Source organism: Myotis yumanensis, unplaced genomic scaffold, assembly GCF_028538775.1.
Source record: "Myotis yumanensis isolate MYYU_CA2020_CCGP unplaced genomic scaffold, mMyoYum1.0.hap1 SCAF_10, whole genome shotgun sequence".
Classification (NCBI taxonomy): domain Eukaryota; kingdom Metazoa; phylum Chordata; class Mammalia; order Chiroptera; family Vespertilionidae; genus Myotis; species Myotis yumanensis.
In genome coordinates this window covers 2,129,083-2,265,931 of record NW_027223761.1, presented here as the reverse complement: position 1 = coordinate 2,265,931, position 136,849 = coordinate 2,129,083, and the positions used below count along the sequence as shown (strand labels likewise).

General features: G+C 60.1%; 5 protein-coding genes across 8 annotated transcripts; 2 read left to right on the top strand and 3 right to left on the bottom strand.

Moving 5' to 3' along the window:
- The first annotated feature begins 37,595 nt into the window (after nt 1–37,595).
- Nucleotides 37,596–50,578, top strand: FADS2 (fatty acid desaturase 2). Its single transcript, XM_070427201.1, has 13 exons — nt 37,596–37,907; nt 40,663–40,773; nt 42,161–42,358; nt 42,495–42,596; nt 43,345–43,470; nt 46,496–46,556; nt 46,891–46,967; nt 47,312–47,409; nt 47,618–47,714; nt 47,975–48,054; nt 48,912–49,037; nt 49,298–49,383; nt 50,366–50,578. Exons 1-12 carry the CDS (start codon nt 37,701–37,703, stop codon nt 49,347–49,349), a joined length of 1,335 nt encoding a protein of 444 aa, XP_070283302.1. The 5' UTR covers nt 37,596–37,700; the 3' UTR covers nt 49,350–49,383; nt 50,366–50,578.
- Nucleotides 50,579–55,937: 5,359 nt separating this feature from the next.
- Nucleotides 55,938–72,030, bottom strand: FADS3 (fatty acid desaturase 3). The gene is made up of 12 exons (XM_070427200.1): nt 71,664–72,030; nt 62,182–62,292; nt 61,551–61,748; nt 60,265–60,366; nt 60,031–60,153; nt 59,707–59,767; nt 59,077–59,153; nt 58,605–58,702; nt 57,929–58,025; nt 57,692–57,771; nt 57,397–57,522; nt 55,938–56,250 (listed from the first exon to the last, which is right to left on the bottom strand). The coding sequence occupies exons 1-12, from the start codon at nt 71,886–71,888 to the stop codon at nt 56,199–56,201; spliced, it is 1,350 nt and encodes a 449-aa protein (XP_070283301.1). The 5' UTR covers nt 71,889–72,030; the 3' UTR covers nt 55,938–56,198.
- Nucleotides 72,031–79,565: 7,535 nt separating this feature from the next.
- Nucleotides 79,566–98,853, bottom strand: RAB3IL1 (RAB3A interacting protein like 1). 4 transcript variants are annotated; one of them, XM_070426357.1, is made up of 11 exons: nt 98,681–98,853; nt 88,669–88,903; nt 88,206–88,301; nt 88,051–88,128; nt 87,302–87,520; nt 86,298–86,393; nt 85,753–85,881; nt 85,557–85,669; nt 83,811–83,910; nt 81,387–81,453; nt 79,566–80,521 (listed from the first exon to the last, which is right to left on the bottom strand). In XM_070426357.1, the coding sequence occupies exons 1-11, from the start codon at nt 98,830–98,832 to the stop codon at nt 80,439–80,441; spliced, it is 1,368 nt and encodes a 455-aa protein (XP_070282458.1). In that variant the 5' UTR covers nt 98,833–98,853; the 3' UTR covers nt 79,566–80,438. The 4 variants fall into 4 exon arrangements, with proteins under 4 accessions (XP_070282458.1, XP_070282459.1, XP_070282460.1 ...); XM_070426358.1 differs by lacking the exon at nt 86,298–86,393 and having other exon boundaries at nt 87,302–87,538; XM_070426359.1 differs by lacking the exon at nt 86,298–86,393.
- Nucleotides 98,854–109,599: 10,746 nt separating this feature from the next.
- Nucleotides 109,600–116,727, top strand: BEST1 (bestrophin 1). The gene is given in 10 exon segments (XM_070426274.1): nt 109,600–109,743; nt 113,496–113,573; nt 113,862–113,898; nt 113,901–113,953; nt 113,955–114,013; nt 115,433–115,546; nt 115,548–115,642; nt 115,645–115,779; nt 115,782–115,856; nt 116,654–116,727. Coding segments are annotated over 10 exon segments (864 nt in total).
- A 583-nt stretch (nt 116,728–117,310) lies between these two features.
- On the bottom strand, nt 117,311–119,558 carry FTH1 (ferritin heavy chain 1). Its single transcript, XM_070427199.1, has 4 exons — nt 119,247–119,558; nt 118,053–118,199; nt 117,716–117,841; nt 117,311–117,628 (listed from the first exon to the last, which is right to left on the bottom strand). Exons 1-4 carry the CDS (start codon nt 119,358–119,360, stop codon nt 117,467–117,469), a joined length of 549 nt encoding a protein of 182 aa, XP_070283300.1. The 5' UTR covers nt 119,361–119,558; the 3' UTR covers nt 117,311–117,466.
- Nucleotides 119,559–136,849: the final 17,291 nt, after the last annotated feature.

The window sequence follows — 136,849 nt, the reverse complement described above, 5'->3', positions numbered from 1 at the left end:
TAATGCTATGTAGACAAAAGAGGCTTTCCGCCAAATGCTAACATCAATCATCTGAGTTATGGAAGGGCAGGCTTGCGCAGTGTACCGTGAGATTGCCGTGTCCTCGCACCTGTGTATAGTCCTTGGACACTCCGATTAAGACTCCCATGCTCAGAGTGGCCTTGGACATCCGGCGTACTCTGGCATGGTTCCCATAAGGTCTCAACATAGGAAATTTGGGGGAGACACACATATTCAGGACATAGTATACTGTATGATTCTAATTATATGACATTCTGGAAAAGGCAAAAAAAACTATGGAGACAGTAAAAAATCAATGGTTTGCCAGGGCTTAATAGAGAGGGAGGGATGAACAGGTGGAGCACAGGGCATTTTTAGGGCAGTGAGGCTGTTCTGTATGATGCTGTGGTGGTGGATGCATGTCATTGCACATGTGTCAGAACCCCTAGAGTGTACAACGCTAAGAGTGAACTCTAATGTAAACAATGGGTGGTATTGATGAGTCAACATAGGTTCATCAGGAATAACAAATGTGCCACTGCTGGGGGATGTTGATGGGGAGGAGGCTGTGTGTGTGGTGGTGGCGGGGGAGGGGACTCTTTGCTCAATTTTGCTGTGGACCTAAAACTGCTCTAAGGAATAAAGTATTATACAAACAATAACGAAAGAGACCGTAAAAGTGGAGAAGCGTCTGTTTTATGGGGTGTAATCCCACCTTGAGTCAGAGCGCTAGATGGTCTCTATCTACCCGCTCTCCAGCCCTAGGACTCGGGCAGGCCATGGGACCAGGCAGGGCTTGGTTTGTTTTCTAGGAGAAAATGAAGAGGTGGTCAGATCAGTGGTTCTTGTGCTTTTGAGCTTTTCAGGAAGAAGTAAATGAAACATGAGAACCAGTGTAGGGTTGTCAAGGTTTCATTTTGACAGATAAGCATATTTTTAAAACTCCACCATCTTCTGTTATCATTTTATTTATATATAGAGATACACACACACACACACACACATTTTAGTATTCGAAAATCAGGCCATGATTTTTAAATAAAAGGCAGTTTTTTCAATTGAATACACTTAGTTTTATGGAAAACTCTACATTTCCCTTTATTTTTCTAATTTTTGCATTAGAAAAATATCATACCTGGTAGCAGCTTGTAGATCACCACTCGTGTTGACTAAACCATATCTTCTAACCTAATGTTCTGAGACTTTATGCCCAAGTAGGTATGTGTCCTTATTGGCGTGAGAGAGGGAGAGAGAGAGAGAGAGGGAGAGAAACATTGGTGTGTTCTTCTACTTATGCATTCATTCATTGGTTGACTCGTGTATGTGTCCTGACCAGGATTGAACCCACAACCTTGGCGTATCAGGACGATGCTCTAACCAACTGAGCTACTGGCCAGGGCTGCTGCACAAGTAGTTTTTGTGCTGCAGAAAGGCCCACGGTAGATATCCTCCATGCCGGTCCTGCATAAAACAGTGAAGAATAAATGTCAGCGCGAAAGCCTGTACCATATCGTGCAGACATATTATTACTAATACTAAGAACAACCCCACGGGGTGGGCGTTACAGGGGACACCACTGAGGCTTGGCGATATGAGCAGCCTGCCCAGAGTCTGGCTGTAGTCGGCATGCAGGCAACACCAGGACGTGGGCAACACCAGGACGCGGGCAACACCAGGACGCGGGCCCAGGCCTGTCTGGACTCCAAAGCCCCTGTCGTTTCTGTCCTCAGATGCCGGTTTCGCCCAGCACCTTCTTTTCTTCTGGAAGCAACCTGCTCCTCTTCTAAAAATGGCTCCTGCCCCACGGCCACTGGGATTGCTTGAGCGCCATCCCCCGGCCATAGCTGATTCACTGGGGTGTGGGCATGCCCGCCAGAGCCCTTCCTCCTGGGTTTGAGCTCCCCGCTCCAGAGATTAGAAGGTGTCAGATGCCCTTACAACCAGAATTCACATCTAAGACAGCCGTTCTCAGCAGCCTGTCCACCCAGCTGGTCTGCAAAGAGAGAGAACCAGGGCAGGAGGGCCTGGCAGCCTTCAGGATCCATTTGTTCCCCAGGCCCTTCGTCCCCACCTTCCGTGGTTAGATGATCCCACTTTTCCGGGAACTTAGTGAGGCCACAAACCCCTCCTTTCCCTGGGCCAGTGCAAGTGTTTATCACAGTCAAACCCGAATAGCTCAGAGCCCGGGCTCTCATTCTCTTCAATAGCCAGGAAAGAGCCAGCCCCGTATTCTAGTGGAGAGAATGCAGGCTTAGGGGTGAGGTCCCCACCGACCATGTATGGACAAAACAATTCTTCACGGCCTCAGGGCTTCAGAAAGGGTTGGAAGCACTTCGGTGAGGCCACAGCAGAGGGAACAAGGGGCTGAGCTGTTGTCTCAGACACCAGCCACAGGACGGGCTGTTCCTGGGCGGCGGACACAGAGCTCGGATCTGTCTGAGGAAGGGAACCCAGCGGCCCCCCCTATCTGTTCATTTCCAGCTCGGTCACTCCTGAAGTAAGAACAGAAAGTACCACTTATGAACCGGAACTCTCTTCTCCACCAGCCACGCTTTCCAACTATAACATTTCACCATCGCATTTCCTCCTTTAGAACATGTTATGGACGCTCATCTGGTTCCAAATGCAAAGCGTCCAAACAGAAATAGTCAAATTCTCCCTCTCATCCGCGCCCCCCAGCAACCAGGGACACCGGCCAGAGCCTGCCCGCGGAGCTCTCTGCATGTTTGTTGGCCTTTGCTGCTTGACAAGCCACTCCAAACTTAGTGGCTGCAAACAACTAGCACTTGGGGTTTTCTTGGTTTTGTTTGTTAATCCTCACCCGAGGGTGTTTTTCCATTGATTTTTTTAGAGAGAGTGGAAGAGAGAGGGAGAGACAGAGAGAAACATGGATGTGAGAGAAACACATCAATTGGTTGCCTCCTGCACATGCCCCGACCAGAGCCAGGGCCAGGGCCAGGGAGGAGCCTGCAACCAAGATACATGCCCTTGACTGGAATCAAACACAGGAACGTTTGGCCCGCAGGCCCATCCTCTATCTACGGAGCCAGACTGGCTAGGGCAAAACAACCAGCATTTGTGTTTGCTCAATATTCCAAGGGCCAGCCGGACAGGTTAGCCTGAGCGTGTTCAGAGGGCTGGACGGTGTAGAGTGGCCTCAGCCACGAGACTGGCAGTTGGCAGGCTCGTTGGGCTCGGAGCCCTCACCTATGGGGAAGTTGACCCTGTGCCAGCTGGTGTGGCAGCCACACCCCGCATTGTGCAGCGGCCGGGCCAGCCCAACCTCGCTCATGTGATGCGGACGAGACTTGCCAGAAGCGAACGAGGGTCCGCTCCGATGCTCAAGCACCTTTCACGTTTCTGCCTTCGTCACATTTGCTCGTGAACCTTCGGCCAAAGCAAAATTAATCAAAGCGAATGGCTCTGTCGGGATTGACTTTTTACAGAGAGGAAGGGAGAGGAATAGAGAGTCAGAAACATCGATGAGAGAGAAACATTGATCAGCTGCCTCCTGCACACCCCCTACTAGGGATGTGCCCACAACCAAGGTACATGCCCTTGACTGGAATCGAACCTGGGACCTTTCAGTCCTCAGGCTGATGCTCTATCCACTGAGCCACACCGGTTAGGGCTATTTTTTGTTTTAATCTCAAGAAAAACGATTTTATATATAATAATGTTACATGCAGTAAATACCAATTATTCAAGAAAAACGATCTTAAATATAATAATCCTAGAGGCCCAGTGTGCAGGATTCGTGCACTGGTGGGGGCGTGGCCTGCAGGGATCAGCCCACTGTGGGAGCGATGCTCATCCCGGTCAGCCGGGCGGTGCTCCCCCTGTGGGAGCGCACTGACCACCAGGGCACAGCTCCTGCATTGAGCATCTGCCCCCTGGTGGTCAGTGCGCATCATAGCGACCGGTCGACCAGTTGTTCTGGTTGTTGCGCCGTTCAATCACTGGGCTTTTATTATATAGGATTACATGCAATAAACATTAATATTTCAAGAAAAAAAGGATTTTAGGTATAATAATATTACCAAAACTGTACTAACATAGTATGATTTTTTTTTTTTTTTTTTTACAACTTCACTTCTTGGTGGCAAGAGCTGTGAAGTCACATTGCAAAGGGGCATCCACGCAGGGGTGAGGAGAGTTTGTGGACTTTTTCACAGCCCACCACAGCGTACGTTTGTGAATGTGAGTGTATGTGTGGGTGTGTGTGGGGAGTGGGTGTGTTTACCTGTTCCTGTTTCTTATATAAAGGGTAGTATCACTTTTATGGCTCCTATAAACATGTAAAACCTGTTTTATACGCCTTGACGCCTACCATTTCTCCTCTGCCTCTTTCTGTCTCCCCCTCACTTCTTGAACATACGGAGCACATGGATGACAGCTCGTTCAGACCCTTCTCTGCCGGTTCCGTTATCTCTCTCCGGACCGGGTCTGTTCCTGGTCATCGGTTTCCTCCCAGGACAAGGGCCGTCCTCGCTGCTGCTTTGCGTGCACTGTGCTACCCGACGGGCTGCCAGAGGTCGTCAGGTCACCCTGCTGGTGATGGACTGTCGTCGTCATGTCAGTAGTCTCAGCCTTTGTCCTGGCCGGCCGTTAGCTGCTGGGAACCAGTCTGGTCCGTTGGAGGCTTGCTCTTACTTCGTTAGGGTGTGTCCATCGCAGCCTTTCATCTCGGGCTACTTTATTGCCACCGCTGAGGTGCTGCCTGGGGCTGGGAGGCCTCCCTGGCTGCTGGCGCCGTTCCCAGCCTCCCGTGCGCTCCAGCGGTTTCGTTGCTTCCTGGCGGTTCTCCCCCTGGACTCAGGCGGTTTCTCCTCACGCGTGTTCTGGTCACACGTGTTCTGGTCACGTCCGGGACAGAGGCCCGGGCGGCCGTGACCAGAGGCCCAGGCAGGTCTCCGGCCGGTGCGGACTTGCTTGTGCCTCGGGCAGGGCGCGATCGGGACAGAGACGGGGTGTGGGCTCCCTTCCCGGCTCCGAGGCCTGGCCGCCCCGGGCACGCAGCTCTGCTGTCCCTGGGCCTCCGCGCACGTTCTCATTCCAGCAGAAGGTGCGGCTTCCGGAACCGCGACCCGGTGGCTGATGAAAGTTTTTAAAGCAAGTGATGCTGCTGGCGCCGAGGGTCTCAGCGCCGCCCGCGCCACCAGGACTTTTAAAACGTGCGACTGGGTTGTTTAGGCGGGACGCCGACCTCTTTTCCTGAGCTTGTCACCGAAAACAACCACCGCAGCCAACACAACGAGGAAACCAAGGTTATACCCATTTTTTGTCAGATCGGCCAAAAAAATATTTGTGTTTTGTTTTGTTAATCCTCACCCAAGGATACTTTTCCATTGATTTTTAGAGAGAGTGGAAAGAAAGGAGGAGGAGAAGAAAGAGAGAAACAGACAGACAAACATGTGAGATGTTTGAGAGAGAGAGATATCGATTGGTTGCCTCCTACACCCACCCTGACTGGGGCTGGGATCAAACATGCAACTGAGGTATATGCCTTTATTTCTTTACTAGAGGCTTGGTGCACAAAAATTTGTGCACTGCGGGGGGGGGGGGGGGTGGTGTCTCCCAGCCCGGCCTGTGCCCTCTCGCAGTCTGGGACCCCTCGGGAGATAATGACCTGCTGGCTTAGGCCTGCTCCCGGGTGGCAGAGGGCAGGCCCAATCCCTAGGTGCAGCCCCTGGTCGGGCTCAGAGCAGGGCTGATTGGGGAGTTGGGGCGCCGCCCCGTCTTGCACAGAGCAGGGCGGATCTGGAGGTTGCGATGCCACCCTCAGTCACGCTCAGGGTAGGGCCGAATGGGGGGTTGGGGCACCGCCCCCTGTCACACTCAAGGCAGGGTCGATGGGGAGGTTGCAGTGCCACCCCCTGTCATGCACAGAGCAGGGCCGATCAGGGGGTTGGGGCGCTGCCCCCTGTCACTCACAGAGCAGGGCCAATCAGGGGGTTGGGGCGCTGCCCCCTGTCACACTCAGGGCAGGGCCCATCAGGGGGGTTGGGGCTCTGTACCCTGTTACACACAGAGCAAGGTTGATCAGGGGGTTGGGGAGCTCCCCCCTGTCATGCACAGAGAGGGCCGATCAGGAGGTTGAGGAGCTCCCCCCTGTCACTCACAGAGCAAGGCCCGTGGAGTGGGGTTGGGACTCTACCCTCTATCACCCACAGAGCAGGGCGATCAGGGGGTTGGGGCGCCGACACTGTCACACTCAGGGCAGGGCCGATGGAGAGGTTATGGCTCTACCCTGTCACACACAGAGCAGGGCCGATCAGGGGGTTGGTGCACCGCACCCTGTCAAACACAGAGCCTCAGGGCAATAAGGGGATTGGGAAGCTCCCCCCTATCAGGCACAGAGCAGGGCTGATCAGGGGGTTTGGGCGCTGCCCCCTGTCACGCTGATCCCGGTGCCGGGAGCCTCGCTGCTCTGCTGATCCCGGTGCTGGGAGGCATATTACCCTTTTACCATATAGGATAGAGGCCTGGTGCATGGGTAGGGGCTGGCTGGTTTGCCCTAAAGGGTGTCCTGGATCAGGGTGGGGGTCCCCACTGGGGTGCCTGGCCAGTCTGGGTGAGGGGCTGAGGGCTGTTTTCTGGAAGCGGGTAACTGAAGCTCCCAACCGCTCCTTTTTTTCTTTTTTCTTTTTTTTTTTATTCTGGGCCAGCTTTAGCTCTGAGGCCTGGCTGCTGAAAACATCAATACAATGTTGCGGTCCGGCTGGCTGAAGCCTGGCTGAATGAAAACCAGTTTCTGGGGTTTTGTTTAGCTTCTTATTTGCAACATAGTACATAGTTGCTTAGAGTTGCAGCTGAGTGGCAGGCGGGGAACGATGGAGTCCGCAATCACTGGAGCAAGCAAGCCTCCCTGCTCGCTTCAGTGCATGGCTGCCAGCCGCCATCTTGGCTGACAGTTAATTTGCATAAGGATATGCTGATTAGCCAATGGGAAGCATAGCGGTCATACGCTAATTACCATGTTTCTCTTTTATTAGTGTAGATGTTTAACTAGAGGCCTGGTGCATGAATTGATATATGGATGGGGACTGACCCACCAGCCCCGATGGGGGTGTAGGGGGCAGGTCAGGGGCAGGGCCAGCCAGGGGGAGAGGGTGTGGGTGGTTGGCTGCCAGCCCTGCCCCCTGGTCGAAGGGACAATTTGCCTACTAGCCTTTTGTTATATAAGATTGGAGGAGGATGGACATTACATAAACTCAACCACTTTAAAGGGTTAAAGTCAGCATTTAGTACATTCACGACGTCGTGCGACCACCACCTCCTCTAGTTCCAGGACATTTCCTTCAACGCGAAGGACCCCCTGGGCCCAGCAGGCAGCCCTCCGCACCCCTCCTGAGAGAAGCCCTTTCTCGCACACGGTTCCTGAGCGCCAGGCTTGGCACCGAAGGGGTCTTTTTCGCACCGGCTTTGGCACTGTGAGGAGGGAGCATGCGTGGATTTTACGGTCCGACAGGGCCAGGGTCTATAACAGTGGTCAGCAAACTCATTCGTCAACAGAGCCAAACATCAACAGTACAACGATTGAAATTTCTTTTGAGAGCCACATTTTTTAAACTATATAGGTAGGTACATTGTTATTCACTTAATTAGGGTCCTCCTAAGCTGGCCTTTGCTAAAAACGTCCTCAATCTGAGGCGTCGACCTCAGCGAACGTACCCCCACTTCTTCTAAGGCCACTTCTTCAAAATAGACTCGCCCAGGCTGAAAACCGACTTCTGTGCATGGGCCACGAAGTTTCAATCGCACTGTACGTGCGCGCCCGCACGTGGTATTTTGTGGAAGAGCCACACTCCAGGGGCCAAAGAGCCGTGTGTGGCTTGCGAGCCGTGGTTTGCCAACCACTGGTCTATACCAGCTTTATTGCTTATCCGTTAGACCCTAAACTAGTTGTGTCATCTCTCCGAGCTTCACATGGGCGTAGAATCTGTATGGCAGCCAGTGTTGAAATGTCTGGAGGGAGATGTTTCATAAGCACTGAGAGGCAGGTGCGTGGCTGCTGTCCTCGGGCCAGGGTCAAAGGGCAGGTCTCTGTTCTCAGGGCCGCTGGGGGGTGGGGGGGGCAGGGGCTCCGGGGCTTGCACTTGGTCCTGATGCCCCTCCCTTGGCCTCAGCGGCAGGGAGGCCTTGGGAACTTGTATTCCAGAACGTTTCCGGCACCAGCCTCTGCTCCCGTACTTAACACTGTGCCCAGCTCACAGGCCCTCAGGAGTGAATGAGCGGGAGGCGGGCCGTTCTGGAGAGGTTCTGGGAGCTGAGTCTGGGTGTTCCCTGATTCTGGGTCATAAGTGTAGTTCTGTGGGTTCCCCGGCCCCCAGAGGGCAGGTGGAAATACCCCTTTAGGGTTAGCGAACGGCACCCGCTTCGGAGTTCTCTGCCGCTCACACTCTCCCCCAGAGGCTCACCCTGAGGTGGGCCTCCTTTACCCAGGCCAGCGTGCCCCCAAGGTCCTGGCCCCCCCTCCCCAAGTAAGAGGCACAGATATGGGCTAGTCACTGGGCTCCCCCCTTCCCCCACGCACAGGAAAACTCCCTCCCATGTTCTCAGGACACTCAGGTGGGCCTTTGTCCATAAAGATCATCATTTCCCGCCCTAGCCTGTGTGGCTCAGTGGACAGAGCGTTGGCTCCTGGACTGAAGGGTCCCGGGTTCGATTCCAGTCAAGGGCACATTGGTTGCAGGTTCCCTGGCCCTGGTCGGGGTACAGGCAGGAGGCAACCAGTCGATGTGTCTCTCTCACATCGAAGTTTCTCTCTGTCCTTCCCTCTCCCTTCCACTCTCTCTAAAAATCAATGGATAATTATCCTTGGGTGAGGATTAACCACCACCACCACCAACAAAATCATCGTTTCCAGTCCCAGTGGTCAGGCATAGCCGGCCTGCAGAGCAAGTCCTGACCTGAGGAGAGACGGCGGGAGCAGGGCGAGCTGGGGCCTGTTTCTCTAACGTTGCTGACGTCCTGGGAATGGAGCTGCGGGGCCAGATAGAGCCCTAGGGTGAGCCTCGGGGGCAGCAGTGCGGTGACCGTCAGAAGACACGGTTTGCCGGACTGGAGGGGTTCGGGGAGGACAGGCCCGGGTTCCACAGGGGGGTGGGTAATGGGCTCCTTCAGCGACTTGTGCCCTCTGGGCCTGACACACCCTTGCCCCCAGGGAGGGGCCCACAGGATGGGCAGTTCTAGCCACGTGGGTATTTGCTGGCCCCTGGGTGGTCACTCCCTCCCTGCCAGGAACCAGAGCACGCCAGGAGCCGGCGCCCAAATGCTTGGCTGCAGACCGCATCGCCGGTTTCGGGGCTCGGGGGGTTCTGGCGCGACTCCCCCTGTGGGATTGGACGTAGACGCCACCAGCTTTTCAGAGCCCAGACGTCTCTCCGGTTGTGGGGGCGAGGGCTCTGCCGCGCCTCGAGCCCATCCCAGCGGCAGGGCCCCTTGCACGTCAGCCTGGACCTCCCGCGGGCACGTCCCCTCCGCCGAACCCGTTCCCGCGAGCGTCCGTGCTTGTCCCGCACGCGGGCGGTGGTCAGATGGCATGTCCACGGGCAGACTGCGGCTTCCAGGATCTGCCGGGCCCCCCAGGCATCGCCCCTCCTTCTTAGTGGGGAGAGGAACGGTGTGCCCTCCACTTGGAAAAGACTGCTCTCTCTCTCCCTCTCCCTTCCTCTCTGAAATCAATAAAAATATATTTAAAAAGAAAAAAAAAAGGCCTTTTCACCCTTCAGTCTCAATCCTCTCTCAGTCCTGCTCTACCCATCCGATCTTCCTCCTTCACACAAAACATACCCCTAACACTTCTGATTCTAAATCTACTTTTGACCCCGAAGACCACCGACCTCCATCCCCTTACGCGCCCCCTCCCTCACCTGCGGCAGATTCCCCAAGCCCAGACCCTCCTAACCAGCAACCACCCTCTCCCCCAGCCCCTGAGAGCCCAACTCCCGGGAACCCGAGCTCCAGTGCAGACTTTCCCCCGTGACACTCGCTCTCGGCCACCCACAGGCCACCCTCCTCAGCAGCCTCTTCTGTTCCCTCCCCTCACCCCGGAGGAGGCGGCAGGACCGAGGGCACAGTCCGAGTCCACGGCCCGTTTTCCACGTCCGACCGCGCACAGACCGAGAGGCACCTCCGGTCTTTTTCCACTGACCTGCCCGCCTTCGCTGAGGAATCTGAGAGCCTGACCCAGTCCTCTGACCTGACCCGGCACGACATCCATGTCCTCCTGTCCTCCTCTCTCGCCCCTCGGAGACGGAGCGTGTGTGGCCAGCAGCTCAGGACCGGGCCGTGCCCTCCATGGACAGGACATGGCGAGCATAACCCGGTGGGCGCTGACGCGGTGCCCGGACTGACCCATCAGGTCAGTCCTCCAGGCGCCGGCTCCGTAGCCATATGATCACCTGTCTCATGGCCGGACGCCGAAAGGCTGTCCATAAGGCGGTAACTATGACAAACGTAATGAGATCGCTCAGGGCCCTGACGGAAACCCAGCTCTCCTCTCCCGCCTCACAGAGGCCTCACGGAAATCTACCACCGTAGACCCCCTGCCCAGAGGGAGCCCTTCTTCTGAACGCCCTTTTATCAGCCCCCCACATACGCCCCAAACTCCGCAAAAATAGACATAGGTCCACAGCCCCTCAAAAAGACCTGGTTAACCTGGCCTTTAAGGTCGTTAATAATAGAGACGGGGAGACCCAAATCCAAAGCAGGCCAAGGCGAGGCCCAGAGGAGGCCTTCCAGCTCCTGGCCACCGCTCTCACGAACCCCAGATGAAGTGCCCACCCCAGGGTCAGTCAGGGGCTGAGCCTCCTCCGGGCCCTGCTTCACATGCAACAAGGAAGGACACGGCCGAGTCCTGCCCAAACCCAGGACCCCCACCCGGGGCCCTGCCCAAGGTGCGGGGGGACGGCCACCGGAAACCAGACTGTAGTCTGGCCCCTCCAGGTCGGACCTCAGCACGGCCGCCCTCTGGGTCCGGCCTGGAGCTCCCAGGCCTCCTGGGACTGTCCACCGAAGAAGCTGCCCAGACCCCGACAGGGCCCCACAGACTTACACACCAGGACAGAGCCTCGGGCGACGACTGTGGTGGCAGGTAAACCCATCTCCTTCTTAATTCGCACTGAAGCTACTCATTCTGCACCACCCCCCTCCCCCGAATTCGCTGGGACCCTTGTCCACTCCTCAGCCTCTATGATGGGGGTTTGAAGTCTGGTAGCAGTCATCTCGGGTGGAAACTATCGTTTAACTTTAACCCTGCTGTTTGGCTTCTGTACTTATTTGCTTTGTTTAACAATAGAAAAGTTATTTTGATTTTCTGAATTATATAAATCACCCCATTCGATTGAATACCCTATGGATTGTACTGTGACTATCCCATGGGTTGTGGCCATACTGGTCTTAGGAAGCACATTGTCCTTCACCCGGGAAGGTCAGCACAGTTATCCCAAGGTCAGAGGGCTCCAGTTAACGTGTCCCTGTTGACTCAGTGTTCCGGAGACCCAAAAACTGTGATTTAGATCAAACCAGCTTCCTCATTCCAGACCCGAGGGCTCTAGATAATGTGTTTCTGTCAATTCAGTGATCGGGGAGACCCAAAAACTGTAATTTAGATATCATTCTGCTTTGCTTCTATAAACTGCTTCTTTGCAAACCAGGTTCCTCATTCCAAACCCTGGGATGTAATCAATACCTTTGTGATCTTTGCCTATAAATCTGGTGCTGCGGCCGTCTTAACACTATGAGATCTGGGAGAGCGAACTGCCCCCTCACAGTCCCGGATTTGCAATTAATGTGACTCTTTAATTCGACTCCTTGGGGCGTCCCTGTGTGATTCGCGGGGGACATTACAACAGGTTGACGGACTAGCCTCACAGCCATTAGCCGCCTCACCTCTGCGCTGCATCTTACTAGACACCCTCTGTATCCTCTTTTCCTGTTGTGCCCCGCTGCCCGGCCGGGGCCACTCGCACCCCTCCTAACGCCCAGTTGTCCCGAACTACAGTCACCTGCCTGGGTTTCCCTCTCAGCTCACAAAGCCGAGCCATTGCCCTGGGCTGGAACTGCATTATCTCCTCCGTGACTGCCCCTCCTCCAGGCAAGAAATACTCTCCTCGCTCGGGCTCACTGGGTACGCTCGCCTCCGGGTCCCCAACTTTAGTCTCGCAAAGCCCCTCTCTGACGGGGTGAAGGGACCCCTCCCTGAGCCTTTAGATCCCAAGGCTGCATTCTCACCACTTTAACGCTCTGAAAACAGCTCTCACCTCAGCGCCTGCTCAAGCCCCGTCCCTTCCCAACGAACACCCTTCTTTACTACAAAACTCCAAACCCGTACCAGCAGTCCGTCCGGCTACTATCAGAAGCTGAGTTCATTACCACCCCCCCCCCTAGCGTGTTCTCTCTCAGGAAAAATGCGGCCGTTTTAAATCCAAGCGGCTGGAGGCCTGGGAACAGACTGCGGGGCCTGCTCCCCTCCCCTCCCCCTTTCCTCCAGCCTCATGTGCCTGTACATCATTTTCCGAAGTCCTTGATAACTGAAAGACTTTGGAGCGTTGCTGGGTTAAAAGAGAAACACCTAAATCATTGTGACATGACATAAAATACTGAAGTGTGGATTGCTGCTGGGGTCCAATCCCAGCGGGTCCAGGGGTCCCCAAAGGTGTGGACTGAGTCGGCGAAGAAGGAATGACATGGAGGCTATGTCAGTTGATCAGCATAGCAAGGCTCTCCCACCAGAGGTTCTGTAGCCAAGTTCTGGTGCGATGTTCTCTCGCTAGGTTCTCCATCCAGCTTCTCCAGGTTCTCCTGCCAAGTTCTGTAGCCAGGTTCTGTCCAGGATCTTTTGCCATGTTCTCTCGCTAGGTTCTGTCTCTATGTTCTGTATAGGATCTCCAGCCAAATCCTGTCTCTAGGTTCTGTGTGTAGGTTCTCTCTCTAGGTTCTTCAGCCAGGTTCTCTCAATAGGTTCTGTTTCTAGGTTCTGTGTAGGATCTCCAGCCAAGTCTTGTCTCTAGATTCTGTCTCTCCAAGTTCTGTGTCCAGGTTCTGTCTCTGTTGTCTTGTTACATCTGTATTTATACCAGTTGATTTTAATCCTGTCAGTTTCTATTCCAAAGGTTAGGGCGTTTCTTATCTCCATTCCAGGGAGTAAAGATTATGTAGCTTAAACGTGATTGTTCTTAGTTAAAGTGATTAACTACCCGCCTGGCACTTAGTTAAGGAGTTTCACTCCCTCCCTAACTTCAGGGGAAAATCCCTACCTGGGAAAACCACCTTTCTCGGAGAGGTGACCTTGGTTAAAACACATAGCGCCAAGAAGGTGAGCAAACATATTAAGAACAGTATGCCATATATGCCAGGTCCCTTGAAACAGCAAGGATGGACCGGCTCCCGGCAGATTGCTAGACACGGTTTAAATTTGCCTGCGCTTAGCTTTCATTGCAGAGACCCCTCGTACTTTGTGGAAGGTGTATGTTCTTGAAAGTAAGAGCGTGTTTAACGTGTGTTCGTGAGCGTCCATCTAAGAAAAGCTGGTTGTTTACTTTGGGGCTTACGCTGGTTATTTGTGAATGGGTAGAAACGCTTGTGAAAGGTTGAGAGAGGTTGGTCCCCTGAGTCAGGGCCCGAGCACCCCTTCTCTCCTGGGAAGCTGACGCAGCCCCACCCAGGCCCGCCCCTGCTGCTCACGTCTTAGGTTGGAGCCTGGACTTCCTTTATTCCACTGCTCATTCGCGGTCCTTGACACTCTCACGGAAAGCCTCACGGGTCTTCCCGCTTGGCGTTCGGGAACCTCTCGCCCCTCCTCCAGCCTTCTTAGAGGTCATGCGCTGCAAAGGACACGGAGTCGGACAGGGAGACAACGAGGTAGACCAGGAGGCCGAGGCGGCGGCTCCGGGGAAGCCTCATCTCCCCAGCCCTTAGCTCTGCCCCGTAGAGCCCCTCCCACCCCGGGGGAACTGAGTGCCTAGTAGCTCAGGAAGAGCCATGGTTAAAATTTCAGGGAAAATATATCCTTCCCCAGGGACAGCCCCGCCGCAGCCCAGGTCAATGATGGCGAACCTGTGACACGCGTGCCAGAGGTGACCCTCGAACTCATTTTTTTGGTTGATTTTTCTTTGTTAAATGGCATTTAAATATATAAAATAAATATCAAAAATACAAGTCTTTGTTTTACTATGATTGCAAATATCAAAAAATTTTCTCTAGGTGACACAGCACCGGAGTTAAGTTAGGGTTTTTCAAAACGCTGGCACGCCGAGCTCAAAAGGTTCGCCATCACTGGCCTATGGGCTACTTGCAGTTCCCTGGTATAGGATACAGACGCCTCTACAGCCCCTAACCCCCCATCACATGTCCTGGCCTAGCCTCCCTACTGCGAGGTACCCCCAAACCCGTTCCACTCAGCATCTCCTCCAGGATAGGGGAGACCTCCTGCTTTCCCCCCTCATCAGCGCGGGGCCGAGTCCCTGGACTAGACGGGCAGGCTGCCTGCACTCACATGTCTCCTATGAAAAAACCAAGTATCTCTCAGCCCTCGTAGGCACCTTCCCAGGCTGGGCAGAAGCATCCCCCACTGCGTCCAACCCGCCTCAACCATCAGGGAACGGACCTGCTTTCATACCGCATGTGACTCAACAGGTCTCCTCCGCTCTGAACGTCCAGGGGAACTTACCCCCCGTCCCCCCCCCGCTCCGCCCCCCGCACCAGCCCCAACCTTCAACAAGGTAGAACAGGCGAATTCCTTAATTCGGCCTCACCTAACAAAATTAACTCTCGAAACTAAAGAACCTTAAACGACTCTCCTACCTGTAGCCCTCATGCACATCAGGGCAGCCCCCCCACCCCCCCCGCACCGGTCCCCCTCCTTCCTTAGTCCTTTTGAACTCATGTGTGGAAGACCCTTCTTATTAGGAAGCGTTCCTTCCACAGGGACCCCTCTAGGAGACCGTGTCCCCATTTTGAATCTCGTCCAACAATTACCGAGAGAACATGCTGAGCAGGTCCCCCCTCAACCTTTTGCAGGAGACACCCCCCTGCCCCTCTACAGCCAGGGGACCCGGTCCTCCTGAAGGAAATCCACCCATCGAATAATTTCTAGCCCCGATGGCCAGGCCCTCATCGGGTACTCTTAACCGCCCCACTGCAGCCAACCTGTCGGGCAGCTCCACGGTGCCACCTTTCCAGACTAAAACCCGTCCCGGTGTGGACGAAAGGGGCCACATGCTGACCTGACAGCTCAGGGGAGGCCTGCGTGGCCGTCTTGCAGACTCGGAGACCTAAAGCCACCACAAAGGATGGTCTGAAATTAAACCTTAACTAAAAGCAGTGATGGTGGGCAGTCACCTCCTAGGCCAGGATCTTCACTGACAAGGTCAACCTTTACCTTAACTGAGCCTGTCTGTCTTTTTGCATCTATGACAACATACCCTTGAAATGTGCGGGTAACTTGTGACTTCCCTTTGTCTGGAGCCCCTGGGGCACAACCAGGTGTGCTGGGTCCCAGGACAGATACCACAAATTCCATCATTATCATGTCAATTGTTCCTGCACCCACCTAAGCATGTGTCCATCATTTTACTTTTTATCGGATCCCAGGGGTTTCCCCCGCTTTGCTTTATCCCTCCTCCTTAATCTGTCGCCAATGAATTCCATGTAACCCACCTATGTTCCTCCTTTGATCGGATGTATAAATACGGGTGTAACCCCGCCATTCTCCGGAGCACTATCTCAATTCGTTGAGGTTCTGCTTCCCGGCCTATGTCGACAGTTTGGCTCCAATAAAGTCACCAAAAATTCTTTACAGGTTTTAATGGGTTTTTTTTCGTTAACACCAGGAACACCTCCATCACGTGAGCGGGAGTCCCCTAAGGATCACAGCCACCACACCGGGTCCCCCAGACCCGGCCTTACCCGCGTCCCAGGGGAGGATGAACGAGTGAGCACCCCAGCACGTGCCCCCCGTGTACTGACCCTACCAGCCCTGCCTTCCTGGGAAGCCCCCTCCTCTCCCAACACACACCCTCCAGGTCCTCCGACTGCCCTCTCCCTTCGCGTCAGGATTCTCACCTTCCTATGGGACTCGCTTCTCCAAGGGACTTCGCTTACCCGTGGGATGAGATTTCCTTCTTTCTAGATCCCCAACATACCCTTTCCCCTTGGGCCCATCCCTGCCCTGGAAGTGGGGCTTAGCTCTCCTCACCCTCTCCCAGCCCTCCTCTCCTCCACCCATAGGGAACCTTCCCACCTCCACTGTCTCCAACGAACACTAACCTCGCCCATTCCCTCCTAAACCAGACCAATCCAGCCTTAGCCAGGGCTGCTGGCTCTGCCTTTCCCTCTCCTCTTCAGCGTCCACCACCACCCCTATCCCAATCCAGAGATGGAATCGGGCAAAAAATCACTCCAGTTTATAAAAAGGAAAAGGGAACTAGATTTCTCCAAAAGGCAGATGCCCTTCTAGGTCTTTATCCTGCAGCCCGGGCCTCCCTTCTTTCCTGTTCTTATATTTAATCTCTTGCTAAGGCAGCTCCTCCCTCCGTCCCGGTCCCAGGTCCTATCGCCCAAGCCGCTTTACAAGGTCATGCTTCACAAGGTCACACGGCGATAGAACAATAGGCCATCTCCCGCCGTCCGCTTGCAGCCACCCTTCCAGGCCCAAGGCTTCAACTGCTCTTTTCCTTCCCTTTCGCTTCTCCCCTGGGTCACAGCCCATTCCGTAGGGTGTCCCAAAATGCACGCAAATCCTAGTATGCCTGCCCACTTCCATCTGTCACCTCTTATCGGCAGAGCCGTGGCGGCTGCCCTCTCGGCTAGAACTGGAAGAGGAGCCTCATACCCGTGAGTCCACCTCTTCGCTCTGTACCGTCCAGCTCGTCCCCATGACCAGGGATTCTCCTTCCTCTGTGGGAAGAAGAGGACAGGCATCTGCCTCCGACCAACTGGGCAGGAACCTGTACTCTCATCTCTCACCCGATGTAAGGGTGGCCCCCAGTATTCGGTCTTCACCTGTCCCTGTAACCCGTCATATCCGACACCAAAGGGCAGAACCGATAATCCCTCTCCTCGTAACCCTGCCCCTGCCGGGACTGGCATAGGGGCCTAACCACTGCTCTGTCGTAATCCCGCCTCAGGACCTACAGGACAGCTGTGTTGCCCAGCAAAGGGCAAAACTAGGCAAACCAGAACCTCGCCCCCAGGGTAACCTCTCCTCCCTTTCCCATCGCTAACCAGGCAACTTAGAGCCCTGCCCTTTCATCCCTAAAGGTAGCATCTGCCCTTTCATCCCTAAAGGTAGCATCTAGGCCTCAGTTGCATTTCAGCCCCAGGCCCAGGAAAGCAGCAAAACCAGACAAGTGATGCTGTGGCCGCCTCAGGGCCAGCTCTTACCTCCCAGGTCCCTCAACAAGGACGGCTCTCGAGCCCTCACCACCCAGCCTCTCAGGAAACCGTGCTGCTGCGACCCCTCGCTCCAACCATGAGGCATCTACACAGTGTTCCAGCCGAGGACTCTCAGAGTCCATCCCCCTATAATCTCGTCGACCCTGCTCAGCAGGAAGTGACTATGGAAGACATGACCTTCGTCCCTATTCCCTGCCACAGAAAGGCCGGGATGTTCGGTCTGATCACATAATTGAATCGGTGCCCCCCTCCCCTGGGAACTTCACAACAGACCCTCCACTTGCTTGGACCACATTCCACTCGTTGTGACCATGATCTCTCCCCTCGGACCTTCCCAGGAGCCGGGCCTGCACAGAGAATTCTTCCCCCAGGAAAAGCCCACCTGGACTCCTTTAAAACCTCTGACTCCCCGGCCCCGGGTGCGGGCGCCATTTGGGGGCTCAGCCCAGCTGGTGTCCAGATGACCTAATAAATTCATGACCCCTCACCACTCTGGCCTCGGGCATCCCTCCTTCCGTGACCCTAACTGATAGATCCTCCCTTCCCCCAACTGGTGGGCGGGGTATGCCCTAACCTGCAGCCCGGGAATACCTGAGTGACTAACGTGTACCTTATATGGACTATACATTGGCCCACCAGTCCACACCTGCCAATACCCTAAGCCCTTGTCCTATATGGACCAATCAGTGCTCGCCGAGTACACTAGGCCCCCACCCCTCCCCATTCCGCCCCTCAAAAGGCGTGCCCACCCTGCACGTGCTGCTGTCCTCCCTGGCGAGACAGCCCGGCAGGTGCTTCTCCTCTGATAAAGCCTGCAGTCCCGGTTTCCGGCCTCCGTCTGATCTTTCATTTTTGGGGACTTCTCGCTAACACCTCCCGGGTTGAGACCAATAAGTTCTGTGGATGACGAAGCACATGATGCCCCCCACGTTCGCTCGGAGCCCGGAGAACATTGGGCAGAGCTCCCAGGCCTCAGTGCCTCCCGTCACCTACCTGCCGGCGTGGACCCGAACAGCAGGCTGGGCCTGGCCCGTGGCGGGAGGCCCCGCGGAGCCAGCCCCCCGTTCCTGGACCGGAGCACGCAGTCACACCGCCGCTTCTCCGGCACCGCATTCCTCCCTGCGTGGGCTCGCTCCCTCCACAGGCACTGCCCCGCTGACCGTGGGTGGGCACGCGGCTTGGGGTAGAGTCGTGGGCAAATGGACCCGGTCCCTGCGCTCGGGAATTTCTAGTCTATGGGGAGGAAGACAATAAACCAGGAAACAGCGAGACAACCGCTAGGCAGGAAACAAAGCAAAGCCTTGGCAGAGAATGAGGGTGGGGGTGGGGGAGGGTGGTTGGGGGGACTCTGAGGGCGGCTGCAGGGCCGGGCCTGGGCAGGGGGAGAGGAGGCACATTTTAGGCGAAGCCAGCAGCGAGGGCCAAGGCCAGGGCACAAAACCAGAAAGCAGTCCGAGTAGAGGCGTTTGGACGGCGCTAAGCACAGTGGGAGAGGTTTTCAGCTGGTCGGTGGCGCCGGTTCCAATGGATGTGTTCCCACCCCTCGCTCTAGCGGAATGGGGCCGGGCAAGAGTGGGGCGGGGAGGCGGCAGGAGGCTCCTGCGGGGGGCGGGGGGGGGCGGTCAGGAGACTTGGAGGTGCTGCTGACCCAGACAGGCTCACTGGGGGGCGGGGGAGCCCCCGGATCTGCTGGCTGTAGGAACAGCCCCAGGCCAGCAGCTCGGCCCTGGAAGCTGCGAGAAGAGAAAGGGAAGGAGTGGGGGAGGGGGGGGGGTCTTTTTGTTTTGCTTTTGTTGTGGTTTTCGCTGGCAGCTTCTTAAGACAGCCTGGAGGTGACAGCGAGCCAAGGGGCGGCGAGTGGACAGGCCAGGACTTCGGAAGAGCCCAGCCTGGCGCTGGGGAATGGCGGACGGGGGAGGGGCTGGAGGCTCCTGGGACGCCCTGGTTTGCAGGCTGCTCAGGGGTTTGGGGGGCTGGGGGGGGGCGGTGGCTACTAGGGATGCAGCCTGGGCATGGGGGTCTCGGCGTTTCACTGGCTTCTTGCATCGTGTACATAATGGCAGGGCTTCGACCCCCCAGGCCAGTGTGTCCGAACCTTTTTCCTTTCCCGCCCTCTCTTTTTTATTTTGTTTTTATTTCATGGTTTTTCTTTCTCTCTCTCTTTTTTTCTTTCTCTTTTTTTCTTTCTCGTTTTTTTTTTTGAGAGAGAGGACGTTTATCAAGCCGGGGGCAGTGAGACTAAGAAGGGCCCAGGCAGGAAGTGAGCCTTGTCTGGCTGCTTGGCTCGTGGGAAGTCAGAGAAAAGGGGGCTGGGGCACAGCCGGGGGGGGGGGGGGGGGGGGGGGGCGGGGGGGGTTAGCCCGGACGTGCTGCCGCTGCCACTGCTCCCTGGCTGCCAGCTGGTGGGGACCCTTCGGGGTTCAGAGGTGCTCACCCTGGGGGAAGGGGAAGGCGTGGGTGCGCTCCTGGGGGGGCGGGGAGAGCACACATTTTTGTGGGGTTTTTTAATAAGGTTCCAAGTTATATTGTCTTGAGTCATTGCGTTCTCATATAATTATACCTTTTTCTCTTCTAAACACATAATTCTTTTTTTATTCCTTTTTTTAGTTCAGCTTTTTATTGAACGTGCTACGAAAGAGGTTTAGTTAAAAGGCCAGAGCCCGCGTCACCCTCGGCCTCGTCAGGGTCTCCTTTCTTTGCTGCCTGCCCAGAGGCGGCGTGGGCAGCGCAGGGCAGGGCCTCCGGTGCAGTGCCAGCTGCACCAGCTGCGGGGCAGGTCCTCCAGCGCCCGCACTGCAGATGAGGCTCCTGGTGTTGACGTTGGCCATAGAGGCTGGCCTTTCCCGCGGCCGCTTCAATGAGGGCATTGGTCTTGCCCCTGTCAGTCACCTCTCCTCCGGGCTGTGCGGGATGGGGGCCCAGGAGATGCAGGTGAGCTCCCAGACGGCCATGGTGTGGGGGAGGCCTGAGCGAGCGCTGGGGGGGCCTGGGGGCGGGGGGCACGGTGCTGGTGGCCAGATGAAGTGAGGTGTCACCCCAACACAAGGCCACCGCTTCCTCAGGACAGAGCACCCCATCGGCAGCTGGGGAGAGAGATTTAGGAAGACTTTTCCAGGAAGCGCTGAATTTAAACCGTCCTCCAAGCACTACGTTCTGCCCTCTTTTCATTGTCATGTTTTCCCTGAAGGCCCACTAGAACGAACCCATTGCTTTGATTTTGTGACTGTGAAGCAGGAACTCCACTGCAGGAAAGAACCTATCATTGCTTTTGTTATTATTATTATTTTTATTGCTTAAAGTATTACAAAGGGTATTACATATGTGTCCTTTTTCCCCCGCCCTTGACAATTCCCCAGCTTCCCCTACCCCCCAGTGTCTTATGTCCATTGGTTATGCTCATATGCATGCATACAAGTCCTTTGGTTGATCTCTTACCCCCCTCCCTCCTGCCCCCCAACCCTCCCCGCTTTTAAAACATTAAGATAAACTCACCGGCGCCCGGGCCCGTGAGGCGCAGTTGGAGCATTGGCCGCACACCGACAGGTCTCAGGGTTGATTCCCGGTCGCGGTGCATATGGGAGGCAACTGACCGAATATCTCTCTCACATCGATGTTTCTCTCCCTCTCCCTCTCCCGTCCTCTCTCTCTAAAATCAATGAAAATATATTCTTGGGTGAGGATTAAAAAAATGCAAACATAGCCCTAGCTGGTTTGGCTCAGTGGGTAGAGCGTCGGCCTGTGGATTGAAGGGCCCCAGCTTTTTGTTTTTGTTTTAATATATTTTATTGATTTTTTACAGAGAGGAAGGGAGAGGGATAGAGAGTTAGAAACATCGATAGGAGAGAAACATCAATCAGCTGCCTCCTGCACACCTCTCACTGGGGATGTGCCCGCAACCAAGGTACACGCCCTTGACCGGAATTGAACCCGGGACCTTTCAATCTGCAGGCCGACGCTCTCTAGCTACTGAGCCAAACCGGTTAGGGCAGGGTCCTAGGTTTGATTCCGGTCAAGGGCACTTACTTCGGTTGCAGGCTCCTCCCCAGCCCGGGCCCTGGTGGGGGCTCGCTTAGGAGGCAACTAATCTATGTATTTCTCTCACATTGATGCTTCTCTCTGTCTTTCCCTCTCTCTTCCACTCTCTCTAAAAATCAGTGGAAAAATATCCTTGGGTGAGGATTTTTAAAAAACACACAAAAAACCCTACAAACATAAAGTCATTTGTAAAGACACTATCAATTGAGACTTTCTTACACTTATGACTAATCCATCATAAACAAATGCCAGTCTTAAAAACACAATTCCAGAATGAGCACGGTTATACTGGGCACAGGTAAGTAAGTACAAGGAACTCCTTAGCTGTGCTATGCCAAACTGACGAAAAATAAAACTGATTTTATACTGTAGGTGTCTATCTACACTAATAAAAGAGAAACATGGTAATTAGCGTACGACCGCTACCCTTCCCATTGGCTAATCAGCATATCCTTATGCAAATTCACTGTCAGCCAAGATGGAGGCTGGCAGCCATGCACTGAAGGGAGCAGGGAGGCTTGCTTGCTCCAGTGATGGCGAACTCCAACGTTCCCCGCCTGCCGCTGCCGGCCTCTCAGATGCAACTCTAAGCAACTATGTACTATGTTGCAAATAAGAAGCTAAACAAAACCCCAGAAACCGGCTTTCATCCAGCCAGGCTTCAGCCAGCTGGACCGCAACATTGTATCGATGTTTTCAGCAGCGAGGCCTCAGAGCTAAAGCTGGCCCAGAATAAAAAAAAAAGAAAGAAAAAAAGGAGCAGTTGGGAGCTTCAGTCACCCACTTCCGGAAAACAGCCCTCAGCCCCTCACACAGACTGGCCAGGCACCCCAGTGGGGACCCCCACCCTGATCCAGGACACCCTTCAGGGCAAACCAGCCGGCCCCCACCCATGCACCAGGCCTCTATCCTATATAGTAAAAGGGTAATATGCCTCCCGGCACCGGGATCAGCGTGACAGGGGGCAGCGCCCAAACCCCCTGATCAGCCCTGCTCTGTGCCTGACAGGAGGGAGCTCCCCAATCCCCTGATCGCCCTGCGGCTCTGTGTGTGACAGGGGGCGGGGCCACAACCTCTCTATCTGCCCTGCTCTGTGAGTGACAGAGGAAGGCGCCCCAACCCCCAATCAGCCCTGCTCTGTGCCTGATAGGGGAGAGCTCCCCAATCCCCTGATTGCCCTGCGGCTCTGTGTTTGACAGGGTGCGGCACACCAACCCCCTGATCAGCCCTGCTCTGTGTGTGACAGGGTGTGGCGCCCCAACCCCCGCCCCCCCCACGGGCCCTGCTCTGTGTGTGACAGGGTAGAGCCATAACCTCCCCATTGGCCCTGCCCTGAGTGTGACAGGGTGCAGCGCCCCAACCCCCTGATCCGCCCTGCTCTGTGTGTGACAGGGGGCGGTGCCCCAACCCCCTGATCGGCCCTGCTCTGTGAGTGACAGGGGGCAGCGCCCCAACCCCCTGATCGGCCCTGCTCTGTGCGTGACAGGGGTGGCGCCGCAACCTCCCCATCGACCCTGCCTTGAGTGTGACAGGGGTGGTGCCCCAACCCCCCAGTCAGCTGTACCCTGAGCGTGACTGAGGGTGGCATCGCAACCTCCCGACCCGCCCTGCTCTGTGCATGACGGGGCGGCGCCCCAACTCCCCAATCAGCCCTGCTCTGAGCCTGACCAGGGGCTGCACCTAGGGATTGGGCCTGCCCTCTGCCACCCGGGAGCAGGCCTAAGCCAGCAGGTCGTTATCTCCCGAGGGGTCCCAGACTTCGAGAGGGCACAGGCCAGGCTGGGGGCCCCTCTCCCCGCCCCCCTAGTGCACAAATTTTTGTGCACCGGGCCTCTAGTAAAGAAATAAATGAAATCCTATCTTTTTTTTCCTGCATGTGTGCTTAGATTCCTTGTACAAATAACATAACACTCCATTCCAGTCACTTCCGTCGGATAAACTCGTTAGGCCCAGCCGGTGTGGCTCAGTGGTTGAGCATCGACCTTTGAACTAGGAGTTCATGGTTCGATTCCCGGTAGGGGCACATGCCTGGGTTTCGGGCTTGATTCCCAGGAGGGGGCGTGCAGGAGCAGCTGATTCGATGATTCTGATCATTGATGTTTCTTTCTCTCTCTCCCTTCCTCTGTGAAATCAATAATATATATATATATATATTTTAAAAAAAATAACGGTAAACTCGCCCTAAGCGGTTTGGCTCCGTGGATAGAGCGTCGGCCTGTGGACTGAAGGGTCCCAGGTTCGATTCCGGTCAAGGGCATGTACCTGGGTTGCGGGCACATCCCCAGTAGGGGGTGTGCAGGAGGCAGCTGATCGATGTTTCTCTCTCATCTATGTTTCTAATTCTCTATCCCTCTCCATCTCCCTTCCTCTCTGTAAAAAATCAATGAAATACATTAATAAACAACAAAACAAACAAACACAGATAAACTCTTTAGGAAAAGATTGAGAAGTTTGGGTAATTAAAGCCCACATTTTATGCCTGTGCTTTCGACGTCTATCCATGTCCTGACATTGAACAGAAGCAAGAACATCTTTAAAGTCAACCAAGCAATTGAAGACTCGAGGGAAAAGTCAAGAGAAGACACCGTGTCCCGGAGAACTCCGGCAAGCCCCGTGCTCCCGTGTCGCTTTGGTTTCCGGTCTCTTCTCTGCTCCGGGTCCCCACGCAAGCGCCTCCTTTTCTCCCAGCAGCCCTTGAACTTTCACTTCCATTTCGGCTTCTGCGAAGTCATGGCAGGCGATGGCTTTGGCAGTTTTTACACCAACCTTTCCGGTGGCCGCTGGTCGCCGAGCTCCTCAGCCTTCTGCATATTCCACTAGCCCACGGCCTGGCCTCCCAGCCTGGTCTATGCTCCCTCCAAGGCCTGACTTCTCCATTTGTTTCTTTAAGAAATTGTTGAGTGATTGATGATTGATTGATTGATTTGAGAGAGAGAGAGAGAGAGAGGCATGGATTCATTGTTCCACTTACTGATGCATTCGTTGGTTGAGTCTTGTATGTGCCCTGACCGGGGATCAAACCAGCAACCTTAGCGTCTCAGGACACATGGCTCTAACCAACTGAGCTACCCAGCGGGGGAAGCGGAGGTTTTCTGTTTAGAGTGTTTTCTATGCAATTCTTTTTTAAAAAATATATATATTTTATTGATTTTTTACAGAGAGGAAGGGAGAGGGGATAGAGAGTTAGAAACATTGATGAGAGAGAAACATCGATCAGCTGCCTCCTGCACACCCCCTACTGGGGATGTGCCCGCAACCCAGATACATGCCCTTGACCGGAATCGAACCTGGGACCCTTCAGTCCGCAGGCTGACGCTCTATCCACTGAGCCAAACCGGTTGGGACTCTATGCAATTGTTGACATTTATTCTACACATGTAAGAGGACACTCACATGTGCATGTGCATGTGCCTCTGCTTCAGTCCTGGTCCATGTGTGGGGAGATCTGCGCTCCATGTTTTTGTAATGGCCCCGCCTCTTTACCGTCCTGTGAGCTGAGTCCAGAGCTCGCCAACGTGTCTTCATTTTCAGAATTCAGCTCAGCTTCGGGTTCACGTGGGCCAGGAGGGAGCAGCCACCCACAGCTCTTCTTCCATCAGCAGCCCTGCACCCCCAGCCATCTTCACACCCCACCCCAAACCTTTCCTTCCTTACTCAACCCCTAAAAAGCCGTTTTAGACCTTTCTCCCCAAACTGTAACCCCTCTCAGCGTGTGAACGCTCCAGGTAGCTGTTCGTGCACTGTATGCGCATCTCTGTTGATACGAAGAAAGAGCAAGATTTTGTTTTTGAGTGTTTGTCTCTTTGGGGGTGACCCTGCCCCCGTGGGAATGCATCTCATCCGTCTCACCAACATGTCCACTCTTGCTTCCTAAAGGAACTCGCCCTGCTGCCCAGCTTCAGCCCTGCTACAGAGCGCCCTGTGCTCCCAAGGCCACCTTCCCACGCTGCCCAAGGAGCAGCAGCCCGAGGAGCCGACTGCACCAGGTCCCCTGCAGACCTCACCGCCCCACCCCTGCTGTGTCCTGTGCCGTGAACCTGAGAGGGGAGGTGGAGGATTAGAAAAGACAGAAGAGAGAATAAAGCTGGGGTCGGTGGGACGCTGCTCTCGGATGGAGAGACAGCACCACGACCTGCAAGCCGAGCCTTTATTTTATAGCAGAACCCACGAGGCAGAGTAAGGGCTGGTCAAGATGTTTACAACGTTCTCGGGGTTCGAATCTACTCAATTACACGCACCTGAACTCTATCAAGCCCACAGCACACAGCCTCCTGGGACCACAGGTTCGGACCATCAGGTCAAGCTCACAACCACAGCCTTTGGCTATAACTGTGCTGGGACTTGCACGTGGCTTTGCCAGGAGAGGATCGTGCCCGCTCATTAGTCCGAGGCTTGAACCTGTCCAAACGCTGTGACCACTCTCCAGTGTCCCACAGGAAGGAGGCGCATGCCTTACCCTCTGTGTATGCTGGTCTCCAGGCGGAGGCAGTGTGCATGCCCTTATTCTCAGAGACCTCATGACAGCACCCCTTCAGCTGAGGCCGGCCTTGAGACTGACCTTGAGACTGACCTTGAGACTGGCCTTGAGGCCGGCGGAGCAGACACTGCTGTCTCTCAGCTGCTTGTCTGCCCCCAGGACTCGGGAAAGATGGTTCTGGGGGATCCCTCTTAGCAACTACAGATCAGCAGCCACCGCCGAATCCCAGTTCGGGCTCAGCTGGTCTCACCAGACAGTGGGGCGTTCACAGTATACCCTCAACTCGCCAAGGCACCGTCTGCTCTAAGAACAGGCCATTTCACAGATGTGCGTCCCGAGGCCCGATAGGTTCGGAACTGAAGCCGATCAGAGTGAGCGGTCAAGGCCTCTTCTCTTCTCCGGGAGCTGGGCCCCCTCGCCGCCCTGGCCTCCGCTGCCCCCTCGCAAAGTGCGGTCCCCACAGGCGGCCTGGCCTGGCCGCGCCCAGGAAAGCGCAGGGATTGGGAGTAAGCTTTCAGAAGTGTTTACAGCAGCGGTTCTCAACCTGTGGGTCGAGACCCCTTTGGGGGTCGAACGACCCTTTCACAGGGGTCGCCTAAGACCATCGGAAAACACATATATAATTACATATTGTTTTTGTGATGAATCACTATGCTTTAATGATGTTCAATTTGTAACAATGAAATGGGGGGTCACCACAACATGAGGAGCTGTATGAAAGGGTCTCGGCATGAGGAAGGTTGGGAACCACTGGTTTATAGCGATCCCATGGGGAGCTTTTGTGCCTGCTGCCTCTAATACTAACCGCTCCAGCCTCGGACGCTGGCTTTCGTGCCTTTTTTGCTTCAGTTTTCTGATTCGTTTTCATTGTATTTTACAAAAGTATTGATCTGTGATGGGTTGGATTTTTTTTAAGCCTGTCCTTTATCACTGACAGTTTGTGGAAGCCGCGTGCCCTCCCCCTCCCCGCCACGCACAGCTTGGAAGGTCTGTGACCGCAGGACTAAAGAAAGGAAAATACCACGTGGCGGTTGTTTGGCTGATCTAACAGGTGGACGTGGACGGAGCTCAAAGGTCTGCAGCCCAGGCTGACGCAGCCTCAAGGTTGTGGAAGCCTGGCTCCCGGGGGGCGGGGGTGGGGGGGGTCTCCCAGCCCCAGGGCGTGACTTCCTTCTGGAGAGGACCCCGCTGCTCAGCCCAGCAATGGGGTCACGAGGCAGGACACCCCACCGCCGGGTGTGAGGGCCCCTGCTCAGCCCCATCCTTTCCTCCCACTCTCCCTGGGGTTTCTGCACATGTTTCCGAGCGCAGCCTGGGCCCCCACGGAGGACTGCGCAGCCCGGGCCCCCACCGAGGACTGCACTCTGAGAGGCAGCTCTCCCCTCAGCAGCCTGCGGGCTGGTGCTGGAGGGCGGGGTAGGAGTGGTTTGGGAGCGCAGAGGAAGCGACTTGAAAACTGAATCTTAAGGCCCAGGAGCCGTTGCAGGCAGACAAGGCGGGCAGGGCCTCTGGCCAGGAGATGAGCTCAGATCAAAGCCAGGAGGACTGAGGCGCATGCTCCCTCCTGGGAGCACCCCCTGCCTTTCCCTCTCCCCTCTCCTTCCCCCACAGGTGTGCATCTCCTAAACTCCAAGGGTCCCCAGGAGGCTTGCAACGAGGGGAGTGATGGGCAGAGGCGGCTGGTCCCAGGCTCACCCCCTGCCTGTCCCCCAGTGAGCTGACAGCAGCCCCGCCCGGGCCCCCCTGTCACTGTGACTTCTCTCTCCGAGAGCTGACAGCAGCCCCGCCCGGGCCCACCTGTCACCGTGACCTCTCTCCGTGAGCTGACAGCAGCCCCGCCCGGGCTCACCCATTGCTTCTCCTGTGCTAAGCCCGTCCTTGTCCCGCTGCCCAGCTTTAATGAACATATTCTCAAAGTAACCATAAAGCCAGGAGGACTGAGCGTCAGGGCCAAGCTGGGGGACACGGGCGCTTCCGTGTGGCTGCCATAGGATGGCCGAGGCGGGGGACGAGCAGGAAAGTCGGGGGGGGGGGGGGGTGATGGGTTGTGCAGGGTCTTCCATGCAGGACCCTGGCAGGAAGACGAAGATGAAGGACTCGATAAGCACTGGGCGGGGGGGGGGGGGGGGGGGGGGGGGGGGGGGGGCGAGGCGGGGGCGGGGGGGAATGCACTTCAGAGACGACCAGAGGCAGAGCTCAGCTGGAGGACCCGTGGGAGCTCTTTGAGGGCGTGAGGGGTGTGGGTTTGAACTCGGGGGCTCATCACAGCCTCTGCCTGAGTCACACCCGGTGTCAGGGCCAAGGGCAGGAGGTGAGGAGAGGCAAGGCCAGCGTGGCAGCCTCCTGTGCGAGGGCGGACCTCTCCCGCGGGCGTGAGGCCCTTCGCGTTTGCCAAACTGCTGGTGCCAGTCCAGACAGGGCTCCCCGAGGCCTCTGAAGCCCAGTAGGCGGTCACTCCCCGAAGCCAGCTCCTGGGCCGGCCGGCCCCGCTCATGCAGCTGGACGGCCCCTCCGCCCGGCCGCCTGGAAGCAGGGGAGGCGGCGCCTTTAACTGGAATCAACCGGTTGCTCCTGGGAAAGTAGACTCACAGGTTAGGAGGGAATTAGGAGATTATCTGCTCAGAAGCCTTTTCATTATAAGAAAGGAGAGAGCCAAGAGGTGCCAAGTGAGGACAATGAACTTGGGCCTTGTGGCCCCGGCTGGTGTTTGTGCAGCGCCCTGGTCACCTGGTTGTCCCTTGCTCTGCGTGGCCTCCAGCTGGAGATGGCTGAGGTCATTACATGTCAGCGCGAGGGCAGGTGGCACCACCCCAGAGCGGGACCCAGAGAACAGGGTCATTGGAATAAGAACAGGCCATCCGAGGCCTGAGCCGCCTTGGAGGGAATTGGCGGCAGCTGCATCCCAGCGATACTGTCCATACTGTATCCGGGGCTTTTAGTTAATTTCCATGAGAGGACAGGACTAGGTGCCTAGACTACTCGGTGAGAAACAGGGCCTCTCAGGTTCCTAACTGCTGGGTGCTCTTTGGACAAGCCAACCTCTGGGCCTCCGTGTCCCTGTCTTTTTTTTTTTTTTTTTAATATATTTTATTGATTTTTACAGAGAGGAAGGGAGAGGGATAGAGAGTTAGAAACATCAATGAGAGAGAAACATCGATCAGCTGCCTCCTGCACACTCCCTACTGGAGATGTGCCCGCAACGAAGGTACATGCCCTGGACCGGGATCGAACCTGGGACCCTTCGGTCAGCAGGCCAATGCTCTATCCACTGAGCCAAACAAGTTAGGGCCGTGTCCCTGTCTTAAAGGGAAGACAGATCATCCGCTGTCTCTCCTGCACTCCTGGTCACAGCCTTCCGGTCCCCTGCCATCTTGGCTATGCCCTGGGCTGTGCATGCCGACCCGGCCCCCGCCCCGAGGCCCCGGGCTGCGCTCCTGCTGCGGTCAGCTCTAACAGCGCCCACCTGCAGCTCCTTTCCTGGCAGCGCCTCTCAGAGTCGGCCGTGCACAGCCTGGACTCTGAGGACCTGACCGTGAGCGTGGGAGGGAGCCCCTGGAGCGAGGCGGCCACTTCCTGCCTGGCTCTGCTGCCTCCCGGAGGCCCTGCCAAGGAAAGAGCCCCGACCAGATGGCCAAAGGCATCGCCCTCTCAGCCACCACCCAGACAATCAGGTGATTGGCTCAGGTACCAAATTGCCTCCGGCATTATAGGTGTGTGGGAGTGGCACCTGTGTAGTTGGCGTCTCCGTGACCCGGCCCGCATTGCTAACCATGTGAAAGCGCTTTCCCCCCCATTGTGTCAGGTGACTGCCGTGCAGCCCTGGAGGTGAGCAGGTGTGTGTCCCTCCTGTCGCCGCGGGAAGCTGAGCACCAGGAGCGATGCCTGAGCCGCCTGAGTGATGCTAGTTTGGAAAGAGCTTATCCTTTGGAGTTGGGACTGAAAGTCAAAGTCCACTTGTGCCAATTACATCACTTGACTAAGCCTTGATTTCCCAATTGTACAACAGGACAGCAAGTTCACGTCCGCTTCTCAGCCAGTTCCCTCCTTGTCTCCCCAGGTTTGAGCCCTAGCCGTGCGAGCCAGCTGCATGGTGAGCCAAAGGCCGGGGGGCCGCAGGCAAGCCTGGCAGCGCCCCGCAAGCCCCTACCCCAAGTGCGCTGCAGCCTCCTCACCCCGGGGACTCCAGGGCGAGGAGAGAGGGCCCAGCACAGGCGAGGACGTGGGTGAGGGCAGGAGGAGCCTTCGGTCCGGGCTCGGAGACACTTCGGAGCTTTTATACGCCATGGGCGTCACGCTCCAGCGCACGTGCTTGTTCTGTGGTGTGGGGCCGGGTCCTGCCCTCTGTACGCGTCGTGGTCGTTGCCAATGAGTAGGTCATGGATGAACGAGCGCAGGCCTTTAAGTCAGACAACCAGAATGTCTGGTTCTTGTCCGGCCACTCATTGGCTCCGTGGCCTGGGTCACGCCCCTCATCCTTGCTGGGCTCAGCCAGCTGGTTGGTGCAATGGGCCCCTCGATGACATCGGGAGGTGAGCGTGTGCACTTAGCAAACTCAAAACAGAACCTCGGGTCTGCAGGGCAGCTCTTCCTCCCAGCGGGGACCGTCCAGTCCGCGGGCATTGCCTGCGGCGTCCCCTCGGAGCCTGGCCTGAGTGGACCTCACCGGACAGCTGCTACATGAATGAGTGAATGAATGAATGAGTGAATGGCTTTAGGTTTTCCCATTTAACATGGAGGCTACTCTCATCAAGGCAGTGCGATTTGGTAGAAAGGGCATGGGCTACAGAGTCAGACATGTTCCGTCTCTGCTTATAAGCTGTGGGGCCGTGAGCAGACCACTTACCTCTCTGGGCCGGAGCGCCCTCCGTGGTCCTTGCAGGGTTGTTGTGAAGATTAAAACAGATCATGGATTTAAAAGACTTAACACTGTGCTTAGGGCATAGTAAATGCTCAAGAAATGTTCTTTGGGGGAGAGACCAAGATGGCGGCATAGGTAAACACCAGAGATTGCTGCCGCAAACAACCACTTCAAAAATACAACTAAAAGACGGAACGGACATCACCCAGAACCACAGGAAGGCTGGCTGAGGAGAGACTCTTCAACTAGAAGGAAAGAGAACAGCATTCCGAGGCTCAGAGGAGGCGCAGTGTGGAAAATTTAAAGGTACGGTGGTGTGCGCGCAAATCGAGCTGGTGGCTGAGGGCGCGGTTGTCATTTTTAATCAGGAGGGAGTCTCAGACTCTGAGCTCCAGATCCAGGGGAGTCTCTAGGGACTCAGACTCAGACGGGAGAAGCGGGATTGTCTGGCATCAGTTGGAACGTGAGGGCAGCCTTCTCTCCGAGGTTTGCAGCGGTTGCTGGGGTTCTGAGAAGCAGAGCCTCTGGGAACGGGACTGAGAGCAGCCATAACTGCTCCCTCCGCCCGCCCTGTTGATCCCCTGCAACCCGCCCCGCCCAAGCCCTTTGCAGAGCCATTTGCCAGATCGCCTCAGGCAAAGGCTAGATTAGCACCTCTCCAGAGGACAGAAGTTTTCCCGCAGCAGACACAGCTGATTCTCACAGCCAGTTGGCCTGGTGGTCAAATCCCTCTAGTATTAACTACAACAATCAAGGCTTAACTAGAACAAGACTGCACACAAAGACCACAAGGGGGTGCACCAAGAAAGCATAAAAAATGCGGAGACAAAAAAACATGACAGAAATGGAGGATATAGAGCTAAAAAACGCAATTTTGAGGGCTTGCAATAATGTGCTAGAAACTGTCAATAAACTTGATGAGAGCCTCACGAAATCTAATGAGACCCTCGATGCTATGATAAAGAACCAACTAGAAATTAAGCATACACGGACTGAAATAAAGAATATTATACAGACACCCAATAGCAGACCAGAGGAGCGCAAGAATCAAGTCAAAGATTTGAAATGCGAAGAAGCAAAAAACACCCAACCAGAAAAGCAAAATGAAAAAAGAATCCGAAAGTGTGAAGATAGTGTAAGGAGCCTCTGGGACAGCTTTAAGCGGACTAATATCAGAATTATTGGAGTGCCAGAAGATGAGAGACAGCAAGATATTGAAAACCTATTTCAAGAAATAATGGCAGAAAACTTCCCCCACCTGGTGAAAGAAATGGACTTACAGGTCCAAGAAGCGCAGAGAACCCCAAACAAAAGGAATCCAAAGAGGACCACACCAAGACACATCATAATTAAAATGCCAAGAGCAAAAGACAAAGAGAGAATCTTAAAAGCAGCAAGAGAAAGAGACTCAATTGCGTACAAGGGAATACCCATAGGACTGTCAGCTGATTTCTCAACAGAAACTTTGCAGGCCAGAAGGGAATGGCAAGAAATATTCAAAGTGATGAATACCAAGAACCTACAACCAAGATTACTTTATCCAGCAAAGCTATCATTCAGAATTGAAGGTCAGATAAAGAGCTTCACAGATAAGGAAAAGCTAAAGGAGTTCATCACCACTAAAACAGTATTATACGAAATGCTGAAAGGTATCCTTTAAGAAGAGGAAGAAGAAGAAAAAGGTAAAGATACAAATTGTGAACAACAAACATGCATCTATCAGCAAGTGAATCTAAGAATCAAGTGAATAAATAATCTGATGTACAGAATGAACTGGTGATTATAATGAATCAGGGACATAGAAAGGGAATGGACTGACTATTCTTGGGGGGAAAGGGGAATGGGAGATGCGGGAAGAGACTGGATAAAAATCGTGCACCTATGGATGAGGACAGTGGGTGGGGAGTGAGGGCGGAGGGTGTTTGGACCATGGGTTCAAGCTCCCAACTATAGCTGTTGGCTGTGATTGTGCTGGGAGGGCCCTGCCCTCCAGCTGGGACTTGCATGTGGCCACGGGGGACTGTGCCCTCTCATCAGTCCGAGGCTTGAACCTGTCCAAACACTGTAGCCGCGCCCCATAGTTCTCAACCTTCTGGCCCTTTAAATACAGTTCTTCATGTTGTGACCCAACCATAAAATTATTTTCGTTGCTACTTCGTAACTGTAATGTTGCTACTGTTATGAATCGTAATGTAAATACCTGATATGCAGGATGGTCTTAGGCAGCCGTGGGCAAACTACGGCTCGTGGGCCGGATCCGGCCCGTTTGAAATGAATAAAACTAAAAAAAAAAAAAAAAAGACTGTACCCTTTTATGTAATGATGTTTACTTTGAATTTATATTAGTTCACACAAACACTCCACCCAGGCTTTTGTTCCGGCCCTCCGGTCCAGTTTAAGAACCCATTGTGGCCCTCGAGTCAAAAAGTTTGCCCACCCCTGGTCTTCGGCGACCCCTGTGAAAGGGTTGTTCGACCACCAAAGGGGTCGCGACCCGAGGGTTGAGAACCGCTGCTCTAAGAGGTCTTGGACTTGCTAGTGATCTTTCAGAGAGGGTTCTAGAAGGCATGATGGGAGCAGGGTCTGGCGTTTGCATACTAGAACCCAGGCTTCCTGCTGCTTGAGGGCTAGACCTGTTCTCTCCCTTTGTCCTTGATCGAAGGGTGAGATCAGGAGTCGGTCACCTGCTGAGTCCTCGGTCTGTACCAGGCATTGCCCGCTCTCTGAGTCCCCTGCCCACCCTCACCCATCAGAATTGGAGAAGACTGTGATGGTCAAAGAAAGGCCGGGAGGCAGAAAGCAGGCCAGACAGGCTTGCCTACTCATTCACCAAACAGGGCCATGACTTGAGAAGAAGTCGACTTAGACGATTTTTTTTTTTTTTGAAAGGTTAGGGGCCACTTGGCTATATCTATCTGCCGGAAGCCGGTCCATCCTTGCTGCTTGACACAGTCACTGCAGGAAAGAAACATCTGCACAGCATATGTTTCAAGGGACCTGGCATATATAGCATATTGTTCTTAATATGTTTGCTCTTCTTAGCGCCATGTGTTTTAACCAAGGTCACCTCTCCGAGAAAGGTTGTTTCCCCAGGTGGGGATCTTTCCCTGAGGTTAGGGAGGGGATACAACCCCTTAATTAAGTGCCAGGCGGGTAGTTAAGCTACATAATCTTTACTCCCTGGAATGGAGATAAGAAACGCCCTAACCTTTGTAATAGAAATTGACAGGATTAAAATCGGCTGGTATAAATACGGATGTAACAAGACAATAATCATCAGATCCTCATCAGTTCCTAACCAGAACTCCGACCAGAACTTTGGCTGGAGATCCTGGCTAGAGGTCCTGACTAGGCTGCTGATCAACTTAAGGCTGTCTCCGTGTCATTCCTTCTTCGCCGACTCCGTCCACACCTTTGGGGACCCCTGGACCCGCTGGGGTCAGACCCCAGCATCTATCCAGCAGGGAAAGGCAGGGCGGTCTGCACCGGCCAGCTGGTCCTGCCTGTGCGGGGCTGTGTCCCCGTCATATTCCCTCTTTGGGTGCCTTTCGCTTTCACTTTCTCTTCCTCTGTTGACCTGTCCTGACCCTGCCCACCTCCCAGCAGTCATCAGAGGCTGCCGGTGAGGGAAGGGTGGGAAGCCCCTCGCCGGCTCTTCAGGGACTGGAGGCATGGGCTGCCCTCCGCCAGGCCCGACTGTCCACTCTGCCCGGCCTTTCACCCACTTGGCTGAGAGGACGTGGGCTTCAAGCCACGCAGGCTGGCCTCTTTGATTCTGATAAAGTACAGTGATGTTAACGAATTCCTGGCAAGTTCCCCGGAAGCTGCAGTCCTTGGTACCACTGGAGGCCGTGGGGAGGGATTCTGTGCGGCAGGAGGCAGCCGGGCGAACCTCATCTCTCTCTGAGATCACCCCTTTTCCTCAGTGACTGGGGACAGCTGGAGAGTATGGGCTTTCCTCCACGGGAACAGTCTTATCGGTCCATCCAGGCAGTGAGAGCAATAAATAATAGAGTAGGAAGAGAGCAGCTGGGGCGAGGCAGTAGGGTCTGCTGTGGGCTCCAGCCTTCAGTTCTCTGGTAGTTCAGGCCCCCCTTCCTCTCTCGCCCGAGTGCTGCAGTGGCCCCTGAACTGATCCTGGTGTCCCTGGGGTCTCTGCCCTACGTCCTGCCGGAAGCCGGTCCATCCTTGCTGCTTGACACAGTCGCTGCAGGAAAGAAACATCTGCACAGCATATGTTTCAAGGGACCTGGCATGTATAGCATATTGTTCTTAATATGTTTGCTCCCCTTCTTGGCGCTATGTGTTTTAACCAAGGTCACCTCTCTGAGAAAGGTTGTTTCCCCAGGTGGGGATTTTTCCCTGAGGTTAGGGAGGGGATACAACCCCTTAACTAAGTGCCAGGCGAGTAGTTAGTCACTTTAACTACAAACAATCACGCTTAAGCTACATAATCTTTACTCCCTGGAATGGAGATAAGAAATGCCCTAACCTTTTCAATAGAAGTCCTCCATCCCTACCAAAGCACGCAAGCCTTTTCCCAACTTGTACCCTGCTCACGGTCTCTCAGAACCCCCATCCGAGCCATTCCTCACTGTCTTTTCATTCATTCATTCATTCATTCGTGTCTTCAGCCATTGTTTTTCAGGGCCTACTCTGGGTAGTACGTTGCTAGGATCTGCTGGGAACCCCTCACCCTGCCGGTTCATACTTCTTGTCCACCCCAAACACCCTGGCTGCCTTTCAGGGCCTGGTGCCTTCTCACACACCCCGTCCTCGCGTTCCCTGCGAGCCCCCTCCATGAGCTATTCCCTGAGTCTCCCTTTCATTTTTAAAAATATATATTTTTATTGATTTCGGAGAGGAAGGAAGACGGAGAGATAGAAACATCAATGATGAGAGAGCCCACAACCCGGGCATGTGGCCTGGTTCACAGGTTGACGCTCAACCACGGAGCCACGCCGCTGGGCGCCCTGAGTCTCCCTTCCAGATTGCATAGTTTTCTCTGAGCTCCACGGCCTTTGGCTTTTATTTTTCATTAAAGTTATGTGTTGTGTAAAACAAACAAACAAACAAACAAAAAGTTATGTTGTGCTAATCCTCCTCCTGAAAAAATCGCCATCTTGGTTCCTGTTTCAGTAAACCTTTAAGAGGCATAGAAGTCAGTGTCTCTAGCACTCGCATCATCTTCTCATCTTGTGAGCGAGAGGCCTTGTTGTCTTCCTGCCTGGAGTTTGGGGCTGAAGGAAGGCCCCTCAGGCGGACACCAGCATGACATGGCGGTGCCGTAGAGGACGCAGCCCCTGCGGGAATGGCCTGACAGGGTCCGAGTGGCCCCTACTGCCCCGGCCCCACCCCTGGGCCCGAGTGAGCTTCCCTGCTAACCCTGCACCAGGGTGCAACCCAGCCAAGGCTGTGCAGTGGCTTCTGTCCACTGAGCGAGGGCCTTAGGAATGCCGGGCATGTGAGTGATGTCTGGACCCAGCCCAGGGGGCCCCTCCTGTATTTGGCCACATCATCTTCCCCAGGCCAGCCCCTCTGTGTTTGCACATAACAAGAGGGGCCTGGTCACCCCCAGGGCTGAAGTGAGGAGCTGACAGGAGCGTGTGACACCTCCCAGGGACCTGGAAACCATCCCACTGAAATCGGAGGGCCCCTCATTAACCCCCGGCTCCCAAGGCCTTACACACACACCCCTTCCTCCATTCACCCAGACTTCCCCCTCGTCCTCAGCCAGCCTTCTGGGTCCTGGGCTCCTGCCAGCCCTTTGGGGGGGGGGGGGGGGGTGGGGGGTGGGGGGGGGGCACTGAGCTAAGCAGCGCCATCTGGCTGGGGCCTGGCCCTCCACCTTTCAACGCCCCCATCTTTACTTCCGGGCGCCTGGACCACAGCGCTACCCAGTGAGCCGTGTGTGGGCCCGTGAGCTTCCAAGTCCGTCTCCCGAATGGGCTGTGAGCTTCCGCGTCCAGAACAAGGAGCCTGCCCTGTTCATGGCCGCGTCCCGCTGCCCCGCGGCGCTCAGCACACGGAGGCTGAGCACAGGTTCCGCGATCGGGTTCAGGATCCGGGGTTCAGGGTCCGGCACGAGTCCCCGGAGGCTGCAGGAAAGCTCAGGTGATTGGAGACTCCATTCCAGCGCGCTGGGCAGGGGAGTCCCCGGGCCAAGCCAGTCCCCGGCGCCACCAGCCCGCTCGCCCCCCGCCCCCCTCCCCCCTCCCAGGACCGAGCCATCTTTGTGCAGCATCAGGTGCAAACCGTTGTTGGGCCTGTGTGTGCGCTCACGCGCGCCCCCGAGCGCCCGAGCCTGGCGGCGTCTTCCGCTCACCCACGGGTCCCCTCTGGTGTCTCCTCCGGCGCCCCGGGCGGCGAGGGCAGGGGAGGGAGGAGGTTGGACACGTTGCCGCCCGCTGCAGGGCCGGCCCCGGCGGGGCGGGCGGGGGAGCCGGACCGCTCCAGCCCGCTGGCCTTCGAAAGATCCTCCGGGCCAATGGCAGGCGGGGCGCGGCGCGCGGATTGGTGCAGGCGCTCTGCTGATCGCTGTGGAAACCGGGCGGCGGGGGGCGCGGGAGGATGCGGAGCCCGGGGCCGGGGGGGACCCCGGGGGCGGGCGGGGGAGGCGGCAAGGCCCTGAGCACCGAGTTCTAACTGGTGGCAAAAGTCCAGCGCGGGCTGGCGAGCGGAGGAGGGGACGGCTCGGGGCACCGGGGATCTTCCGAGGGACCCTGGGCAGCGCGCTCCAGCAACGTCGAGGAAGTGGGGGGAGGGGCGCGGTGGGAGGAGGAGGGGAGGGGGAGGGGCAGCGGGAGGGGCAGGGGGAGGGGAGGAAGAGGAGGCGAAGACAAAAGCCGGAGGCGTGGAGGGCTGAGAAGCAGTCTCGGGCAGACGGCGCTGGAGGACGCTGTGCGCTCGGCATTCCTGACTGCGAGCACCATGGGGAAGGGGGCGAACCAGGGCGAGGGAGCCCTCGATCGCGAGGCGCCGATGCCCACCTTCCGCTGGGAGGAGATTCAGAAGCACAACCTGCGGACCGACAAGTGGCTCGTCATCGACCGCAAGGTCTACAACATCACCAACTGGTCCAGCCGGCACCCGGGGGGCCACCGGGTCATCGGGCACTACGCCGGGGAAGACGCCACGGTACCGGTCTGGGGCCCTCCCGCCCCCTCTTTCTGCTGAAGGCGGGAGTCGGGGACCACGGCTCCCAGGGCGCCAACCCTCCGCTGCTGCACGGAGCTTGGGGCGCCCCGGAGGGAAAGAGTGTCTATGGCGCTCGCCTCCTGCTCGGAATCTTCGTCCCGCGGGACAGAGGGGCCCCCTGCTGGGGGGTCGGACTGGGACCCAGGGAGGGCGGCAGGGCCGAGGGGGAGCCCGGAGCGTGCAGGCTCCTGCAGGATCTACCCGGCGCCCTGGCACCCACGCGGCCGCTTCTTCCGCGGGGTTCGCCGAACCAGGGACGCCCCAAAGAGGGCGCTCGGGCCCTAGAGCTCTGGCGCCCCGGCGTGGAAGATGGCCGGCCCGGGCGCTGCGGGAAGGAGCCAGGTGTAGGACCCGGGAGCGGGCCTCACTCTCCCGCCCCGCCGGCCGGGGAAGGAAGGCTCCGCCGGCTGGGTCTGCAGAGCTGCTGCCTGGAGTCTGGTGCGAGGAGAGGCCACGGCCGCCGCGGAGAGACGGCCCGGAGTTCCTGCTCCCGCCTCAGACTCCCAGGACCCAGCTCGCCCGGGATCGGCCTTCTTGGGGGCGAGGGTGGGGACTTGGCGGAAAGGAGAGCGGCTGCAGTCTGACGGCCGGGGGGAGGCGCGGGGAGCCGCGGACTCAGCAGCTCCAGGCGGGCTTGGCAACAGGTCCAGCGGCCTCGAGGTTACTCCGGGGCGTTCAACTCAATGGCCCTGTGTTCCAAATCCCGCCAGGAATGCCCTGCGCTCTGGGCTGGCACAGTCCCTACCCCAGGAGCCTCCTTCCTTCTCCGATCGGACTTGCAGGGCATGAACTGTGAAACGTACGCACTGGGGATAGAGGTGAATGTGTGAAGTGACCAACTGGATAGTCATTCATTCTCTCCCGCCCCCCTGGGAAGTCTGGGAAGGGGACTTGGAGAGAGAGGCTAGGAACCGCTTGGGACCCGGGGGTTTTGTTTTTAAGCTGTTGGGCAGGTGCTTTGTCCCTTGGGGCGTGGGCTGACTGCTGCCCCAGAGTTTTGGGGAGCGGTGTTATGGGCCATGCGAGTTTGGGGAGGGACTGACCTGCAGACAGGCCGCACCCCTGCAGCCCCCGATGCACTGTTAGGTCTCGGGAGGCTGAAGGTCAGGGAAGCCCTTTGGGGACGGTCAGGTTCTCCATGGGGCATTTCCCCGCTTCCCAAGAAGAGACCTCCGCTTCCCGGGAAATGTGACTCAGAGAAGGCCGGCCGGCCCGCCATCGGGGCCTCGGGCCTCCTGCCTCCTGCCTCCTGCGGGAGGTAGAACCCGTGGCCTCTCAGGGTAAAAGCTGCTTCATTGTTACAGCTCACACATCACATTCCCACCTGTTACCTCTCTCATCCTCATCAGAGCCCGGGGGTCAGCCCTGTTCGCAACCCTGATTGCTCATTGCCGTCAGGTTAAACACGGCTCAAGCCCTGGTCATAACTCAGCCGGTAGCTCCGTTAGAGTCACCCCGATGCACCAAGGTTTTGGGTTTGATTTCCTGGCCCCTGGGCCTAAACCCAGGACCTGCCATCACTGAGTCCTCCCTCTCTGTCCCCCTCCCTCCCTCCCTCCCTTCTTCTCTCCCTCCTTCCCCTCCAGCTGGGACTGGAATGGGAATTCTCTGTCTCTTATGCCAGCTCCTTCCACCCCCTTGTCCAGCCAGTTCCTGCCCTTTCCCTTCTTAGACCCAGAAAGGGAGAGAAGGGGTCAGGCCACAGGTTGAAAGCGGGTGGCTTTCGGACCTCCTTTTGACGGGGCGGGGGGGGGGGGGGGGCAGTCACAGTAGAGAACACCTCGGTGTGAATTCCTGGGCCAGGTTGATTTTTCTTTGTTAAATGGCATTTAAATATAAAATATCAAAAATATAAGTCTTTGTTTTACCATGGTTGCAAAGATCATGGGGAGCGGGCCTAAGCCGTCAGTCGGACATCCTTAGTGTCGCCACAGAGGTGGGAGAGGCCCCCACCACCGCTCCTGTGCTCACCAGCCATGAGACCAGCTTCTGGCTGAGCGGTGCGCCCCCTGTGGGAGGGCACTGACCACTAGGGGGCAGCTCCTGCATTGAGCGTCTGTCCCCTGGTGGTCAGTGCACGTCATAGCAACCTGTCATTCTGCCATTCGGTGGATTTGCTTATTAGCCTTTTATTATATAGGTTTGAGAGAAACATCAGTTTGTTGTTCCACTTATTGATGCATTTGTTGGTGCTTCTATGTGTCACTTGAGCTGCCAGGCCAGGGCAAGCATTGCAGTGTTTGTATCTTTTTGAGTCTCTTAATCTAGACACCCACCACCACTACCACCCACACAGACACTGTCTCTCACTTTTTTTCTCTCTGCCTTGATTTCCCCGATTGTTTCTCCTGGTGTCACTGGACTTGTTCCTGCCCCGGCAGTGCCACAGGGTTGGTGCCATGCGGGTGACTGTGGTTACCACTGGGACTTCACACTCAGCCCATGGGGGGGGGGCCTGGGGGCCCTGCCCAGGGGGACATCCTTGGGGAGCTCAGCAGCCCCTCCTCCGGGCAGAGGCCCAGGTGGCACCGTGGGGGTGCCGGGCGCGGAGGGATGTGCCCTGGATGAGGCCTGAGGGCGCTTTTGGGGCCAGTTCGTGGGGGGCACACGGGGTTGCTGGTGAGTCCTGCCCTCCCGGGTAGGGGTGCAGGCTGAGGCTGGGGTTCCCACTCACCACTCACCTCTTGTTCACCAGGATGCCTTCCGCGCCTTCCACCCTGACCTTAATTTTGTGCGCAAGTTCTTGAAGCCCCTGCTGATCGGTGAGCTGGAGCCCGAGGAGCCCAGCCAGGACCGCGGCAAGAACGTGAGTCAGACAGACCAGGGAAGGAGGGGGGTTTGGGGAGACGGGGACCCCACCCCAGGTGGAGGGTGCTGGTGTGGGGCAGGGAAGCCTTGTGCCGGCCCAGGGGGAGCCACCGCCCAGCCCTTGGGGTGCAGGAGCCTCTCCCCCGCCCAGCCCCCCACGTGGAGGCATTCCCAGCCTTCGACCTGCGGGCAGTGAGCCCGGGCTGGGCAGAGGGTGGTCCCCTCCTGTCCGTGTGTCCTCCTAGGTCAGCCCCACCTCCGCTGACCTCCATGCCTGCGCCTCCTCTCCTTGAGGCCAATGAGGGGGCTACCTCCGCCCTCTGCAGCTGAGCTGGTCCCACAGGCCCCCTTCCTGACCTGCTGCTCTAGCTCCCGCCCTTCCCCCTGTCACTGCTGCCTAAGTGGTCGCCCCAGATACTCTTCCGATTCTTCACTTGCCTCCCAGGCGCCCAGATCTGGCCCACGGCCCCCTGTCTGCCTTCCCCAGGACCCTGGGCGAGTCCCTGTGGACACCTCTGCACCTGCTCTCCCTGCCTCCCCTCCTGCCCTGCCCTGCCTCCCAGGATGCCCACACTTCCTCGGAGCCGTCCGGGCTCTGCCTCCATCACCCCTCACCCACCGGTCCTCTCCTGCCTCCCTCCCAGCCCTGGGGGGCAGGGATTGGTCATGTGTCTCCCCCACCTCCACCTCCTCAAGGCCCAGCAGGGTACCAGGGACAAGTCGGGGGCGGGCCAAGCAGACAGAAGAAAGAGTGCACCCTGGTCACCATTCCCGGGTGCAGTTCAGGGGTTCGGAGCCTGCGCACTGTGTTCGCCCAGCACCAGCATCCCCCCCGCCCCGCCCCCCCCCCGCCCTCCCTTCTGTCCAGTGTGTGTCCGTTTGCGTCTGGCTGGATCGCACTGAGCCCATGAGAATTCCCTTCCTTTTTAAAAAGTGTTTACTGATTCCAGAGAGGGAGGGAGAGGGAGAGGGAGATAGGAGCACCCGTGATGAGAGAGGGTCATGGCTCGGCCCCTCCAGCACGCCCCCCACTGGGGGTGCACGTGCCCCGACCAGGAGTTGAACGGTGACCTCCTGGCTCACAGGTCAAGGCACAACCACTGAGCCGCCCGGCTGGGCCCCTTCCTTTTCGAGGCTGGAGAACATTCTGTTGGAGGGAGGGGCTCGTTCTGTTCAGCCATCCCTCCGCCTTCTGCCTGTGGTGAACGCTGCTGCTCTGAGCAGGGTGTGCACGCGCAAGCTTTTGTGTTGACTCCTTTCTCTGCCCCTTAACTGGCGGGGGACGAACCACAGCCCCCGGGGCTGGGCCTGGGCCAGGCCGGCGCGTGGCGAGGGTGTGGCTGGGACGGCAGGTGCACTGACCTCCCCCCGCCCCCGCTCCGCAGTCCCAGATCACCGAGGACTTCCGGGCCCTGAGGAAGACGGCCGAGGACATGAACCTGTTCAAGACCAACCACCTGTTCTTCCTCCTCCACCTGGCCCACATCATCGCCATGGAGACCATCGCCTGGTTCACTGTCTTCTACTTCGGCAACGGCTGGATCCCGACCATCATCTCGGCCTTTGTCCTTGCTACCTCGCAGGTGAGGCGTGACCCCCGCCCCTGTCGCTGGAGGCCCCCCCCCTTCCCGCCGCCCCCCCCAGCTCTGGAGGCCTGGCCCCGGCCCGCGGAGGCCCGCGTGTGCCTGCTGGGACAGCACCTGCGGCCTCTCCCCGCAGGCCCAGGCCGGCTGGCTGCAGCACGACTACGGCCACCTCTCTGTCCACAAGAGGTCCACGTGGAACCACATCGTCCACAAGTTCATCATCGGCCACTTGAAGGTAATGGGGCGGCCCCTCCGTGCGCAGTGGGTGGAGCGCTGCTGCTCCGAGACCAGGCCCCAGCTGTGAGGCTCCCCCCTCCCCCGGGACCAGGCCCCAGCTGTGAGGCTCCCCCCTCCCCCGGGACCAGGCCCCCAGCTGTGAGGCTCCCCTCTGCCCTCCCGAGCCCGACTCCCTATCTCCTTGGAGCCACAGCCCTCGCTAGTCCTGAAGACAGACCCTCACCTCTTGGTCTGTGACTCAGCAACTGGACGGTCCGTATCTGAGCAGCCCCTGTGCTGTGGGGCCGGCAGAGAAACCGTTTCTCTTGATGAGAAGGAGCAATCTGAGCCGTTGAACACAGCGAGCTCTTCCTCCTTCTTCCGGGGAAACAAAGCACAGCTTGGCACCGCCTGTCCGCCCGCTGTGAAATGTGTCCTCCTCCCCGAGGCGTCCCCATTCACCCTCATGTTACGAGGAGGAGTCCTTGGCCGTGAGCCTTCGCGATGCGCCGGGGTAGGAGAGGGGTCTGCAGACAAGGGGACAGCACGCAGCCCAGTGCGCAGCTGACCGAGGAGCAGAGCTGGGTGACCCAGGAGGCCGGGCGCTCTCGTGCCCTACAGACCGGGAGGCGGCCCAGCAGCGGCCAGTGAGAAACCCCGGCTGGCCTTGCCAGGGAGCGTGGGCTGATTTGATAGGCGCTATCTCCTTGGGTTTGGGAATCCGTCCCTGCCAGCTGTCTCCCTGACACACAGCCCTCCCCCCACAGGGTGCCTCCGCCAACTGGTGGAACCATCGCCACTTCCAGCATCATGCCAAGCCCAACATCTTCCACAAGGACCCGGACGTGAACATGCTGCATGTGTTCGTGCTGGGCGAGTGGCAGCCCGTTGAGGTAGGACCGACGGGCGGTGTGTGTGGAGGGGGGGTGGTGTTGCAGGGCAGCATGGACAGGTGTGTGTGTGTGTGTGTGTGTGTGTGTGTGTGTGTGTGTGGACAGGGGTGTGTGGATGGGGGGCGGTGTGGACTGGGGTGGTGGTGAACAGGGGGGCAGTGTGGACTAAGGGGCGGTGTGGACAGAGGCACAGTGTGGATGGGGGGGCATTGTGGACAGGGGCGGTGTGGACGGGGGTGGTGAACAGGGGGGCGGTGTGGACTAAGGGGCGGTGTGGACAGAGGCACAGTGTGGATCGGGGGGGGGGGGGCAGTGAACAAGGGGTGGTGTGGACGAGGAGTGTTTGGCCTGAGTGGGGATGGGGAGGAATTCCTAGGGGAATATTCAGCCAGACCTGCTGTTCGAGGGGACCGTCTCCTGGGCGCCCCGAATTCTCGCCGCTGGAGCCCTGTGGCAGGGCTTCGTGCACACAGTGGACACGGCTCCCTGTCACAGTTGGTGTTGGTTAGCTGCGCCCCCACCCCCCACCCGCCGGGAAGAGCATTTCCGGGCTCGTTCCCCCGGGGAGGGGGCCCTGCCCTCCGTGCGCGGGAGGAAGCATTCCAGGGCTCAAGCTGATCCCCAGCTCAGGGAAAGCTGGTGTGTGAGACCCAGCCCCGGCCCCTTATCTCCACGCGCCATAACCCAGCCGCCGGGCCAGGCGCTCAAAGGGCCGCCCGCAGGCAGCGTGTCGGCAGGGCCTTCCTGCCTTTCGGTCTTCATGTTATGACTTCCGGGGGATTGTTGTGGCTTATGTAGCAAGCACCCCCCCCCCCCCCGAGGTCCTTTCGTTTCTTTTATGCGTAGACTGTGCCTCAGACTCACTACTTTCAGGGGCTTATACTTTCACTTCTGGAAGTTTCACTTCTGCCCAGTGGGTTTGGGCCGAGTTGGAGTCCTACCTGCAACTCTCTCCCCGGCTCCCCCAGTGGGTGGCACTTCTCGGCCCGTCCCTGCGGCACAGGGGGCGCTCCTGAGCCCCGGCGCTGGGCCAGGCCGGGCCAGGCCGGGCCGGGCTGCCTGTCCTTGCGAGGACCCCGTCTGGGTGACTTGGCACCTAGTAACTCACTGGAGTGGCCGCCTTCCCTCTTCTAGAAAGACTCTACCTACACCTTTGGCCCTCGCTGGTGTGGCTCAGTGGATAGAGCGTCAGCCTATGGACTGAGGGGGGGGGGGGGTCCGGGTCAAGGGCACATGCCCAGGTTGTGGGCTCGATCCCCAGTAGGGGGCATGCAGGAGGCAGCCGATCCATGATTCTCTCTCATCACTGATATTTCTAGCTCTCTCTTCTCCCTTCCTCTCTGAGATCAATACAAATATTGTATTTTTTTTTTTAAAGAGAGAAAGTAGTGAAAATGTAGCCCCCTCCTTTCTCGTGGCTTCACACGGCTGATTTTGCTTTGGGCTGATGACCTTTGAACTTCCAGAACACAATGGAACATCCTGGTTCTGGGCCAGGTCTTCAAGGCCATTGTCGCGGGCACTGCGTTTCTGCCTCTCTGCCCAGACCCTGCTTCTCCACCCGCCTGGGACACCCCCCGCCCCCCACCGACCCGCGCTTCCTGGGTCGGGCAGCCCCGGGGGAGCAGGCCGAGAGGCCAGTCCTCCCTGGGAATGACCGGGGCCCTCCTGGCGGGGCCGTAGGCTGGGTTTGGGGTCTTGCTGATCTGCGTATGCCCGGGCATGGGGGGGGGGGGGCGCTATCGCCCATTCTCTCTGTGGGAGTTTGCAGGTTCCCAGAGGCTGGTGCTGGACTTTTGTGGCAGCTCCCCTCCCCCACCCGGGACGGACAAGGAGGGCCCTTGTCCTTCCTCAAACATTTTGTTCCAACGCTAAAAAGTACCCTGTACACGCCCCTGGCATCCGAGCCCGGCCTTGTGGTCCGCGGAGGAGCTGAGCGCAGGAGGGCCAGCGGCCGGGCAGAGGGCGGCGGAACTCCTGGAAGCCAGGCCACCCGCGGGCAGTGCGCCCCTCCCTGAGCCCCCTGGCCCGAGTCCCCGGTCAGCCTCCGCCTGGGAATGCGGCAGAGCGAGCCTCGTGCGCCACCGTCTCCTTCCTGGGGTCTGGACACGGGGGACCACCAGTTGCCTCCCTGGGTGAAAGCACCCTTGTGTCCCCTCTCCCTGTGGGGTGAGGGCTGTCCTGGAGGAGAGGAGGTGCGGGGGCCCAGTGGGGAGGGGGGCGCGTCCTCGGAGCAAGCCCAGGGCCGGCCCTGAGCTGGGTGCTGCATGCAGGTCATCATTTCAGCCTTGCTTAGCCCTGAGGCGGGAGTGCTCAACAAACCCATTTTATAGATGGAACAACTGAGGCCGAGAGATGGAGTAACCAGCTCAAGGTTACAGCTGGAAAAAGGAGCGCCACCATCCAACCCCCTGCGTCTGCTCTAAGCCAGGGCTCTGGGCCACCGCCTAGTGGACATTAAGGGAAATGTGTTTGTTGGATCCCTCCAGCTTCCGTGTGTGTGTGTGTGTGTGTGTGTGTGTGTGTGTGTGTGTGTGTGTGAATGTATTTTTATTGATTTTACAGAGGAAGGGAGAGGGAGCCAGAGAGAGAAACATCACAGAGAGAATCCCTGATCGGCTGCCTCCACGCCCCCCCACTGGGGACTGAGCCTGTTGTGTGGCCCATAGGCCTCGAAGACCCCTGGGCAGCTGCATTCTCCCCTCCCTGAATGGCCACTCGGGGTCCCCCTCCACCCCAAGTGCTGGCCCCTCCACCCACCTCTGAGACCTCCCTGGCTGGGGCCCGTCCGAGGCCAGCCTCAGCCCTGGTCTTAGTGACCGTCTGAGAGCAAATGGACACACTTTCTGGGTGTGAGGGGGGGCCCCTGCGGGAGCCCAGGAGGCCGCACGGAGCCGAGGGGTTGGCGCCAGGAGGGACAGTGGTGGCTGCAGAGCAGGTGGGGAAGGGCACAGGAGGCTGGGCCCCCCGGGTGCAGGGGTCGGCACTCACGGTCTCTCTCTCCTCTGTCTCTCTCTCTCCTCAGTACGGCAAGAAGAAGCTGAAATACCTGCCCTATAACCACCAGCACGAGTACTTCTTCCTGAGTGAGTGTGGGGCGCCGTAGCCTCACCCCTCACCCCTCACCCTCTGTTCTTCTCCCACCCACACCCTTTGCGGACTCCGAAAGTGTTAGGAAAGGGGCCCACGGAAGCCATCCCTCCTGGGCCTCCTGGGCCTCCAGGGCCCTTGCTCCGGGATCCCGGGTGGGGGGTGGGGGTACTGTCTGCTCCCGGCCGCCTCTGCGTGAGCTGCAGGCCTGTGTGCTGGCCGAGGCCCCGCCTGCTCTTCCAGCCGGGCTGGGGGCCGGACGGGACAGGGGCGGGGCGGCCCCGGGTGGGACAGGACGCCCTGAGCACCTCTGCACCGCTCTCCCCGCAGTTGGGCCTCCGCTGCTCATCCCCATGTACTTCCAGTACCAGATCATCAAGACCATGATCGTCCGCAGAGACTGGGTGGTGAGTTAAGGGCGCCGTGGGCCGGGGCGTGCGGAGGGCGTCTGGGCGGTAGACCCCGGGGCTGTGCCTGCTCCCTCCTGACACTGGGCTCCTCTGGGCAGGGGGGAGGGTGGCGGGAGAGATGGTGCTCGGTGTTAGGAAGGCCACTGCGTGCTGCTGTGGTGCAGGTGCAGGTGGATGCACGGGAGGCGGGGGCCGGCCCTGACTCTGTCCTTTGCCCACCCTCTGAGACGCCCGTGGGAGCTCCTGGGCACCGTTGCCCGAGGCGCGTGTGCCTGCCTGGGGTCGGGACGCCGTGCCGGGGACTGGCCCCCCCCCGAGTCTCATCGTGCTTCTCTCGGCAGGACCTGGCCTGGGCCATCAGCTACTACACCCGCTACTTCGTCACCTACGTCCCTTTCTACGGCGTCCTGGGAGCCATCCTCTTCCTCAACTTCATCAGGTGCCTGGCTTTCCGGCTCCTCCCCGGGCCACACTGGGGGTCCCTTTGACGAGAGGGACCCCTGGGCCTCATGTCCTGGCACCTCAGCTCACCCCCTCCGCCCGCCTGGGCCGCCTGGGGTGGGGGGAGGAGCTGTTCCCCCCGTGGCCGGGCCAGGAGAGCAGGCGCTGAGCGACCCGCTCCTCCCGCCGCCCCCCTTCCCCCCCAGGTTCCTGGAGAGCCACTGGTTTGTGTGGGTCACGCAGATGAATCACATCGTCATGGAGATTGACCGAGAGCCCTACCGGGACTGGTTCAGCAGCCAGGTGGGGTCACAGGGCCCTTCGTCCAGGGCTGTGCTGGCTCCAGGGGCTGCCACTGTCCTTCCGCTGCTGGGCGCGGGGCTCAGCGGGAAAGGGTGGCGGGCTCCTCGGGAGGGACGGGCGGGGACTCGGCGGGGAAGGGGGCTCCGGGCAGAGCAGGGTGACATGGAGGGGCGGCCCCGAGACCTGGGTGAGGCTGGGCCTTGTGGGAAGGAGACAAAGCCCCTTGTTTTTCACCCCCGCCCCCCGCCCCTCTCCCACAGCTGGCAGCCACCTGCAACGTGGAGCAGTCCTTCTTCAACGACTGGTTCAGCGGGCACCTCAACTTCCAGATCGAGCACCAGTGAGTGCGGCTCGGGCGGGGCCGGGGCTGGTGGGTAAGGGGGGAGGGAGCGGCCACCAGCCCCATCTGGGCAGAGGGCAGTGTTTGGGGGCTCCCGCTCTCCCCCACTTGGGGAGATCCCCCACCTCCACAGCCAGCCCCGCTGAGGCCGGGAGGGGCGCCCTGTGCCCCTCGTGTGGCTGGAGCTTCCCAGTCAGAGCTCACACCTGCGCCTCCCTTGGTCCCTGAGCCCCACGGGGCAGGCAGGGCCATCCTCCCACTTTATTGACAGGGAAACTGAGGCCCAGCCAGGTTGGGTGGCTTGCCCGGAACTGAGATGCCAGGGGCTTCCCCCCAAAGGCCCCCATCCCTGCTGCCCCCCGTCCTCGTCTCCCGTCACTTCCTTTTCCTCTCACCCCCCCAGTTCATTCATTTCCTTTTTATTTTTCACTTTTAAAATAGATTTTTATTGATTTCAATTTTTAAAAAAATAGATTTTTATTGATTTGAGAGAGTAAGGGAGGGAGAGAGAGAGGTCAATGGTGAGAAAGAAATATCGATCGGCTGCCTCCCGCACGCCCCCTATGGGGACTGAGCCCACCACCCGGCACGTGCCCTGACCGGGAATGGAACCGTGACCTCCTGGTTCATAGGCCGACGCTCAACCCCTGAGCCACGCCGGCCGGGCCGCTGACTTCCTTTTCGGAAAAGCTTGGTGTCTGTCCCTAGCCTTCACTTCCAGTCCCCAGAGCACACACAGCCGCCCACGGTGGGGCTGCTCGTGCCAGCCGCCTGGGTGGGCGCAGGGAGAGCTGCGGGGAGAGCTGCAGGCGGGGCCTCCCTGGACCCTGCCCGCTCACCCTCGGCCCCTCCCGCAGCCTCTTCCCCACGATGCCCCGGCACAACTTCCACAAGGTGGCCCCGCTGGTGAGGTCGCTGTGCGCCAAGCACGGCATCGAGTACCAGGAGAAGCCGCTGCTGAAGGCCTTGCAGGACATCGTCCGGTGAGGGGGCGTGGGTGCCGGGGGCTGGGGGAGGCATCCAGGGGGGAGACCGTGCACCCACAGAGGAGAGGGGCCGAGCGGGCTTCTCTCGGGGCTGGCTGGAGGCCTTCCCTTTCTTCCTCGGGGCCCGGGGAGCCCTGTGCTGCAGCCCTGAGAGCTGAGAGGAGGCGCCTGCACCCCCAGAGAGGCCGCCCCCGCCCACCCTCTCCCTCGGGCTCCCTGTCCTCTCCTGGCCCTGACTGCCCCCCATTTCTCCCCAGGTCGCTGAAGAAGTCCGGGGATCTGTGGCTGGACGCCTACCTCCACAAATGACACCACAGCCCGCGGATGCCGTGGGGGGGAGCAGGTGGGTGACGGCCGAAGGGCGGGTGGGGTTATGTTCTGAGGGGTGTCCCTGAGGCCGGGGTACAGCCCCCATTTTTGGTCTTGCTCCCGGTTTCCTCTCCTCTTTCCCTTCACTGCGCCCTCAACACCCTCCCTCGAGGCCGCCCTCAGTTAGTCCCCAGGAGCAGAGAGAGGTGGCCCCAGGCCTGACTCACCCCCCGCCCCCCCCTACACACATCTGCTGACCAGAGGCCCAGCTGCCCAGACCCTGCAGCCTGGCCTCAGCCCGCCCTCCCTCCTGCCTGGGAGATGGCTCCCTGACCCTGCGGCTGGGCTCCTCCCTCTGGGGCCCACAGGCTGCCTTTTTTAGGGAGAGGCTGGCTCTGACCCCTCCCTCCCTCCCCCCTTCCATCGTCCTCCCTCCTCCAGAGCCTGTGACCTGGGCCCAGGGGGCAGCCCCACAGAGTTCAGGGGCCTGTAGGCTCAGCCCCACCCCCATCCCGTCCTGATGTTTGTCCTAGTTGGGCCAGCTTAGATTCTGGAGCATTCGAACCCTCTCCAAGGGCTCTGTCTTCCCTGGCTCGCATCTTCTGCTGGTTTAACCTTCGCTGCAGGATGCATTCGGAAGGGGTGGCCCTGGGGCTGGTGTGGTGACAATCTGCCCCTGGCCACCTGCCCCTCGGCCCTTGGGCTGAGCCAGGCTCACTCCCCGGGGCCACGGTGGCGGGACTGTCACTGTTGGGTGCCACCACTGGGGGGCAGGGAGGGCAGTGGGGCAGAGGAGGGGGGAGCCCAGGAGGTGATGGGAGGTGGCCAGAGGAGCTCTGGGGGGTTGGGAGGGCCTGGTAAGGGCCGAGTGGACGTGCGAGTGGGAGGAGTTCGGGGCTGGAGGCCAGGAGCTGAGGGACGGAGAGTGAGGTGGGAGGGGAGCCCACCCCCTGGGGGACCCAGAGCCGCTGCCTTTGGAAACCTAACCCACTAACCAATTTTTATCTGCGGGGCAGGGACAAGCCCAGCGTGGGAGCCGTGGCCAGCCCCAGCCTGGAGGGACCAGTATCCGGTGCGACAGGCCCCCCCCAGCTGCCGTGGCAACGTGGCCGGAGGAGGAGGAGCTGTCCCTCCGAGGCCGATGGATCCGTAGGGAACTGGTCTTAGTTTTTATCCTGTTGCTCCCCCGCCCTACACTTTTTGGAAATAAAGAGATAATTTTATTCTCACTTCCTTGACGAGCTCCGTCAATGCTGCTGATGCTGGGGGTGGGGGAAGGGCGCTGGCAGCCCTTCTGTGCCCTGCCCTGTGGCCCCCGACCCCACCCGCTGCCCCCGTCCCTGACGTGCGCTCCAGGCCAGCGGCTTCGGGCAAAGGACTCAAATAAACGGGCCACCTTCCTCCTGGGCACCCAGCAAACCCAGCTCCAGCCCCCGAGCCAGCCAGGCCTCTGGAAGGTGTTTGGAGGGCAGCGAGGAGGGGCTGGTGCAGACCGCTGCCCTGAGGTCATTCCCATCCGCTCACCCACCCGCTGTGCGCCCACAGCCTCGGCAGCTGGCTTCTGCCGCCTCCGTTGCCCGCTTCCTGGTCAACACCCATCCCCGGGGGGCAGAGAGCGTCTCCGCTGCCATCGGCGGCCCCAGCCTCGCCTCGCTCACCAGCTCGGGCAGCGTCGTGGAGACGGGGTCCTACGGGTGGACGCAAGCCCGAGCCTGGGAAGAGCCCGAGCGCGCTGGCCCCCTCGCTGCTCCCCGACCACCTGCCTCTGGGCTGGCTCGGGGGCAAGTCCAGCTGGACAAGCCAGGGAAGGGCCAGAGAGCCAGGGTCGTCCACCGAGGGGTTCCCCACCTGGCCTGGCCTGCCCCGCGTCTGTCTCCACAGTAGACCCTCGTCCCCCGCTTGCGTGGCCTGTGACCTCAGTCTAGCCGGCAGGGCCCGCCAGGTGACTGGGAAGGGCATGTGTGGTCCCCCAGTGGGCGCAGGGCTCAGGTCGGACCCAGGAGCAGAAGCAGCCTGAGCTGGGGGCAGGGACCGCCCCGCCTCACCGCGTGGCTTGGGGCAAGTCCTCTGCCCTCCTTGACCCTCTGGGCTGCGGCTCCAGGGATGTCGTCTCAACCAGGGATCCAGGGGGACTGACAGGCTAGGGACACGCTGCGGCTGGGAGGGCACCGGGTGGCTCTGGCTTGGGTCGATGGGCACGTGGACCTGTGACTTCTTTCCCCAGCCTTGCCCTTTGGTCAAGAAGCTGGGGACGCCCATCCCTGCTGTCCCCGTACTTCCCTGAGGCTCTTGGTGAACGTGGGATCGTGGGTTTCTGACCCCCAAACCCTGTTGAAGTTGTGCCACCTTAACACGCAAGGCTCCCACGGAGCCCACGACGCGGAGCTGCCATCCTCCGGAGGCCGGGACCCAGCGCTTGGCTGACCTCCTCCTTCGCTTTCCACAAGGGAAGGGCTGTTTCCCAGCCCAAGACTCACCCCCTCACCCCGTCAAATGTCAGCTCTCCCAGGAGGCCCAGGGGCTGGCCAGACGGCGTGGAGCCTGGAGGAGGCAAGAGCTCACCCACAGTGAACTGAGGTGGCTACCCCCATGAAAGGGCATCATGTGTGTGGGGGGGGGGGGCGCCCGGGCAGGGTGCCAGGCGCAGAGGAGGGGCTGGCAGAGCAGCCCGGGCTGCGTGTGGACCTGGCGCCCCCGAGGCGGCCAGTGGCCCGGCCAGTTCCTCGGGCACCAGCGGGACACTCAGAGGAGGCCTCTGAGAAGGGGCAGGACAGAAGGGCTGCGAGTGACCGGCCATGCTCAGGTGACAGAGCCTTGGGCCAATCCAGGCCCCTCGGCTGTCCCAGGTGCACCTCCCCCGTCAAGGCCCGCCCCTCCGGACAGGAATCGAGAAGCTGGGGGCCCCGGAGGCCTTGCAACCCTCTATGAGGACATGGAGGGGAGGCCGGTCAGGGACTTCGTTTCTTTTTGTCGTTGATGTTTTGGGGGAGGGGCCTTGTTTCTAACCGATCTGGCCGCACATAAGCAGAGCAGGTGGCCCCTAGCATGCTTGTCCTCCGCCATTATGAATGTTTCTTCTTAAAATTATTTTTAATTAGTTAATTGATTTTTTTAAATTGATTTCAGATAGCGGAAGGGAGAAGGAGAGGGAGCTAGAAACATCAATGATGAGAGAATCATCCATCGGCTGCCTCCTCCACGCCCCCTACCAGGGATCCAGGATCCAGCCCACAACCCAGGCATGTGCCCCGACCAAGGATCGAACCCTGACCTCCTGGTTCAGGGCTTGGCGCTCAACCACCGAGCCACACTGGCAGGGCATGAATGCTGCAATGTTGAAGGCATTTAGGAGCAAGTGTCCTGGAGAGTTAGTGACAGGCCCAGAGGATCTGGGCAGCCCAGTGCCCCCCGACATGTGTGTGTGTGTGGGGGGGGGGGGGGGGGGGGGGTTGCGGGGAAGACCAGGGAGAGCCAGGACCTGTCCGTCACAGAGCTTGTCACCCCCACCAGCCCCTCGGGACTCGATGGGCAGGGACCCAGGGACCGGTTCTGTGACTCCTTTGCCACCACCCGCTCGGGGCAGCCCACAGAGGACGCAGGGGCACAGCTTCCCTCCGTAGTTTTGCGTTTCTTCGGGGCCCAAGGCTCTGTGCAGGGACACGGGGTTCCTTAGAGGCTCCCCCCAGGACCCTCGATCCCCCTTTCACAAACCCCGCACATGCCCCCCCAGTTCTTGCTCCGCGGCTGCCTAAGAAACCTCAGAGAAGGGAGCGCTCCGCTCACAAGGAGGGCGGTGCCCGTCCCCAGGGCTGTACATGGGGAACAATGGGAGGAGGGCAGGGATGACCGATGACCGGTCCAGGCCATAAGGCGGGATCTGCGGGGGGGGGGGGGGGGGGGGGGGGGCTTCCCCAGGCGCCTGGAAGCGAGTTCCTAGGCAACTACCAACGTGCTGAGGGCGCACTCCCCATGGCTACCACCAGGGGCAGCAGGGAGCATGGCCTGCCCGACGGTGGTGCAGTTACTCCGGGCGCCCCTGGGTGGCGCTGCAGGCTCAGCGTCCGCGCTTGGGTGAGGACGTGCTGCCCTGTTGTTTTTAAGAACCACTGCTTGTTTATTTTTTATTTATTTTTTATTTTTTTAAAAATATATTTTATTGATTTTTTACAGAGAGGAAGGGAGAGGGATAGAGAGTTAGAAACATCGATGAGAGAGAAACATCCATCAGCTGCCTCCTGCACACCCCCTACTGGGGATGTGCCCCCAACCAAGGTACATGCCCTTGACCGGAATCGAACCTGGGACTCTTCAGTCCGCAGGCCGACTCTCTAGCCACTGAGCCAAACTGGTCAGGGCGCTTTTTTATTTTTTAAAGATTTTCTTTATTGATTTTTAGGGAGAGAGGAAGGGAGAGAGAGAGGACATCAATCTGATAGCGAAACATCAATGGGCTAGCCTCCTGCACACTCCTCTCCGGGGATCGAACCCACAACCCAGGCGTGTGCCCTGACCGGCATCAAGCTGGCAACCTTCCCGTGCACAGGGCGACGCCCAACCAACTGAGCCACCCCAGCCAGGCCCGGGTGTGAATATCTCCCTGATAAAGGCATCAGAGCCACCGCAGGAAACGTACTGGCCCGTCTGCCCAGGCAGGGGGCAGAGGGCATGCCATCCACGGGCACCCTTGGCCCCAGGAGCCAGCAGGGTTCCCAGGGGTTCCCCGCAGGAAGGGGACTCCTGGCAGAGGAAGCGGCCTATGCAGGGCCCTGAGTGTGGGCCTGGCCTAGACGGAAGGAATTTGCCCTCAAGGCCGAATGCCTTTCAAGGAGTAAACAGGCTCAGAGATGACCGGGAAGTGTCCCTCCTCAGAGAACGCGGTGGCCCCACGGCGCTGAATCGCAGGCACAAAACTTGTAAACAAACTTCTCAGCTCATTGCTGGGCCCTCTGCCAAGAGCCTTGCACAACATCTTTTATCTTCCACCAGCCCAGGAAGTCATACTAGCCTCAGAGAGGCTGAATCACTTCCCCAAGGCCACACAGCCTTGAGTCCCGACTCCAGATCAGAGGGGACCCTGTGGGACGGACCAGGGTGGGGCTCAGTGACCCCAGGGAGGACCGAGCAGGGACTGAAGTATTGTGCCCCCTCTGCTTCCTGAGGGAGCCCAGTCCAGGGCGGCGGGGGCCCTCTAAAGTGGGGGACAGGCCTGCAGCCGGAGAGGAGACTCCGGCCCCCACCCCAGAAAGGCCCTCCGATATTCTAGCTCAGCATTTTAATATTTTTAAAAAATGGCTGAGATTCTTCAAATGGAGCATTCAGCCCTGGCCAGTTTGGCTCCGTGGATAGAGCATCGGTCTGCTGATAGGGGTCCCAGGTTGGACTCCGGTCAAGGGCACATGCCCGGGTTGCGGGCGGGCTCGATCCCCAGTGGGGGGCATGCAGGAGACAGCTGATCAATGACTGTCATTCTTAATGTTTCTATCTCTCTCTCCCTCTCTGAAATCAATATATTTTAAAAAAATTAAAACAGCCCTGACCGGTTTGGCTCAGTGGATAGAGCGTCGGTCTGCGGACTGAAGGGTCCCAGGTTCGATTCCGGTCAAGGGCATGTACCTTGGTTGCAGGCACATCCGCAGTAGGAGGTGTGCAGGAGGCAGCTGATCAATGTTTCTCTCTCTCATCGATGTTTCTAACTTTCTATCCCTCTCCCTTCCTCTCTGTAAAAAATCAATAAAATATATTTTTAAAAAATTATCATGCATTAAAAAAAATGAAAACACACAACAGGAACCTTCACCTCAGCTTGGAGCTGCTTCGGTGCGTTGGGACTGAGCTTGCAGGGGGCCAGCGGCCCAGCTCTCCCTTCCTCCCACCTTCAGGAAGCTCCAAAAGGCAACTCTGAGCCCTCCACACCTCCAAGAACATCCCAGGCCCACGGCCAACCGCACCCATTTCTCAGATGAGGAGCCTGAGGCTCAGTGAAGGGCAGGGGCTGCCTAAGGGTACGGCAAGAGGGTTGAGCTCACACGCTGCTCTCAGACTCCAGGGATGAAACGGCAGCGCCTCTGGGGCCCAGCCATCCCCGCAGCAGCTGCAGCGAAGCCCGCGGCGCCAGGTGGCCCGGGCGAGCCGGCATCACCTATGTGGGGGCTGAGCGCAGTCAGGCTGCGTCCCCACTGGTGCGGTGACAGGTGTGGTACTGAGATGGGCAGGTGCCCCCCCCAACCCCCGCACATGCTCTCTGAGGCCCCTCACCAGAGGCTCCGGGAGGAGGCAGTGCCGGTCCAGGATGTACTGGCTTCCCCATCCTGCGTGGGGCCACCTGCACAGTGGCCCTCAGCCCTCGACCCTTGTCCGCTGGACCAGCCCCTGCCCCACTGTGCCCAGGAGTAAAGTGAGGGGAGCCCGTGTGACCCCCCCCAAGGTTGCTGGTGAGTGGGTAAAGGACAGGAAGGAACCAGGCCCTTAGGCCACGTAAGCCCAATGCAGAGGGAAACTCCGAAAGCACCATCCCCCCATCCTCCCGCCCCCAACACCCCGATGGCCCTCAGCTCCTCTTGGGGGTCTTGGCAGAATCCAGCTCCAAAATTCATGCAAGTTCAATACTTTATTCCATCACAGATCTGGGTTTGTCTTTATATAAAAATAACAGTCTGCCTCAGTTTTTGCTCCAGGAAAACGTGACACGCTCACCTTGTGGCTTCACGTCCCATCCCCCTCGCCCCTGTCCTGTTGGGCCCAGAGCTGTGGCCTTAGGGTGGCAAGAGGGCGGAGGGGAAGATGGCAGGGCCGGGAGGAGGCGGGTGGAGCCTGCCTGAGCTGGCTGTGGTGGAGCCCTGGGTGCCACCTTCACTGCTGGAGGTAGGCTTTCAGCCAGATGTTGCCAGACTTCTTCAGCGACCTGGGAGGCAGGGGTGGGGGTGGGTGTTGGGGACTCAACTGCCAGATACCAACCCCGCCCCCCAAGATGATGCCTATGCTCGGAGGTGTCCCCCTCCCCCCCTTCCCCCTGGGGCAGGCCGCTGGGTGGGGGTGAAGGGGTGGACTGAGAACAGTGGAATCTAGACCTGGCGTGGGAGCAGGGCGGGGGGAGGGGTAGAGCAAGGCCAAGTCCAGGCAGGAGCCAGGGTGGGCCTGTCCCTCCTCCCCCACTCTGTTGCCTCCTGCTGGGCCCTGCAGCCCAGGGATTGGTGCGGCCCGGCCCCTGTCCACCACGAGCCCAAGGTTGGCAGAGGAGCCAGAGATACCAATGACTCGTGGGAAACGCTGTGCCAGGTGTCCTAACGGGGCCAGGCGGCGTGGCCGGGCCCCGCGGAGGAGGCTGGGAAGGGCCATGAAGGAGAAGCAGGGGTTCAAACACCGGATGAAGGAAGGGCAACCAGGCACAGGTGGGAGGGCCCTGGCTGGGGGGTCTGGCCCCCGCCCCCCACCGCCCAGGCTCCCGCCGCCCAGCCCACCCGCCCTGCTCTGTCTGCTTCCCCTCTCGCCCCTTCCGCGCATCCTCGCAGCCAGAGCATCTTCCCAGAATCCACTTCCTGCGTGTCCCTCCCCCGGGCCCGCTCAGCGGCTCCCACACACCAGCTCCTGCCTCGGGCTTTTGCACGGCTGTTCCCCGCCCAGAATATTCCTCCCCAGACGTCTCCGTGGCCAGCCCTCTCCCCTCCCGACTGTCTGCTCACTTGTCGCCTCCATGCCAGCTGCCTGCCCCTGGCGCCCTGCCTGGCGCCCCTCTCCTGCCTCCATCCATGGGTTTTGTAGTCTCTTTTTTTTTGCCAAAGCACCACTCCCTCCCTCGCGTTTTCTGTAATTCACTTATTGTAGGCGCTTGCTTTCTGGGTCCCCTGCTGGGATGTCAGGCCTAGAAGCCAGGGATCTGGAGCCTCGGTCAGGGCCTGGGAGTGAAGGCTGGGAAGGGAGGCCGCAGGCTGAGGACGGAAAGGCTGATGGGAAAGGCCTCACAGGTCAGCTCCCAGAGGGCCTGGGGGGCTCAGAGAGGGGCTGTGGGGACCAGGCGGACAGGGCCCCGGGGGCCACGAGGAGCCCTTACCTGACGATGTCCACCAGGGCGGTGAGAAAGGGCTTCACCTCGTACGTGAGGCCGTGCTTGGCACACAGTGCCTTGACCAGCGGCGCGATCCTGTGGTAGTTGTGCCTGGGCATCGTGGGGAAGAGGCTGCGGGGGGGGGGGGGGGGGATGTGCTGGCACCTGAGGTGGGGGGGTGCCAGAGGGACGCCCACCCCCCCACCCCAGGCCCTGCTCACCACCCTCCCGGGCCCCAGGGAGCCCAGACCGCCCGTGGGAAGACTCACGCCCACCCCGCGGGGCCCTGGGCCGCGCTCACTGGTGCTCGATCTGGAAGTTGAGGTGCCCGCTGAACCAGTCGATGAAGGGTGAGGACTCCACGTTGCAGGTGGCTGCCAGCTGCCGGAGCGGGTGGGGGCTCAGGTGAGGGAGGCTGGCACGGAGCCCCGAGCCCACGGCATGCCCTGGACCCGGCAGCCCCCTCAGGGCCCCCTTCCCCCTCAGCTGTGACCCCGCCTCCTGCCAGGAGGCCCCCCTCCTGGCCCACGCGGCCCACCTGCGAGCTGGCCCAGTCCCGGTGCTTCTCGTGGCCAATCTCCTTGGGGATGTGGTTCATCTGCGTGATCCACACGAACCAGTGGCTCTCCAGGACCCTGCACGCGGGGAAGGCTCAGCACTGCCCCTGTCCAGCTCACACGCGCAGCGGACCCGGCCTCAGCTTCCTCATCTGTACAATGGGGCTGCGTAAACCCTCCCCCGCTGGTGTGTGGAGCAGCCGCGACCAGCAGGCTCCATGCCGGCTGAGCCCAGAGCAGCCCTGCCCGAGAGGTGAACATCCACGGGGCCGCTTCCCCTAGACCAGCGGTCGGCAAACCGAGGCTCGCGAGCCACATGCGGCTCTTTGGCCCCTTGAGTGTGGCTCTTCCACAAAATACCGATTCCTGCGCATGGGCCACGACGTTTCAATCGCACTGTATGTGCACGCTTGCACGTGGTATTTTGTGGAAGAGCCGCACTCCAGGGGCATAAGAGCCGCGTGTGGCTCGCGAGCCGCGGTTTGCCGACCACGGCCCTAGACCCACTGTCCCGGGGAGCCCGCCACTCTCGAGTCACTTGGTTCTTCCACACCCGGGAGCAGTCTTGCTGTCCCATCCTGCAGATGGGGAAGTGGAGGCACTGAGGGCGGCGGGCTGTGGCCAGGGCCCCCTGCTGCCGGGGTGTGAACGCCGTACCTGACAGCCACGAAGAGGAGCAGGGCCCCGGAGACGCTGTAGAAGGGGATGTAGGACCAGAAGAAGCGGCAGTAGAAGCTGGCGGCCCAGAGCAGGTCCTGCAGGGGGCGGAGGACAGAGGTCGAGAAGCAGCCGGCAGGGGGCCCAGGTCACCCACCCTTCCCGCTCGATGTGCCTCGGAGTCCTGGACGGGTCATGCCCCTCTCGGCCAGGTGGAGGGAGGGGTCCTTGCCCTGCCCACTGAGCACAGGAGTGAGGGTGCCATGGAGGGGCTGAGGAGGGGAACCCCTGCCTGGGAGACAAATGCGGGTGGAGTTAACCCCCAGGGAGGACACCCCGCCACCAGCCCCACGCCATGCCCTCGGCGCACACTGGCCGGCCCCCGCGCACAGGTGCCACACGGCTGCATGGCACGCGCACCTGTTTGCATTCGTGGACGGGGCTGGCCCCGGGCCCTCCCGCCGCCACTCACCTGCCACTGCAGGCACACCAGCATGTAGGCCAGGTTCTCCACCTCGAAGTTCACCAGCGTGAGCAGCGGCGGGCCGACTGCAAGGACAGAGGCTCAGGACAGGGCGGCGCCCGCTGGCCGAGGGGGGCGGTTACTCCAGGACGCCCGGGGACTCGGTGCTGGGCCCAGCCAGGGGTGACCCCATCACCCACCAGGCCTGGTCCCCACTCTTCCCTCCGCGGCCGAGGCTCCTGAGGCTGACCCTCGCCTCTCCGCCTCCTTGTCCCTCCTGCAGGTCAGGGCCAGCCTTTCATGGCCACACCCTTGATCCTCCTCCTGTGCACCCCCACGAGTGCTCTAACCCTCTAGGGCTCTGGACCGCCCTGATGTGAGGGCTGGAAGGAAGAGGGCACCCCAGGAGGGGGCCCAGCAGGGGCCAAGGCTTGGCAGTGGGGCAGTCGGCACAGGCTGCGGGCAGGGGTGGCCGAGCAGGGGCTGGGAGAGGCTGGGAGGCGCCGTGATGCGGATGGTTCACAAGTGCCCCTTCCCCGAGGGGTGGCTGGCGGCTGCCCAGCAGGCAGAAGCGGACAGCGCAGGCTCAGGCGTGGTCCCCCGGCCGTGCCCCGCCCTCGGGGGAACACGGGGACTCACTGAGGAAGAAGTACAGGTGCTGGTGGTTGTAGGGCAGGTATCTGCGCTTCTTCCTGCCGTACTGTGGAGACAGGTGGCGGCTGGGGGCGCAGCTCTCCGGGGCCCCCTCCTCCCAGGCAGGGGCCGGGGGCTGGCGGGGGCCACGGTGCAACAACAACTCTAGATTCTAGCCACTGCGCCCATCGTCGCAGCAGGCTGGGCGGGGGGGAGGGGGTACCTCTGGGGTAGGGGCTCAGCCTGGAACTAGAGTCGGGGGCTTGGTCGGGGGCCAGTCCCCCTCAGCAGCAGGCCCAGCCAGTGTGTGTCCACGTCCTCCCCACGAACCTCAGCAGACGACTCCCCCAAGAGGAAGATGGGCGCCAAGGTCACGTCCGGGTCTTTGTAGGAGACGTTGGGCTTGGCGTGGTGCTGGAAGTGGCGGAAGTTCCACCAATGGGCGGAGAAGCCCTGCAGGGGAGAGGGGGCTCAGGGGGGGGCCAGGCCATGTCCACCACGCGTGCCCGCACGCTTGGCACCCCAGCTCAGCCCCTGCTTGCCCACCACATGCCCCACCCTCACCTTCAGATGTCCCATCACAAACTGCTGGGCCACGTGGTTCCACCGGGGCCTCCGGAAAACGGACGTGTGGCCCAGGTCGTGCTGCAAATACCAGCTCTGGGCCTGGGGAGAGAGGCAGGCTCAGGGGATCCGGCCACTGACTCCGGCCCCGGGGGAGGGTGCTGGCTGCCTGGGGGCCCAGCCCTGGAGCCCCAGTGAGCCCCCCAGTGTGGGGCGCGGTTACGGTGTTTTGGCCAGGTTCAAGCCTCGGACTAATGAAAGGACAGGGTCCTCTCATTGCCACGTGCAAGTCCCAGCTGGAGGGCAGGGCCCTCCCAGCACAATCATAGCCAACGGCTGCGGTTGTAAGCTTGAACCTGTGGTCCGAACACGTGGCCCCGAGTGCCTTGTGATAGAGTTCAGGTGCATGTGGTTGAGTGAGGTTGAAACTCACGAGAATGCTGTAAACAACGTGATCACGCCCCTACTTTGCCTCGTGGCATCTGCTATAAAATAAAGACACGGCTTGTGGGTGCCGGCGCTGTCTCCTCATCAGGGAGCAGCGTCCCAACGAGACCCAGCTTTCATTCTCTTGTCTGTCTTTCCTTAATCCTTTCACCCCCCCACTCGGGATCACCCTTGGTTGTGCTGGTGCGGCACACCCCAGCTCAGGAGGCACACCCACAGCTAACAGTCCTTTCAGGACCTGGTCTACCAGCTTCCTCTTTTTACAGAACACTGAGTTCCGGGAGGTCTCGGGGCCTGCACGTCACGGGGCTGGGGTAGAGCCCTCTGGCTCCCTGCCCTGTGCGCACTCAGGGTGAAGGAAGGAGCTTCCTCAGCTCATTTCAAATGCAGCTTGAGGCCTGGCCGGTTGTTCAGTGGTTAGAGTTCTGGCCCAAGGGTCGCCGGTTTGATTCCCGGGTCAAGGTCACGGACCTCGGACCTCGGTTGCAGGTTCCCCAGCCCCAGTGGGGAGCATGCAGGAGGCAACCAATCGATGTGTCCCTCTCAGGTAGATACTCCTCTCTCTCCTCCCTCTTCCCCCCTTCCCTCCCTCCCTCCCTTCCGCTCTCTCTAGAAATCCAGGGGAAAAGATCCTCAGCTGAGGCTTAAAATAATTCATTAATTAGTTAATTAAATAAAACGCAGCTTGGCCCTCAGATACACACCTTATGGGGTCTCTGGTTGGTCGTTCACTCATTCACTCCTCTGTTCATTCATTCATTCATTCACTCAGCAAATGAGTCTAGAATGTCCACGTGTGTCTGTTGGACAGATTAGGGGCTGCAAGACAGCTGGGTCACCTGAGAGACGGTCAGGATGAGGGCGGTGAGGGTGCTGGGCAGCCAGCCGGGACCCAGGAGGTAGATGATGAGCCAGGCGAGCAGCTCCATGGCCAGGATGTGGACCAGCAGGAGCGTGAAGAAGGCCGGCTGGGCCTCGAACAGCTTCATGTCCTCGGCCGCCTGGCGCAGGGCGCGGAAGTCCTCGACCAGCTGGACCTGCCGCGGCGAGTGGCCCATCAGGGGAGGGAACCAAGTCCCAGGTGTCCCCAGAAACGCCCCACAGCCACTCCTCCCAGGCCAGGCCCACGGGGTGTGGCCAAAGGGGTCAGAGGGACAAGAGCGCCTGGCTTGGGGTGTGACCTGGATTGCCACCTGGAGGCAGAGGCTCCCCTGAAAAAAGTGGGGTCTGTGAGAAGCAGAAACAGCCAGCATGGGCTGAGCCCTTCCAGCTCAGCTCATCAGAATGCTCGCTGCAGCCGGGTATGCGGCCCCAGAGCAGGCGTCCCTCAGCTCACCCCCAACTGCCTGCCGAGGAGGGGCTGGCAGACAGCCGTGGCCCCGGGTCCCCTTGGGGTGCTGCCGCTGGAGCTGCTACAGTCGTGCCCCCCGTGCCCCCCGGATGGCTCGGCCGCCACCAGGCCCTGCTCACGTTCTGGGCTCCGTCCTGGCTGGGCTCCTCAGGGGCCAGCTCCCCGATCAGCAGGGGCTGCAGGAACTTGCGCACGAAGCTGAGGTCCTGGTGGAAGGCATGGAAGGTGTCCTGAAGGAGAGCAGACAGTCAGGGGGGCAGGCAGACAGACAGACAGACCGCGGAGCAGCACCCGAGGCCGCAGGCGAGCGGGAGGACGGCTGGCGGGAGGGCAGAGCAGACGAGACAGTCGGGTGAGAGTCAGCGGGCTGTTCAGTGGCCAAAGGACTAGCCACCCAGGGGGTCAGCCTCACCCGGGAGCCGCCCTGGTCCTCCCCGGCCCTGGGGCCCTGCCAGCCGGGCCCAGCGGCTCTGACCGCACGCAGGCTCTCTCCAAACCTACTGGGTGCACAATACTCTGGGTCTGCTAGCAGCTAGGAGGTCTCCTTGAAAGACTCGTGATTCCTTTTATCATAGTTTTCAACTTAAAAACAAAAAAATCTCGCCCTAACCGGTTTGGCTCAGTGGATAGAGCATCGGCCTGCAGACCCAAGGGTCCCAGGTTCGATTCCGGTCAAGGGCATGTACCTTGGTTGCGGGCACATCCCCAGTAGGAAGTGTGCAGGAGGCAGCTGATGGATGTTTCTCTCTCATCGATGTTTCTAACTCTCTATCCCTCTCCCTTCCTCTCTGTAAAAAAATCAATAAAATATATTTTTAAAAAAATCTCTGAAAAGCTTTCTGGAAATCACATGCTTTTCTGCGGCATTGAAAATCAGGCCTGGGTCACAGGTGTCACATCCGGCCGCGGGGGCGGGTAGGGGGTGTGTGGGGGGGCAGCGGGGAGGGGGGTGCTCCCTGGAGGGCCGCGCAGGCCGAGTTCTTGGGGGTTTACAGGGAAGACACTCAACAGTGAAACCCGTTTGATTTTAAAAGCAGGCGCAGAAGGTATGTCTTTCAAAAAGTAAATGAAATAGGTCTGACCTTCTCTGTAAATGAGCAGAGCAGTGCAGGCGCCGGGGTCAGGGGAGAGACACGGAGGCAGATAAAGGCCAAGACACTGGCCTGGGAGGGGCCTGGGCACTGCTGAGTGCGGTGACCTTGGCCGTCACCCCGGGCCGCTCAGCCTCCCCGATCTAGTCGCGGTGTGAGGGGTTCCGGCTGCTCACAGTTCCTCAGCTGCCTGTCCCCACCCGGCTTTCAGGGGCTCTCTGGGGAGGGGCCGGGCAGGGACCCGCGGTGCTGTCCCAGGGGCCTGGGGAGGTGACCGGCTGCTGAGGAGGTGCCTCTGCAGAAGGGGACTGGACGGGGCGGCCGCCTGTCCGCTCACTAGTGAGCCACCAGCTTCCGGTGAGTGTGGAACAGAAGTGGCAGCCGGGCCTGTCTTTACTGCCAGGCGTCCCGCAGTCCCAGGAGGGAAGCAGCTTGGGAACCCCCCCACTCCCACCCCCCTCCCCAGCTCCTCAGGGGCCACACCTGCAGGAGGCCTGCAGGGTGCTGGTGGGGTGGGGGAGCTGGGAAGGTGAAGCTTCTGGAATGACCTAGGCCCGCGGGAAGGGAAGAGGGGCTGTGTGAACTGTGGCGTGCACACCCTCCCCTGGAGGAAGCCTGATGGAGGGCACACGGCCGGGAGGGAGGCTGGCCCCCGAGGAAGCTGCCAGGACCCTGCCCAGCGCTGGAGGGGGCAGGGAGGGGCTCAGCGGACCCTCACTGTGACCTAGAGTGAGTCCATTCTGCCTGGAGCTCGGCAAATCCAGGGGCAAGACTCCAGGGCAGTGGTCGGCAAACTGTGGCCCCTGGAGTGTGGCTCTTCCACCAAACACCACGTGCGGGCGCGCACGTACAGTGCGACTGAAACTTCGTGGCCACACTCAAGGGGCCAAAGAGCCGCATGTGGCTCGCGAGCCGCAGTGTGCCGACCACTGCTCCAGGGCCATCCTGACTCTGGACGGCTAAGGTTTTTTCCCTTAATTACAAACATATGTGTGTTCTTATTGGTTTTAGAGAGAGGAGGGGAGAGGGCGAGAGAGAGAGCATTGACCAGCTGCCTCCCCCACGCACCCGACTGAGGATCGAGCCCGGAGCACGGACGGCGCTCAGCCACCTGAGCCGGGGCCAGGGCTCTAACTTTGTAACCGCAGCCGAGCGGCATAAAATGCACATGGTAACCGTTTTCGAAGATACAGTTCAGGGCATGAAGTGTCTTCCCTTTGCTGGGCAACCATCACCGCCATCACCTCCAGGGCTTTTCCATCCTCCCAAACTCAACGCTGCCCCATTAAAGGCGACCCCCCCCCCCCAGCCCGCGGCACCCACAGTTCTGCTTTACCTCCACGTGAATGTGACAGTCTAGGGACCTCACAGAAGAGAAATGATACAATATTTGTCCCTTTGTGGCTGACCTGTCACTTAGCATCCTGTCTGCAAGGCTCATCTCTGTTGTAACCTGTGTCAGAACTTCCTTCCTTCTTAAGGCCAAGACTCTGATTCCCTCGGAACCTCCCCTGGCAGCGCACAGAGGCACACGCACAGAGGCACACGCACAGGGGCACACGGGCACAAAGGCACACGCACAGGGGCATGGGCACACAGGCACACAGGCACAGAGGCACACGCACAGGGGCACACGCACAGGGGCACGGGCACACAGGCACACACACAGGGGCACACGCACAGGGGCACACGCACAGGGGCACACAGGCACAGAGGCACACGCACAGGGGCACACGCACAGGGGCACACGCACAGGGGCACACACACAGAGGCACACGGGCACAGAGGCACATGGGCACAGAGGCACACGGGCACACAGGCACAGAGGCACATGCACAGGGGCACACACACAGAGGCACACGGGCACAGAGGCACATGGGCACAGAGGCACATGCACAGAGGCACACACACAGGGGCACACACACAGGGGCACACGCACAGAGGCACATGCACAGGGGCACACGGGCACAGAGGCACACGCACAGGGGCACACGGGCACAGGGGCATACGCACAGAGGCACACGCACAGAGGCACACGCACAGAGGCACACGCACAGGGGCACACGGGCACAGAGGCACACGCACAGGGGCACACGGGCACAGGGGCACACGCACAGGGGCACACGCACAGGGGCACGGGCACAGAGGCACACACACAGGGGCACGGGCACAGAGGCACACGCACAGGGGCACATGCACAGGGGCACACGCACAGGGACGCACAGAGGCACAGCAGGTCCTTGGAGAGCAGGGCGGCTGGGCGGGGCGGCCCCTGCCCTGGGCTTCCCGCAAGGTGGGTCCCTGGCCGCCGAGCACACCCTGATGGGCCAGCGAACAGCTTTCCTGGAGCCTGGCTGCCGGGGCCTGTGAGCCCGTCCTCCCCGCGGCTGCTGCCTAAGGACCGGGCCGGCGGAAGGCTCAGCGAGGCTAAGCTCCCTCTGATGGAGGCTGGCTCAGAACCCGGTCCCACCGACAGCTGTGCTGTGGCCACTCGGCAGCAGCCCTACTAGGTGTGTGTGGGGCCCTCACCATGAGGCTGCCACCATCCCAAGCAGCCAAGGGCCCGCTGCCCTGGGCCTGGGCGGTGGGGACAGGAGGGTGTCCTGGCGTTTCCTGGCCACACTGACCGAGTTTGAGGAAACAGCAGGGGGCACCCCTGCCGTCCACCCTGGGGCACTCAGAAGCGTCCTTCCAGGGACGCGGGTGCAAACCCCAGGCCCCTCCCACCTGACAAGTCGAAGGTGGCACTCAGGTCTCTCACCGGATCTTGGGGCAAAGCTGGGGTGACACTGTGCCCCTCAACACACGCTGCTGGTGCAGGACAGGCCCTGCTCACAGCGCTGCCCGGGGCAGGGGCTGGGAGGAGGGGTGAGAAGTGGACGAAAGCCACCGCCCGGAGGCACATGCACTGGAGGCAGGTGAGGGAACGGAGACCAGGTGCTGGGGGCAGCGGGGACGAAACCCAGGTCCATCCCTGTGCTGCCCCCCCTCGCAGGCACAGCTCTCACCCAGCCCCGCCTCGGGCCCTGGGCCTGGGAGTGGCTCCAGCCCTGCCCAGCCCTGAGCTCCCGGAGCGGCTGGCTCAGGGGCGGGAGTGGGAGGGCGCTGGAGCCGGCCTGCCGGGCAGGGAACGTGAGCTGCCACTTCTGAGCTGGGCATGGAGTCACCAACACCACCCCCTGCACTCTGTCTCCTCATCAGGAACCACAGATGTCCCGCCCGTGGGCCCCGGGGAGGACTCGGCCAGCGCAGGTGGAGCGCTCAGAGGAGCCTGGAGCCCGGCAGGCGCTTCCCAGCCACGCTCTGACCCGAGCCCACTCCGATTTGGAGCCTAGGAGGCTGGGTCGCAGGGGTGACAGGCCAGGACATGCTGTGTGTCCGGCACGGTCAAGTCCCGGCCAACTTGAGGGGGGCATCCCTCCACCCCAGAGATACAGTGGGGGTGAGGGAGCATTTCTGGCCACTCTCCAAAGATTCTGGAATATTCCAGATCAGACAGAGGGTGGAGCCCTGGCCAGTTTGGCTCAGTGGGTAGAGCATTGGCCCATGAACTAAAGGGCCCCGGGTTCAATTCCGGTCAAGGGCACAAACCTCAGTTACAGGCTCGATCCCCAGCCCTGGTGGGGCACGTGCGGGGGGCAACCAATCAATATGTCTCTCTCACATGGATGTTTCTCTCCGTCTCTCCCCCTCCCTTCCACTCGCTCTAAAAATCAATGGAAAATATCCTCAGGTGAGGAGTAACAACAAATAAAAAAAGAAAGGAAGGGGGTGGCACAGGGCAGGTGGGGTGATCGGGGCCGGCGCCTGAAGGAGGCAGTGGCTGTGGAGACGGGGTGAGGGGATGCCCGCCCGCCCTCCCTCTCCCGGCGAAGACAGCACAGGGACGCACGCCCAGCGCTCAGACGCTCCTTCCGGCCGCTCCCTGGCCCTCCTCGCAGACAGCCAACAGGCAAGCGCGATCAGTGTCCCCATTTTGCAGATGTGAAAACTGAGGCACAAGAGGCCGAAGGGCACACAGCTCTGAACATGGCACATCCAACTCCGGCCCATACGGCAGAGCCCAGCTCAAGGACAGAGCCTCCCGAGGCCGCCCTGTCTCCCAGCTCTGCCGGTGGCCCTGTGACAGGCTGGCCCACCTCTCAGGGACTCCGCCACCCAGCACCCTCGGCCTCGCAAGTGTCCCTGGCCCAGCGGTGACCCCCAGCGGCCAGGCACGCTGGCTCTTGGGCCTCTCTCCTCGGCTGTTCCATGAGAAGCCCATGGCAGCGCGGGACCCTTGGGAGGATGAGGAGGGCCGCCAGCACCCACCCTGCTCACTGCGATCCTGGGAAGGGGCTGGGGGCCGGGGGGGGGGGGGGGGGGCTGCAGAAAACGCCCACGGAGCCCAGGGGTCACATGTCGTTAGGCAGCAGGGTGTTCACGGCAGCCAGTGTGGTGGGTGGAAGCTCTGGAACCGACTTCATGGCCGGTCCCCTCTGCACCCACCCTCACTCAAGCCTCAGGATGGGCTCTGCCTCTCCCCAACAACCACCAGACACAACCCCACCCTCCAAGCCCCAGGGGGAAGGCCCTGCTGTTCAAGGGCCCCAAGAAGGTCCTTTTCCATCACCATATTCAGCCTCAGTCTCCCCATCTGCAAAATGGGCTGACACTAGTACCTGCCTCAGCTCAGAGAGGTACTGAGCTATTTCCCGACGGCTCCCCTGGCACGCCTGCACCACAGCGTCTCCTGCCCTGGCCACACTGCCCTTTGGGACCCGTCATCTTGTCCCTTAGCCCCCCTGCCCTTTTCCTGGGAGGCTCTGCCTTCCCCCTCCCCATTAGGGGTCATTTTAAATCTGCATCAGACTCCCCTGGCTTCCCTGCTGTGCCCTGCAAGGCCCCTTAGAATAAAACCAAAGTCCTGCTTCCCAGGACACAGAAGCCAGCAGGAGCGGCGTCCGCTACCCTTGGACCCACCCACCTGCCCCGCTCCCCACTGCTCGACGCCAGCCCTGCAGCCTGCCTTGCTGGTCCCTGAACGCAGAGCAGGTCCCCCCTCGGAGCCTCTGCTCCAGCCGGTCCGCCTGCCAAGGGGCTCCCTCCCGCAGAGGTTTCCACGGCCATCTCTTCAGGTGAGGACGGACACTCAGGATATGCTCATCGGCCACCGACTGATGGGCACCGTGATTCAATAACTGAAAACGAACGAACGAATGAATGAATGAATGAATGGAATAAACAGCTAAGTCCCAGTGTAGCATGTGGCAAAGAGCGTGGGCTGTGGGTTCAAAACCCAGACCTAACTTTTTTTAAATCAAATTTAAATACACACACACACACACACACACACACACATATATTATTTCAGAGAGGAAGGGAGAGAGAGAGAGAGAGAGATAGAAACATCAATGATGAGAGAGAATCATTGATCGGCTGCCTCCTGTACGCCCCACACTGGGGATCGAGCCCACAACCCGGACATGTTTCCTGACTGGGAATCAAACCATGACTTCCTGGTTCATAGGTCGATGCGCAGCCACTGAGCCACGCTGCAGATCTAACTGTTAATTTCAAGTCACTTTGCCTGTCTGAGCCCCTGTTTCCTCGTCTGTAAAGCGGGAATAATCACAATAGGGCCTGGGGGTGAAGACAGCCTATCTATAAATCTGACTTCAGAGCCACGGTGGGTGCTCGGCGCCCGGCCCAGGCGTACCCCTGGCCATAGGGTCCCGGGAGCTCCTGGGATAGGACGCAGTCTCTTGTGCAACAGCCAGGCCTTGCCTCTCCCAGCTGGCTCCGCTCCCTGCAGGCTGCCTCTGACTCTTAGACAAACCTGGCGCAGGGCCCGGAGCGCTCTCCCCGGGGTACCGCTCTGCATCCCAGGATGGCCACAGGCTGACTTAATGGCCCAGGAACTCTGGGAATTTCCTGGCAGGGAGGCTACTGCTGCCTGGACATGAGAACAGCTGATGGACGGCCCTGGCAAGACAGCTGCCCCACCCCCACCTGGTCTCCAGGACCTGGGGTCTGGGCTTGACCACGCAGGGCGGGCCCTGGGCTGGTCCAGTCCCTGGTCTGTCTGGTGGGCCCATATGGACAAAGACAGGGTCCCCCAACCTCAGCCACCTCATAACCCTTTTGGCCTGAACAGACCAGGTGTTCCTGGCAACTCCCACCCAGTGTTCCGGGCCTTGGGGAAGCTAAGAGGTGGCCTAATGCAACTTTCCTGTGACAGACGTGGCGGAACCAGACACGGTCACCCAGCAAGGGGTGGTTATGCCGTGGCTGTCCCCATGCACTACGCAGTCTGCAGGGCCCACCCACACTCGTCAGACAGAAACATATACTGGCCAGTCCTGCCCTTGGCCGCTTGCCGTCTGGCCCCACTCTCCCCATTGTACAGATAAGGAAACTGAGGCTCAGAGGAATGACATGCCTGGTTCAAGGTCACTCAGGGCCTCCAATGGCTGAGCCATGACCCAGCCCCAGGGCACAGGTTTTTGTTTTTTTTTTAAACAAGAAACAGACTTCATTGGTGATGAATCAATAAGAAAACCATCAGGTGGAGGTCTCAGGGTCAAGGGCTAACTGTATGCTGGGGTCCCCACACCACATGGGAGGGTCCCGGGCACAGGTCTGGGCAGCAAGGAGGAAAATGCAGTTACTGAAAGCTCTCCGTCGACTTCTCACCTGCTCCCATCCTGCCCTGCGGATCCGAGGTTGGAAAAGGCCAGAACAAGCATCGACAGGGTCCGTGAGGGGCGGCCAGGGCCCAGCCAGGCCGAGGGGGGCAGCTGTGGCGCCTGGTACCCCCTACCTTGACAGGAACGCACACACGTGCAGCGTTCTCACACATGCAGGTCTGCACATGGCCACACGCTTACTGGCCATGGTCAGCTTCACCTCCGTGGCCACCACCCGGCCTCTCGGCCGGAAGGACGAGGCTTTCTGCCCGTTTCGGGAGGTTTAGGAGGCCGCTGACCCTCACCCCTCAGCCTCCCGGGGTGGAAGCGGGGAAGGAGGGCCTCTTTCCTCAGAAACAGCCTTTTTCCATCGGTGCACCGCGGCAGGTGCGCCGTGTGCTGAAGAAAGTTTAAAACATGCGATACCTGCCCTGGCCGGTTTGGCTCAGTGGATAGAGTGTCGGCCTGCAGACCGAAGGTCCCGGGTTCGATTCCGGTCACGGTTGCAGGCTCCTCCCCGGCCCGGGCCCTGGTTGAGGTGCGTGCAGGAGGCAACCAATTGATGTGTTTCTCTCACATCCATGTTTCTCTCTGTCTTTCCCTCTCTTTTCCACTCTCCCTAAAAATCAATGGAAAAATATCCTCAGGTGAGGATTAAATAATAATAATAATAATAATAATAATAATAAAACATGCAATACCTGACTATTTAGTCAGGGGCACTGACCTCTTTGCCTTCGATTGTCAACATTTTAAAAAATGACAATAGCTGTATGTTTGTGTGTGTGTGTTTGGTCAGAGGGGAAACACTATAATCTTTGGTGTGTTGCAGAACTGTGTTAGCGCGCGTGCTGTGCGACGAGAAAGGCTGCGAATCGCTGCTCTGGAGTCCCGAAAAGGCTGGGCAACCCGTGGCGGAAGGCGGCGGGCAGGGAGCAGGGGGCCTGGCAACAGGGAGCCTGGCCCTCCTGCGACCGGACACACTCTCTCTTGCTGCCTAAAGTTCTGACAGTTAGGAACTCATCCCCTGGAATCTAGGGCCTCAGAAGGCCAAGGACAGAACTGCATGGCCCCCTCCGATGCCCCGACGTGGGACTTCGGGAACAGGCGTGAGGAGTCCTAGTTGGCTGCTCTGCCCCTGGGCTCCAGCCAGATGGTCCCCCTGGACCAGGCCACACCCCTCCACGGCCCAGGCAAGTCTAGACATGGGCTGGGGAGGGGAAGTCGGGGTCCCCGGGAGCCAGCCTGTTCCCGGGTGACTGTGCTTCCCGAGGAGGCCCACCCAGCCTGGCTGGCAGAGTTCTCCCACGGCAGCTGCCAGTCCCGGAGAGGTGAGTCACTGACCCTCTGACATTCACCGCAGCTCTTGGGCAAGCACATACCTTTGGGCCCAGCCCGGCCTTTGCTGCCCAGCCCCCAGCCTCTGATGGTACATCCTCGCCCAGCCCCTAGGGTCTTGGCCCTACCCTTGGCACCCAGCATGAGGGACCTGGTTGGGGGGGGGGGGGGCAGAACTGAGAGGAGGAACCTCAGAGTAGGGGGGGAGGGGGTGCGGGGAGGGCTCTTCTATGGGGCTCTTTCGGTCATGACACACCCACCTCTGAGAGCCCCCACTCCAGCCCAGCCCCGGCCCATGGCCCGAGGTGCGGTCCCCCAAGCGGGGACGTGGCCCCCTTCCTCCACAGGAGGCCCTCGCCAGCCCACCCCAAGTCAGGGTCCCTGGCCAGGAGGTCAAAGGTCAGCTAGGGAAGGGCGCTAAGACCCCGCAGGCGAAGCGGGGCACCATGCCCAGGATCCACCCGAGCGCGCCCGGCTCCACCCCGCGCCGGCCGGCTCCCTTACCGTGGCGTCCTCCGCGCCGTGGTGGCCGATGAGGCGGCTGCCCCCCGGGTGCCGCTGCGCCCAGCGGCTGATGTCGTAGACGCGGCGCTCGATGACTAGCCACTTGTCGCCCGGCAGGTTGTGCGGGCGGATCTGTTCCCAGCGGAAGGTGGGCAGCGGCGCCCCACGCTGCGCGGGCCCGTCGCGCGCCCCCGGCCCCCCGCCAGGCTCCCCGACGCTGCCCATGGCTGCGCGCAAAGGTCCGGGGACACGGGGGTCCTCCCGAGGTCCCCGCGAGACACCCAGGCGAGCGAGGGGGCCTTCCCCGGGCTCCCGCCGTCGCCACCGGTCCCCCCGCGGCCGCGCCCGACGAGGCAACCACCGGAGGAGCGCGCGCCCGGCTCTGCCCTCCGAGCGGAACTTTCCTGCCTTATAACCGCGCCGCCCGCCGCCGCCGCCCGCCCGCCCCGGAGCCGCGCCCGCCCCGCGCGCCAATCGCGGCGCAGCGGCCCGGCCCCCACGGGCCCCATTGGCTGCGGGCGCTCCGACCGGGGGGCCGAGTCCAGGCGGCCCGCCCCGCCCCCGGGCCCGCGGCCACCACGGCCCGCCTGTCCTGGGCTCCGTCCGCTCGTGGGCTCCGGGCTCGGCGGGCGGGGCGGGAGGGGGAGGGGACGGGACGGGGACGGGGACGACACCGCGGCTGGGTCCGCCGCGCCCTCGGGGCCCGCGTCTGCGCCCTCGGGGCCGCGTCTGCGCCCTCGGCGCCCGCGACTGCGCGCTGCCGGCTGGAACACAGTCTGCGGGCACCCAGAGCGCAGAGGTGGGGACGCGACCTCGGGGTGACCGCAAATAGCATTCAAACAACAGACCCCCAAGGTCTGCGCGAAGAGGCCGCTGGGGCTGAGGGACTGGCCCTGTCCCCGCGGGGTGTCTGTGGGGGGGGGCGGGGCAGTGGTCCTCCCAATGCCGTGGCTGTAGGGTTGAGGGGTGGCCACTGGGGCGAAAGAGATGGAGGGGCACCGGAGTCAGTAGTGGGGCGCCGCCATGCACTGGGGGCTCGGCTGGGGGGCTCGCTTGTTCCGTCCCCTCATCCCATTTTTTACTTAAATAAACTCAAGCTCTTTGGAGAGTGTAGTTTTTCTCCAAACGACTGTGTAGGTCTTTGCGATAAAGATCGCTGCTCCTACCAGGTGAGAGTTCACACCCGAGGCAGATGCAATCAGGCAAGGGTGTGCACCGGGCAGTGGCGTCAGCTCATTAAGATGCGCCTGCAGCCATAACCGGTTTGGAGCAGTGGATAGAGCGTTGGCCTGTGGACTGAAGGGTCCCAGGTTCGGTTCTGGTCAGGGCATGTATTGTGGTTGCGGGCATATCCCCAGTAGGGGGTGTGCAGGAGGCAGCTGATTGATGTTTCTCTCTCAATGATGTTTCTGACTCTCTGTCCCTTTCCCTTCCTCTCTGTAAAAACTCAATAAAATACATTAAAAAAAAAAAAAAAAAGATGCGCCTGCAGGGCCGCCACCTGGATGGGGATTCGGCAAGTCCCCAGGCGTCGCTGATGGGCGGGTTCAGGAGTCCACTTCGAGAACCGCAAGTCCGGTGGACGCTTGAACAGCAGGGGTTGGAGCTTCGTGGGTGGATTTTTTTCAGTAAACATACCGTGGGCCTCCATACTTCTGGGTTTCTCACCCACGGATTCAACCCACTGCAGATGGAAAACGGTATTTTCCATGCCAGGTGGGGAATCCCTGGGGGCGGAGGGCCGACTGTATGCCTCCTCCTCCACCATCTCACATAAGGGACTTGAGCACCCGCAGATCCTGGTCCCTGTGGGGGTCCTGGAGCCAATCCCTCTGAGTGTATCCGTGGTCGGCTACAGTTTTGGGGACTCAACAGTTGTACGTAGATTTATAACAATTTTTTTCTTATGAATTGATTTGAGAGAGAGACGAAAGAGAAACATGGGTTTGTTGTCCCCTAACTGCTCGCCTGATCGCCCCTAACCGCCTCTGCCTCTGCCCCCCTGCAGCGGCTCCGTCCGGAAGGACATGTGGAATGACATCCGGAAGGTCGTTTGGCTGTCCGGTCTAATGAGCATGTTACGCTTTTATTATTATAGACTAGAGTCCAGATGCATGAAATTCATGCCAGGGGCTCGCCCCCGGAGCCCTGGCTTCATCTGGAAGGTCGTTAGGCCATCCAGTCTAATTAGCATATTATGTTTTTATTATATGGAAGATAAGCTGATGGTTGCCAAAGGGGGAGGGATGAGTAAAAAAAACAACAAAAAAACCTCTGGGGCTGCCCTCGCCGGTTTGGCTCAGTGGATAGAGCATCAGCCTGCAGACTGAGAGCTCCCAGGTTCGATTCCAGTCAAGGGCACATGCCCGGGTTGTGGGCTCCATCCGCAGTAGGGGGCGTGAAGGCAGCAGCCAATCGATGATTCTCTCTCATCATTGATGTTTCTCTCTCTCTCTCTCTCTCCCTTTCCCTTCCTCTCTGAAATCAATAAAAATGTAACAACCCTCCGGGGTGGTGGAGTCCATGCTGGCTGCCGCTCCTTCTGGCAGAGGTGGGTCAGCAAGTAGCAGGAGGAGGAGTCAGGCCCACCTCCGGTCCCTGCAGAAGCCTCTACCTCAGGGGTTCTCAACCTGTGGGTCGCGACCCCTTTGGCGGTCGAACGACCCTTTCACAGGGGTCGCCTAAGACCATCCTGCATCTCAGATATTTACATGACGATTCATCACAGTAGCAACATGACAGCTATGAAGTAGCAACGAAAATAATTTTGTGGTTGGGTCACCACATGAGGAACTGTGTTTAAAGGGCCAGAAGGTGGAGAACCGCTGCTCTAAATGATGCAACTGCATAGTGTGTGTTGCATGAGTTCATGCACAAGGATACCTTTGCCCTGGTAAAATATATACACTTAAGCCAAGAAAAAGGGGGGGGGTGTTAAAGTCCTAAATATAAGACGTGAAACCAAAAAACTCCTTAAAGGAAACATGGGGGGAAAGCCCCCTGACATTGGTCTTGGCAACAATTTTGTGGCTGTAACGCCAAAAGCACAGCAACAAAAGCAAAGATTAACGAGTGGGACCACACCAAACCAAAAGCTTCTGCACAGCAAAAGAATCAACAGAACGGAAAGGTCACCGATAGAACGAGAGAAAATACTTGCAAATGCTGTCTCTGGTAAGAGGTTAATATCCAAAAGATGTAAAGAACTCGATAGCAAAAAAAGCAAACAATCTGATTTAAAAATGAGCAAAGGAACGGAATAGAGATTTACCAAATAAAAGGTGCCTGGCCTCAGGGAAACGCCAATCAAAACCACACTGAGCTATCACCTCACACCCGTTAGAAGACGTCATAAAAAAAGACGCGCCATCACAGGTGTGGGCGAGGAGAAAAGGGAGCCCTATGAGCTGTTGGTGGGAGTGTAAACTGGTGCAGCCGCTGTGGGAACTGCATGGAGACCCCTCAAACATTGAAAACTGAACTACCATGTGGCCTGGCAACCCCACTCCCGGGGATATATCCAGAGGAAATGAAAACATGATCTTAGAGAGATATGTACACTCCCATGTTCACTGCAGGATGGTTCACAGTAGCTGAGCTGTGGAAACATCTCGCGTGTCCTCCGACAGATGAATGGATGTGGAAGATGTGAGATAATCTATCTATATAAAAGCCTAAGTGACATTACAACGGAACGACCGGAACGACCAGAATGATCGGTCACTATGACGAACACTGACCACCAGGGGGCAGACGCTCAACGCAGGAGCTGCCCCCAGCCCCTGATTGCTGATGGGGCCTGCCAGCCAACCTCCCAGTCCCTCCCCTGGGCTGGCAGGTCCCGATCGCCCAGTCAGGGCCGGACCCCAGGCTGGGACGGGGAACTGGGGGTGGGTGGCCGCGGACCCGGGCAGTGAGGGAAGGAGGAGGGGGAGAGGCGGGGAGTGGAGGAGGCAGGGAACCTGAGCAGCCCTGATCCCTGGCCAGGCCCTAGGGACCCCACCTGTGCCATGGGGACAACGTGGAGAGCATTTTGCTAAGTGCAGTAAGTCAGACAGCGAAAGACAAGCACTGCATCATCTCCCTTACAGGTGGGGATCTACAAAAGCCAGCGCATAGAGGCAGAGAGGGAAATGGTGGTTAGCAGCCTGAGGGGGCCCAGGAAGTGGGAAGATGTTGGTTCAAGGGTAAAAGCTTTCAGTGAGGAGATGACTAAGTTCTGGGGACCTAATGGGCAGTGTGGTGATTCTAGTTACTATATTATACACTTGAAAACGGCCTCCACAGGGCATGGCCCTCACACCACCCTCGGCGGTCGGACGCTGACCCCTGACGCCCTCTCTGGAGCCTGGCCTGCTCTCAGCGCAGGCGGGAGGCAGCTGGGGGGTTGGGGTGAGCTAGCTCCTCCACCTCCCCCAGCTGCACCCGGAGAGATGAGGAAGGTGAGGCCAGCACAGGGCCCTCAGGAGGCGGGGCAGGGCCCAGTGCCACCACCCTCCAGGCTCTGTACCCAGCAGGAACCACCAAGTGCTCGAGCCCTCCCGCCACCCACGCCACCCGGGGCTGTGCTCCCATAAAGCCTGAACTGTCTCCCCTCCCCACCGCGCTCCACGTGACTTCTCTACAAGCGTTGGGGCTTCAATCGGTCCCTTCACCTCCCTGGGCTGCAACCCAGTGGATCCTGCAAGTCTCCTAGAGTCGGGGTGGGGGGGGGGGGCGCGGGGGACGGACTTGGGACTCCATTGTCCCCACACCCCGCAGAGCAAGCGAGCCCTCTCTGGCCACTTGGAAAGGGAGAGGCACCGCTTGACATTCCTGAGCTGCCACGGGGCCGCCCGCCGCCAGTGTTGGGCTTAGGGAGGAGGAGGGGGAACTGGCCAAAGGCGAGGGAGGGTCTGGGCGCGGAGCGTTGTGGGAGGGGACATCCACCCCAGCCCTTGCCCAGCCCCTGCTGGGCTCCCCTGCCAGGAGCTGCCACACAGGCCTCTTGTTGGACACCCCGAAGTCTCCACCCCGAGGAGCTGCCAGCCGCTGTCCCGGAGCCAAACGCTGCTGGTGCCGCCAGCGGGGCTGGGCCAGCCGCATGGGCGCAGCGGTGGCCCTGCGGGCGGGTGGTCTGGGAGCTCCCGGCCTCCCAGAGAGCAGTCGCCAAGCCCCGATGCGCCAGATGCGCCCAGCAGACACACAGCGGCCTCCCCCTGAGCTTTAGCATTCGCCTTGCAGTGCAAGCTCACCCCCCCGCCGGCTGCTGAGCCCCTGCACACTCTCTCCTGTGAGGGGGAGGGCGGGAGGCAGGGCCACGGTTATTCAAGACCCCCGTGGCCCTCCCCGCCACAGACTCTCCCCACGCATGGCCATGGCCGCCATGGCTCAGAGCTCCTTGGAACGGATGCCCTTGAGCGAAAAGAGGCTGCACACAGCTGGCCACGAGCACATGAGAAGACGCTCGGCAGCATTAAGCATCAGAGAAATGCAAGTCAAAACCGCAAGGAGCATCCCCCAGCCATCAGCAAGGCCATTATCCAAAGACAGCGAGGAGGGAGTGCTGGGAGGACTGTGCGGCCGGAGCCCTGCGCACCCGGAGGGTTGTAAACCGGAGCGTCACCATGGAGGATGGCGTGGAGGGTCCTGACCGAACTAAAAGGCACCTACCAGCCGACCCGCCTCTCGGTGAACGTCCAAAGGAACGGAAAGCAGCGCCCAGAGAGAGCGCGCACCACGCCACGGCGGCGTTAGCCGAGTGGTAGCAACAACCTACATGCCCATCGAAGGCGGACAAGGAGCGTGTGGCCCAGCGCGCCGAGGACCGTTACCCCCAAGGCGGAGAGACACCCTGCCCCAGGCCGCAACGCGCATGAGCCTCGAAGTGGAATAAGCCAGTCGCGGAAGGACAGACACTGCACGATGCCACGGACAGTGTCTAAAGCAGCCAGCGCCCTGGGAACGGAAGTGGCCCGTGGCGGCCAGCGGCGGGGGAGGGGCTGTCTAACGGGTAGACTTGCCCACTGGCAAGATGAAAAGGCGCTGGACATCTGCTTCACAACAGTGTGAACATACTTAGCACAACGGGCCTGCGCGCTTCACAATGGTTCAGGCGGTGCCCGGCCGGCGTGGCCCAGTGGTTGGGGGTCCACCTAGGAACCAGGAGGCCACGGCTCCATTCCCGGTCAGGGCACATGCCCGGGTTGCGGGCTCGATCCCCAGTGTGGGGGCGTGCAGGAAGCAGCCGATCAATGAGCCTCTTTCATCATTGATGCTTGTATCTCTCTCTCCCTCTCCCTTCCTCTCAGGAATGAATAAAAATACTGTGTATTTTTTAAATGGTTAAGATGGTAAACTTTATGTGTTTTTTACCACAATAAAATAAATGAGAAAAGAGGGAGGGGATGGTTAAGGTGACGGCAGCCAATCTTCCCAACTCACAGATGGGAAAACTGAGGCCCAGAGAGGAGTGCAGGGCCCAGGTACAGAGCCCTGGCAGGATCGGATCAGGACAGGCGTGGCAGACTGTGACATGCGGCATTGTGATGGGCAGGCCACGGGCGGCTGGCTCGGGCTCAATGGCCCTGGTCGGTGCTAGCTTTCCAGAGGTGACCACATGTGCCAGGGCCAAGTGGGTTATCTAGAAAATTCACTTAAGAGGAGTAACACCTGTGTGGCTGATGGCTAACTGTTCCCTCCCTGAGCCACGCCCCAAGCCAGAAGGACAAGGGGAGGGCAGGTGTCACGGGGTAAAAATGTGGGAAACAAACATAGACTCAAATCTGCTTCGGCCACGGCCTGCACCTCAGCTTCTCCATCCCCGAAAACCGGGGAAGGGCCTGGTTCCTTACCAGGAACATGGCAGGGGGTTAAAGATTTGTATTTTATTTTTTTAGAGAGGAAGGGAGAGGGAGAGAAGCATCCATGTGAGAATGAGACACCAATGGGCTGCCCCCTGCACACCCGCTACCGGGGATCAATCTACAGCCCAGACATGTGCCCCGACCTGGGATCGAACCAGCAGCTTTTTACATGGAGATGTTTAGTAAAAGGAGTCTAGGATGCTGGTTAACGCTCTGGAGCTGGACTCGTTCGTTCCTGTTGTGGGGACACCATTTCCTGTGTGACCTCTCGGTGCCTCAGTCGATTCATCTGCAAAATGGGGATAACAGTACCGCGTAGGGCTGCTGTGAGGGTCACAGGAATTCGTTCATTGAAAGGGCTGGAAACCGGGATTGGGACGGGACAAGGGCTCAGAAACGAGCTATTGTTGGGAGATAACGGGGCCAGGGTGTGTTCCCATCCCTCTCAGCTACTGTTTGCTCCTGAGGGCCGTGCGTGGGCCTGACAAGAGAAGTGCCCGCCATCGCCATTGGAGGGGCAGGCAGAGCAGGTCTGGAGGGCGGGGCCCTGGGCCTGGCCTCTGGAATGTCACCCGGTGTTTCCCTGGCCCTGGGTGTGACTGAGTCAGGGAACAGGCGCTGGGGGCAGGGACGGGCAGTACCAGGCCCCAGCCCTTCCTCCTCCCTGATTGCTACCACGGTCCCTGTGCTGCTGGCAGACATCAGTCAATCCTGCCGCTGTCCCGTGAGCGCCAGGCAGCTGGGCTCTGGGCTCCAGGCTTCCTTGAGACTGAGGCAAGGAGACTGGAGGGAACCCGCCCAAGGCCCTCAGGAGGCACCGCAGAGCCAGCCATTCTCCCCACGGCAGCCGCTCCCCGGGGAGAGGCCTCGGGCTCCTCCCCCAACAGCCCACAGCCCCACCCGAGGCGTCTCCGCACGGCCACCCTGCAGGATCTGGGCTTAATCCAGCGCACGAGGGCCGGTGGGCGAGGAAAGGATTTGGTTTCGTTCCTGTAGATGCCCGAGCCTTGGCCCGAGCCCCGGGCACAGGAGCGAAGGCGCGTGGCTGCCCCGCCTGTACCAACAAAGGCTTCCTTTATTAAATAGAGATGCGCTGCATTCCATTCAGAGGCGGAAACTGGACGTGGTGAGGGATGTGTCCAGGTGGTAGCCGGGCCCTGAATGGGCTGTGAGGGGTGAGGGGGGCCTGGGGCCTGCCTGTCCCACCTCTGTCCTGCGGGCAGGGCTTGGTGACCTCGGTCCGTGCTATCTGAAGGGCCACCCTCAGCTGAAAGCAGGCTTGGCGCCTTGAGGCCTTGGCTGTGCTTTGCTTTGGGGGAAAAGCGCCCCGGTCCTTCCAGCGGCGGTGGGGGCGGTGCCTCCCGGAGCACAGGGCTCAGAGGGGCAGGGGCAGGGGCAGGTCACATGGGAGGGGCCTTGTCCATCGGAGGAACTTGGAGGCAGTTCTCAAGCAGGTGCCAGCTGGCGTGGAAGTCCCTGGCGGCCCCTCCTAGCACCACTGCCCCATGGGCACTTAGGACGGCGGGCCCACTGGGATGGGGCGAGGGATGGCCACAAGGTGTGCTGGTGCGCAGGGCTTGGGAGCTGGGTGGGTGATACCAGGAGACCAGGCTGCCCAGCAGCCGCAGGCACCTGCAGGCAGCAGCTCCCGGAACTGGGGTGAGGGTGCCGGCCGGCCCAGGGGTCCCCTCCCAAAAGCTGAGCCCCCGAGTGCGGGTCCGGGTCCTCGGTCTCCGGTGCCTTCCAGCCTCGTGGTGGCCGTGCCACTGGGAAGGGAGAAGGGTCATCCCATGAGGTCCTGTCTCCCTGGGATGGCGCGTGGACCGGCTCAGCACGCCTCCTCGCCTGGCCGTGTGTCCGTCTGTGCAGCTTCTGGCTCCGGGCTGGCTCCCGCACCGTCCTCCTGTCCGCCCGTCGGTCCCGGGCCAGGCTAGGCCTCCTGGGGGAAGAAGCCCAGCTTGGCCAGCGACATCTCCTTCCGCAGCCTGGTGATCTCCCAGAACATGGGCTCTGCTGCAGGCAGAGAGAGGGCGGGGAGCTTGGTGACAGCTCAGGGTCACCTTGGGCAGACGGCCTGGCCCTCCCCTGCTCTGGGCAGGGCAGCGGGCCGGCAGTGTGGGCTCCCCGTCCCCCAGGACAGATGGCCTCGGCCAGTGGCTGCACTCTCCGAGGGTGGGGTCTGAGGTTTGCAAACTGCTGAGTGCACACACGTGCAGGGGCCGTGCTGCCCGGGGACCAGGTGGCGGTCGCTCCCATGGCCGGACACGGATGAGCAGGTGCACACGGCCACACACTCGCAATGCCTTCCCTCCTCACCTCCCAAGGCCTCACCGGGACCTTGAGCAGCTGGAAGGAGGTTGCCCCTCAGGGCTCAACCCTGGCCTGGCTGCGGCCTTCCCGGGGGACTTGGCCCCCACAGGCTGGGGGAGAGGCACACACTCCAAACTGGTTCAGGAGACTCGGGGAACCAAGTTTGGAGGAGCAGGAAGCTAGGCTATGCAGGATGGGGGGAGGGGCAGGGGTGCCGGAGGACCCGCTGGGCAAGGGCACAGGGGGAGGCCCAGGTTCAGGGGCCAGGAGAAGGCCACACCTGGAGGAGAGGGGTCCCCGGGGAGGCCCCTCATGCAGGTCCTCCAACGCCAGGCCAGTGACAGGGAGCTGTCCCTGCGGGCCCTGGGCCAGGGAGAAAGCAGACAGACCCAGGTGGGGGGTGGCATCAGGCTAGCGTTCCTGGTAAAGCGGGTTCAGAGCTCCTTCTGCAGCTCACATCAGCGCCAGGCTTACTGGCCCTTCCCTCACCCACAATCTCCCCCTCACCGAGTCCTGGCAGAAGCCTCGGACCGGCCCCATCCCCCGTCGGCCACCAGGGGGCGCTCACCGTCCTGCCGCACCAGGCCTTGCTGGATGTAGCGGATGTAGGTGAAGAAGTTGCACACAGCGGTGATCTGTGGGAAGAAGGGGAGAGGGGGGGATGTGACCGGCCAGTCCTCAGACTTGGGGTCCCTCAAAAGCCAGGGCAGGTCAGAGGCCAGAGCGGGACGCCCCATGTCCTGTCCCATCAGAGCCTGAATCGAACGGGGCTGGGCTGTTTAACAATAGCAGTACTATTACGACCTCGACTAAAAACAACAGCAGCAACTAGCATTTAATCAAGGGCCCACCGCCAGGGAGGCAGCCTGCTTCTCATGCCCTTGTTACGGGGGAAAACGGAGGCTCCCAAAAGGAAGCCAGCCGACAACCGTGGAGGTCACAGAGCCAGTCGTGGCAGAGCCGCCCACCCCGCGGCTTCCTGCTCTGGACGCCGAGGCCCGGGCCAGCCAGGCCTTAGCCAGGGAAGACAAGGGGATCGAAAGCCGCTCCCCTGGCGGCCCTGGGTCCCCATGCCCGAAGCCCCAGCCCGGCCGAAGCCTGCTCTGCCCCCTGTGCTCAGACCTGGGCCCTGCCACGAAGACTCTCATACGGAGAGGGTATTGCTGGTGCCCTGGGGCCCCATCTCCCCGATGCTGAGAGAGCTGGCTGCTAATGGCTCATAGGTGCCCCTCTGCCAATGGCTACCTGGCATGGGGGGTATAAAAGGCCAGTCCCCTTGCCTCAGGGTGGACCCACTCAGCAGCAGCCAGACCCCAGCCTCGGCCACACCCCGCTTCGCTCTGCCACCTCCCCTCGCCTGCACCCTGTCCAGCGCCTGAGCCTTGCACGTTCCTCTGAGGCTCTGCCTTTAGGGACACCCGCCCTGAGGCAGGACGGCAGGCAGCTGGCAGTGCCCACAGCAGCCCCGACTGGACGTCCAGCCCCCTGGGGGAGGGGTGTGCAGTGTGTGGGGGCCCCAGACGGGGCAAGAAGAAAGTCACAGGGAGCGGACCTGCTCGTGCTGGGCCCTCAAACGCACAGGAACCCTTGCCAGGGACAAAGTGGGTGCAGGGGGGCTGGTGGCCCGGGCACAGGCAGGGAGATATGAAGAGAGTGTGGCCAAGTCAGGGCACCAGCCCAGTGAGGCCAGAATGCGGGGGGCGGGCAGGGAAAGGCCAGGTGTGGCCAGTGGCCCCGCGGGCGGCTCGTGAGCAGGGACTGGCAGGAGCAGGGGGTTCTGGCCCCAGGGCTGTGCTTGGGGGACAGAGCTCCTCTCCCTGCGGACCCCACACGCCTGGGTCTCCTCCGGATGGGACCACATCCTCGGGGACCACAACCTAAAAGGTCCCCCTCCTCATCCCCCAGGCCAGAGTGGGCGCCAGGCCTGAAGGAACCAAGTCCTGAAGGTGACCTGGCCGGGCACGGGGATGTCCGCGCGTCCTTCTGCCGACTCCGAGCGGGGAGACCCGGCGCTGAGCGGCCCAGGCACACCCCTCCTCTCTAAGGCTCACACTCCCTTTGGGGAAATGAGTCAGCTCACTCCTGGGGGGTCCCCATCGGGACGACATGCTCGGGGCCCTGCGGAAGCTGTCGGACAGACACGCTGCCCGCACCGGCCAGACTGCTGCCAAGGACGCGGCCGTTAGTCCATTCAGACCCCACAGGCGCCCCTAGGAGGCCAAGGGGAGGAGTTTCCTCCGAGGCCGCCCTCACGAGGCCGCCTTCGCACCAAGCTGCTTCTCCTCTGCCCCCTACAACCCTCTTCGCCATCCATGAGGGGACGGAAGAGTGGGGACCACCCCACCCTTACCCCCAGCTCGGCGAGCCCCCCCCCCATCAGCCCAGTCACACGGCAACAGGGGGCAGGGCTGGGAGTCCTAGAGGGCCCCCCGGCCCGTGCTGACGGCGGGCTTTGTGACAAACACGCCTCAGGGACCCCCAAAGCCAGGGCTGGAGCCAAGGCGGGCGCAGGCGCCGGGACTGTAGTCTGACCTCCAGGCCACTGCCTTCATCCGGGGACATTAAACAACACAGGTGCAGGAGCACCCAAGATTACGTCTTGGCCAGCGAGAACACGGGCACCTAGTCCTTCAGCCACAGAGGCACCGGGTTCCGCCAACGGCCACACGCGCTCGGGAGAGGACGCCGGTCTCCAGATAGGATGCAGCCGGCGCCCACCTTGGCTGCCGCCCAGGAGACCTGAGCCGGGCGCCCCGCTAAGCGGGGCCCAGAATCCTGACCCGGGGGGAGGAGAATGAATGGGTGTTGGGAGCCACGGCGTGCATGGTGACTTGTTCTGCAGCCAGAGCCAACCAGGACACCTGGCTGGGCTGTGCGGCCCGATCAGGCCCCGCACCTCTCTGAGCCTGCCCTGTGGGTCAAGGCCGGGGCCCAGAGTCCCAGCCCAGGGGGCCCCTCAGGAGCCAAGCGATGCTCTAAACGGGTGACTCACCCTGGCCCGGGACGATGGCGAGATGTAGTAGTGACTCTCGGAGTCCCCGAGCCGGATTCGGTGGCGACAGGCACGGGCCAACCCGCTCAGGGCACATGTGCTGGGGGAAGCAGAGGGGCCATGGGGCCGGCTGGGCTCACCCGCCAGCTCATGCGGGGGATGCGCAGCCGGGAGAAGGCGCAGTGGGAGGGGCAGCAGCAGACATGGGGGCGGACCTGGCGTCCTCTCCCCAGGCCCAGCCTCCCAAGGAGCCCAGGGCCAAGCCAAGGATGGAGCAGGCCAAGGGCTCCCTGGGATGGACCTCCCCAACCCCTTCCCTTACCCCTCGTGGGCGGGAGAACGTGGGCAACCTCATGCCAGGTGTACCGAGGAGCCCCTACGATGCCTCTCCAGCCCTGGCCAGTTTGGCTCAGTGGATAGTGTCAGCCTGCGGACTGAAGGGTCCCGGGTTCGATTCCAGTCAAGGGCATGTACCTTGGTTGCGGGCACATCCCCAGTAGGGGGTGTGCAGGAGGCGGCTGATCGATGTTTCTCTCTCATCGCTATTTCTAACTCTCTATCCCTCTCCCTTACTCTCTGTAAAAAATCAATAAAATATATATTTTTTAAAAAAAGATGCCTCTCCGACTTTACTGGGGCCTCAGACCATCACCCCTTCCCCGGACTAAGCAGGGGTCCACTCTCTCCTCCACTTAGTCACCAAGGCCCCAGGCCGGGTCACGCCAGCAGGGCCTTTCGCCAGCTCCCCTCAGCTCCTAGGCAGCCCTGTGCCGTCTTCTTCATGTGGCCACGGGTGCCAAGGAGCCAGGCGCCTCTAACACTCCACATCTAGCCTCCCATCTTTCCCTGCTGCTCCCTACTGCCCAGGAAATAGCCTTGGAGAACCCCGAGCAAAGAAAGGTTAAACAGGCTGCTTGGCTGCAGGACTTATCAGAGCCTTTGCTGCCTCCAGGTTCGCTGTGGCTCTCCGCTTGGACCAGCGAACCCTCTTTTCAGGCACATCTCTTGGTGGTTTGGGAAAGGCTGGCCTAGCAGGTTAAAGCCCAGGTCTCACTGGAGAACCTTCCTCTCTGGCTCCAGCCTCAGCCCCACCTCCCTGCCCGCCCACTGCTCCACCCACCCACTCGGAGGTGTTTCTGTTGACACCCCAGGGTCTCCTGCCTGTACTCATCCAGCTCCCTCCGCCCGGAAGGCCCTCCCCTCCTTGGCAAACTGCTATTCACCCTGCAAACCTGCCTCACACGCCCCCTCGATAAGGAGGCTCCCACCCCTGGCTGCCGAGGGGGCCTGCTCCCCAAGCTCTGCCTTGCTCCGCTGGCCACTTGGCTCTGCTCTGGCCCCGCTCAGCGCGGCCTGAGCAGCAGGAAGGACGAGGTGCCAGGGCCACTGGGCCACTTAGGAGCAGACGGCAGAGCTGGCAACTGACATCACTTACGTGTCAATCGGGGCCCGGAACCCACTGTGGGGGAGACGGGGTGGGAGGGGTCCGTCAGGCCAGCCAGGAAGAGGGGGACCCCAGCTCCCAGACTCCCCGGAGAGTCTGGGGTCCGTGACTAGGGGCAGGATGGTCAGTGGGCAGAGCCACTGCCCTCTTCTGTCAGGTGCCCCCGTACCCGGCCACCTGCCCACCCCCCCCCCCCCATCGGGAGCCGCTCCAGAGCTCCCTAGGGCAGGCAGAGCGCGTCCTCCCTGGCCAGGCAGGGCCGGTGGGGGGAGGGCAGGAGGGGGGGCGGGAGCCGGCCTTACTTGGTGCTGCCGTATTCAGCTGCGGGCGCCTTCACTGTGGGCGGGGTGTGCGAAGCCACGGGCTCGATGGTGAGCGTGTTGTCCTCCACGGCAGCCCGCACCAGTGCCGAGAGCTGCGCAGACCAGGGCGCGGTTGGGCGGTGAGGGCGGCCGGGCGGAGGGGCTGGGCCCGGCCGGCTGCCCTCCGCCCGCTCACCTCCTGCACCGTGAAGTCCAGGCAGGGCCCCACGTCCTCGCGGTACACCCTCCCCAGGAAGGGGCTGTTCTTGTCCAAGGTGGGCGACTCCCTCCAGGCCCGGAACTCCGCAAACAGGGTGGTGTCTACCTGCAGGGCAGGGAGCGCGGTGGGGCGGTCAGGGCGCGGGGGCCCAGCACGGCAGAGACAGGGACGGGCAGAGCCGAGGAGGTGGGAGCAGGGAGGACAGGGCAGGACGCAGCATGCGGGGTGTCCCAGGGCCCTGGGGAGAGCCCAGCCCCGAGAGGAGCTCTCCCTCTGCACCAGCCACTGGCCAGCTCGGCCTCCCTGCGCTGTGTCTCGGCGCCCCGCGCTGCGGACACACCTGGCCCAGGCCTCATCGGGAAGAACCCCGCCTCCTCCGGGAGGAAGAGCCGGAGCGACCCCGCAGGCACACCAGGCCCCGCACACACAAGCACGCACACATGGGAGGGAACACGGGCGCTCGGGGTGCATGCTGAGTGAGTGAGGCAGAGGGACAGAGGGGGGCCCTCTGGAACCATTACCTGTCGGAAACAGGAGAGAGAGGAAGCGGAGGTGGGGGCTGCGGGCCGCTCCCCAGGCGGGAGCTGCCAGGCTGGCTCGTAGGTGAGGTGGACCGCCTTACTGGGGACCACACAGAGGAGCAGGGACAGGAGGGGGGGCAGCCCGGCCTGGGCGGGCGGGGCCAGCAGGGCAGACAGACAGCAGGTGCACGAGACAGAGGAAGGAGCAGAGGTTAGTGTCCGGTCAGACGCCCAGAACTCAAAAGGGGGACGAGAGGCCCGGCTGCGCCTCCTCCCCGGACGCGCTGAGACACGGGACGGGGCGGGGTTGGGGGCCTCCTGGCCATTGGAGGCCCCAGGAAGCCCGATCCCACTGGAGCCCCCGTGGGCGCTGGCTGGGTACGGCCTCACGCTGAGCTCCTGGCTCCACGCTCTTCGACTCCTCTGCGCCCAGGAGCCCCACCCCCCACATGAGGAAGCCGAGGCATCGACAGGTGTCCCCACTTGCCAAGGACCCACGGCCACGGGCATCCTAGGCCGTCGCCCAACCTGAAGCACGTCCTCCATGCACCCAGCCGAGGGGGGAGACAGCCCCTCAAAGGCCACGCTCGTCCGGGCACCACAGCCAGGGGGTCCCCAGGGCCCTCAAGTGCAGGGGGGTCACAAGGTGGTCCTGGCCTCAGGGCTGCGGCCACACGGGCCCAGGTGGCCTCCGCAGAGGCCCAGCACCGCCGCCGCCGCCGGCAGGCAGGCACTCGGGCCCGAGGCAGCTCGGTGCAGGGACGCCGCCTAAGGCGTGGGAATGGGAGGGGTGCCAGGCCCCCAGATTGCACACCGGGAGCTGAGGGCCATAGGTCTCATTTTACAAGGAGCCTCGTGGCCAGAGGACACAGACGCCCAGAGAGGGCAGGGCAGGCCCCAGGCCACACAGCGGAGGGGCGGGAGGTAGTCAGGCCTGGTCCCACCGGGCCCCCTTGCCTGCCTGACAGTGGGACAGGACCCACAGCCCGCCCTCCGCCCCTCACCTCTTTGCCTTCCTTGTCCGGGGTGAGGATGTGGCCTGCAGCAGGGCACGCGATGGGGCAGAGGGCGCTGCTGGTGCTCTTATGGCGCAAGTGGCCCTTGCGGGGCCCGGCCTTGGTGGGGCTCAGCAGCTGAGGGTGCAGCTCGCGGTTGGGAGAGGCGGGCGTGGACGTGATGACCAGTGTCTTCAAGGCGGTCACCTCCGCCTGCAGCATGTCGATCTGGCCGGAACGAGACGGCTGCCGACCGTAGCCCAGGGTGATGCCGCCCGCCGCCCGCCAGGCCAGCCAGGATGGCAGCATGCAGCACCCAGCCCCACCAGGTCCCCACACTGTAAGCGGCCTCTGTGAGGTGCCCCTGTCAGGGAGCGGCCTCCCACGGAGGGGCACCCAGGAGCCAGGACAGCCCAGCCTCCCATTTTACAGACGCACAAATGGGCCCGGACACAGGGAGCCACTTGCCCAGGCTCACACAGCCAGACGGAGGTCCCCGCTTTGCTGAGGGTGTGTGTGTGTGTGTGTGTGTGTGTGTGTGTGTGTTGGGGGGAGGGGGGATGACAATGACCGTGGGTCCTCCCAGCCCCTGGAAGGCCCCAGAAGGTCCCTGTGGCACCGTGAATTTCAGTGGTGGAATCGCGGCCCCACCCTCTGGGCCTGGGTGTGCCCATCCCTGGGGCCCCGCGGGCCGTGCCGTGCGGGGTCTGGCTGAATGGGAGGGCGCGCAGGCGGCCCGGGCAGGGGTCGGGGCTCACCTTGCCCCGAGCCTCTTTCAGCTGCTTTTCTGACGCTGCCTGCTTCGTGTTGGCTTCTCGAACCATCTTGTGGGCTTCCTGGGAAGAAGGCAGTGGTGAGGAGCCGATGGACACCCAGCAACCCAGGCCCAGCTGCCCCCCAGCCGCCAGCGTACCTCAAACAGGCTGGCCGTCAGCTCCTCCAGCTCCCGCTCCAGCTGCTCCCGCACCTTGGACAGCCGCTCACACTCCTCATCCTTCAGCTTTAGCTCCTGGGGGCACCAGGTGGGTGGCTGTCAGCCCCTCAGGGGCCCTCAGGCCTGACACTGGGGCGACCAGGCCCCCTTCCAGGGTCATCTTGGCGGGGGGGGGGGGGGGGGGCGGGGGGGCGGGGCTGAGCTTGCCTCTGCTGCTCTAGTTTATGAGGCGTTTTCCATTCAGCTGCGGGCAGGAGGGGAACCCCGGCTGCCAGTGCGTCGGGGCCTGGAACAGGTTTCGGGGATCCCCCTTCTACAAGTCACCCTAGAACTGCTCTGTCCTTTGTTTGCGCTCCCCCGTGCCCGCGCAGGCCTTGACAGGTGCCGGAGACCTCTGGGCATTCGGGGGCGCCCCAGCTCTCCCAGGTGCCCCGGCCCCCACCTTCTGGGCTTTATGCAGCTCCTCCTTCAGGAACTCCGAGCCCTTCTCGCGGATCTCCATGGACGAGCTGCGCAGGCGCGACACGTCCAGCTGGGCGGCGGCAGGGCCCTCCTCGCCTTGGGCGCCCTCCCCTGCAGAGGTCTCCGCCAGGGCTCCCGGGGACTCCCTGCAGCTCTTCCAGGAGACCGGGACAGCTTCGAGGGGCGGGGGGTGGCCCTCGTCCGGGTGGGGCTGGCTGCGAGGCAAACAGCAAACATAGGATGCAGTTCTGAGACCTCGAGAGCCGAGCCCAGGGACCCCCCCTGGGCAACACACCTGCCTGCCACTCTGGGCCTCGGTTTCCCCATCTATAAAACGGGGATGCCGGCACCAGGGTTGTCACAAGGGCAGAATGGCCAATCACAAACTATCTTGGGGGCAAGACTCCTTCATCTGTGTCCACCACAACCACCCCAGCCCAGGGCCTAGGGCTCTGTGTGGCACACAGTAGGTGGTCAGCACCCAGTAGGTGCTCGGCTCTGGTTGTCCAACAGGTGACTGTCCAGTCGTCAGGGTCAAGAATCTGAGCTTCCACCTCCGTAGAGTGTGGACAATCCCCATGGTCCTGCCTTAAGGGCCAGTGAGTGCAGAGAGATGTGCATACAACGTGGGCACACAGGAGGCACCTAAGTGGGAACTGCTTTTGTTGTTACTGTTAATGCAAATTTTATGCAAATTAAGGGCGGACCAAAGAAGAAGGACGGGCCATGGCCAGCAGGGCTGAGGCAGAAAGGCTCTTCAACCACCAGGCAAGGCAGACCCACTTCCTGCCCCGGGACCCAGCTCTCCCTGGCCTGCCTAGTGGCCTCCCCCACCCCTTCTGGCCTCAGGACCCTCCCTCCCCGGAGGCAGTGTGGAGCGGGGTGCGGGGGTGGGGTGGGGGGAGCAGCCTCTGTGACCAATCCACCACACTTCCCCCTCCAAGAGGACCCTGGGGAGGGAGGCAGGGAGGGAGGGAGGGAGGGAGAGGCCCTAGCCAGCGGTGCTTTGTGCCAAGACAGCACCTCTGGACTCGCTCACTCAGCAAAAGCTGGTGGCTCCTGAGCCAGCAGCTTCTGAGCGGCCGCGGCTGGGCTGAGGGTGGGGGCTGGGCCAGGCCACGGCTCACAGTGCGGAAGTGGAGGGAGGGGGCTGGAGGGGCCCACACAGGAGGGAGGAAAGACAAGGCCAAAGAGTCAGTGCGATTCGGGATTGCTGCAGGGGACGCGTGAAAGGCAAGGCCGGGGACTGGCCCCCTCCTCGTCCTCCGGACCCTGGGACCGTCACCAAGCAGCCCCGCAGCCTCAGTTTCCCCCAGGGTCACACAGAGGGACTGGCACCCAGGGATCCTGACCCTTCACATGGCCCTGTCCGGCCAGCCCGCCCGCCCAGCCCGCCCTCTGCTTTGGAACCGGCCCAGCGTGTGGCCTGGAGGTCTCGGGCTGGTCCTGCTGGCGGGGACACGGGCCCTGTGAGTGGAGCGGAGCACGCCGTCGCTCCCTCAGCAGTGTGCACGCCAGACAGGATCTTCACACGTCCCTCGCTGGGAAAGGGTCTCATTGGAAGGGGGTCCCCGGGGCCTGCGGGCTGTGGCAGTGCCAGGGGGGCCCTGGCCTGCAGCCGGCGCCCCGGGACTTACACTCGCTAGACTCGCCCAGGGGTGCTCAGCCCACGCATCTCCTTCCAAACTCTCAACACAGCGTGGCCCTGTCCCCGTCCTCCAGACGAGGGCCGAGTCTCAGCGAGTGACAAGGCCCGGCCAGGCCACAGAGCGAGCTGGTCCGGGGCAGAGCTGGGACAGCTGGCCACGTCCTCAGCCCAGGCCCAGAGCTCCCAGCGGGTGGGGTGTGAGTGGTGGGACGGGCGCTGTGCCCCCGGGCCAGGACCACTGGGCCCAGGGGACTCGGAGGCTCCGCCGTGGCTGTAGGGAAATCTGACCACATTCCTGCCCCAAAGGCCTTCCCCGCCTCCACTCAGGCCCAGAAGCCACCCCTGCGGGGAGGGCCAGGGCTGGGCGCGGTGCAGCGGAGCGCATAGGCCAGCGGTGGGCAAGCCCAAGGCCACGCCAGACTCCGAGCTGCAGCCCAGGGGGCACGTGAGCCCCTGGAATGTCACGGAAACGCCCTGCACCTGCTTCCTGCCTGTGTCTGGGGGTAAAACCTGCAGGAGGTGCACTGACAGTTAAAGGGCCAGTCCCCGGACCAGCACCAGGGAAACGGTGTGCAGTCCACAGCCCCGTTTGGCAGACACCCCCACCCCACCCCCACCCCACGCCGGCCGGGCTCTGGGTCCCACAGCTGGAACCTCTGGCCCCGGAGAGCTGCGCCCTCTGGCAGTGCGGAGGTCAGGGGCTGGGCCCTCGACCAGGCGGGGGCAGCAGGCCCTCCTCGGGGTTGCCCACTTCGATAGAATGAGCAAGAACCAGACCAGAGGCCAAGGGTGGGGGTGACCCACGGGGACAGCACAGGACACAGACAGGACCCCAGGCCTCAGGCACCCGGACGCCATGCCTTTCCCTCTGCAAGGCCCACCCGCCCTGTCCCGCGGGCCTGCCCAGGAGGAGAGGCCGCCAGCCCCTCCCAGGAGCGCCGAACGCTTCCGCCAGTGTGGCCTGGGCCTCTCCCGCTGGTCCCAGGGGCACGGCGGGGTGTGGCTGGACGGTCCCCCATCATTTTCCCAACAGGCCCTCACTGCAGCCTGCTGCCAGGGGGATGGGACCCTGTCCTGCCACCGGGGGAGATGGGAGGCCCTGAGACAGTCTCTGCGACACCCCCCCCCTCCCCCTTCCCCGGGAAAAGCCCAGCGCACAGCCTTGCGGCTGAGAGCGTGGGGACAGCAGGACCACCCTGTGGTCACCAACTGTCCAGTTGTCCCGTGCCGGGGCCAGGGCACAGGCGCAGGAGCAGGAAAGGCCCACCCTCCAATCTGAGGACCCTCTTCCTCCCACTTCCGGCCCAGGAGGCCAGCTCGGTGACTCAGAAACTTCAGGCTAAGCAGGGACCAGGCCCTCCCTCCTCTGGTCCAGCCCAGGCCAGAATCCCCGTCCTGCGCGCTCTTCAGCCTCCGCACAGGCCGGTGCCTGGGTGTGAGCCCCTGGGTGGGGAGGACACGCCCTCTCAGGAGCAGGGGCTCCCACGGAAGCCCTTCCCTATCTCCCCCAGTCCCCGTTCCCCACAGACACAGAGCCCAGCGTCCAGGATACGGGCCCTGGGAAGGTCTGCTCGGGGGCAGGAGACGGAAGAGTCAAGGTCACAGGTGGGGGGTGTTTCCTCGAGTCCTGGCAGTTCAGACAGGAATGGTGCCGCGGGGTCACTTCCCCTGGAAGCATGCTGCCACCGCGCCCCCACACCCCATCCAGGCCGCCCAGGAGGGCAGCGGGCTTCCGTCCCCATCCACAAAAACAGACCAAAAAGTGAGGACCCTGGATTCGATGGTCCCGTCACCCAGCAGCCCCACTGGACCAGAGGCCATTCCTGAGGCCAGAAGGGCCCAGCCGGGGTCCTCTGTGCCCCCCAGCCCCGGCCAGCCCAGCCGGCCACGCGGTCTCTCTGCCCAACCTCTGCCTTCGCAGCCACCGGTGCCCGGTGCCCAGGTCACCTCTTTAAGCCAAAGGCCCTGAGCTCATGGGCCTAACAGGTTCGTTAAACAGGCAGCGGTGCTGCCAGGTAGGGAAGCTGGAAACTGGGGGGAGAAGAGGCCTGGAGGGCGCTGGGACCTTCCCCTCTGCCTGGGGCCACCAGGTCCGCAGGAACCCGCCCGGGGCCCAGCTCCAGGAACGGGGCCAGGTGGAGGCTCACGCACTCACTCAGCGCCAGTCAGCCCCAGGGCACTGAGGCTGTCAGTCAAGTGACACTGGTCTGGAGACGAGACTCGGAGATGTCAGGACAGGTGTCTGTGTCGGCTCCCCGACCAGCCCCCAGCCCAGCCGGGCTCACCTGACTGGGGGGGGCCAAGTCTTCAGCTCCAAACCCCAGCAGGTGGGAACCCTGAGCTCCAGCCACGTGCACGCGGCCCACCCCGCCCCGGGACGGAGTGGAGGGTTACGGCGGCTGCCGATGTCACCGTGGGGGGGACCCTCCTTCGGCCACTAAGGGAGATGCTTTCCTCATCCCAGTGTGGACAGGAGACTCAGAGAAGGATGGCGGCTCGGCCGGAAGTGGCCGGGTGGGAACCGAACCAGAGTGCGGGCACTGTGAGTCCTGTGACCTGTCACCCAGAGGAGCCCCGGGGGAGGAATGGCTTTCGGAGAAGTGAGGCAGGATGCAGACGGGCTTTGAGGAAGTTGGAGACGGTGCCCGGTGCCCGAGCGGTGGTGGCGGGGGCTCCACCCACGGCTGCTGAGAAGCCAGGCGGGCTCTGAGCGAGGAGGGGACACGCGGAGGGGACACGCGGACACATAACCCTGAGAGGGGGCTCGTGGGAAGACCGGGGGCTGGACGGGGGTAGGAGGGAGGGAGAGAAAAAGATAGACATTGCAGCAATTAATGTGATGGAAACCCAGGGAATGAGGCGAGCAGGGCTACCCGTGGCAGGAACGAGGCGCTGTGAGGGGGTCTTTCAGGGAAGGGAAAGGGGGTGGCTGAGGCATCTGGGAAGTGGCGGCTGGAGGAGGCACAGGCCAGAGGGAGCAGCTGCAGCCTGAGCCTGGATGAGGGAATGGGGGTCAGAGGAGGGGAGGCCAGAGAGCCAGCCTGGGGACCCGAGAGGAGCCCTGCCAGGCAGTGGAGAGGTGGGGGGGGGGGGGTCCAGTAGAGGGGGACAACGCTGTCATACATGGGACAGAAGAGCGGGACTCGGGAGGTGGGGCGGGGCCTGGCCCACTGCAGGAAGGGGGAAGCAGGTGTGCGCACGGGAGGGAGGAGCAGGAGCAGGGGCAGGGGATGGGGGGTGGGGGCAGCCTCAGGATGCTAAGGAGGGAGGTCAGGACACCTGAAGCAGGTGGGCCAGGCCACGCCTCTCCCCGCCCCCCCCGCCCAGGCCTGCAGCCCCACGTAGCCCCGATGAGGCCATCCAGCCGGGTCTCCACTGAGCGCCTGCACAGGCCTCTGCGGGCGCAGGGCAGGGGCCCGCACGGGCCTCGGGTCCACCTGTCCGGTACGAAAAGAACCTGACACCCAAGATCTGCACAGTGAGTGAGTCCCGGTCCAGACGCGCTGGCCACGGCTCAGCAGGAGAGACCACCTGCTGAGCGGAAGGGGCAGTAGGGATTCCTGAGGGCTGCCTGGAGGAGGCCACCGAGGGTGGCGCAACCCCCTCCCCCTGCTCCTGACCCGGGAGCCCCAGGCCATACTTCAGACCGGGTCTCGGGAGGCATTTGAGATCTTGCCTCCTGGCAACGTGGTTAGTTTTTCTCAAATAAAATCTTATTTAAAAAAAAAAAGAACTGGCTCAGAGCTGAGTCTCCCCTGACGTAGGCCTTTGGGCAAGAAGAGCGCACGGCTCCAAACCCCCAGGGTAGCCGGGCCAGAGCAGTTAAGTGACTTGCTCAGAATCGCACAGCCCTCTGCAGCCCTGCAGCTCCCCTGCGCCCTGCCTGCTGCAGACGCACCCCCTCCCTGGAGTCCGGGGTGGGGGGCGGTCTCATCCCCTTTGTGCAGCCCCTCAGAGCCGATAGGCTCGCTTAGCCGAGGGCCACACCAACGTCATGTGGCCACTCGGTGGCAGAAAACTAGCCCAGATTCCAGCCTCTGGCCTCTGCTGACCAATCCCAAGTGCCTAGCACAGTGTGAGCGGCAGAAGTACCCCAGATGTATCCTCGCCCCATCCCCTCAGAGCAGGCATGGTGCCCAAAACTATAGACTTGGGGCCTGTGGGGGGTGGGGGGGTGCAGCCAGCTTGGGGGCAGCTGCCTCTGGGTCCAGAGCTATGGCCCACGCTCAGAGTCCCGAGAGAGGGGGTGCAGCTGGGCCCCTGCAGAGTCCTGACCCAGCACCTGCCCTGGCATGAGCAGCAGTCACCCCAAGAGCGATGCCTCCGTTCATCCTGCAGATGAGGACGCCAGGATCCTCCGGGTCCAGGAGGCAGGACCCCATGAGTTCCCATGAGCGACGGGGCCACACGCACAGGCAGCTCGCCGGAGTTATGAGGGCAGCGTGACCCCCAGCAGGGTCCCCCCAGCTGCTGCTGGGGTCTGGGTGAGCTTCTAGGGCGCCAGGCCCCAGTGGGTGCTGGCAGCTGAGCCCCTGATCTCTCCATCCCTGCCTCCAATATCCAAGTGAGGGGTCCATAAAAAGGCAGTGGTCAAGGTAACCCCAAAACCCTGCCCCGCACTCCCCGGGCACCCGGCTCCCCATCCTGCCCCTCCTCAGGCTTGCCGTCTGCATTTAGGAAGCACCTACTTCGTGCTCGGCCCCCGGCTAGACCCCGGGGGATTCCATGTTCATACAAGAAGCGAGACTACTGGGGGTCCCGTGGGGGTCGGCTTGGCAGCAGGTTTGTCCGGATTGTTCCTGGGAATGTGGCGGGGAGGCTGGGCGGGGACGTTCACGGTTCGACTCCCAGTCAGGGCACATGCCCGGGGTTTCCGGCTCGATCCCCAGTAGGGGTGCCTGCAGGAGCCAGCAGACCAATGATTCTCTCTCATCATTGATGTTTCTCTCTCTCTCTCCCTCTCCCTTCCTCCCTGAAATCATAAAAATATATATTTCTTAAAAAGAGTCTCCAGCCTCTCTACACCTCCCCCCTCCCATCCCAGAAGCCCACTCTCCCCCTCCCCTTCCCCCCCCACCACCCCCCCCCCCCGCCCCCCCATGAAGCCTGTTCCTCCCCCAGCATCTCCGCTCCGGCTGTGCTGGGTGCCACGGACTCTCCAGCCCACGCCTCCCGGGGCTGCCCTCCCTGCCCGCTGGGTCTGGGAGCCCTGTCCTGGGACCGTCCATCTGGCCCGGTTCTTTACAGGAATGGACACAACACCCTCACTCCCGCCACATCCCGCCAGGACCTGGTCTTTCCATGGGAAAGAGGCAGAGTCTGCCCGGCCCCATGAGAAGCCCACGGCCTTTCCGGGCGGCCAGGGCCAGGGCGGGACACCCCTGAGCGCCAGCGAGCAGACATGGGTGCTGAGGGGCCCCACCCCGCGCCCCTGAGCCCCGCCGGCCCAGGAGCCCAGGCGGAGGCTCAGCAACTTGCAAGCGACTTCGGCAGAGACCAACCCTCTTCCCAGTGGCTCCGCTTCCCAAGGGTGTTCCTAGCCGGGGGCCTCCTCGGGGTGCGCCCCCCCGAACCCCGATTCACTCTGACTCCCCCCCGCCCCCCAGATGAGCTAGAGGAGTTGGCGCTGTCACGCAGCCTGGGACGGTCTGCCTCCGCCTTCCCCACGCGGCCCCCCCTCCCCCTCCCCCCTTCCCCTCCCCCTTCCCTCCCCCCCCCCCCCCCCCCCCCCCGAGTGTCCCCATCTCCGGCTGAGAGGCGGCTCTCCGTCCCGGTGCTGGGGACAGAGCCCCGCCCAGTCGGGGGCGGGGGGTGCAGACCCCGCAGGGACCCCGACCTTCCCAGCCAGGAGGCAGCCGCGCCCGACCCCGCGCAGAGCCGCGAGCGCGCCGGGACCTACCCGCTCCACATCCCGGGCGTCCGTGCCCGCCGCCGCCTCCGAGACCTCCTGCGCCGGCCCCGCCGCCTGTCAGTCCCGCCCGCAGCCTGTCCGTCGGTCCGGCCGCCGCTCGCGCCCCGGCCCCAGTTCAGCCCCAAACCCTGCCCTCGGGGGTCACGTGGCCCCGGGGCGGCCGGGGGACACGTGCCCGGCCCCGCCCTCCGCCGCCGCAGGGCCCGCGGGACTGGCCGGTCCGGGCGCGGGGAGGAGCCGGATCCATCGCCCCGCGGCCCGGCCCGCGGCGCCCGGCGCTCCCGCTCCTGGGCTCCAGCCCCGCCGCCCAGCCCCGCGCAGCCCGCTCGGCCGCTCCGCTCCAGAACCCACCATGGCCCCGGCTTCCTGCTTCCGACCGGATCGCCGCGCTAGGTCAGCAGACACCCTCCCGCCGGCCACCGGCCCTGAGTCCTGCCAGGCGCACAGGGACACAGCACCCTCCGGCCTGGGGGGCCGGGGACAGACCCCAAAGCGCGGGGCCCAGGCAGGAGCCACCTTTGGCCCAAGTCGCCAGCCCTCATCCTGGCCCACAGTCTTCTCTGCGGAGGAATGCCCCCCCCGCCCCCCAACTCACACCCGCCTGGTCCCACAGCCTCTGCAAAACTCCCTGAACCCCAGACCATTGGCCCTCCTGCACCTCAACCTTCCTGACCCTCCTACCCACCCTGAGCTGTGACCATCGCCTTGGCCTCAACTTCAACCCGGGCCTGATCCAGTGACAGCACAGCCCCGCCTCTCCTCTCCTGGGGGACCATGGCTCCCGCCCTCCATTCTCGGGGAGGCCTGGAAGGAGACACTTCCTTCCCAGACGCTGCCAGAACTCGGGGCCCCAGGCTTGGCTTTGTCGGGTCTTCATCTGGGGGCACCTCTGTACTTCATTCGTTCGTTCGTTCATTCATTCATTCATTCATTCTAAGTACAAACTGGGGACTTTACAAGAGCTGGGGACCCAAAGGAAACGGCCAGCCACAGGCTCAGTCCTCCTCTGTCCGGGACGCTGGGTGGGGAGCTGGGAGGAGGGGGCCGTACCCTCAAGCCCTCCACGCCCAGGGCCACCACTTGCCCAGGGCGCACCTACTGCTGAGTGAGCTGTGTGTTTGTTCAAAATAGAAAACAGGGTCCTTCCCTCAGTGTGCACAGCCCACACCAGGATCAGGGCTCGGTGAGCAGAGAGCAGGCCGGGCTTCAAGCCTTGCTCCCTTGCACCCAAGGAGCTGGACAGGGAGCCCCTGGGGGCCTTCTCTGGGTGAGTCCCTCCCAGAATCATTCTGCCCAGGCCCCCCAGGCCCTTCACACTGCAGGCCAACTGTTTCCAAGACTCTGGTTCCCCAAGGACAGGGACCAGCTCCTTCCTGGTGCTGGGTTGCTCCACCCACCCCAGCCCAGCCCAGCCCACCCCAGCCAGGCCCAGCCCAGCACCCCAGGGTCTGGCTGAAAGCAGATGTCATCGTGTTTGTTGTTTGGAATCCGTCACCAAATCTGCTGTCTCCCTGGCCCTAGCTCTGTTTACTATTTAGGGGAAGGGGAAGAAGGTGACACAGAGGAGCTCAGGGCAGGACCCTTCCCCTCCATCGTCACAAGCCCGGACAGGAGACAACCCAGACGAAGGAGGGACGGGGTGGAGGGTGTGCAGCCCCAGGGCCGTGGCTCCAGAGGAAGAATCCTCTGGTGGGCTGTGGAGGTGCTTGCGCGAGGCCTCAACAGGCAAGTGTGGGGTCACCATTGTGGGAGCGTTGACACCCCGAATACTAACCAAAAATATCCCATCACCTATGCACCCAGTTATCTGGGACTCGCAGGCTCACCAGCTTCTCCCGCAGCCCAGTAAGCTCTCCCGCTCAACCGAAGAGGATGGGCTCAGAGAGGGTAAGGAACCTGCCTGCTGTCACACAGCCAGAGGCCATGGGGCCGAGACCCCTTTTACCAGTTTCCTGAAAACACAGCCCAGAAACCACTGGAAGCTACCGCTGCTCGCAGTCAGGCAACAAGAGGTGCCTCCCAGGTGCGTGGGAGAAATAGAGCCACTGGCCGCCCCAGATCTCCCTTCCCTGCCACCTCCTGGCCGCCCTGGCCCCCCATCCCCAGCTCTGACCCTTGGCCGGAGGGAGATGTGGAGCAGAACCACCAGCCTGGACGGCCCGGCTCCTGACTCTGTCCTCAACCCCGGCTCCCCCCCACCCCGTGTGGCCTGGGGTGACTGTCTGCTCCTCTCTGAGCCTCAGCCTCTATGTCTGCATAGCCACCAAGCTGGACAAGACGGTCAGGGCCACCCGCTCGCTGACCTTGTCAGAGGCTCGTGAATCCCTCCTAATTCCGGGCCAGTCCCTGTGCGCAACTTGGCGTCTAGCCCTCCCCAGCCCCCTGGAGAGGGGCGAGGTCCCCCCTGCCCCTCCGGTCCCAGGCCAGGCTTACCTGACTGTGTCCTGGGGCTCCTCTCCCACGTCCCCCTCGCTCGCAGGGCCCAGACCTGATGGGGCATAGCGAACAGTCCCTGAGCTCACCGCCAGGTACACGGGGCACTTCCCGCGGGCAGGGCACCCAGTGCGCTCCTCAGGGGGGTCCATGCCTGGAGGGCGGACCAGGGTCCCTCTGGAGACGCGGGCAGGTGCAGAGCCTCTGCCCGCCCCCAGGCTCACGCTAACCTTTGCTATCTCTGCAAAGCAGCTGCCTGGGAGGGAGGAGCCTCCAGACAGGCCTCTATCTCCTCAGACCCGTAATTATTAACTCCTGTGGCTCCACAGGCCCCAGAAAATGCTGGGGCCCTGCTCCCTGGGCTCCGGGCCTGGGAAGGGGAGCCCTCAAAGCCTGCGGGAGCCACCTCCCCCTGTCCCAGGCCCCAGGCTTCAGCGAGGCCCACAGCCAGGCGGCCGTTCCCTGCTTGCCCGCGTGGGCAATGGGCAGCCTGGCCGGCCCCGGCTCTCTCCCTCGCTGGCGGTGTGGCCTTGGGTACGGCCCCCTGCCTCCCAACCCTAACCCCTGGCCTCCCTGTCCCCTTCAAACCTTCAACCACCAACAGGAAGGGACAGCTCAGTGAAGCGGTCAGGGGCGCGGGCCTGGAGTCAGGCCGGACTCAGCTCCACCCCCAGACTACGAACCTCTGGACACATTAGGCTCTCTGTGCCTCAGTTTCCCCCACTGTACAGCGGACTCTCACCCCCTAGCTGCTCCTGTCCAGATATGCCCTACAACAGTGATGGTGAACCTATGACACGCGTGTCAGAGGTGGCACGCGAACTCATTTTTTTGGTTGGTTTTTCTTTGTTAAATGGCATTTAAATATATAAAATAAATATCAAAAATATAAGTCTTTGTTTTGCTACGGTTGCAAATATCAAAAAATTTCTATAGGTGACACGGCACCAGAGTTAAGTTAGGGTTTTTCAAAATGCTGACACGCCGAGCTCAAGAGGTTCGCCATCACTGCCCTACAGCCTCCCTTTCCTCACATTAACCCCTCTTCCTCTGGTTTGCACCCCGTCCCACCCCGCTGGCTGATAAATTTCTCTTCTGCTCATGCCCCCTCCTCCAGGGAGCCTTCCTCTGTGGATTGCTTTCTTCCTCTGCGGGCGTGGGGCTCTAGCCCTCAGACACATGGTGAGCACCCCATGGTGCTGGGGACACCCCAGGGCGAGCCAGGCTGGCGGACGCTCATCGCCAGCCCTCGGGGCCCCTCCCCTGGCTCACGGCCAGCCTCAGTCCAGCAGGAGGGGCTGCTTGCTTCGCCCTCTCCTTCGGTCTGAACTGGAATCCTAGTCCTGCCACGCCCTGGCTGCCTGGCCTTGGGCAAGTCACTTAACCTGCTTGGGACTCAGTTTTCTCATCTATAAAATGGGAACAGTTCTGCCCTGTGACGCGGCGAACACCTCAGAAGGTCCGATCTGTGAAGTGGCTGGCACGTTAGAGACCGAGCTTTCCTGTCCCTGCGCCCCTGCTTCCCTCTCTTTCCTGTCAGCCTCCGAGTTCCCGCTGGGAGGGGCTGCCCGCCCCGCTAGCAGTCACGCCCCGCCCGCCGCCCGCCCGCGGATAACAGTATCTCCCACTCGGCCTTCAGGCTCGCAGCTCTCAGCCTAATGCAAACCAGATGTGGCCTCCCTTTCCTGGCGGAGAACTTTCCACGGCCGGCCGGCTCCCACCCCCTTCCTGTTTTTGCTCCGCACTGATCCCCTGCGAAATTCTTCGGTGCCCCCACCTTCCTCTGCAGGGCGCCCTCGGGGCCCACCTGGAAACAATTAATGGAAAACAGGATGTGTGAAAAGGGGGGTCTCCCCGTCACCCCCACATGGCAGGAGGGGAAGGGGCTGGTGACACAGTATGTACGAGGTGGTCCCTCCCTGCCAGGCTCCAGCCTTGGGGGCGGGAGGAAACTGAGTCAGAGTTGCTTTGGGAAGCGTGTAGAAAGTGGATATGTGGCACAGCTGGGGCAGGTGGGGTGCTGAGCAGGTCTGATCTGGGGCTGGGACTCCTTAGGAGAATCCCAGCCAGAGAGGCCACACCCCTTCCTGTGGCAGGTGAAGCAGCCTGGAGACTCGTCCCTGTCACTGGTGGGCCGGAGGCTAGAGGCAGCGGCTCTGAAACTGCCTGCCAATCACAGCTGCAGCCAAAGTCACCTCGGGGATGCTCTGGATGCTCTCTCAGTGCCCTTCCCCCCCTCCCGCCCCAGGAGCCGAGTCACGAGGGGCGGCTCACAGGCTGCTCAGCCTCCTCCCTGCTCAGCCGGGAGCCAGCGGTGCACCGGCAGGCCCAGCAGCCCTGATCTCCCCCCGGGGGCCGGGCCTCGGGAGGGGGTCTCGGGCACCCCTCAGGCCAGCCAGGGCTGCCCCTCCCTGTGAGGCCTCCACCACTTCTGTTGGCCCACGGGCTGGGAGCCTGGCGCTGGCGCCCTCCCTCCGCCAGCTGTGAGTGTTTGGACAACTGGATGGAATGTTTGGCGAGGAGAGTCCTGCCTGGGTCCCTGGGCTCAGATTTCAAGAGGGCGGAGGAGAAGATGCGGCTCCAGGGAGAGGGGAAGAGGCTCAACAAGTCAATGGGGGCTGGAGGCTCCCCGCCCCGGCCTGTCCAGCACACTGCCCTCCGGCTCAGCACGGCGGGAGGAAGGACAGGACGGAGGGGGAGGCAGCCAAATGGTGTCAGATGGTCGATAGGGCCACCCTGGTGAGGTCAGGCCCCAGGGACGGGCTGGGCTCCAGGAGGGGCCTGGCCCAGGACAGCACTTTGAAAACATTAAGCTCCCACGATAAGGATTGTTCTATGTGCCCCCCCTTTTTTTTTACAGATTGAGCAACTGGGGTGCAGAGGGGACAGGCATTCTCCCCAGGTGGCGGCAGAGCTGGGCTGGGGTGCAGGCTCCTGATCATAAGCTTGCTCTTCTCCCGTCCAGACTGTCCCCACTCTGACTCCCAGCCCAGACACCCCACCTCGCCCCCCAGCCAGTGAATTGTCGTCATCCCTGCTCTCCCCCAAATGACCGCTGCTCGAGTGCAGTGCTCGGTGCTCGGGGTCACAGAGAGAACACACAGGCCCTGGGCTCCCCGCCAGCCCTGACCGGCTCAGACGAGGGCGGAGGCCCTGAGAGCCAGGACGCGTGGCGGAGCTCCCACATCTCCACCACCACCGCCAGGCCCCCGGAGCCCCTGACTCCCCAAGGCTGGGGGGTGTAAAACTGGGAGAATCACCCACATCTGTGGGCGCTGATCGTCAGGGGCCGGGGGTGCCGGTGGACCCCTTGGCAGACGGAAATGTCTCCCAGTGACAAAACCTTTAGAGCCCAATGCAGAAAGGAGACAGGAGAGGCCTTTGGGCCCAGTGGCCGCGGGCGTCCCACCAAGGTGGCCGCGGGCCTGGGCCGGATCCCTCGGGTGGAACCTGTTGGCCCACTCCCAGCTCCCAAGCAGAAAACTCAGCTCCTATGGAATTCCAGGCCCGGCCAGACCCCCAGGGGCAGGTGTGGCTAGAGAGGGAGGGTGGGACACGCCCCTGCCACAGACCCCCGGGGACGGCCTTCCAAACCGGCAGAGCGTGGGGTGGGGCTGGGACCACGCTGGGTGACTGGCATTTGATACCAGACTCAGTTCACCCTCGCAGCCACCCACTGTGGTCCTTCTTTGCCGTCTGTTTCCATAATAAAGATGAGAGAACTGAGCCCGGCTGGCGTGGCTCGGGTTGAGCGTCAACCTGTGAATCAGGAGGTCACGGTTCGATTCCCAGTCAGGCCACAAGCCCGGGTTGTGGGCTCAATCCCCAGTGGGGAGGGGGGGCGTGCAGGAGGCAGCTGACCAATGATTCTCTCTCATCACTGACGTTTCTGTCTCCCTCTCCCTTCCTCTCTGAAATCAATAAAACTATATTTAAAAACAACACAAAAAAAGATGAGGGGACTGAGACTTGGAAGGGTTAAATAACTTGGCAACAGAAACCACGCCACGGGTTTAGGATGTTAAGCCAGGCTTGTCTGGCTCCAAAGCTCACGTTCTGACCCCTCCAGCCTTTGCTCTCTTGGGAGGAAGGGGAAGGGGGGGCCCTTTGGAGAAAGGAGGCTTGAAGAAAGGACACGACGTACATATATAGAAATGAAGAAAGAGAAGAAAGCAGTGGAGGCTGGGCATCCTATGCAGAGGGCACGTCGGGAGCAAAGGCGTGGAGGTGGGGCGAGCAGGGCACATGGAGAGAGAGTAGACCCATCGCCCGGGGAGCTCAGCTGGTTTGGGGACAGCGAGGAAAAGGCCAGAGGGGCGGGCTCAGGACGAATCATGAAAAGCCTAGGGGTCAAGTGAACGAGTGCGGACTTTATCCTAAAGGCTCCAAGGAGACTCTGAGCAGGAGAGCCCTGAGTTGGGGAGATGAACTTGACAGCAGCACGCAGGACACACGTGGACACTCATCAAGGATCCAGAGAGGGACGGACTTTCTAAACTTAGAAGCAATCGAAGAGTTCTCGAGAGAAAAATCAATAGGTCCGCTTACATTCGAATTTAAAACTTCCCTGTGTTCCTCCCATCTCCAAAAATGAACCAACATTAAAAGGCGGATAGCCTGGGGACCATATTCCCAGCCAGTGGCGGTGTTAAGATCTTTACTATATAAATAATTCACACACAAAAAAATAAGAAAAAAACCGCTGGGAGTTCAGTACACACGCTCATTCATTCATTCATTCAGCAGCTACGTGATGAGCACCTGTGCCAGGCGCCGAGGGGATGGCGGTGGGCGAGTCGGGGTTCCTGCACTCCTGAAGCATACAGTTTGGGAGGGCGGGGTACGTGGAGGCAGTCAGACATCTAATTACAACACCGTGTGACAGGCACGGTGAGAAGGACCTCAAAGAATCCTAAGCTAGACTTGGGATCGGGGACCTATTCCCAAGAGAATATTGAAAGGGGGACAATTGAGAGATGAGTCTGGCAAGAGCATCAGGGCCTGCGTCCCAGGGGGCCTTTTACGCCAGGTAAGTTGTTCGAACTTTACACTGGAAGACAAGGGGGCGTCCCTGAAAAGCTTTAGCAGGAGCTTAATATGATCAGATTCACTCGTCAAACAATGACGTTGCCATGGCTCCAGGGATGTGTGTGGAACGGATCGGAGAACTTCTGCTTCTAGTGATGTGGTGGCCTTGGAGCCGTGGGGACCTTTCCAACCACAGAAAAAGAATATTCTGGAAAGAGAGGCCATGATTCCTCGAGGCTCTGCTGTCTACCAAGATCTCCAAAGCACTTCCTAACCCACCAAAGACAGGGAGAGTGACGCTGAGAGGTTAGCCAGGAGGAGGAGGGCGAGATGATTTGTTCCCCGCTCCCCCCCCCACCCCCCCAGTGTGTGGTGTGATCCCCACCACCACTGGTAGGGCCTGCATTGAGCATCTGCACCCTGGTGGTCAGTGTGTGTCATAGCGACCAGTTGTTCTGCTGTTTTGTTGATTTGCATATTAGGGTTCTATATAGATAGATGACCAAATTATATATACATACACAACAATGGATTGAATAGACTAGACATGCCCTAGCTGGTTTTGCTCAGTGGATAGAGCATTAGCCTGTGGACTGAAGGGTCCCAGGTTCAATTCAGTCAAGGGCGCAAACCTTGGTTGCAGGCTCAATCTCGGGCCCTGGTTGGGTGCAAGTGGGAGGCAACCAATTGATGTGTCTCTCACACATCGATGTTTCTCTCTCTCTCTGTCTCTCCCCCTCCCTTCCACTCTCTCTAAAAATCAATGGAGAAATATCCTCCGGTGAGGATGAACAACAACAAAACAGACTAGACACAGCTGCAGAGAGAATTAGAGTCCTGGAAGACACGTCTAAGGAATTCATCAGAAAGCAGCACAGAGTCACACACAAGGAAAATATGAAAAAGAAGTTCGAAAGAGATATAGAGCATAGACTGATAAGGTCTGTAAAATCCAAGAATAGAGGGGGGAAAGCATGGAGGGAGGTGATATTTGTTTAATAGCTTCAGTTTGGGAAGATGAAAAACGTTCTGGAGATGGATGATGGTTATGGTTATGGCTGCACAGCAAGGGAAATGTGCTTAATGCCACTAAATTGTCCACTTACAATGGCGAGCATGGCTTCAAAACACATGCACCCGGCACACCTCAGTGTAAGGATATAGAAAAGTGACGCTCGAGAAACGTGTACAGTCCAGAAGAAGGGTAGTGGGCCTGTATTCCTTACTGAACTTCAAGACAAAAGTCATTTTTAAGGGTAGAGGTGGCCACTATGCAGTAATAATGTCAAGCAAAATAAAAGCTAACTTCACCAGAAAGAAGCAACCATTCTAAATTAATATGTGCCTAATAAAATAGCCTAAAAAAATCACTAGCCTAAAGTGAAAATCATTAGAGCCACAGGGAAAACTGGGAATAATTATGTGAGGTACCAACAGATCCTCTCAATTATGAACGTATGAAGGGAACAAAACATCAGTAACGGACAGCCACAGAGGCCTCCAGCGTCAGCGGGGTGGGCTGAAACCCGGGGCTCTCCATCAAAGCCGTCGAGAAGCAATTAAATGCCTACATTTCCTCCCCTGCTCCGTGCCTCCGGGCAACGCCTTCTTTCCAAGTCTAGCATGAGACTGGAAATTTGGTCTCTGAGCTGGTAAAGCAGAGAGCCTGTGAGCCGGTGACCGATGAAGGGCATGAAGTGATTGCATGCGCACTGCACACCCCGACCCTCCTCCTCACGCGGCACCAGAGCGGTGGCAGCCAGACCTCACCCCTCGGGCAGCCGCTTGGAAGAGCCTTTCCTGGGGACTGTGGCCAAGAAGAGAGAACTAAAGACCTCAAGAGTAGCCCAGGAAATGCCCCCTAAAGCACCGTGCAAGCATGTCAAACTCGCCACCAATGGGCCACATGTCTTGTTTATTTAAATAAATGAGGCATGTGGCCCGCTGGCCACGAGTTTGACATGCTTGCTAAGGCAACATGCTCAAAGTTTCCCATGAATGTGAAGCTCCCATTCTTAGTGATGAGCAGACGAACGAAAACTCCTAGACGACGAAGGAGAACCTCTGACATGACAGAAACGAAAGAAACCCAGTAAGCAGAAGGAAAGCAACTCGCAAGAAACAGAGACGCTGTCGAGAGAAGGACAGGATTCTAAACAAGTAAATATTCAGAGAACAAAAAGAACTCTTGGGAATTAATATTTTTCAGGAAACACGACGACAGAAGTAAAAACTCTGAAGGGCTGGAAGAAAAAAAAATGGAGGGACTAGCTCCCAAAACAAACAAAACAAAGGAAGTGAAAAATAAAGAATTAGAATATTAGAGGACACGTTTAGGAGGTTTAATATCTGAAAAACAAGGATCCCAGAAAGAGAACAGGAGAAATTGGAGACAATAAAGCGTCAAATTCAAGATCATTTCCCCGAACAGAAGGGTGTGGGTCTTCACATTGAAAAGGCCCACGTGTCCATGAAAATACTGAGATACAGCCGGGAACAATTTTAAGAAACTGGGGACAAAGAGGGGGGTCTCACAAGCTGAGCGTCCTTCACAGCCAAGGATCTGGAATCGGAACAGGTTTGGGCTTCTCGGCAGCCCCCGGAAGCCAGACGCCGCCACCGTCGGAATTCTGAAGGAAAATTCTTTCCAACCTGGACCTCGCTGCCGCCCACACTACGGTTCAAGCGTAGGTGCAGGTCTCAGAAAACGCAGTCTCAGCGTCCTCTTGCTCAGGGACTGCTGAAGGCGGCACTCCAGCAAAACGAGGAGCAAGCAAAGGAAGAAATCCCTAGGTCAGGAGCCAGCAAAGCCACCCCCCACGGGACGAAAGGAAAGGGCACCCTCAGGATGACCTCGAAGGCGCATCTTGGGTTCCTGCGCAGGCACAGATGAGGATTAGTCCACATGGAAAGAGAGACCACGGAGACGTCGGTTTGCTGAGCGTAGTCATTACCAGCCCTGCTGCCGCCGCACCGCCACGTGGAACACATGCCCTCTCACAGGGTGTGTTCAACCAAACCGAGGAGTAGACCATAGAGAGAAAGACAGAGGGTCCAGGAGAACAAGGAACCCGACCCAGGACAGTGAGAAAGACTATTCCCAGGACAAGAGCACAATCCCGGGACGAAGGTGGGGGGCAGCCCAGGGAGCAGCCAGCCCGTTAGAGAAGCACGATGGTCATTGGAAGTGACGCCTCCACGGACAGCCGTTGGCGCTGATGGAGTCACTGATGGGACTGAAGGTACTGGAAGGTGTGGGAAGAACCAACAGTAAGTAGGTACAACAAACACACAAACAAATCCAAAAACAAGACAATTACTAATTTTGGGGAAAGCCAAAAGTATCCTATATAATAAAAGTCCAATATGCTAAGTGTCTGGTTGTCCAGTCATCCATTCAACCAATCAAAGCATAATATCCTAATGATATGCTAAGGCTGCTCAACCACTTGCTATGACATACACTGACCACCAGGGGGAAGACGGTCAACTGGTCAACCAGTTGCTATGACACGCACTGACCACCGGGGGCAGACGCTTAATGCAGGAGCCGCCCTCTGGTGGTCAGTGTGCTCCCACAGGGGGAGTGCCACTCAGCCAGAAGCCGGGCTCATGGCTGGCGAGCACAGTGGCGGTGGCAGGAGCCTCTCCCGCCTCCGAGGCAGTGCTAAAGATGTCTGACTGACGGCTTAGGCTGCTCCCCCCCTGGGGACATCCCCCCAGGGCTCCCAGACTGTGAGAGGGTGCAGACTGGGCTGAGGGACCCCCTCCAGGTGCAAGAATTTCATGCACCAGGCCTCTAGTAAAATATAATCTTATCTTTTAATCTAAAGTGCTCAGCCATGGGTAGCATTTGAGTCGGCATAAAAATGTGAAGGTCAAATATTTCCTTAGTCCTTATTGTTTTAACCCACAGTGGTATCAGATAGCAAAAACTTCCTCTACCAAATAGGAAAACAATAGATTAATAAAAGGTGGTCCCTATACTCCTTTGCTTAGAGACAATGAGGATGGTTAACCCCAGGAGGCACAGCCTGAAGGGGCTGGAGGGGAGGGCGTGGCCGAGCGGGGAAACTGCCGTGTTTCATTATAAACCCCTTTGTGACCGTCGGCTTTTGAAATTATATACACGGCATTACTTTGATCAAATCAAAAATTTAAAAGAGAAACTCAACAAGAAGGATGTATGAGAATGGAAAAGTATAAGCCAGTATCCCTAATTCTAGATGCGAAAGTTCTAAATGCAACCTTAGCAAACTGAATCGAGCAATGAGGACGTGAAGACAGACACACAGGGCAACGGAACAGAACTGAGCGTCCAGAAACACCGGTAAACCCCACAGCGACTGCCCATCCATTTCCAACGGAAGCGCTAACTCCGTTCAATGGGTGAGGAACAGTCTTTTCCACAAATGGTGCCGGACAGCTGGGTCTCTGTACATGGAGGAATGGAGTTGGACCAGCACCTCACACCATACAGAAAATTCAACTCAAAGTAGGTCAGACCTAAAAGTAAGAGCTAAAGCCATAAAGGTTTTAAGAAGAATCCGTGAGCTTGGATTTGGGAATCGTTTCTTAGATATGACACCAAAACACAAGCAACAGAAGAAAAAAATTCGATAGACTGGACTTCGTCAAAATTAAAACTTTTGCCCGGCTGGTGTGGCTCAGTGGTTGAGTGTCGACCCAGGAACCAAGAGGTCATGGTTTGATTCCCAGTCAGGGCATAGGCCCAGGTTTGGGGGTTGATCCCCGCGGGGGGCGTGCAGGAGGCAGCAGGGGGGAGAAAGGCCCACCGCAGCGCTGAGCACAGCTGATTTGGCACGTGCTGGTGGAACTAAAACCACAGGAACATTCTGGAACAGTAAAGAGACACCCTGCTCTGACTCGGCCAGCGACCTCCTCCCCTCCCAGCTCCGAGTGGAGTCTTGGGGACTCGAGGCGAGCCGCCGTCTCTCTCTAGGCCTGAGTTTCTTTGTCTGCAAAGTGAGCAGCTGGGTGAGAAGCCATGGACATCCTCCCGGAGCCGGCAAACCCTTGACATGCCCATTCGACAGATTAGGAAACCCGAGGCCACGGCTTGTAGTGAATGTGGGACAGCTTCCAGGTCTCCTCACACCCAGAAGCCTGACCCAGGATGCTTCCCCTCCTCCTCCTCCTCCTCCTCACCTGCCCACCGGCCCCAGTTCCCGCTGGAGGGGTGGAGGGGAGGGGATGTGCAGGGCCTGTGCCTCACCTGGCGGGCCTCAGGGGGCAGAGTCCATGGGGACAGGGTGGCTCGGAGCTCAGCGTCCTCAGGGTGGGGAACGCCCTTACCCGGAGCCCGGCTCTGGCTATTCCATGCTACTCCGCTGGCATGGATAGGGCCGGGCGTGGTGCAGCCGGGCCCGGGCAGGCGTGTCCCAGCTCCCCCTGCCTCTTCCGGTCCCTGGTCCTTCTGCAGGGGCCACAGCTTATGTGTCCATCTCTTGGACTGTTGAGCCTCTGGCGCCCTGCAGGGCTGAGGGCAGAGGTGTCGGTCTTGCTTCCGGGCCTCAGGCTGGCGGACCCCTCCCCTCCCCGTCCAGCTGTGCCCCTCCTGGTCTTCCTTGGCTTCTGCCCTGTTTGTTCTGTGTTTGGCTCAAGAGAGGGATGTGGGCTGGCAGGTGCCCTATGTAGAGCCTGGAGGCAGCATCCGGGCCTGGCTGGCCCACCCCCGGCCCCCTGCCCACTGCCCTCAGCCAAGCGGGTCCCCCGTCCTCCTGCCCGGCTGAGGCAGGCCTTGGAAAGGCACAGTGACAGACCCTCTGTGATGCTCCTGTTGCCATGGTGATCCTAGGGGAGAAGGCCATCGCATTCTGCCCTCGGAACCTCCACCCACGGGCCCAGCTCTGCTCTGCCTGCCCCCGGAGATGGCGCTATGCCAGGGGACTCGAGAGCACGGGCCCTGCTGGAGTCCAGGCCTCTCCGGGGCATCCCTCATCCCTCCCCCAACCCCGACGGGGACCGCTCCCCTGCACGTGGGGCTCCGAAACCAGCCTCACTGTGAGGCGATGGTGGGTAATGGAGAGGCCCAGCATTCAAAACAGAAAACCCACATTCCAGGCCCGACCCGGCCCTTCATGGCCGTGTGACCTGGACAAGGCAGGCCGTGAACTTCAGCATCCCCTTCCGTGAGGTGGATCATGCCGGGCTGACCCCCGGCTCACCCGCTTCTCACCGGCTGCTCCCTGATACGTAATGCTCTTCCACCCGGCTCAGTGCTGCCTGTGGGTTTTCTTTTTTTCTTTTTTTTTAATATATTTTATTGATTTTCCACAGAGAAGAAGGGAGAGGGATAGAAAGCCAGAAACATCGATGAGAGAGATCGATCAGCTGCCTCTTGCACGCCCCCCAGTGGGGATGTGCCCGCAGCCAAGGTACATGCCCTTGACCGGAATCGAACCCGGGACCCTTGAGTCCACAGGCCGACGCTCTATCCACTGAGCCAAACCGGTTCGGCACCTGTGGGTTTTCTGTGTGCGGAGCTGCCCCTGCCTGGCCGGGGAAAGTTCGCGGCCAAGACCCAGTGGGAGATGCCAAGACCCATGCCTGGGATGGTGCCAGGCGCACCTAGCGCTCGCGGGTGTTTGTGGGGATACCCTGGGGCAGTGGTTCTCAACCTTCTGGCCCTTTAAATACAGTTCCTCATGTTGTGACCCAACCATAAAATTCGTTGCTACTTCCTGTCATGTTGCTACTGTTATGAATCGTCATGTAAATATCTGAGATGCAGGATGGTCTTAGGCGACCCCTGTGAAAGGGTCGTTCGACCGCCAAAGGGGTCGTGACCCACAGGTTGAGAACCGCCGTCCTGGGCCATCTGGGGGGGCCGGGGAGGAAGCCGGGGCAGCTCAGCCGGCTGGTCCTGGTGGGACTTGGGGATATTGTGAAGGAACCGCAGTTCAGGGGGAAGGGAGGGAGGACTCTATTGTCTCCCAGCTCCTCTCGTGGCTCCGTAGCTGCTGGTCAGGGTCAAGGAGATGAAGGACCCAGTGCCAGCTCCAGGGTCCACCTAGATTCCAAGCAGCAGACCCAGCTTCCAGGCCCAGCCAGAGCCACTGGTCACGGGCGCCCCCCAGCGGCCACTGGGGGGACGGCAAAACCCTGTGGCCACAAAGGCGACATGTATTCATGTATTCCTTCTGTGCCAGGCGCGGTGCCAGGCACACGTTTCAACTTAATATACATCTTTGTCAATCACCGGCTAAACGGAAAGCTCTCTCTCGAGTGTTACACGTCGGTAGGGGAAGAGGGCATACGAGGGAGGGAAGAATTCCTTGCAGCAGTGGCCCTCGGCCCAGACTGTCCACTAGACTCGCCCCACCAGCCCCAGGACCCCTTGCAGACGGATGGAGCCGAGGGGTGGGGCAGAGGCCCCCGGGCTTGCGGGTGCTCCAGACACGACAACCACTGGTTTGGAGAGTCGACTGAAATGCCCCGCATTCTCACCTGGCTGCCGAGGGGGGTGTTACTGTCCCATTTCCCAGATGAGGAGACTGAGGTCCAAGTGAACCTGCCCCTTTCCCGGGTGGGACAGCGTTTCCCACAGCACGGGAGGCAGGGGCGCAACCAGTACTCCTCCAGGGCTGCCCGGATCTGAGGAGACTCCATCATCATTGTTTGCCGGGAACAGGAAACACGACCACCAGGTCATTGGGAAATCGTTATCATTTTAAAAGCATTGAATCATAGAGGCAAAACGGTACGCACCGAAGTCCCCTGCAGTCTCAGCGTGTTACCACGCAGGGTGGGTCAGAGAGGGAGGGGGAGGGGGAGGGATTTACGTTAAGGCTCCGGGTCAGACCGCGAGTCAGGGCTCCTGGAAGTGTGATCCCAAGGCCACCGGCTCCTTAGAAGAGCAGCGGCCCCTCGGTCCCCCCGCGGATTCTGGAGAAAGATCCCGAGAAGCCGTCCTTGTGGCCACTGAAGGCCAAGGGCCCCCGCAGTTTTGAGCATGCCCTTCGTTCAAGAGGAACATGTCCTGGCTCGCATCACTTCCTGTGGCGCAGGAGAGCCCTGCCTGGGGCTGATGCATTGAAATGTGTGGATCCAGGGGCCGAGATATTAACCAGCTGCCCCTGGGGACCTGAGCGCTCGCACCCACCCCGCGTGGGCTGGCCGGGAGGCCACAGCGTGCCCACGGACATCTGCCCAGGCGGGGCCCACACACAGCCCTGGGCCCTTTCTCCTTCCCTCGCTCAGAACCAACCTGCTAACCCCCGGCTCCGCCAGTCACAGCCCTCACAGCCACTCAGACTCCTCACGGGGCTGCAGAACTCTGGCTCTGACTGAGGTGACGGGATTCTAAAGAAACGCCATCCTGCCCTGGTCGGTTTGGCTCACTGGATAGAGTGTCGGCCTGGGGACTGAAGGATCCCAGGTTTGATTCGGGTCAAGGGCATGTACCTTGGTTGCAGGCACATGGCCAGTAGGGGGTGTGCAGGAGGCAGCTGATGGATGCTTCTCTCTCATTGATGTTTCTAACTCTCTATCCCTCTCCCTTCCTCTCTGTAAAAAATCAATAAAGTATTAAATATATATATATATATTTTAAATCAATGATTGATGGGCTGCCTCCTGCACACCCCGTACTGGGGACCAAGCCCCAAACCCAGGCATGTGCCCTGACCGGGAAGCAAATGGTGAACTCCTGGTTCATAGGTCGATACTCAACCACTGAGCCACACCGGCCAGACCCCATCACACCATTTTGCTGCTTGAAGTTCTCCTGTGGTGCCCTGCAGCTTGCAGGATATCCCTTGACGCCTTAGTGCAAGCGTGTCAGACTCAAAGGCTAACACGGGCCAAATAAACAAGGTTTAAGTGTATGTGGCCGCAAAAAAAAAAACAAAAAACAAAAGCTTCCATTTTCATAGAAACGTAGGTTTATTTCGATAGAGACATGCTGAATACAAAGGGCTGAAATAAGTGAGTCATCGTTAGCATAAAATAATAGAACATTTTAATAAGAATTAATATTTTTTCTTAAACATTCACTTACCAGACACTGAACAACTGCATAAATTAATAAGCGTCATGCAAATAAACCTATTTTTCTTGTTCTCCAAAAGCAAAATATTTCCTGTTGCGCACACCAAACAAGTCAGTCCAAGACTAATGAGGTGGCCATCGGCTGCTGAAATATTCGCTGCTGGTATTAGTGGAGAGAAATGGTGCGCCGGCGTTGTAAGGCGCGTAAGGGCAATGAACGCAACACGATGATAGTCATCAGTCATTAGCGAACGTTGTAGTTGGTTATTGATAATGATGTATGACAGGATATTGTAAAAGTTAAGTTACGGACTTTTTATTGAAACGTTTCTTACATACCGGATATTGGCTGGGCCGCAAAAACATTCGTTGTGGGCCCCGAGTTTGACCTGCCTGCCTTAGCGCACTGCACTCGCCACCACTGCAGGGCTTGGCGAGGCTGCCCGCCTGGCCGAGCCTTTAATTCAGCGCAGCCACAGCATATATGTCTGTTGCATCTGAAAGCCGTGAATAAATACACGTTGTAAAATTGAATGAGTAACTGAACAAATGAATAGATTATACCTGCCTGGCTCAGGGCAGTCGGAAAGGGCCCGTGTGTGTGAGGACCGCCCTGTGTGGGTGGCGGGAGCCTGTACACAGTGGCTTTGGAGACAGTGGTCAGGACGGAGGGGGTCCTGGGAGAGGGCAGGGGGTGGGAATGCCAGGAGCTGAGGGTTAAGAGCGGGGAGCAAGGCTGCAAGGGGGATTCCCAGAGCCTCATCTGCCCCCGAAGGTGGCAGAGCAGCTCACCAACCCGTGTGGAGATGACGAAGACTTTGAGACCAATTGGATTGTGGACAGGAGCTTGCAGGTATGGGGGAAGGGAGGGAGCCCGTCCTATGAGCTTTCCCCAAACGGGACCCAGGGACGGGGACCCTGAAATTCTGTAGAGAGGCCTGACACTGAATGGCCTCCTCTCCCCTCCCAGGATTCTCACCCCAATTTTTGCGGCCTCAGGTGGGGTCAGTCTCTCCATTTCGCAAGTAGGGAAACTGAGGCCCAGAGACACGGAAGTGGCCTCTCCCGGTCACCTGGCAAGTTCATGGTCTTGCTTGGCTGATCTTCCTGTGGGACTTCTGCTTCTGTCCCCGATGGCCAGGTGTCCCTGCTGGCCGTGGACGAGAGGCACCAGGACCTGCCCCAGTGGAGCGGGGCCTGTACTGGGACGTCCCGGAGCCACAGCCCCCCCTGCACGGCCGCTTCTGCCCAGTCTCGCCAACCCTCCTTTTCTGGCTCCACCTTCAATATCAGGTGGGCGGTGCCAGGGAACCACCTCGGAGGAGAGAAAACCCAAGTGCGTGGGCCTGCCTGGGCACAGACCGCCCAGCTAACGCACACCGGGTGCTCGCTAAGTACCAGGCACTGTACTAAGCCCTTTATATACAGTAACTGCTGTTTCTTCCCCATAGCCTCGCTGTGTTAGCGCCAGTTTTCAGGTGGCTAATTCCAGGTTCAGCGAGGTTAAGTTGCCGAGCCCCCGGTCACACGGCTAGCAGGCGGCACGTGTGGGCCGGGTATGTCTGGTTCACCTCCCACCCTCCCCTCTTTCCTGTCCTGCTTCAGGGCTCTTGGGTACCTCGTCTAAGCCCCCTGTGTCCAGAGAGGGACCCTGAGGCCGAGAGAGAGAAGGGACTTACTCGAGGGCAGTCAGTGGTCAATGATACTGTTGGGGTGTCAGGGCCGGGCTCCTGACGCGGGTCCGGAACTATTTTCTGATAAGCCGGAGCATTTGGAGCGGTGGTGGTGGGATGGGGTGTCCCTGAAACGGGGGCGGGGGCAGGCATGCCCCAGCAGGAGGCTGGGTCCTCACAAGGACCTTCTGGGTAGACTTTGTGCTACAGAGGAAAGGCCTCGGGCCGCCCACAGGGGTGCCATTTCCCTGTTGGGTGCAGAATCCCTTTGGAGCTGCCGCTGGGCCTCCGTGGGCTGAGGGGCGCCCAGACAGCTCTCTCTCTCTCGAGGGTGAGCGTGAAGAGGACTCCGGTGCGTGTCTATCAAGGTTTCCTCCCACAGTGTTAAGCTGCTCTCTTCCTGCTCTTTTAAGAACACAATATCCTATTCGGCTGAAACTAGAATTAGCTGGGGTCTCCTAGTGGCGTGAACAAGGCTTGGAAAGGTGGTCAATTGAAACATTTCTGGAGGTGGCCTTCGAGCTCGACCCGATCTGTGCTCAGCAGCCGAAGGCTGTGGAGATGGAGGGGGAGGAGCAGAAAGTAATGCATAGGCCTGGCTCCCAGGGACACACACTTCAGTGACACTGGATACACAGCGCAGGTCCCGGATGCCGGGGAAGGGACAGGACGGAGGAGGTCACTGTGCCCCCTGGAGGGAGGGGCCTGCAGCTGGGCCTGCAGCCTGGGGAGGTTTGGACAGGGCGAGGGCGACTCCTCTCCTTGGCGACGCTGCTCCCAGGCGGAACCACAAATGCCAGGCGAGGAGCCTGCGTGTTAACACAGGCAAAAGGGACCACAGAGCAGCTGGGTGAGCTGGGCCGGGAGGACGACTCAGGAGGCACAGGATGGATCAGGAGAGGCGAGTCGGCATGGTGAGGAAGACTGTGTCCTTGACCTGGGGCCAGGGGGAGGGAAAAGAGGGGCTGAGGGAGAAATCAGGTCGGGTTTGGTCCCTTTGTCCCCCCGACTCAACCCTCGGTCTCTCGCTTCTCCCCAGTCTGCACAAGGAAGAGACGGAGTTCCAGCCCAGCCAGGGGCTGTAGTCCCACCACCACCCCGGCAGGACGAGCTCGAAGACCAAGCTACTGCTGCCCAAGAAGGAAGCGCCCCGGGGACCCGCAAGACAGCGAGGCCTGGAAGATGAGGGGGGAGGAGGCCTTTAAGTCCGAGGCGCTGTATGGGAGGTCGGGCTACCACAGTGCCCCCCGATGCCGCTCAGCTCCACCCCCACGGTGTTCCCACCAGGACCCTCAGCACCTCCCCGCCCCCCCCACCCACCCCATCTCCCCGGTGTCGACAACACTGTCAAAGACCAGAGGCCGCAGCCTGTGACTCGAGGGGCCAGGAGAGCTTGGAGCTGCTCCCAGAGTGTGCAGGGGCCTCGATGGAGCCCCCGGAACTGTGTCACAGCAAGAGGACATGTCCGAGAGTCGTCTCCGAGAATCACATACACATACATGACACTCACAGACCACGACCCCTTCTGGGCCTTGGAAAGCAGGTCTGTGCTCTACCCCAACCAGCCCCACCCCAGCTCCCCTTGCTCCAGGTTTTCCTCACGGCTCCATCACTGCAGAGCGGCTGGACCTGGGCCCACCCCTGGCTTGCGGCACACACTTGGCCACCCCGGCCGGGGCCCTAGGAAAGTGTTGGGGGCTTTTGTTCACTTCACCCAAGAGCCTGGCGTCACCAGGAAGGAGTCCCTGCGACATGGGAATGCCAGGAGGGGCTACCAGGCCAGGCTTCGATGGGAGATGTTATCCTCACTTTCAACAGCGTGGGAGACACTAAATCCCATGGGGCAGCACGGGGGGCTCTAGCGGTAGCCCAAGAATCCAACTCCCTGCCCAGACTGAGGTGGTGTATGAGCGGTCCCCCAAGACCACCACTGGCCTGAAGCTCTGGTCAAGGCTGCCACGGCTCTGGATGGCTGAGGGCACGCAGGTCCCTCGAGGGCGTCTCACTGCTTTGGGCGCCTCAGCGAGACATAACTTCAAATGTGCTCTTCCTGCTTCCTGGGGTCAATCCAAGCTGTCACAACCCCCGTGCCCCCTTTATTCCATCCTTAGACTCACCCTGTTATACATGTCTCACCCCACCCCCATCATGTGGGAGGGAAGTTTTAACTTCCTATTTCTAGATTCTCAAGAAGTTCCTTCTGTGGTCAGAATACACAGCTGTGAGATCTTAAAAGGGCCACCATCTGTCTTGCTTCCAGGGCTAGACAGAAACCTGAAGATCACTGTGGCTGACTTGGGAAATGATATAACGGCTCTGCAGAACCGGCACTAGTCATTTCTAATATCTACGATGCCTCAACCTTTGCTCTCCCGCTGCAGCTAACGTCGTATTGGAATGAAGGTACCTTCCACATTCATGTGAACTTTCTCAAATTTCCAACAGGGATGAAGCACGTTCCTAGCCCGTCTCCCCAGGGGCAGCAGCACCTGCCTGGTCCCACCCGTGTACACACCACGGGACACTGACCCAGTCACAGACAGCTGTCCACACGGATGCTCCCGACAGCCTGAATTACATGGTCAGCTCAGTGGATAACGATAATCATTAGCTTCAGGACTCCCTAAGCCTTTAAGTGCCTTTTGTACATAAATGAAAGCTAGAATGAGCCACTAGAAACATGTAATTCAGAATCGGGAGTCCCAGAGTCCTGTCTGAATTCCACACCCCAAGCCTTGGTATCTTCCATGAACTTAGGGGTTTCACGTAACTGAGGATGAATAAACTAAGGGTTTTCATAAACACAAGTCCTGTTGGGCGTTTCATTTTAATTAGTGTGAACCCGGCATCAACGCATTTAGCAAAGGTGGCCTAGGTCTGATATACTGCAGCCGATCCCAGGAACTCAGACAACAGCTGGGTACCAAATTACTTTATTGGAAGGAACGGTACAAATGACAGACATGAGTGGATGATTTGGTACAAGTTATAGAAAAGGTAAAGGTAGCGCCAACATGCAGTACTGCTTGGGGGACCAGGAAGTCTCCCCGAGGCCACGGGAAGCAGCCAAGGCTTAGCTCTCGTCGCCGTCCCCCAGGGTGTGCTTGTCAAAGAGGTACTCGGCCATCCCCGCTTCAGGGGCCCCCAACCTGCGCAGGTTGGTGACGTGGTCGCCCAGCTCTTTGATGGACTTCACCTGCTCATTCAGGTAGTGCGTCTCAATGAAGTCGCACAACTGCAAACACAGAACGGGAAGAACACGGTCAACGCCCAGCCATCAGGACGGCTCCTCCCCCATTCACTCGCAGGGGCCAATACTCACATGAGGGTCATTTTTCTCAGTGGCCAGTTTGTGCAAGTCCAGCAGTGACTGATTCACACTTTTTTCCAAGTGCAGCGCACACTCCATTGCGTTCAGCCCGTTCTCCCAGTCGTCGCGGTCTGGTTTCTGAAGGAGAGGGAGTTAGGGCGAGGCACCCAGTCTTACCGAGCGCACCATGACAATTTGGAAGGCAAACCTTTCGGTGAAAGGAACCTCTAAGTTTCCAACCCTCTCCCTTCCCCTCTAAGATCAATACAAACATATTTAAACTAAAAAATGAAAATAAAAGGGCAACTGCTGGCGTCCCATGGTTTCTGACCCGGGCCGCGCTGCTCACCTTGATGTCCTGGAGGAAGATGCGGCCGCCCCGCTGGTTCTGCAGCTTCATCAGCTTCTCTGCGTGCTCCCTCTCCTCGTGCGATTGGTGAAGAAAGTATTTGGCAAAGTTCTTCAAAGCCACATCGTCGCGGTCAAAGTAGTAAGACTGCGGGTGGACATGAGCGGGTTAGTGAGGGGCAGGCCGCGCTCCTGGACTGAACCCAACAGTCATCGGTTTCTCCCCAAAGGGAAAAGGGGAGCCGGGTCTGCCTCTGAAATGGGAGGTCGGCGAGGAGCCTGAGGCACTGCCTCCAGGACGAAATGCGCGGCCAAGTTCTCCCGCGGGTGTCGGGTTTCCCTGCAGGTGCCTGCGCCCCCTCCTCCCGGGACATGTTAACAGCGGCGCCTGGCAGAGGGATTTCTAAAATTAACCCACGAGCAGCGGGTAGGTGGGTGGGAGGCGGTGTTGAGACACTCGCTGTGTTAGGAGCTCCGAACAGAAACCCAGGCCTGCTGGCCAGGGGGACGGGGACGCGGCCATGGCCGGGCACAACCGCAGGACAACTCCAGCCCCACCTCCCGCCCGCCGCCCCGCCTCCAACCGGAAAACGTCTCGCCCAGTAACTGCTGGTGGATTTTATCCAAGAACCGAGCGTCCCATTAGGGGGCTACGATTCCTAGACCCCAAAGGGTAAGGAAATGAAGGGCCCAGGCAGCACCAGAAGGCAACCTGGGGTCCCCCACACGGGAGACGGCTGAGACTCGCCCCCACGCCAGTGGGGCCCCGAGATAAGCAGAGCCGGGGGTGGAGACAGCTGCTCGGGAGGGGGCGCCCACGAAGATAAGCCGCTCCCGCCAGCCCCGAGGTTGCTATTCGACACCATTACCCAGAAGGCTCCGGCGCAGCCTGGGGGGGGGCCTCTCGGCCCGTTAGCCCGGCGAGCAGAGGGCACCGCGGTCACGTGATCGGACGCCGGGAGGGATGGACTTGCAGAACCCCCTTCCCGAGTGCGGGCGCTGCCCTGCGCTCCCCGGAAACCAGGCTCCCGGACACACAGCGGCGCCCCGGGAGGCGGCCGGGAAGGGCGAGGCGCCCGGGGTTTCTGCGCAAGGAGCGCCTCAGCGGCCCTGCGCGGCCTCCATGTTCCCGAAGGGCGCGGGGCGGGGGGGACCCAGCCCAGCAGCCCCCTCCGCCCCCGGGGAGCCGGCTCACCATGGACAGGTAGACGTAGGACGCGTACAGCTCCAGGTTGATCTGGCGGTTGATGGCGGCCTCCGAGTCCTGGTGGTAGTTCTGGCGCACCTGCGAGGCGGGCGCGGTGGACATGGCGGCGGCGGCGGAGAGGCGGCGGCGCGGCGCTGGAGCGGAGGCGGGGGCCTTGGGTGGTCGGGGGTCCGGGGCGCTGCGAGGAGGCGGAGAAGGCGGAGGAGGCGGCGGCGGCGGCGGCGGCGGCGGCGGCGGCGGCGGGTTCCGTCCAAGCACTGTTGAAGCAGGAAACCTCGGCCGCTCTCCGCGGAGACTGTGGCGCAGGCCCGGGCCCGCGGCCTTTTATAGCGGGCGCCGCGCCCGCCCACGCTGGCCAATCCCGCCGCCCGCCCGCGCCTAAGCCCCGCCCCTTCCCCTGCGCGCGCGGCGGAGGGGTGGAGGGGGGCGCGTGGGGGGGCCACGGGGTGCATCGCGGGGGCCCGGGGAGGGGGGAGGCTGGGGGGGCGGAGGGAGGGGGAGGGCGGCTGAGCGCTGGGTGGGATTGGAGGGACGACCGGGGTGGGGGTTGGGGGGGCCCAGCTCGGACCCGACGGGAGCCGCCCCTGGCCCAGGGCGTCGGGGCGTCCGGAGGCCCCTCACGGCGCCCCGCGGCTGCGGCCGGGAGCCTGGTGTCGGTGGCGGTTACCGCGCCCCGAGATCACGGGATCGCGCCGGGCGCACTTTCTCCTCCGCGGGCCTGGGACGCAGCCAGGCGGAGGCGGAGGCCGCCCGCCGGCCTTTCCTTTCGCGGGAAGCGATCATGGCTCCCGGGCAGTTTGTGCAACAAAGGCCGGGCCGGGGGGACGGGGAGGCACACAAGCCGTCTTCCCCGAGGGAGCCAGGCAGGGCGGGGGGCCGCCTGGGTTTCTGAGAAAATCGCTGGTGGCGCTTAAAACTCCAGGGATCGGAGTTTAGGGGGAAAAAGGAGAAGCGACTAGGAGCTGGAGCCGAGGCCCTGCGGCCATGGCGGCTCGTGGGGGCGGGACCTGGCCTCCTCCCCCGCCCCGCCCTTGCTGGCTGCCAGGTTCCCTGTTGGGCAGGGGGGTGGGAACCTGCCCAGGACCCCCACACCCCACCCCCTCGCCCGCTCAGGACCCTCACAAACGTGAAGCTGGAAGCTGGACTTAACCTTAAAGAAAGGCGGGGCGGGGGGCCACCATTAAATTATTCAAACGGGGGCTGCTGGGACGTGACACTCTCTCGGGTCCTTGTTCATTTCTAAACGCGCGCTGTCACCTTCGGGAGAAGGTGGGGGGCGGGCAGAGCTCCGCTACAGGAAGCCGACAGGTGCTGGGGGGCAGGTGCAGGGGTCCGGGAAGGCCTCCCCAGGAGGGGCGCTCGGCCAGGAGGCAAGAACCAGTTAAAGGTGAAGTGGGAGGAGGGGTTCCCGGCAGAGAAGGGCACGCGCACGGGCGTAAAGGCGTGAGCGCGCACACGGGGCGTAAAGGTGTGAGCGCGCACACGGGCGTGAAGGTGTGAGCATGCACAGTATCCAAGGTGCCTTGGGCAGTGCGCTGGCCTGGAGAGCAGAGTCCTGCTGGAGGAGGCTGGGCCGGGAGTGCAGGGCCAGGCCAGGAAGGCCCGGTGCCCTAGAAGGGGTTAAATGGGGTTAAATGTTGTCGGGGGACAGGAGACACGAGGGGATTTCTAGGGAGATACCTGGCTGGTTTTGTTTTCCGAAACCTTACCCGGAATCAACAGAAACACAAATTAGGATAAGAGTACAGCAAAGCCACCCTTTGCAAAGTTTTCCTGTATAAAAGTCACCAGTTAGAACATGTAATGAAAGGAAAAACATTCTTCATTGGCAGCAAACGCTTCCAGTCCCAGGAGTAAAGTCAACAAGGAGTGTGGGGAGGGAACAAGAAGTGCTGACTGCGGGCAGGTAAGGAAACGGGCAGCAACGGAGAGACCGTGTTTCCAGAGGCCAACCTCCGTTTTGTAAAGATGTCAGTTCTCCTAAAACGAACCTATATATTCAATGCAGTTTCTAGAAAACTCAGTGGTTTGGGGGAAATTGACAATTTCTGACGTTCATTTGGAAGAGAAAGTGTATAGAATAAATGATAAGCACTGGGGGGGGGGGGGGGGGGCGCGCACGAGGGTAGATGCGCCCTCTCGGCACATAGTTTAAAAAGCACCACGAGGTACTGCGAGCGGTTGGTGCCGGCACAGGAAGAGACGGGTACACCAGCAACAGCACAGCCCTGCCCGCCCTGAAAGGGAGCTGGGTAGATGCTGAGGCAGCATTTTAAATGAGGGAAGCGAGAACGGGTTCCACAAATCACGCTGAGACAACGGACAGTCACGCGGAAGACAGTGACTCACTGTGTTTCAAAACACGTCCCAGACGGATGACAGAGCTGAGCCTAAAAGCAAGAGAGAAGATGTTCCTAGCATTTGGGGGTCGGGTGTGTTCTTCCGAGGCTGTCAAAGGCCGTAAAAGGACAGTTGGCAGATCTGATGCTGAAAAAAACGACAAGCTGTAAGACAAAAGATGCCCTAAAGTTCAAGTTCAAATGGCCAACAATTGCTATTTGTGGCTCCCATCGGTAGTGAAGGTGAATAGCCATGATGTGTGTCCATTTGTGTAAGTCACAAGTTTCTGATCTCCTTCCCTGCTGCGGTGAGCTGCCCGAGGGCAGGCACCACTTCCGGCTTCATCCTGGGCTCCAAGCATTTTGCAAGGTGCTTGTTGCTAGGTGCTCAGTGTCGGTGGAATGAACAGATGGCCACATGGATTGAATGTGGAGGATGGATGGGGTCGGGCCGGAGGGCTGGGTACCGGCTGGGAGGCAGCAGCCCGAGTTCTCACTGAGCCGAGGAACAGAGGCGGGTCAGGGTGACCTGAGGAAGACTGGACAGGGTGAGGTGGCCGAGTGGCTATCGTGGGGGGGGGAGCGGTGAGGGGTGGGAGGCGGCAGGAGAGCCCCCGCCTTCTTGCCCGGGCTGCCGCTGCCATTTATGGAGAAGGGAGCACGGGAGGACGTGCAGTTTGGGGGAAGGCCTGCGAGGTTTCGAATTGGAGGTGCCGAGTCTGGGGCCTCCAGGACACCCAGGTGGACAGAGCCAGCGGGAAGCCGGGCCCGCAGGAATGCGGCTGGCGGCTGCAGAAAGGCGGCCTTGTGCATGGGGACGGGCTGCGCACTGGGCTGCACACCGCAGCTGCAGAGGAGTTCGCGGCAAAGCCGAGGGACAGCGGGGCTGTGGTGGTCACTGTGGACGGCCACGGGGAGGCCAGCTGGGAAGAGTGAAAGGAACATCTTGTGCTGGGGTGTGTGTGCGTTGCTTAGGGCATGTCCACTTTCTGGGAACCCAGGGTGTCAGAACTGCCAACTCCGAGCTTCTAGAGTCTTCCGAAGCCAGGCCTGGTCTTTGGACCTTTGTTGACCAGGATTCAGCCTCCCTCCCTCCCCTCGGGCCCAGCTCCCCGTGACTCTGAGGCGGGGAGTTGGCTGGCCTCCAGGGCAGCAGCCGCGGTGGGCGGAGCCTCAGGCAGAGACCAGCGGGTGCAGGGGGTGGTTTCTGGAGGACTCAGGGGTGGGGTGGGGGTGGAAGCTGCTGTCCCACCGTGACTCAGCACTGTGCTGGTCCTCAGGGGCTGGGCCCGGGCTCCAAAAGTGCTTGGTCATGGAGGGAGCGGGGAGACTGGAGGGCTGTGGCCTTACTACTGGGGGAGGGAGGGGAAAGCACCCCACTTCCTCTTGTGGCTGGCTGCCCAGGCTGTGGGGACAGGGGTCTAGGTCACCTACCTCCCCCTCAGGGCCCTCCTGTCTCAGGGAGTCAGTTCCCCAGAGATGCAGGGTCTCTCCCCCCTCGGCCTGTTGCTGTGGGTACCGTTCAGCGTTGCGCGGTGGGAAAGCCATAGGATGTCAAGGCTCAGGAAGGACTTCAGAATTTTACAGTTAAGGAGTGGGAGCCCTGGCCGGCGGCTCGGCTGGTTGAGCTGCTTCCGTGCACGGGAAGGTCGCTGGTTTGATTCCCGGTCAGGACACATACCCGGGTTGTGGGTTCAATCCCTGGTCGGGGTGCATAGGGGAGGCAACCAATCGATGTTTCTCTCTCTCTCCCTTCCCCTTTCTATAAAAATCAATAAAAACATATATTTGAAAGGAAAGAAGGCAGAAAGAAAGAAAGAAAGAAAGAAAGAAAGAAAGAAAGATAGGAAGAAAGAGGTGGGAGTCCCATAGAAGGCCAGGGCTTGTCCCAGGCCACAGTCACGGGCAGAAACACAAGCCACAGTGTAGGACAGGGCCCGTCCTGGAATATGGCGTATGGTCCTTGAAAACAATGCATTTACTTCTGGGATGTGTCTGTGAAATGACGCCACATGGAAAAGCAGAGCCCAAGTCGTGCAAAGCTGATTACCATGAAGAAACAGCCCGGCTGGGAACAGGACGGGGTGAATAAGGCTTTGACTGAAGAGCCGCTGTTTTAAATGCCTGGAATTCCCCCCGGAGTGAAGTAGAGGGAAGTGTGTAAGAACGTAGAGTTTAGGAATTTTGAAATTGGGGAAAACAACACTGAGGAAGGCTCGGGTACATTCCTGGGTGATGCAACCATGACTCAGCTTGTCCTCAGCCATTTCTTGAAAACCCATGGAGCAGGGCAGGCTCAACGACCAGGTACTCCGGCCCCTGTTCCAGGAGATCGAGGTCAAGCGTCTTGCCCGGGGGGAGGTTAGACAATAACAGGAGGCCTCGCCCGCACACACCCTCTGCCAGACCTACCGCCCGGGGCCCTGGCTTTGGTTTGCGTGTCTGCCTGCCTTCCCGCCTGACTCTGAGCTCCACTTCGTGCTGTGTCCCAGCCCTTAGTCCAGCCCGGGGCCCTCCGTGCCCCCAGCTCCTCAGCCTGCAGCCACAGCCGCGCCCTGGAAGCACCAGGCCATCGGCTCAGGCGGTGGACTATCTGGTGTTTACCCTCGGGCTGTGGGCCCTGGAGGTCAAGGACCTCGCCTTTGCTTCCCCTGCCATGTCCTTCCAAGTGACCTCCTGGGTGTCTGCCCACATTCTGGACACTTCAGAGTGGTCACCTGGACTTTCTGAACTCGGATTCCTGTATTTATTTACAGCATCTGGGGCCAGCCCTCCCCCATGTTACCATGGGTGCCCCCCACCCCACTTTGGGTGCCCTCGTCACCACAATTCATGTTGCACCCCATGACCTGGTACCCAGACACATGGCCTGACCACGCCACACAACCAGGCTCAGCCACGCCCACCCTGGCCGACGCAGGAGAGGCCTGGTCAGCCCAGGGCAGGTGGGAGCATGGCCGGCTCAGAGAGAGGGGGCGCTCTGGCTTTGGCCGCCGGCTCCAGGGGCTGGGAGCTTCCGGGTGAAGGGCAGACAGGATGGGCCTCGGCCTTCCCTGGTGTAGACTCCGCCTACCCCTGGGACAGCTGCCCCCGTCTTTCCATTTATTTGTGTCTTCTTTAATTTTTTTCAGCAATGCTTTGTAGTTTGCAGTGTGCAGGTCTTTTGCCTCCTTGGTTAAGGAGTCACTAAAGTTTCAAAAGTCCTTTTTATTAAAAAAAATTGTATTTTATTGTTTAAAGTATTACAGATAGTACTACATATGTCTCCCCCTCCCCCTCACACCCCCCATTGACCTTCCCCCGGTGAAATCCCTTTTATGACTGAGAATTTGCAGGGCTCACCGAAATAAAGAGGCGAGTCCAGGGACTTCCGGGTGCCCTTGCCCGGCTTCAGCACTCTCAGCTCAGGGCCACCCTGGCTTCACCCGTACCCCCACGCATTTCCCTGGTCCGACCCTGGGTGATCTGGAAGCAAATCGCAGACATCATATCATTGCATCTCTGAATGGTTTCGTATGTGTTTCTAGAAAGGAATGGTTCCCCGTTTGAGGCACAACCACAGAAGATAATAATTTCCTGATAACATCAACTCTTTTTAAAAAAATATATATTTTATTGATTTTTTTACAGAGAGGAAGGGAGAGGGATAGAGAGTTTGAAACATCGATGAGAGAGAAACATCGATCAGCTGCCTCCTGCATGCCCTCTCCTGAGGATGTGCCCGCAACCAAGGTACATGCCCTTGACCGGAATCGAACCTGGGACCCTTCAGTCCGCAGGCCAATGCTTTATCCACTGAGCCAAACTGGTCAGGGCTAACATCAACTCTTTAATCAATATTCACATTTCCTTACTTTCCCACTAATGCCTTAAAAAACCCTAATGTGGCCCTGGGGATCGAGCCCGCAACCCAGGCAGGTACCCTAACCGGGAGTCGAACCCTGACCTCCTGGTTCCTAGGTCAACACACTCCACCACTGAGCCACCCCAGCCGGGCTAGCATCTGTTCTTTTTCTCTACCTCATTCCTTCTTTTTGTTCAAACCACCAACGTTTATATTTTAACTAGAGGCCCGGTGCACAAAAATTTGTGCACTGGCGGGGGGGGGGGTATCTCTCAGCCCCACTTGTACCCTCTCACAGTCTGGGACCCCTCAGGAGATAACGACCTGCTGGCTTAGGCCTGCTCCTGCATAGCAGAGGGCAGGCCCAATCCCTAGGTGCCTGCCCCGCAGCCCCTGGTCGGGCTCAGAGCAGGGCCAATTGGGGAGTTGGGGTGCTGCCCCCTGTCACACACAGAGCAGGGCGGATCAGGGGTTTGTGGCACTACCCCTGTCACATACAGACCCAGCCGATCAGGGGGTTGGGGTGCTGCCCCCTGTCACACACAGAGCAGGGCCCATCAGGGGGGTTGGGGCTCTGTACCCTGTTATACACAGAGCAGGGCCGATCAGGGGGTTGGGGAGCTCCCCCCATCATGCACAGAGCAGGGCAGATTAGGAGGTTGCGATGCCATCCTCAGTCATGCTCAGGGTAGGGCCAATTGGGGGGTTGGGGCGCTGCCCCCTGTCACACTCAAGGCAGGGTCGATGGGGAGGTTGTGGCGCCACCCCCTGTCATGCACAGAACAGGGCGGATCAGGGGGTTGGGGCACCGCCCCATGTCACCCACAGAGCAGGGCCGATCAGGGGGTTGGGGCACTCCCCCCTGTCACACTCAGGGCAGGGCCGATGGGGAGGTTGTGGTTCCACCCCGTCACACACAGAGCGGGCCCATGGTGGGGTTGGGGCACCGCACCCTGTCACACACAGAGCAGGGCCGATCAGGGGGTTGGGGCGCCTTCCCCTGTCACGAACAGAGCAGGGTGGATACAGAGGTTGTGGCCCCGCCCCCTGTCACATACAGAGCCGCAGGGCGATCAGGGGGGTTGGGCGCTGCCCCCTGTCACGCTGCTCCAGGGGCCAGGAGGCCTCGTGGCTCCACTGATCCCTGTGCTGGGAGGCCTTGTGGCTCCGCTGATCCCAGGTTCGGGAGGCCTTGCGGCTCTGCTGATCCCGGTGCTGGGAGGCATACTACCCTTTTACTATATAGGATAGAGGCCTGGTGATCGGGTGATGGCCGGCTGGTTTGCCCTGAAGGGTGTCCTGGATCAGAGTGGGGGTCCTGCTGGGGTGCCTGGCCAGGCTGGATGAGGGGATGATGGCTGTGTGCAGCTGGTCACACCCCCTTCAGGTTGGGGGTCCCCACTGGGGTGCCTGGCCAGTCTGGGTGAGGGGCTGAGGGCCATTTTCAGGCTGGCGGATGACTAAAGCTCCCAACCTCTCCTTTTTTTCTTTTTCTTTTATTCTGGGATTTATTTACCTTCGATGGCTGTCACTGGAGCTGAGAGCCGGCTTTAGCTTTGAGGCTCGGCTCCAGCTCTGAGACCTCGGCTGCTGAAAGCAGATTTCTGGGCTTTATTTACCTTCTGTATTTGAAACTTTGTTGCGACTCCAGCTCTGAGATCCCGGCTGACTGAAAGCAGGTTTCTGGGGATTGTTTAGCTTCTATATTTGCAACAATGTTTCTTAGACTGCAAGCTCAGAGCTGGGTGGCAGCAGACGAGGAACCTTGGCTTCCTCCGTCACTGGAGCAAGCAAGCCTCCTGTTCCTTTCAGCTGCCTGGCTGCCGGCCGCCATCTTGGTTGGCAGTTAATTTGCATATCTTGCTGATTAGCCAATGGGAAGGGTAGCGAAGTTATGGTTAATTACCATGTTTCTCTATTATTAGATAGGATTATAAGAAATCTATTTATATTCTGTTTTCCTTTCTTGGATCGATAGGACATCGCACACATGTCTCTCCGTCCTGTGTTTTCCTTTCAACACTGTGTGTGGGAACCACACTGTTCATATGTGGCGATCATCCTCCTTCCTTTTTCTTTTTTTAAATTGTGGTAAAAGGCACATAACAGGAAGTGCACATACTAACCATTTGGAAGGTACAGTTCGGGGACATGATGTACACGCATTGCTGTGCTACCATCACCGCCGTCCGTCCATCTCCAAAGGCGTTCGGTTTTGTAAAACTGAAGCTCTGTCCCTGCGAGAAACACTCATTTCCAGCCTCTGTCCCCCCCGCCCCCCCCCCCCCCGCCCCCCATGGCCCCTGCTCTGCTTCTGTCTCCGAGAATGAGAGGCGAGGGGACCTGGTGGAGGCGGAGCCACACGCACCCGCCCTTTGTGCGGGCTGATTTCACAGAGCATCACGTCTCCAGGCTGGTCCACACGGCAGCATCCCACGGGGCGCCTTCCGTTTAAGGCCGAGTGCCACCCACTGCCCGTGCGGGACACCTCTCGCGGGCCCATCCATCCACCAGCGGCGCTCGGTGGCGTCCACATGTCGGCCGCTGTGAATAACGCTGCCATGAATGTGGCCTACGCGTCTCCCGTCCTGCTCGCACATGGTTTTAGTATGTTCCCAGCAGTGGAATCGCTGGGCCGTTCGGTAACCTGCTTTTCGTGTCTTGAGGCGCGCTCTGCATCTGCTCGGGGCTGCGGAGTACCCCCCGGCGGAGGTTCCGCTGTTTCTCCGCTGAGCCTCGGTGGCGGCGCTGGCTTCGTCCCCGGCGTCGGCTGCTGCCCGCGGAGCGGCGGTGAGTGGTCTTGTCCCGTGTCCTCCTGTGCCGTTTGCGGTGTATCTGTGGGTGGATTCCTAGAAGTGGGGCTGCAGGTTCTAGGAGCAAATACACAGGCGGGTGTTGCCAGATGCCCTTCCGCGGCTGGTACCGCGGCACCTTCCCACCAGCACAGTGTGAGGCCGTCCGTTTCCTCACAGCCGGGACCAGAGACTGTTTTGTTAAACTTTGGCATTTTGGCCAACCTGTTCAGCAAGAAGTAGTGCCTTGGGGCAGGTATGTGCCCTGACCGGGAATCGAACCGTGACCTCCTGGCTCATAGGTCGATGCTCAACCCCTGGGCTACGCCGGCCGGGCCGGGCTGTTCTTCCTTAGAGTGAAGTCACCTCTTCTCATCTGTCCAGCTCTGGGCGTCACACCCCTGCCCTCTCCGTGGCCTCTGTGGGGACGGCCTCCCCTCTGCAGACCGGGCACTCACTCGCTGCCTTGCCTTTGCCCCACGTGCCGGCTTCCCAGCACTCTCTGTCCGGGCCCCTCACCAGCCTCACTCTCAGCCTGAGAACTGAGAACAGAGGGCCAGGCACCTCCCTGATGGGGGCGGGGGGCGGGGTCTGGCCCCCTCTCTGTGTTGTCGCCGTGGCTGGCGAAGAATGGCTTTGGGAGGACCGTAAAGAGAAACAATCAGAAACCTCCACGAAATGATGAGTCATCCCCTTGGGGCAGTGATTCTCAACCTTCTGGCCCTTTATTTATTTATTTTTTTAAAAAATATTTTATTGATTTTTTACAGAGAGGAAGGGAGAGGGATAGAGAGTTAGAAACATCGGATCAGCTGCCTCCTGCACACCTCCTGCTGGGGATGTGCCCGCAACCAAGGTACATGCCCTTGACCGGAATTGAACCTGGGACCTTTCAGTCCACAGGCCGACGCTCTATCCACTGAGCCAAACCGGTTAGGGCTCTCCTGGCCCTTTAAATACAGTTCCTCATGTGGTGACCCAACCATAACATTATTTTCGTCGCTACTTCATAACTGTCATGTTGCTGCTGTTATGAATCGTAATGTAAATATCTGATATGCAGGATGGTCTTAGGTGGCCCCTGTGAAAGGGTCGTTCGACCGCCAAAGGGGTCTCGACCCACAGGTTGAGAACCGCTGCCCTGGGGCCTGGCGGGGTTTGAGTGAGGCTCCTTCTCTCTCCAGGTGCTTATGATTAACTGCATAGAGAAACCGGATCTCAGAGCCCCCGGCCGCTCACAGGAGGACAGAGCGCTCGACTGGGAGCTCCGAGTTCCTAAGCTCATCTCCCAGGAGACCCTGGCGTCTCCAATAAAGTAAAGTCACTGCCTGAGCCAAGCCAGCGAGCAGGCCGCTCAGGGGCCGGGGGAGGAGGGGCGGCTCTGGGCCCAGGAGCCCCAGGGAAGGGGCGGGAGGCCTGGCGGCGGCGGGTTAATCGGTACCCGGGCTGGCTCCACAGCTCCTGGGAGAGGAAGAGGTCAAGGCCCTGGCCCTCAGCTCACAGGGGTGTTTGGGGCCCACGCTGCCAAAGGGACTGTTTGGGTTCGGAAGTTTTCAACATGTTTGTGTCCAGAGAGAAGCAAGGCGAGGCGCCCGCACCTGGGCGGGAAGTTGCGCCACCTCCTTCGGCCCCGGCCCGGCCCGGGGGAGTCAGCAGCCGTGTGACCAGGACATCTGGTGCCACGAGGCCCTAAAAGGGAACGCGAGGCTCCCTCCGTGAATGACTCAGAGCACAGAAGGCAGCATCCGGGGGACCCCGCGCTCAGCCGGCCACAGCCAGGGCCCGCCCCAGGACTCAGGGCTGGAGGCAGAGACGGGCTTAGAACCCTCGACGGCTCTCGAATCCCCTGCTGCCCAGTCAGACCAGGGTCCACGGTTCCCACTCCCTCCTGGCCTCGGGGTTCGTGTCCCGGGACTGAAACCCCCGCTGTTCCGCTCGGAAAGCGTGTGTGTGTCACTGCCGTCGACCCGCTCCTCCGAAACGCGGGACCCACACCCCCAGGGGAGCTGGCACCCGCCTCCAGCGCGGGGATGTCCGGAGGAAGTGAAAGCCGGACGCCAGGCCAGCCCGACACCCCGACCGGCTGGCCATCGCCCAGCCCGCAGCTCGCTCTGCCTTGCACCCCAACAGGCTGGTTTCCCCTGAGCCGGAGCTCACCGGCCCCGGCGGACAGCGGACGGGCCTCTTACTAGCACCCGCTACGCTGTGTCCCCGCAGGGTCTGGGAGGCTTAGCTAGAAAGACTCAGGCCCGCCCTGACCGGTTTGGCTCAGTGGATGGAGCATCAGCCTGCGGACTGGGGGGTCCCAGGTTCGATTCCGGTCAGGGGCATGTGCCTTGGTTGCGGGCACGTCCCCAGTGGGGAGTGTGCAGGAGGCAGCTGACCGATGTTTCTCTCTCATCGATGTTTCTAACTCTCTATCCTTCTCCCTTCCTCTCTGTAAAAAAATCAATAAAATATATTAAAAAAAAAAGAAAGACTCAGGCCTGGCCATGGACGTTGCACTTAGAAAGCAGAGAGGATCTCTCTCTCTCTCTCTCTCTCTCTCTCTCTCTCTCTCTCTCTCTCTGTCTCTCTCTCTCTCATAGTTGGCCGTGGACCCAGCCCTAGGAGAGGAATGGAAGGGCAGACAAAAGGCAAGAAAGACATTCCTGGCAACTCGGAGGCAGCGCCGTGTCTGCTCTCTGACAGCGAAGAAGGACGTGCCTGTTGATACACATTTTGAACAAGAGTCAAGGCTGAGCCTCCAAACCAACCTGGAGAGAGGAAATAGTGCGAAGAAATGGCGCTCAGGGCGCTAGCGGCCTCTTGCTGGCTCAGTCACCCCCTCGCGCTCTGAAATGCTTCTCCCACCCGCGGGCACCAGCTTTCTGTCCCGTGATCGGTGTGTGTGGGGGGACGGGGGCAGGGGGGTGGGAGGGGGGGTTCCTGCTCTGCCCGGCCAGCTGGCTGCCCCCTGTAGGTCGTGGACACAGGATTCGGCTTAGCGTGTTGTCACCAGGCACCATCTGTCGGTCCTTCCGTGTCTTCCCTTTGCTGCCACCCAGGGGACCTACGGTTTTCTCTCCCTCGAACCATACGATTGGACTCGGAGCCTTTTGTTTCGGGGAGCCGATGGGAAGAGCACCTGAGGAAATGGGGGGGCCACCAGCTTCCCAGGGACGTGACTCCAGGCGGAGACCTGGTGGAGTCTGTGTGTGTTTCTCCGACCGGCACAGCTGGCTGGGATGGAAACGTGTGCACCGGGCAGCGACAGCGAAGGGACCCCGGCTCACACGGCCGCTGGGACGGATGGCCGAGGCGCTCTGAGTGAGAAGCCAGGCTCCAAAGGGTTCAACAAGCTTCCACCGACAGGACATTCCTGAGGACGGGACCGCGGGAAGGGGGACAGGTTGGCGGTTGCTAGGGGTAACGAGTGGGGAAAGGGACGGGTAGCAGAGGGAGTTTCCGGGGAGACCGTGGGACGGTTGTGTACGCTGACGGTGGCGACAGTTACAGGAATCTATACGTGTGTAATTCAAAAACCTGTACACCGCAAAGGGCCAATTTTACGGTAGTGATAAGTTTTCAAATAAAACCCTAAAAAGTTCCCCGGCCGGCGTGGCTCAGTTGGTGAGCGTTGACTTATGAACCAGGAGGTCACGGTTCGAATCCCGGTCAGGGCACACGCCTGGGTTGCAGGCTCGATCCCCAGTGGGGGGTGTGCAGGAGGCAGCCGATCCATGTTTCTCTCTCATCATGGATGTTTCTAGCTCTCTCTCCCTCTCCCTTCCTCCCTGAAATCAATAAAAATATATTTTAAAAAAAACCAAACTAAAAAGCTAATGATGGTGCTAATGGCTGACACGTGCTGCCTGTGAGCAAAGCTCTGTGCCAACGGCCACACCTCCGTTGTCTCACGTATTCCTCTCCCAAAGCCCGCTTGGCATCCAGGCTGTGCAACGGGCTCAGGTGGCAGAGCCGGTGGCAGAGCTGACACCTGACCCTGTGTCTGGCCTGACCACAGGGCCGTGCGCCTCACGTGGGGCAGGAGCGGGGCGGGTGTCACAGCGTGAGCCCCCGGCTCGGAGGGGCGGCCGTGAGAACTGGGGTCTCTTCTAATGAAGGGGCGCTCCCGGGGGTGCGGGAGGGCTAGCCCTGGTGGCAGGCGGGCCCCCGGGCTCACGGACATCCATCTGCTTGACATGACTCTTGGAGGCCCAGCCCCGTCTCTCTGGTCCTCCCCCGGCACCGGGCGGGCGCTGTGGGAGCCACTGCCCGCTGGGAGCCACGGGCTGAGGCAAACCCGGCCGGACCGTGTGACAGGCAGAAGGAGTGCGGCCACCGGCGCTGCAGAGCCGGACACCGACACGGAGAACTGAGCGGAGAGCATTGGCCGTTTGGTTACGACGGCGCCACCGGGAGGACCGGAAGCTGATGCTGGAAGCCCCCGCTCCCCGATGGCGTGCAGGTTGCAGATTATAAAGGCAAAACCACAAGCCGCGAGGGTCAGGGACGCGGGCCCTGCGGGGAGCTGTCAGCGGGGAGCCGAGGCGAGGAGCAGTCCCTGGACCTGAGCACAGTCCTGGGCCGGCTCCAGCGGCCTCGGTCGGGTTCATGGACAAGTAGCAGGGGTTGCTCCACCGCAGGCTCAGGGGCTGAAACGCACCTTAGTCTAGATTAGCGGTTCTCAACCTTCTGGCCCTTTAAATACAGCTCCTCCTGCTGTGACCCAGCCATAAAATTATTTTCCTTGCTGCTTCATAACTGTCATGTTGCTGCTGTTATGAATCGTCATGTAAATATCTGATATGCAGGATGGTCTTAGGCGACCCCTGTGAAAGGGTCGTTCGACCGCCAAAGGGGTCGCGACCCACAGGTTGAGAACCGCTGGTCTAGATGTTCTCTTCAGCCTGCGGAGGCCCTGACCGTGGGCCACCAGCAGGCCCAGGCTCCAAGGTTGCGGACTATGGGGGAAAGGCTGGGGCTCTTAGGAGTCTCTCTCTCTCTCTATCATCTATCTATCTATCTATCATCTATCTATCATCTATCTATCTGTCTATCTATCTATCTATCTATCTATCCATCTGTCTATCTATCTATCCATCTCTCTCTCTATCATCTATCTATCTATCTATCTATCTAATTATCTATCTATCATCTATCTGGAGAGAGAGAGAGAGAGGGAGAATGTGAGAGAGAAAGAGAAAGAGCAGGAGAGAGAGAGGGAGCGAGAGGTATGATGTTTACAGCTAGGACCCAAAACTAAATTTAGCCCGGCCAGCGTGGCTCAGTGGTTGAGCATCGACCTATGAACCAGGGGCTCACGGTTTGATTCCCGGTCAGGGCACATGCCCAGGTTGTGGGCTCAGTCCCCAGTGTGGGGTGTGCAGGAGGCAGCCAATCAGTGATTCTCTCTCATCATTGATGTTTCTATCTCTGTCTCTCTCCCCCTTCATCTCTGAAATCAATAAAAATATGTTTCAAAAACACACCGCTGCAGTGAATGAAGGTCGTGAGGCCCCTTCTGTCCCGGGCCAGGGGTGGGAAAATGGGGATTTTTAGACAAAGGGACATTTTCCACTTTTTTCTTAGTTTCATGTCCCATAAACCCACTTTTTTTCTTATTTCGTTAAAGACTGTTTGGTCGGTGGGACCAGGCAGCGGCTGAGGGGCCTGGGAGGCTGCCTGGGTCCTGGCGCTGCTCCCAGGCTCAGGGACCCTCTGCCCCTGGAACCGGAACCGGCTGTCCCAGGGCCCGGCTCGGGCCTCTTGTCAGACACAGAGCAGCCCTGGTGGCCAGGCCCACGCCCTGTCGGCAAGGCGCACGTGCTGGGAGCTGCCCTTGGAAATGGAATGTGTGTGTGTGTGTGGGGGGGGGGGGGGGCGCAGGGCTCAAGGTCACGGGGTGCAGAGGGGGGTGGGAGGGAGCGGAAAGGGGCCGAGTGCCCAGGCCCTGCTGCTGCGCTGGGCTGGCTGCGGGGCAGGGCGAGGGTCCGGGAGGCTGGGAGGCCCCCCTGGAAGAGCTGTGCTTGGGTTTCTCGGGAACTCCCTGGAGGGAGGCCCAGCTGCTGGAACAACAACCCGACAGGAGCCGGGGCGGCTGCGTTTGGCGTCGGGCGATGTTTACCTCCCGACCGCACCCAGGTCTCCCACACGTCTCGGGAGTTTGCTGTTGGTGTTACAGCCCAAACAGGAGCAGCGGGGCTGAGCAACCCCCAGGGTCACGCCAACCGGGCAGTGACAGGCCGTTCCCTCCGCCCGGTGACCTCTGCCCGACTTGGGGCTGGCGAGCAGCCGCCGGGGTGGAATCCGTGCTGTGCACAGCACACGGGCTGTGGTCACGGCAGGCGTCGCCCCAGGGAGAGGCGGCGGCGGGCGCAGGGAGGGGGCGAGTAGGCTGAGTACAGAGGGTTTGGGCGCCGAAATGACAGTGTGAAGCCGTCGTGGTGAACACATGTCATTACACACCCTGCAAACCTGCACTTAGAACGCACGGCCCGGGAGGGGGGCCCCGCGGCCAACGAGGAGCTTTGGGTGTCATGACCTGTCCGTGCAGGCTCATCCTTGGTCAACTACCCTCCTGGTGAGCGTGTGGGGCGGGGGGGGAGAGGGGGGCGTTCCGGAACTCTCTGTACTCCCTCTCTATTTTGTTGTAAACCTGAAACTGCTCTAAACAAATAAAACCTTAGAACGGTGAAAAGAGGCTGGCCCGCCCCGGTCTTGCCTCTGGTCCGGCCGTGGTTCCGGGGCCGGGCCCAGTGTCCGGTGAGGAAGGTGCCGCGATGACCCAACAGAGGCCTCCTGTGTCCCAGTCGCCCAGCCGTGCGCTCACCTGCGCGCCCGCCAGGAGCCCGCGGGTCCCTCCTCCGGGCCGAGCTGGCTCCACTACCTCTGCTCTCCGACAGGTCTCAACGCCCAGTGTCGCCCAGCAGCCCCTACAGCGCTCCCCTCTCCCCACCGCCCACGGGGAGTCGAAGTGAGAAGTCAGCGCCTGCTACAGTTAGAATCACAACTCCCCTGTGCCATCTGGAAGTTTCCACCCTCCCGGCAGGGCCTGTTGATCCGGGAAGCCTGGCACTCACTCCCTAAGCCCGGGGAAGTGAGTCAGCCCTTGCCACACGCGGGTTTCAAAACAGGAGGGACAAGCAGACCTCACAGGCCGGGCAGCCCCCGACGGCTCCGCTGTGCCCTCAGGAGAGCGGAGGTCAGCAGGGCCCCTGCTCAGCAGACACGCAGGATGTGGCCGGGTTTGTTGTGACCACACCCCTGGGAGCCACTCCAGAGAAGGCGGGGGGGGGGGGGGGGGTCCCACAGCAGGACTGGCAGAAAAGTGACCCTTGGGGGGAATATTCTCGGTGCCATCACCCCAATCAAGATGTGTAGTTTGATCATTTTAACATTTCTTGGTAAAAAAAATAAAGTCAAGCTGAGAGGTATAATTTAAAAGGATTCTGGGTGATCCTGAGCATTTAAAAAGGGGTTTCCCTGCCCGGCCGGTGTGGCTCAGTGGTGAGCATCGACCTATGAACCAGGAGGTCAGGGTTCGATTCGGGTCCAGGGTACATGCCTGGGTTGCAGGCTTGATCCACTGGGGGCCGTGCAGGAGGCAGCCGATCGATGATTCTCTCTCATCATGGATGTTTCTCTCTCTCTCTCCCTCTCCCTTCCTCTCTGAAATCAATAAAAATATATTTTGCAAAAGGGGGGTCTCCCAGACAGAGCACCCTAACCGAGCGCTGTTTATCCGGAGAACGTAGGCCTAGGCCGGGAGCCGGAGGGGAAGCCTTCACCCGGGATTGACCGGCCGGGCGGTGGCTGACGGAGGCCTGAGAGCGACGCCTCCGGGCCAGAGTCCCCCGAGGAGACGGGCACCTGTCTGCCCCTCACGGCCGCTCCCAGCTGGCCCTGCGCCCTGGCTGTCTGACCCTCATTGTCCACCTTTGCACCCAAGGAGACGGGGGAGGAGAGGGGAGGGGGGTCGGCCCGGGCCCTCGCCTCCATGGAAAGGACCACGCAGCACGTCCCCGGCCGGAGAGGACAGGGCCTGCGTGCGAGGAGTCCCAGTCCCCTCCCACCCAGTCCTGCCCTTTTCCCATTTTGCAAAGAGCTGCCACTTCCCTCGCAACGGTGCCCCGGGGACCCCCCTTCGGCTGCGGAAGGAACCCCCGTGGCACCTCGCTACCCGGTAGCGTCTACACTGAGAGCTGTGTCACGCCGCTCCCCTCCTCCGACGCCTGCCGTGGCTCCCCATTGCCGGCACGGTGTCAGCACAAGCACCCCTTGCATTACACGCCCCCCCATGTCCTTCCCAGCCTCGGCCCTCGGCCTCCCTGCACTGGGTAAGACTCCACGCGCTGCCGCCGCCCAACCCCGCCAACGCATTGCCTTTGCTTGTGGCTCCCCTCCGGCTACGCCCACTCCCCAAATGCTTCCTCCTGTGGACACCTGCCTGCCTGCTCCTTGCGGCCAACTCAGCCCCCACCCTCAGTGCCATCACCCCCCTCAGTGCCATCACCCCCCTCAGTGCCATCACCCCCCTCAGTGCCATCACCGTCCTCAGTACCATCACCCCCCTCAGTGCCATCACCGTCCTCAGTGCCATCACCGTCCTCAGTGCCATCACCCCCCTCAGTG

Excerpts from the sequence above, each read along its gene's own strand:
- FADS3 (XM_070427200.1), bottom strand. The coding sequence starts at position 71,888 with ATGGGCAGCGTCGGGGAGCCTGGCGGGGGGCCGGGGGCGCGCGACGGG. Across the intron at positions 60,367-61,550 it reads TCATCCTGACCGTCTCTCAG|GCCCAGAGCTGGTATTTGCA; the intron begins GTGACCCAGCTG and ends CTCTCTCCCCAG. Across the intron at positions 58,703-59,076 it reads TGGTGTGCCTGCAGTGGCAG|GACCTGCTCTGGGCCGCCAG; the intron begins GTGAGTGGCGGC and ends CGCCCCCTGCAG.
- FADS2 (XM_070427201.1), top strand. The coding sequence starts at position 37,701 with ATGGGGAAGGGGGCGAACCAGGGCGAGGGAGCCCTCGATCGCGAGGCG. Across the intron at positions 42,359-42,494 it reads TTGTCCTTGCTACCTCGCAG|GCCCAGGCCGGCTGGCTGCA; the intron begins GTGAGGCGTGAC and ends CTCTCCCCGCAG. Across the intron at positions 42,597-43,344 it reads TCATCATCGGCCACTTGAAG|GGTGCCTCCGCCAACTGGTG; the intron begins GTAATGGGGCGG and ends CTCCCCCCACAG.
- RAB3IL1 (XM_070426357.1), bottom strand. The coding sequence starts at position 98,832 with ATGGACCCCCCTGAGGAGCGCACTGGGTGCCCTGCCCGCGGGAAGTGC. Across the intron at positions 88,129-88,205 it reads TGACGGCCAGCCTGTTTGAG|GAAGCCCACAAGATGGTTCG; the intron begins GTACGCTGGCGG and ends CCTTCTTCCCAG. Across the intron at positions 87,521-88,050 it reads TGAAAGAGGCTCGGGGCAAG|ATCGACATGCTGCAGGCGGA; the intron begins GTGAGCCCCGAC and ends CGTTCCGGCCAG.
- FTH1 (XM_070427199.1), bottom strand. The coding sequence starts at position 119,360 with ATGTCCACCGCGCCCGCCTCGCAGGTGCGCCAGAACTACCACCAGGAC. Across the intron at positions 117,842-118,052 it reads TCTTCCTCCAGGACATCAAG|AAACCAGACCGCGACGACTG; the intron begins GTGAGCAGCGCG and ends CCTCTCCTTCAG. Across the intron at positions 117,629-117,715 it reads CTGAGAAAAATGACCCTCAT|TTGTGCGACTTCATTGAGAC; the intron begins GTGAGTATTGGC and ends CTGTGTTTGCAG.